The following is a 134,327-nucleotide window of genomic DNA, read 5'->3' as shown; positions in this document are numbered from 1 at the left end:
GGAGTATATTAACCCTTTCAACATCCATTCATCTTTCAAATTGTGCAATGCCCCTCATCACTCAGTGAAACTATTAATAGAGGAGCTCTCAAAAATATACCAAATCTCATGGGGATTATTTCTTTATCATAAATCTTTTGTTAACTTACAGCAAATTTTATATCCATAAATGCAAATACAGCAATAAGAAACCTTCATTTATAGTTTTTTACAACAGACTTCAAACTATACGTTAATACTCTGAAAACTTCCCATAACCAGAAAGCTGTAAAGACTGTACAAATTTGTCAATGTTTCGGGTTATCTCTGTAAATGTTTCTGTTTTGTGACTCCTTTTAGATATAGTTCCTTCCATCCAACAGTACTTAGAGTGGGTTTTCTTGTTTATTTGTATATTTAAAGTTAATGGTTATGTATTTGTTGCTGCTTATGTGTGATTCCCTGGCCTTGTTAGCACATGTTTAGTGTTTCTGTTTTTGTTTGTGTTCAATAAAAATTTTTTTAAAAGGAGCTCTCAAAAAATTGAAATCTTGAACAAGACAGAAATTTTAGCTTATAAGTAACACAAAATGGGATTTGTTGAGTAATGTTATGTTATGGCGAATTATGTCACGCCTCTGGAGCCTCACTCGAAGATCAAAATTCAATGGGACCAACTCTATGATGTCGGGTAGGGTTTGATTCAGGCTGTGTCATAGTTACCTCCAGGTCAGAGTGACTCGCTTAATGTTACTGCACCGGATAACGTTTAAGGTTGTTTAATTTATGGCGATGCGGAAAAATACACAAGTACTCAGGCTTGGTCAGGAGTTAATTTTATACATGGACAATTCCTTTGAGTCGTCGTCCTCCGTTTTGTTGACCTCTGACCTCATTTTAAAATTTATTTACTGCCTGTAGTGCCACTGGCGTTTAGCGCAGCGATGAAGGTCCTCCATCTCTGGCGGTGTTCAGGGCTTCCTTCATCGTGTCAGTAGCTTCCCTGCGGTTTTCACTCCCGTCGGTCATGCAAATTCTGGGTGGAGATTCAGGAATACCGTCGCACTCAGACGGAGATGGATTCTTCTTTGCTGTTTCTGTAAAAATATTATTTTGCCAGTCGGGGTTGTTAGCCCTGAGTCTGGCCTCTACCCTTTGACCTGTTTGGCATGGGTGACCCTACCGAGAGCCAACACAGAAAACCCTGACTCCGGGTCATTGAGGCACGCAAGCCTTCAAACCCCACGGCAAGGCTGTGGCCCTCTTGGATCTGACCTCAATACCTGCCACTTAACTGTCGTCTACATGAGGTGGTGCTAGACAGGACAATCCTCTTACTAAAGTTGGACGTAAAGGAAGGCGGGTAATTAGTTCAGTTCTCATTTGTTAATGAGAGTGATATTCCTCACCAGGATGAGGAATGAGGGAATTAGTTGCAGAATGAGGGAAGCAGGAGCGTCATTTCCAATACGTGAAGGAGCTTCCCTGGTTAGCTTCCTGGCATCATGGCCGAGCGCACCGTGGAAGATGGCGTGTGCTAGGCGGACCTTTACAGACCCAGAGCACAAGGGGGTGAGGGTCGGTACAGGAGAGTAGTCACCCCACAGTGGGTATCTGAAAGCTTAGTACAATCAGTGGCGTTGCACCGGGATGTAGCCGAGCTGAGTGGAGCTGCAGACAGAACATTGCTGTAGAAAGTAGATTATTGATGAGGCAGAGGACATTTACCTAGTTTATAAACATCATCACCATCATTATGTGCCAGTGTGTATGACGTGGGCAATCTCGGTCTTTGACCATGATTGTTCTTGGCAATTGTTTCTACAGAAGTGGTTTGCCATTGCCTTCTTCTGGGCGGTGTCTTTACAAGACGGGTCACCCCAGGTGTTATCAATACTCTTCAGGGCTTGTCTGCCTGGCGTCAGTGGTCGCATAACCAGGACTTGAGTTGTGCCCCAGCTGCTCGTACGACCGTCCACCATCTTCTCCTCTAGCTTCACGTGACCCTGATCGGGGGGCTAAGCAGGTGCTACACCTTGCCCAAGGGTGACCTGCAGGCTAGTGGAGGGAAGGAGCACCTTACACCTCCTTTGATAGAGACGCATCACTACCCCACCACCCACTTACAGGCAACTCTGAAATAGTTCAAGGGCAGCAGGCAACATACACAAAATGCTGGTGGAACACAGTAGGCCAGGCAGCATCTATAGGGAGAAACGTCGACAGCGCTTCTCCCTGTAGATGCTGCCTGGCCTGCTGCGTTCCACCGGCATTTTGTGTGTTGTTGCTTGAACTTCCAGCATCTGCAGATTCCCTCGTGTTTGCAGCAGGCAGTACTTGCTTCAACAAAATGCCCCAGGCTGGCAAGTGGAAGGCAGATGGTGAACTCACTCTGAAACCCCAGGACCAGAGAGTGCAGCAACCGCCGCTGGACGAAGGAACTTGTCAAGTGATTCCACCGGCAGTGGTGATCGAGGAGCTCCATTCAACACTGAACAAGCGAAGTGTGGAGGAGGGCGAGGGTTCAATGCATCCTGAATGATTGCCGTGCATCTGTGAGAGGCAATGTTGAGCCAGGCGAAGAGGGCCTTCGATCACAGGAGGAGAAGTCAATGTGCTAGAGAGTATCTGGAAGGGATAAAAGGTGAAAGGAGCACACACTGTTGGGCCAGGTTGCCATAGTCACTCACCATGAACACAGAACGGCACAGTACAGGCCCTTTGGCCCACAATGTTGTGCCGACCCTTAAACCCTGCCTGCCATATAACCTCCCACCTTAAATTCCTCCATATATCACAAGCCCTTTTGCCTCTGCCAGTCATCAAGTATCCACTTACATCAGTCCTCATGTATATACAATTCAATTCAATTCAATTTACTGTTGAGTTTATTGTTTACCCTGTGAGGTCCATGCAAGCGAGGATTTCATTGCATCCTGACAATAAGCTGGTCTGAGAGGATGGCTGGTCACCGTGGAAATACTGGCCACTTATCCACTGGGCCCTCCTCTCATATCACTGGCCAGCACTGCCGTCTGATTGACTTTGCCCCGGGGGCGGACGAGGGTCAGCGCCATCTAGTGGCCAAATCGATAGAAAACATTCCTCGCTGAGATGGCCACTCACTCCCTTGTTTGAAGCTACCATTCCACAAATCATTTCAAATAACTTTTACTCACCTTTTCGTCTCTTCCACTCGTGGAAAAGGACATCAGTAGATAAACAAAGAGATAACACCCATTCCATAATCTCTTTGATCCACTGCCATCAGGAAGGAGGGAGAGGACTAGGTCTGTCAGACAGCTCGTCTCTCAGGCTGTGAGACTAATGGATACCCTGCCACCTCCAAGGTCTGCTCACTAGCACAGTTTACATTGAATTATATTTTATTAACTGATTTGCAATAATATTTTGTTTTACCCTGTTATATGTGTGTTATATGTTTTGTGTGTGCACCGTAGTCCGGAGGAACGTTGTTTTGTTGGTTGTATATAAGTACAGTCAGATGACAAAACACTTGAATGTGAACTCGATTACCCAAACGAAATACAGGGGCAAACTTTGTAGCTGAATAAGTAGGGAGACAGAGGGAGAATACCCTGAACTGATTCCACGACCTATGGGCGCTCTTGAAGGACATTTCAACTCATCTTCTCAGTGTTAATTCTCTATATTGTAAACACACAGTTTGTCTTCTTCGGTACATTGGGCGTCAGTCTTTGTTTGTGTGCAGACTTTCATTGATTTTATTGTATTTCTTTGTTCTACTGTGAATGCCTGCAAGAAAATGAATCTCAAAGTTGTATATGATGACATTATTTTGATAATAAATTTACTTTGAACTTATTCAGAGCACCAGCTCCTTTTTATTGACGAGGTTTCATGAAACATTTCATGCTGTCCATTTCCTTTGCCATCATAAGGATTTCATCATACTTAATGACCAGAACGTCTCTGTGGTTTATATCCTGATCAAAGCGGAGCTGTATAACCACTCATACACCATTCCAGTGGGAACTTTAATTCAAATTAAGACTGTGGAAGAAGGTAACCTTCAGCCTAACCACTTCGACTGCGGTACTGCTAAACGGCAGCAGGTGGCGCTGCTGACCACCTAACAACAGTGTATTATTGCTGAGAAACCAGACAGAAACTTGCTTCTACTAGGCATCTAAAATAAAACTACAATACACTGGAAATACTCAGCAGGTCAGACAAGTTTTATGGGAGGGGAAACAGTTTTAATGTTATAGAGCCCTAGGAAACGTTGGAAAGTAACTGTTGGTTGCAGAGAAGGGGGTGGTGGACAGGGTCTGTGGTTGGGAGGAGGTCAGACTGGACTGAAATGGTGGTGGTTCCTGCTGAGAGAGTGATGAGGGGCCTGAAACTCATAGCTGACCTGTCTGGAGGAGATGCAAAAACAGGAAGGTGACTGAGGCCAGAACAGAAACAAAATGCTGGAATTGTGAGGCGCTAAGTCGAGCTTATGACCACCTACGTGTGTGCACAAGTGCAAAGAAAAATCGTCCTTGCAGCAGCATCGCGGGTACGTAGCATCCGATAAACAGCATTCACAATTTTTGCAAGAAAAGACCCAATCTGAACAAAAGCAATCAATTTTAATGCAAAGCAGGCACAGTGTTGTGAAACTGAAGCAATTGGGTTGAACCAGTTAGTTAAATAACTGACTGGTTTAAAGGCAGTATCTGCTCTTGAAGCTGGTGGCATGGATCTCAAAATTAATGGTAAGAGTCTTGACATTGTGGAGGATCAGAGAGTTCTTGGGGTCTGAGTCCATAGGACACTCAAAGCTGCTGCACAGGTTGACTCTGTGGTTAAGAAGGCATACGGTGTATCGGTCTTCATCAACCGTGGGATTGAGTTTAAGAGCCAAGAGGTAATGTTACAGCTATATAGGACCCTGGTCAGACCCAACTTGGAGTACTGTGCTCAGTTCTGGTCGCCTCACTACAGGAAGGATGTGGAAGCCATAGAAAGGGTGCAAAGGAGATTTACAAGATGTTGCCTGGATTGAGGAGCATGTCTTATGAGAATAGGCTGAGTGAACTCGGCCTTTTCTCCTTGGAGCGACGGAGGATGAGAGGTGACCTGATAGAGGTGTACAAGATGATGAGAGGCATTGAACATGTGGATAGTCAGAGGCTTTTTCCCAGGGCTGAAATGGTTGCCACAAGAGGACACAGGTTTAAGGTGCTGGGGAGTAGGTACAGAGGAGATGTCAGGGGTAAGTTTTTTACTCAGAGAATGGTGAGTGAGTGGAATGGGCTGCCAGCGACAGTGGTGGTGGTGGATATGATGGGGTCTTTTAAGAGACTCCTGGATAGGTACATGGAGCTTAGTAAAACAGAGGGCTATAGGTAACCCAAGGTAATTTCTAAAATAAGTACATGTTCGGCACAGCATTGTGGTCCATAGGGCCTGTATTGTGCTGTAGGTTTTCTATGTTTCTAATATCGCTGTTGCTGGAAATCCGATGCAAAAGAGAATGCTGGGAACTCACTGGCTCTGTGTGGGCGGTCCAGGCAATGCCAAAGATTTGACTCCAGTGAGGTGGATCTGCAGCTGAGCCACACTGCTTACCTCGTCCTGCCAATCTGCCTTCTCGTGACCCCCTGACAAGAGATGGTTTACAATCCCGTTATCTTCGCAATGATAAAAGTGACTATTTATCAGGTTATGAAGGTGTGCATCCTTGAGGGATAACGGATCATGGTTTTTCTTCAAAGTTCAAAGTGAATTTACTATCAAAGAACTTATATGTCACCCTGAGGTTAGTCTTCTTGCGGGCATGCTCAATAAAGCCAATAACCATGATAGGATCAGTTAAAGACCGCACCAATAGGGTGGGCATCCGGTGTGCAAAAGATGTCAAACTGTGCAAATACAAAAAGAAAAATTAACATTAATAAATACATAAACAATAAATATCAAGAACATGAGATGAAGAGGCCTTGAACGTGAGTCAAAAGGTCATGGGAACTGTTCAGTGATGGGGTGAGTGAAGTTGAATGAAGTTGTCCCCTCTGGTTCAAGAGCCTGATGGTTGAGGGGTAATAACGGTTCCTGCACCAGGTGGTGTGAGTCCTGAGACTCCCGTACCTTCCTCCTGACGGCAGCAGCGAGAAGAGAGCATGACCTAGGTGGTGGGGTTCTCTGATAATGGATGCAGCTTTTCTGCAGCAATGGTCTGTGTAGGTGCGTCAACATTGGGGAGTCCATGATGGACTGGGCTGTATCCACTACATTTTGTAGGATTTTCCATTCAAGGGCATTGGTGTTTCCATGCCAGGCTGTGATGCCATCGGTCAATGTATTCTCCATCACACATCTATAGAAGTTTTGGATGTCGTGCTGAATCTTAACTAACTCCTAAGGAAGTAGAGGAACTGTCATGCTTTCTTCGTAACTGCACAGTGCTGGGGCCCATGACAGTTCCTCCGAAATGATAATACCAAGAGATTTAAAGTTGCTGATCCTCTCCACCTCTGATCCCCACAAAGAGGAATGGCGCACGGTCCTCCAGTTTCTCTTCCTGAAGACAATAATCTGTCATCCCATTGTCAAAATGACACAACAGTGATGAGACTCATCGCCAACAACAATGAGATGGCTACAGAGAAGAGGAAGAAGAGCTCGAGGCCTGGAGATAATCAAATAACCTCTTCCTCAATGTCAACAAGACAAAGGAGATGGTTATCAACTTCAGGAGAGCTCTCACCGTACACATCCTTCTTTATATCAGCAGCACAGCAATGGAAGCCGTGGGCAGTTTCAAACACCTGGGAGTGCACAGCTTGCAGAACCTCTCATGTCATACACAGTCGGGAACACTCAGCGATGCCTCTGCCTCCTGAGGAGGCTGAAGAGAGCTGATATCCACACTCACGTCATTCTCCAGATGCGTCCTGACAAACTGCATCCCTGCCTGGTACAGAAACGGCACCGTGGCAGACAGGAGGGCTCTACCACGGGCAGTCGAACCTGCCCAATGCTTCACTGGCACCAGCCCACCCGCCATCAAGGGCAGGTATACAGAAAGGTGCCGGGAAAGGGGCAGTAACATCACGAAGGGTCCACCCACCTTGCTTCCACTCCCATCGGGGGGGGGGGGGGTGGGCTATGTAGCATCCACGGCAGGACCACCAGACTCAAAAACAGTGACTTCCTCCAAGCAGCGAGGTTGATCAACTCCTCCACCCTCTAACTCCTATATAATCCTTTTCCTGTCAGTCGTGTTATGTACGGACACTCCCATGCCCAGCACCACTTTATGGGCATACAGGCAATCTATGCAGTTAAGCCTTCTTATGCATTTATAATTATTGTGTTTGTAGTGTTCTCGCTCGGGTGTAACGGAACGCCGAACTAAACACCGAGTTAAACCTTTGTCAACGACGACAGGATCACAGTAAGATTAACCATTTACTGTTCACTCTTCCACATTAACGTATGGTGAAAACTGTTGATAAAACAATACAAGATTTGTACAGCAGTTGTTTCCTTCTTAATATTACATTTACATCGTGAATACTTGCAAAAGTAAAACTACAACAACTACATTACATTAAAGTGCAGCATACAGTCAGAATCTACCTACGCCATTGACTGCTTTAAATACACTTCAACGCAAACTATCCGCAACCCGTTAACTAACAAAAGCATAAACCTTATCGACCGTTGTTACTTTTAACAGGATCGGCATTAACATTTTAATTCAACATATCGATTATCTCATAACTCACAGCGTTGCCTTCACAATGTTCCTAGTGCGTAGAGAGAAAACGTTGCTGCTGCTTGCGCTCGCACATGTCTCGCCCCCCATCTTCCCATTTCTCCAAACCGGTATTTTCCCACAGGACGTGGTGAAACCGGATGTGATGTCATCACATGCCGCGATATCTCACAGACAATGAATTTACTTTAAACAATCCTAACTTCAACTGGAATGCTAACAAACAAATTACTAAGCGAAAATATTATAAACTAAATAACTGCCATAAAGGCAACACAGTGTTCTTCTATTACTAATATACTTTAAAAAAAGTCTTCTGTGTTTTTTCTGTGCTATATCACATCCGGAGTAACAATTATTTCGTGCACGGGAATTGACATCATGCAACCTGGAACCTTGAATCTCGGTCGAGGATGGTCGGTCACTGCAGCTGAGAGTGAAGTCTGATTTGCCTCAGCACAACCTCGTGGTGTCCCTCACTGTGGTATGGTCACCGTGACACGGCGGGAGCGCCTCTCGCGGTGATGTGGTTCAGCTCCAATTTGTTTGCGTAGACACACGTACGCAGGGAGTAAATGTCGTGAACATTAACCCTTCGCAGCAGCAGCACAATGCGTTTCGAAGGAGATGGTCTAAGGTGGTGTTGGGGTCTTACAGGCCAGTTCAAGAACCCGATGGCACTGTGGAAGAAGCTGTTGTAGAACCTTGAGACATTGGTCTTTAGATCCTATATCTCCTGCCGAGAGACCTGGCCCAGATGGTGGGGTCCTTGATGATGGGACATTACCTTCTCGAGACATCTACAAGAGTAGATGTCCTCAGTGGTGGAGATAGGTGTAGCAGGGATGGAACTGACTGTATCCATCCCTCTCTGCAACCCCTTGCAGCCCTGTGTGGTGAGGTCCAGTACGAGGCCCAGATTCAACCACCCAGAATGCTTTTCAGTCTACGTCAGCAGAACTTTGTCCAGCCGGAATCCTTTCCACTCTACGTCAGCAGAACTTTGTCCAGCCGGAATCCTTTCCACTTTACATCAGCAGAACTTTGTCCAGCCGGAATCCTTTCCACTTTACATCAGTAGAACTTTGTCCAGCCGGAATCCTTTCCACTCTACATCAGTAGAACTTTGTCCAGCCGGAATCCTTTCCACTTTACATCAGTAGAACTTTGTCCAGCCGGAATCCTTTCCACTCTATGTCAGTAGAACTTTGTCCAGCTGGAATCCTTTCCACTTTACATCAGTAGAACTTTGTCCAGTCGGAATCCTTTCCACTCTACATCAGTAGAACTTTGTCCAGCCGGAATCCTTTCCACTTTACATCAGTAGAACTTTGTCCAGCCGGAATCCTTTCCACTTTACATCAGTAGAACTTTGTCCAGCCGGAATCCTTTCCACTCTACATCAGTAGAACTTTGTCCAGCCGGAATCCTTTCCACTCTACATCAGTAGAACTTTGTCCAGCCGGAATCCTTTCCACTCTACATCAGTAGAACTTTGTCCAGCCGGAATCCTTTCCACTCTACATCAGTAGAACTTTGTCCAGCCGGAATCCTTTCCACTTTACATCAGCAGAACTTTGTCCAGCCGGAATCCTTTCCACTCTACATCAGCAGAACTTTGTCCAGCCGGAATCCTTTCCACTCTACATCAGTAGAACTTTGTCCAGCCGGAATCCTTTCCACTTTACATCAGTAGAACTTTGTCCAGCCGGAATCCTTTCCACTTTACATCAGTAAAACTTTGTCCAGCCGGAATCCTTTCCACTCTGCGTCAGTGGAACTTTGTCGGAGTCTTTGATGATCTGTCGAGTGTCCTTAAGCTCCGAAGGGATTAGAAGCATCCTCGCAGTTTCCTCATGCTCAGCTCGGGTCCGATCCCCTGAGTACTGCCCCAGGAACTTGAAATGGTTTCCCCTTTATATCGCAGATCCTTTGGTGAGGACCGGTGCATGCTCACCAGCCCGACCCTTCCTGAAGTCCACAGTCATTTCCTTGTTTGGCAGGCGTTGTCAGGACACCACTCTACCAGCTGACTTGTCTCACTCCTGTACGCTTCCTCAACACCCACCTTGGTTCTGTCAACAGCAGCGGTGTCTTTGGTAAATTTGTACAATTGGTGTACCTGTCACTGTGATACAGTCAGTGCATCTAGCACTGTTATGTGGTTGGTGTGAAATGGTCACTGTGAAATGGTTGGTATGAAATGTTCACTGTGATAATGGTTAGTGTGAAATGGTCACTGTGATAATGGTTGGTGTGAAATGGTCACTGTGATGTGGTTAGTGTGAAATGGTCACTGTGTTAATGCTTAGTGTGAAATGGTCACTGTGTTAATGCTTAGTGTGAAGTGGTCACTGTGATGTGGTTAGTGTGAAATGGTCACTGTGATGTGGTTAGTGTGAAATGGTCACTGTGATAATGCTTAGTGTGAAATGGTCACTGTGATGTGGTTAGTGTGAAATGGTCACTGTGATAATGGTTAGTGTGAAATGGTCACTGTGATAATGGTTAGTGTGAAATGGTCACTGTGATGTGGTTAGTGTGAAATGTTCACTGTGATGTGGTTAGTGTGAAATGGTCACTGTGTTAATGCTTAGTGTGAAGTGGTCACTGTGATGTGGTTAGTGTGAAATGGTCACTGTGATGTGGTTAGTGTGAAATGTTCACTGTGATGTGGTTAGTGTGAAATGGTCACTGTGATAATGGTTAGTGTGAAGTGGTCACTGTGATGTGGTTAGTGTGAAATGGTCACTGTGATGTGGTTAGTGTGAAATGGTCACTGTGATGTGGTTAGTGTGAAATGGTCACTGTGTTGTGGTTAGTGTGAAATGGTCACTGTGATGTGGTTAGTGTGAAATGGTCACTGTGATGTGGTTAGTGTGAAATGGTCACTGTGATGTGGTTAGTGTGAAATGGTCACTGTGATGTGGTTAGTGTGAAATGGTCACTGTGATGTGGTTAGTGTGAAATGGTCACTGTGATGTGGTTAGTGTGAAGTGGTCACTGTGATGTGGTTAGTGTGAAATGGTCACTGTGATGTGGTTAGTGTGAAATGGTCACTGTGATAATGGTTAGTGTGAAATGGTCACTGTGATGTGGTTAGTGTGAAATGGTCACTGTGATAATGGTTGGTGTGAAATGGTCACTGTGATGCAGTCACTGCATCTCACACTGTGATATAGTTGGTGATAAAGGGTCTGTGCTTCTCCCTCTCTCTCTCTCTCTTTCCTTGTCAAAGGCTTTCTGAAAATCCAAGTAAACATCTACTGACTCTCCTCTGCCTATTTGTCAGGCAAGATTTCCCCTTCAGGAAACCATTCTGACATTGGCCTATTTTATCACGTGGCTCCAAATGCTCCAAAATCTCATCATTAATAATGGACTCCAGCATCTCCCCAGCCACTCAAGTCTGGTTAACTGGTCTATAACTTCCTGTCTTCTGCCTCTGTTCCTTTCGAATAAAATAAATTTGTCTTCCCTGTACAATTCTCCTGACCTTCTGATCAGCAAACACACAGAGCCCCTCTTTGACCCTGAGTTGGACGACTCCGGGCTGGTGTTTGACTCACTCAACCCACAGAGGACAGGATTTGCAGCAAAAAGATTTGAACTTCAGTTGCTTGGAGCTGTGGGAGAATTCCCCACCCCCCACCCCACCGCAGAGCAGAGCAAACCCTGTCACATCCTGTCCCTTACATCTGAAGGCAGAATCACAGTATCAGTCACGGTCTGACCACCGGTGTAGAGCTTGGGTCAGATCCACTTATCACAGAGCAGCTCAGTGGCTCTGCTGTTCGAGATCCCACCCGCCGTTCCTTCCGTATCTCTGCTGCCAGCAATTTCCCCGTGTGCTTTGAACTTGGCTCCTGCTGCTTCTTCGAATAGTCTCCTCCCCAGCCTCCCTGTTCCCACGCACCCTGAACCAGGGGCACTGCTTTTAAAACTTCTGCGTACTCCTTGTAGTTAATAAAAAAAATTCCATGGTGTCAGCATGGAATTTGCAAGTTCTTTTTGCGACCACATTCACCCTCCCACCCCTCCTGTGCGCCGGTTCCCTCCCATCCTCACGTTAGTCGGCTGGGGTGAAGCACCCTGGTTGGTAGGAGAGGCAGGGGTGGTGGCAGAGTAGGACTCTGTCCGTGAACAGAGCAGGGAACTGAGATTGACCGGATTGCTCCGAGTCTCGAGTGCCTCAGAGAGTCGTACAACTTGGAAACAAGCCAGTTGGCCCAGCACCCAAGGTCTGCCTTCCCGAGAGCAGAGAGGTCAAGTGGAGACACGTCCGAAGCACTTGCATCTCACCTGAGGGATACAGGATAGCGTCATTCTCGACTTGAGTGACCGTACGACTCTTCCCTGTACTCCCGCGTCTTTGCTCCCATGCAGAAACCAGCTGAGACCGGAACAATGCTTTATAAAATCAAAGACCAACCATCCAAAGTTCAACGTAAATTTATTATCAAAGTGCATATATGCCACCCCGTACAACCCTGAGATCCATCTTCTTCTATTCTTCTATCTTCTATTCACAGTAGATACCAGGAAATACCATAGAATCAATGAAAAACTACACACGGAGTTGGACAAGCAATCAATAAGCAGACCAATTCATCGTCCTGACTAATGAAGAACAGTGTCACAAGTGAATCCTTAACCAAGTTATGTACCAACACGGCCACTTCCGCTGTCCCTCTTTTCCCCAGTACTTCACAGGACCCTAGCATTTACAATGGATGTCCCGGCCTGATTATTCATCTGAAATTCATCTCCTCACAGTTATGAGGATTCAACGCTGCCAGTCCATTTCACCATCTCATCAATGTCCGCCTGTAGCCCGAGACCACTTCCCACACAGTCAGCAATGCTGGCACTCATGCCATTCATGAATTTACTGATCACGCCCTCTGCGTCGACATTCAAATTGTTCATGTACGTTGCAACCAGCAACGGCTCCAGCGCCAATCCCTTCAGGAACACCACAGGTCATGGACGTTCAATCACAAAAACAGCCTCCTACTGCCAAGCCGGTTCTGGATTCGGTTGTCAACTTGATTTGGATCCCATGAATCCCAGATGGGACCTTGTCAAAGGCCAGTTGTGTTACTTCCTCAAAAAACTCAATCAGATTGGCCAGATAAGATGTGCCCTTGACAAAACCATGCTAGCTGTCTCCGATAAGTTCCTTCTTTCCCATTAATCCTGTTCCTAAAAAAATATTTTCCAACCACAGTGAGACGGGACAGAGATCTGGACTAGACTTTAGGACAAGGAAGTGCCGAGTGTGACTGTGGCCCCGATCTCCATGGATCAGGGAGGTTGCGGGAAATCACAGATCTTAATGATGGTAAAGAAATCATTTGGGATGTTGGCTCTTAGCTGGCCTGGTTTCAACAAAAGCAGAGTCAGGGAAAACTCAGCGGTTCTAGGACTCAGTAAATCTTCTTTTCTTAGAATTAAGGCTGAAAGTCTGGCCACAGATGAACTGTGCATGTCACAGCCCTGTTACTATAGCATGGATAAAGAAGCTAAGAGAAGCAGCTCTCCTGCCAAAGAAGTGGAACAAATACCTTAAAGTCAATAAGGTACCCAGGCTTATCTCCACCACAGCTTTAGGCCCTTTTTAAAGGTTGATTGTCTTCCTTGCAACTGGATAGACTAAGTTCTTGGTCTCTGTTTATTCAGCGTTGTACCCTATGCCAGCCCTTGATTACACTTTACAAACATAGTCTCTTTGATCTTTCTGACTTCAATTCCCTGCACGGTTGACAGATTCAATATCCGCAGCTGTACAACAGGGCCTCAGTCCTGCCAGGGCTGGCACAGAGACAACCGCAGGGAGGAGGGGAGATGGGGGAAGAGCGAAGAGGAAGAGGCCCAAAAGAAAACAGGTTGATGTGAGCAAAGAGTGATGGGAGGTTGGGAGGAGAAAGTAAAACGTATGATGGTGGTGAATATTGGAGGCTTGGGTTGAGGTGTTTGATGTTGGGGTGTTGGCCAAGCTTGGCAATTAGCTTGCAGACGTTGTGTCACCAGTCGAGGTGACATCCTCAGTGCGCAGTTGCTGGTGTTTCTCTGTGGGGGTGCTCATGATTTTATGGGTTCACTTGCCTTGGTCCTCATCGGCTACCCCTTCTGGTAACTCTGTAAGCAGACATCTTGAAAAGACGCCATCTACAAACCCCTAAGAGCTGAAGAAGCGTGAGCCAATAGAATTCAAAGGTCAGCTGAAGAGGTAGCGAATCAGGACTGAGGTAGGCCAACAGGGGCATAAATAAACGTGAGCACTCCCAGAGAGAAACACCAACAACTGCGCACATCACCTCGACTGGTTGCAAGTTGCCAAGCATTTACCACAACATTAAAATTCATTTGTTAGAAGAAAACAATTTTAAAAAAGAAGAAAACAGCAGATAATTAGAAAGGGAAAGGTGAAAAGGATGGAAGTAAGAGCCAAAAGAAGGAATTATAATGGGAATGGAAGATGAATGGCTTTAGGCCAGGAAGCTGCAGCCACAAAATACTGCACCGAAATGGCGATGTGCAAGAATTTGGCGCTTGCTTATCCCAGCCTGTGACCCCCACTTCTGCACCTCGTGCAAGACTGTGTGGATTTAAGATGCAAGGATGTTACTGGCCACAGAATACCACGAATGGCTGGCCAGCCACCAATGCTTACTGCTTCAGTGCTTCGTTGGAGGCCAATGCTTATCACACCACAGCCCGAAGCCCCTTGATTCCCCAGGGATGGGAATTCCTTCCTCCCTTCTTCCGAGACTCTCTGCCGGAGTGACCTTGTCGACAGGCTGGGTAAAAATGCCCCGCGTCCCCCTGGATGGGGAAGTAAGCCAGCACCCTCTCACCAGCCGGGGCTCTCAGTGGGTTCAAAGCCCCAGCCACCTCTTTGGAAAGAACAACGACACCATCTCGGGAACATTCTCCAGATTTCCACGTCTACATTTTTGTATCACAGTATCCGGACCCGATGATGAAGAGGGCCTTCGGGACACTTCCTTCATCAGTCAGCGTGCCGGGGCGTCGCGTTGCTGAGACCACACCAGGAGTTTTCCATCTCCTTCTGATCACCCAGGCTGGCATCAAACCGGAAAGATGCAGAAAACATTCCCAAGCTGTTCCTGCGACTGGAGGAGAAGCTGGGACACTTTCTCTGGAACGAGGAAGACCCAGCAGTGGCCTCGTAGACCTTAAGACTATGAGAAGCGTAGATAAGGCCACAGTCATAATCCTAGGGTTGGGAGTCTATAACTAGAGGGGATAGATTTCAGGTGAGATGGAAAAGATTTTAAAAGGACCTCGGGGGCTGTCGCACCTTGAACTGGCCACCAGAGGGAGGCAGAGATGAGAAGGCCAATCTCTTCCTGCTCACCTGCCTCGTAAGCTAACTATTAGTTCATTGTTAGCACCTGTGTCTTGTTTGTAGCCCCGTGGAAGTTCTTTGTCCCTTGTTTCTTTGCTCAGTCACGGAGTTATCTTTTGTAAGTAAGGCTTTTGTTTGCAGTAATCTCTTGTCTCTGAAGCTCCAGTTAAATGTTTTTTTTGGATTTTGATTTTGCCTGTGAAGTTTTTTTTGGAACCTTTGCCTGCTAAGGAGTACAGTAAAGGCCTTGTTGGATTTTCTCCCCCTCTAATTTCGTGTGACCTGTCTCTGCAATTGGGATCACCACTGTTCAGCATGAGTGAAGTTAAAATGGAAGCAGTTACCTCGTCCGCTGTGACTGGGGCAAGCTTTTCACCTGGAGGTTGGTGGCTATTTGGAATGAGGTGTTAGAGGCAGGTATGTAAGGATGTTTAAAAGTCACTTGGACACGTATGGTACATGGATAGAAAAGGTTTCTCACGATATGAGACTATCAGATATTCATACTGGCCAGGATGAATCAGTTCGGCCAAAGGATCTGTGTTCGTGTGGCAAAACTCTCTGACTCTATCAATTTAATTCTAAATCAGGGGTCGGCAACCTTTTTGCCTCTGAGGGCCGGATTGCGTATTGCAGGATCCCCCCGCTTTACGAATGTTCGCTTTACACTGCCTTGCTTTTAAAAAAGACCTACATTAGTAACCTGTTTTCACATTACAAAGAGGATTTTCGCTTTTACAACCATCTTTCCCATGTAAGTTATCACTTTATGCCATTTCAGCTAAAGAAAGGTTTCATAGGAATGCTCTACCTTTGTAAAGGGGGGGGGGGCACCTGTAATGAGCAGATGGTGGGCCAGATAAATGCCATAAAACACTTGAAATATGGGAATTATCGATTTAAATACATCTAGTTATGTTTTGCCTCAAGTTAATGAATAACGCATGCTAGAAAATCAGCTGTGCTTAACCAAGGATGCCAATTAGTAATCAAAGAACTCCATTTGGTTGCAATTTATTTCAATCAAGGCATCTTTTGAATCTATTAAAAGGACACAAAGAATCTTTTAACATAAAATTTATGAACATGATGCATTGAATGGTGGTAAATTAAGTATAATAAGAAAGAAAATTTTAATGCAAACAGTCGATAAATCAATGTGAAAATTGATGCTTCTGTTGCTTGAAAGCTTCTCCATTTTGGGTGTCAGTCTTGTTGATGCCAAGAGCAGGACATTATCCAGATGGGCATCAGCCAATCTTGTTCTCAAATGGTTTTTGGTGCTTCATTTTTGAAAATAATTGCTCACACAGACAAGTGCTGCCAAACAATGATGCCATCTTTTCTGTGTGGTCCACTAAGTTAGGATACTTCCCACTTGGATTAATATATTTTCTATAGAAGTAAAGCACTGACACATCGTCAGAATGAAATTTCAATCTCAATATGTCATCACACTGCATCTCAGTCAATTCCATTTGAAAAATCTCTGATGCAGTGTACACTTCCACGTCAAATGGAGTAGGAAACGGCCTGAACTCATTTCCATGCAAGTGAAAATCAGCAAAACGAGATGAAAACTCTTTTCTCAATTCTTGGACCATATTCATATAAATGCCTGGATCTTGTGCTTTACTTTTTTTAAAAAGTGGGAAAATGTTCACAATTTCCTTTTTGAAGCTGGTACTCCCACAATTGCAGCTTTCTTTCAGAGCCCACCGTATGACCAGACATCTTGTGTATCAGCTGATTTTTTTTCCCCTTGAAGTTGTAAATTCAAGTTATTTAAATGAGATGTAATGTCCACAGGAAATGCCAAGGTTGCAAGCCAGTCAGGATCACGAAAATGTGAAGCATCCTCATTTTTGCTTTCAAGGAATATTGCCACCTCTTCACACAATGCAAATATCCTTTCTAGCATTGACCCCCGGCTAATACATTGCAGAAATAAGCCAGGTCCTCATGTTCTGCCTCCGTATCCAACAAAAACTGCTGAAACTGACGATGATTCAATCCACAAGATAGGATCAGATTCACTGCCTTCACAACAGTGTCCATAACATCCTTTAATTTCAAAGACTTGGCACATGATGCTTCTTGACGGATAACACAATGAATGTTAACCAGTTTCTGTGTGACTCCATTTGTCCTTGCAGCAATGCCATGATGCTTTTTCTCTGTCCCACCGTCGCTGGTGCCCCATCAGTTGTGATGCCAATTAGCTTTGACACATCCAGTTTCATTTCTGACATCACTTTCAACGAAGCTTCAGAAATGTCTGCTCCAGTAACCGCATCCTTCATAGGAATTAATTGAATAAACTCTTCAAAAATGTGAAAAGTTGACGTCACTCCTCACACAAACACTGCAAGCCAAGCAGTGTCTCTCAAGTCTGTGCTCTCATCACAGGCAACTGAAAAAAAAATGGCAATTCGTTGCAGGCGTCCCTTAAACAACTTTTAACATCGGCTGAGATCTCTTCAATTCGCCGTGAGATCGTTCTTGCTGACAGGCTGATAGATGCAAATGAAAATTTCTTTTCAGGACAAACAATATCCATCCACTCCATAACGTACTGGTTAGGCACAGGAGTACGTTCAGCCAGAGACTCATGCAACACTGATGCAACCGAGATGCAACGCTGAGCGTCATAGGAAGTCATTCCTGCCTGTGGCCATCAAACTTTACAACTCCTCCCTCGGAATGTCAGACACCCTGAGCCAATAGGCTGGTCCTGGACTTATTTCCACTTGACATAATTTACCTATTATTATTTAATTATTTATGGTTTTATATGCTATATTTCTACTCTATTCTTGGTTGGTGCAACTGTAACAAAACCCAGTTTCCCTCGGGATCAATAAAGTATGCCTGTCTGTCAGTAAACATTCTTTCACAAAGGCTCATCTGTAAAAGTCTTCATCTTTTCAGCAATACGTTTCGAGACTTCATAGCTGACACGGGTATTTCCTTCATTTTCACTGGAATTTTCACTGAAAGTTAAGTGGAAATTTTGGCACTCAGCGTCTACCTTCCTGCGTTTTGCATTCATAGCCATTAGATCTTTTTTCTTTGATTTTATTTCGAAACGCGATTCATTCAACACGTATATTTAGTGTGGATTTCTTGTTAAAACACAGTGATGCTGTTTCTGTTTACAAATTTGAATGATCCCATCTGAAAACCTGCGTTTGCACGGAGAGTATCTAATACATATTTATAAGGTCGTCTGCCATCCCATCACTCGTATATACCAGTGTTTGGTCTGGGGTCAGTGTAACAAGATGCCGTGCATGTCCATCAGTGTGGTCGTGTGAAACATTCAGAATAAAGGAAAATCGCTGGCGGGCCGGATAAGCATAGTATTCCAATATGTGCTCGCGGGCCGGTCAAAATACCTTTGCCTACCCCTGTTCTAAACATTGCAAAAGGCACCAACGTGTATGGAGAGAGGCCGTAAATTCAATGTTGTGATAGATGATCAACCCTGATTCTACTGATGGGTGGAATAGACTGAAGGGGCTGAATGGCCTTGTGTGCCACCCAGTTAAAAAGCCAGGGTGCAATTCGCGTGCCTGCTGTTAAGAGAAAGTTTCCCGTACATATTCAGAAGTGAATGTTAAATGTGTTTCCCGATTGCATTGAACAGTGGAGCCTCTGCCTGAACACAATACAGACATCATCCAGCTGTGTTGCGTGGGATCACTGGGTTCATATGTCATGCATGTGGAGATACTCTTGTGTATTCTGTTCAAACTGTATCACTTAAACAAACACATTCATAGATGGAAATTGATTCTGAACCACAAATTGCCTGGTTGCTACCTAAAAAGCACCCACTGTGTACCTCTTCCATCTCTTAGCTTCTCCCCATCATTCCCTTTCATTCCCTCCCAACCCACTTACCTCCCACACCTGTACTCTCCTACCACCTGCCCCCTCAGCCCCAACGTTTTTATTCTATCTTCTGCCCCTTTCCTTTCCTGTCTGGATGCAGGGCCTTGGTCTGAAATGTCAGCTGTTCGGTTCCCTCCCTCGAAGCTGCCTTCCTGGCTGAGTTCCTCCCAGCATGCTATGTCTGTTGCTCACCCACCCAAGCTGCGGAATCTCCCGTGCCCGGTTGTGCAGTGAAACGTTCAGCCATCTCCTCCTAGATTTACTTCAAGGGCAGCCTCGATGGAGGGTGTGTAAGACCGAGTTTATTCAGAGAAACACTGTGAGTGGGCTGTTCAGGCCCAAGGAGCCTCATTGCCCAGCAACCCCCACTTTTTTAACCCCAACCTAATCACAGGGCTATTTACAATGACCCATGAACCTGCTAAGCGACAGGTCTTCGGAATGTGGAAGGAAACCGGAGCAGCCACAGGAAACGCATGCGTTCATGGGGAGGGACTTACAATTGGCATCAAAATTGAACTCTGACACCCTGTACTGTAAACGCATCGCGCTAACCACGACACAACCCTGACTTAAGGGGAAGCCAGAATACGTGAGAACTATGGGATCAAATGAAAAGAGTTGGTGGGGGGGGGGCAGTGCATGGGTTTCCTCTGGCTGACTCCACTTCCCTCCCACATTCCAGAAAGTCGTGGGTTAATTGGTCACATGGGTGTAATTGGCTTGCTGGGCCATTAAGGCCTGTTGCCATGCTGTGTCTCTAAATAAAAGACAAGTTTCGCTTCCAGATTGTTGCTTCTGTGCTTTCTGTGAGGTATTCCCTTCCTGGTGATGCTCTGTACAGCCAAGTCTCTCCTGCAGGTGGCACCCAAAGTTAGGCGATCAGCTTTGACCAAAATTGTTGACTCCTCTTCCCACAGATGCAAGCTGATCTGCCAAGCACTTCCACCTTTTCTATTTTGGTTTTTAAGACTTCCATTTTTTTTTGATTTTTCAATTAACATGCCGATTTGGAACAGCAGCCTGTGAGATACCATCAGGAATCTTCTCCAGCCGACGTAGACGCCCCCATTTCTTGTTCAGTATAATTGTTTTCTGAGCTTTTTGCTGAAGATAAACAGTAATCTACGACCTACTGCTTACCCGCCACTTCTGACCTCACGCACGTGCTCTTGTCAAACACGTCAGCCCCTCTGAAGTGTGTGAACTTCCTGGCCAAGTTTCAAGTGTTGCCCTGAACCGCACGTTGTGTGCTGCTCACGAGCCTCTTTGTCCTTCCGTTGTTAACTCTTGGGTGCTTTGAAATCCTTGCTGGTAACCGCACAGTTTATAAAGTGGCACAATGAGGTTCAGTAGTCCAAGGTTGTGTTGAACTGTTTTCAGTGGGACCCTTTCGGCACTCACCCGGATGATTAATCAAGTCCTCACCCTCCATTTAGTCGCTGAACTAGATGTGGAATGCATCTTCAATATTCCAACTGTACAATCCTATAAGTTCGAAGTCAATTCGTTATTGAAGCATGTATATGTTACCTTACCAAGGTGTATGTTACCTTGTGACTCATTTTCCTGCAGGCATTTTAAAGAAGAAATGTGATTGAATTTACAAAAAAAAATGATAATAAACAGCCAAAGACTGAAAGCAATCAATGTGCGGAAACCAGAAAATAATGCGGTGGATTCTGGTTAATTGGGACATAGCGTGACAATACGTTTTGGCCCAATTAAGTGGCTGCCCAATTACCCGAAGTTTCATGGAAATAGTTAAGCTATTTTAAAAAAAGACACGCCACTGTTTAACTGAGTAACAAATTATCCATTTAAATGAAATGGAACAATTTAGAACACAGTTCTATAAACTGTTTTAGTTTCTAATAGTTACTGACGGAGGAATTGATCCAGTGTATGCTGCCATGTTCTATTGATTGACCGTAAATCAGTGCAGACACCTGGTGTAGATAGTGGACCGCCTTCAAATAATCCTTTTGATGACTGACTACATTCTCCATGTTATGTTTGTGATACTGGGAAGCTGTAAATAACATGCAAGAGACGGTGGGGAAGGAACAAGATGCGCACTGTTTATTTTACTTGTAAGTCTTCCCAGAACGCCCTGTCACATTACTCAGTACATAACACGCACGGAAGCTCGACAGCAACCTGTAAAGGTCAAAACATACATAATACATATTTGTGCTCCCTTACTCTCTTTCTCCCCCTTCTCATTCACACACCAGCTGCTTTACCGATAACATTCAATGGTGTAATCATCAAATTCAACCAACAACAAAACATCTTTTTTTTTCTAAATTAGGGAAAGAGGGTAGACTGCCTCTTTCAAATATAACCCTGGGGATTATTCTGTCCCATGTGCTGAGGGTTAGTCACCAGACTAGAGATGGGGCCAGCCGCACGTTCCTGTGAGGGTACCAATGGCCCGGGGCTGATGCCAAAGTCACTTTATCTCTTGGTGGTGGATGTGTAACACCCTGGGGAAGGGTTCACTGCTAACATAATTGTCTTGCTGAAGGAGCAGTGCTTGGGTTATGGTTAAGAGATAACAGGTGCTCTGGAACATGATCCATCCAATGAAGGGAGAGTGTTTTCGTGTTGTGTGCCTGACACATTGGGGTGAGCTGGGTCTTTTGTTTGGTGGGAGATGAAGGGAGAAAACGCCAGAGAGAAGAGGTCGTAGGACTCGACCCGGAGCGATTCGACGAAGCCCGGGGAGATTGAAAGAGGATCGGTGAAGAGGAAGCTGTGAGCTCCAAATGTTTCATTAAAATGGACCCTTTTCTCTGTTTTGCTTTATCGTTACTACCCCTTTAGTCAAATTAAGAATTATAAAGCTAAATGGTTTGATTGTATGTGGTGTACCGTCTTATTTTATGCTACTTATTTGTAACACAGTAACAAACCACACAGCGTCCACACAAGCAGGGGGTTCTGATGGGCTTGCACCTCAATCTCTCACGTTTGGCGGGGTCGGAGATTGTCTTCCCTAAACTTACGCAGTCGACGGAACTGGAGTGTTACAATTGTGGGGGCTCATCCGGGATCGGTTTAATTGTATGCTGTGTGAGGACTCTGAGCATTGGTCCAAGGGGCTGTGTTTAAGTCTGTGCTAAACTACAGTTCGGTCAAGTGATTACGGTACATGATTATGGATGCTACTCGGGTTGAGCGGTGGTGCGAATCCACAGGGTTTCTGGTAACGAATGTGTGTGTGTTGAGTGGGGTAGACATTTGTAAGTCTGATGAATTCTTAATTCAAATTTTAAGTACTGTTAAAGCCGTAGGAACAGTTACGATTGTGGGGTGCAGGTTTGATAAAATGGTGAGCAAAGACTTTGTTTTAGTCCAGAGTAGTGCTGACATAACGGTAGTGGGACTGCCTGGTACTATTGGGGCCCCAGGAGATGGGGGCATGGACTGTCCATACTTTCCAGGAGGAGGAGAGTGGGCCAAATCACAAGTTGAGACTCCCGTAGCTGGGGGCAGGGACTTCAGACAGGGTTCTCATGTTTCTGGAGCAAGGGGAAGGAGTGGTCTGATTTGGAATGTCTAATGTCCCCCAGCGAGGAGTGAAGACTCTGAGTTGGTAGCGGCCCTCACCTTCCTGGCGAATAAATGAAAAAATGCTCAGATTCAAAGTCCCAGCTATCGTAGGCTCAGCCTGTTCCCAGGAACGAAGCCCACCCCTAAAGGGGAAGAGGAGTATGAGGCGTGGGCGGAGCAGTTGTTGGACGAGTGGCAGTCCTCTGATGACGTAAAACAACAGCGATTGGTTGAAAGTTTGAGAGGGCGGGCTGCTGATGTGAGAGCCCTTTGCCACCTCTGCAGCCTCCGTGCAAGCACTAGGAAAGGTGTCCGGTGCACAGGAAGCCCAGTGGGGCTCCTGGTGGGGTTTCAGAACATGCATCAGGAGGGGGGTGGAAGCTTTCTGCCTACATTTTTCAGCTGGAGAGGCAGCTAAATTACTTGTGGTGCAGAGGGGCCATTCAGATGGCTGAGGTGGGTCAGTTAAGAATGGACCAGATAACGAATGATGGCCAGTCCCAGAATCAGATCGCTTGGGGTCTCCAACTGTCTGCTAAGATGCACCCCCCCATTTGCTGACCTGATCAGAGAAGTGCGGGAGGAGGAGGAGGACGCATCAGAGATGGTGGGGGGGGGGTGGTCTCTGTCAGCAGGGTACAGTCTTCAGTAGTAGCCCCCTGTGTTGAAGTGACCATGGAGAGCCCAACCCGGGGAGTGGTAGAGGAGATCGTGGCAGAGTTGAGAACTGAGATGTCCCGGTTGTTATCAATGGGTGCGGGTCCCCCTATGATGGCCCCTCTAAGGGGACGGACTACACAGAGGGCTTCTAGCAGCTAGGGTCCCATGAGAAGGGGACAGCCTGATGTCCCGGGGGAGCATATTCCCAGCAATATATCAAAGAACACCCTAAAGCAAAATACCCTATTCCTGAAGGCTTAGTGGGGCCAAACTCCAGTGTATCGCTACAGATAAAGGGTATTTATGCTAGAGCCGTACTTGATACAGGGTCGCTGGTCACTTTGCTGTACCGCTCGTTTTACAACCAGTATTCGACATGTTTGCAATTGACACCACTGAGTGTGCAAGAGATCTTGGGTCTCAGTGGGTGATTACCCATGTGATGTTCATTTGTCAGTGAAGTTGAAGAGATCTGGGGTCTCAGTGGGTGATTACCCATGTGATGGTCATTTGTCAGTGAAGTTGAAGAGATCTGGGGTCTCAGTGGGTGATTACCCGTGTGATGGTTATTTGTCAGTGAAGTTGAAGTTTTTGGAGACAGGTGGCTGAGGTTCTCGATACTGGTTTGTCCGGACTCCGTTGAGAAGGGTGGCGTTTCAACTCTTGTGGGGACAAAGTGTCCTTTTGTGAGGAGGCTAATAGGAGCCTGCAAGGAGAGAGCTGGAGAGAGCTTCCTGAAGACATTGTCTGTTTACCCGGTGTTTTGAGCTGCTTTTAAGGAAGTGTGTGGCTGCACTGAGCTTAGATGAGGGACTGTGTGGTTCACCCAGTCAAAGCTAATTGTGTTACAGCCTGGGGGTAGCGAGAGCAATGGGAAACCCCAGATTTCTCAGAGTGCACGAGGCCGAGGCCCTCTTGGTGGACCCACCGGAAGACCACGAACAGGAGTTGGGCGTCCTTGCTGGGGTACTGGTGAGGCTCGAACTGCAGAAGCCCTCGTTGAACAGGAGAGCAGGATGACAGTGATTGTCAGGAACACTTAGGAGAGGGAGGTCACCCTCAGGCAGGGCATGCTCCTGGCACATCCCTTCCCGGTGACGGTCATGTCTAGTGTCCCTGTGAGATAAGCTGGGGAGGAATTGTCTGCGAAAGGGGGAAATTTGATCACTGAGACATTTAACCTTGGTTTTACTGATATTGAATGCAAGGTTGTTGCTGCGACACCACTCAACTAGCTGGTATATCTTGCTCCTGTATGCCCTCATCCCTATCTGAGATTCTACCATTAATTATTATGTCATCAGCAAATTTATAGATGGTATTTGAGCTGCACTTGGCCACACAGTCATGGATATAGAGGGAGTAGAGCAGTGGGCTGAGTGGGCTCCAGATGTTGTGGTTACTAGTTTACAACACAGAACTGGCTTGTGCCACTGACATCAAGGGTACTAACTTTGTTCCAGAAATGTAGTTCAGGGTGAGTACTCTTTCTCCTGCTGTGAACCCTCTGTACTTCACTTTGGCCCACCTCTTTGCTTGGGTTTTCTGTTCATTTAGCACAACCTGTTTTGCGTTTGGGAGGGTCTAAGCAGGTCAAGCTGGGCGTGAAGCTGTCTTTTCAGCAGTACAATGGGTGGAGCCGTTTTGGTGCTGGCATGAGGTATGTTGTGGTATGCTAGCAAGAAAGTGCTATGATGCTGGTCGAGGGATGTACTTCCCATTGAAGTCTTGAGGGCTTGTTTTTATTGATTTAATGAATCATCCAGCAAGGCTATTCTAGTCAGCTTCAACCAGTCTTGCCATCCTCCTCTGACCTCCCTCATTAATGAGGCATCTTTCCCCGACAGAATTGTTGCTCAGTGTAGGTTTTTTTGTTTATCGCACCATCTTCTGTAAACTCTAGAGACTGTTGTGCATGAAAGTCCCAGGAGATCAGCAGTTTCTGAGATACTCAAGCCACCCTGTCTGGCACCAACAATCATTCCATGGTCAAAGTAACTTAGATCACATTTCTTCCCCATTCTGATGTTTAGTCTGAACAACAACTGAACCTCTTGACTATGTCTGCATACTTTCATGTATTCAATTGCTGCCACACGATTGGCTGATTAGACATTTGCATTAACAAGTAGGTGTACACGTGTACCTAATAGTTGCAGTTGAGAGCAAGTTTGGAATTATCTGTATAGATGCCAGAACAAAGTAGAACAGTTTTTCCACTGTTTATGTGGTAATAATAAAACAAATACTAATTACATCCCCCATCTCCTTGAGAGCAAAGTCCTCACCACTCTCACCTTTCTCTGCTGTCTTCTCAGTAATCGTCAGCTCCTCCACTAGTCCTTTGACTGCCACCCACCAGACTATTAACAATGATCTGTCACAATGTCAGTTTTGTTTGAAAACATTTCTGTGAAATGGCTTGCATCTTGCAATGTTCAATGTGCTCAGAAATTCATGTAGTAGTTTTTGCTCCTTGTGGGATTTTACTGTAGACAAATTAACCACCATAAAACCTTTCAAGGAATTAGGAATTTGTGGAGTCATAAAAAAGTAATGCACAGAAACAGGCCCTTCAGCCTATCTAGTCTGTGCTGAGCCATTTAAACTGTCCCCCCATTGGCCTGCATTGGGACCATAGCACCCCCGTACTCCACCATCCATGTACTTATCCAAACTTCTCTTAAGCCAGAACTCCCTCCGATAGCAACTACATCTCAAACTCTTTGGGTTGGTCTCAGGTTGTGACTGTGATCGGTAAATAATTAGCAAAGTAACAGAGCTGGCTGCAGAGCTGGTGAGTGCAGTGGGGCCAGCTTTTGAAATTCTCCCCTCTGGAGATCTTCCAATGGATCTGCATGGCGGCCCTATTTCAAATGGAAGGCAGAGTGAACACCAGGGACTAGCCACCTGTTCACTCAGCATCAGTGTAGAGAAAACACAGGGACCTGAGATGAAAAAAGATATGATAACTGAGCATCTTAACAAGAATGATGGGACCTATGAAAAGTTCACAACATCATGGGGGACAGAGATTGGATAGACAGTGCAAAATGTGAATCCTCAGGGTCATCCAGGACATACACCAGAAGCACTGTTTACAGAGCCTCAGCATTGAAAAAGATCCCACCCATTTGCTCCACAATCTCTTCGACCCCCACCATCAGGCAGAAGGTACTGCAGTAAAAGGACCTGGGCTGTCAGACTGAGCAACAGCTTTATCCCCCAGGCTGTGAGTCATCTGAATCCCAGTACACATTATACTGTTGTATATTTAACTAATGTTGTATATGCACTTTATCTCAACTTGTACATCTACAGAATCCCTTTTTAACCTGTTAATATTATTCTGTGGTGTATGTGGTATATGTATTGTGTTTTACACCTTGATCCCCGGGAGAGTTGTTTCACTTAGCTGTATACTTGCATGTGGTTGAATGACAATAAACTTGAACTTGCCCCTTAGCAGTGCTGTCTATAACCAGAGGGCATGGGCTTGAAGTAGGAAGAAGAGATTTCAAGCTAACTTGAGAAAGAATTTTTCTCACCCGGAGGATGCGTGCAATGAGGAATGCACAGCCTGAGGGATGTTGGAGACCGGTACTTGAACAATTGAGAACTATTTAGATCATCTTTTGAAACTCCTTGGCTGCAAGCTGTTGTCATCTGAGGTGTGACTGGTGCAGTAGATTGGGGGAATTGGTGCACATCAGCTGCTTGGAGTTCTGAAAGGCTTTCAATAAGGTCTCTCGCTAGAGATTCGGCCCAATGCATTGCGGGTAAAGCCTTCCCAACCATTGAGTAGCATCCATGACCATAGTCGTGCTCTCTTCTCACTGCTGCCATCAGGTAGAAGGTACAAGAGCCTCAGGACTTGCATCAACAGGTTCAAGAACAGTTACCCCTCAGCCATCAGGCTCATGAATAGAAGGGGATAACTGCACTCATTTGCCCCATCATTGAAAAGCTCCCACGGTTAACGGTCTCACTTTGCGGACTCTCTATCTCATTACCTTCATGTTCTTGTTTATTGTTATTTACTTATATTTGCATTTGCACATTTTGTCATCCTTTGCACTCTGATTGATCCTGTTATAGTTACTATTTTATAGATTTGCTGAGTATGCCCCCAGGAACATGATTCTCAGGGTTGAATATGGTGATTTACTTTGAACTTTTGGAGGTTGGTCAAGATCGGTTAGCGCGTACGGAACGGGATGCCACACTGATGTCGATGGAGATCGTTTACGGACAGAAATCAAGGAGTGGGAATAAATGGATCGCAAGGCTGTCAATGTGGGGTCCCTCCAGGATCCGAGCAGTCCCCCAGCTTTTCACAATCAATATCAACAAGTCACCTACCTGAATTTCACTTTCTGTAATTGTAACACCATATCCTGCATTCTGTTATTGTTCGCCCCTGTACACATTACGCTGTGAAATGATGCCCAGAAGGCTTGCAAAAAGATGCTTTTTTACTGTATATTAGTAAGTGTGACAATAATAAAGTTGTAGCAAAACAGAAGTTCAAAGTACATTTATTACCGAAGTATATATACCATAGGGTGACGGGGTGGAGATGCGTCTCTGCCAAAGGAGGTGTAAGGTGCTCCTTCCCTCCGCTGGCCTGCAGGTCACCCTCGGGCAAGAAGTGGCACCTTGGTGCTACGTGGGGGAAAATGCAAATGAAACACAACACAGGGCTAATTGTATAATGGTGGGTCTTATGTGAAGAGTTGACTAGGAGAGTAGGGAAGTCTGGTTTAGGGCCTTGGTGAGATGGCACTGTGTGGCTTTGGTCTCTGAAAGGATGAGCATAGGGAATAAAAGTTCAGCAGGCTGGTGCCAAGGATGCCCAGTTTGCCAGCATCGGGAGAGAAAGGGTTGACTGGGACTGTCTTGTCCAGTGTTGGGATGGATGAGAGGAGACCGAGGCTTAGAAAATTCAGGAGTGGCAGGGAGGCTGTTTCCTGGCTGAGGAGTGTAGGACCGGGGAAGAGTTTGAGAAAATGGGGTGGGCCATTTCAGACTGAGTTGAGGAAAGTTTTCTTCACGCAGAGGATGGTGAAACCTTGGAATCTTCTATCATGGACACCAAATGAGAATCAGTAATTGTGTTCATGGATTTCTGGGCACGTAAGAAATCAAGGGATGTGGGGAAGAGCTGGAAATGGCAACGAAGTGGAGAAATGCCATGATCTACGTCATTGTCAGAATGTTCTCCGAAGTCCAGCCAGCCTACTGCTGCTCCTTTTTTCTTATGCAAACTTTCTTTTCACTGAACTGATACTTAGTACGAAATGTTCACTGACGGTTCCACTATCTTAATCTTATTGCCTTGCAGTTAACTTTAAAAGATTCAAGTGAAAGTCATTAAATGTGTAATTAACACAGCACACTTTATCTGGGCCAGCGTGAACTCAAGCCGTATATCCCTCCAGGTAACCAGAGATTGCAACCACGTTATGGGGAGGAGTTTCATGATGGCAAAGCTCTACAGTAAATTCAATGTCACCCCCTTCACCTGCAAAAGAGCTGAGAGAAAATTGTAAAACCACATTGTATAAATCCTTGGGAATCTCACGCAGAGCAGTGATGGCAAAAAATGCACCGTATACCCAGCTGGAATAAAGCCTCGAACAGCAATGGCTACAACACATTCTACCGGAGCAAGGTAAGTTTATCTCAGTGGGACACCACATTAAATATACTGATGAAATTTAGAAATACATGGTGACTGCAGGACTAATCTGTGAATACAGTCAGTTTCGGGCATGTGAATTAAATTACAGATTGGCTCCCTCCTAACAGCAGGGAGATCAAGCATGGTCGTTGTAACAAATCATGAATTTATCATTTTATTGGCTTTATTTAGGGAATGCTTGCTGATTTAAGTCCACATTTTATAACTGGACTGTACAAAACCCCTACTGAAATGTTACAAGTCGGAGGGTAACACGAGATGGAATTGGCCCTATGGTCCAGTTTGTCTATAATGACAAGTTGCATTTGCCTGCATTAGGCGCCTAGCCATCTGAACCTTTCTTATCCATATACCTGCTGAGATGCCTTTTAAATTGTGCTTGCCTCAACCACCTCTTCTGGCAGCTCATTCCGTATGCTCGCCACCCTTTGCATAGAGGAGTTGCCCCTCGAGTCTCTTTTAAATCTTTTTCACCTCAATCCCCTCCACCTTCAGATTTCTGAATGGTCCATGGAGACTGTTTTGCCTCTTTTTGCACTAATTATTTGCACTTTATCTAATTTCTTATTGTAACTTGTAATATTTAATGTATTGTGCTGCAGTCCTACCGCAAAACAACAAATTTCACAATATTTACCAGCGATAATAAACCTGATTCCGATTCATGAACTACGTCTTTTAGTTTTTTTTTGTTCCCTCTCCCTGGGGAAAAATGACTTCATGCATTCATTCTATCTCTACCCCTCATGACTGTATATGCTTCTCTAATGTTACCCCTCAGTCCCCTGCACTCCAAGGAATAAAATCCTATCCTGCCCAGCCACCTCCTATACTTCAGGCTCTTGAATCCTGGCTACATTATGGTAAGCCATGTCTGCATTCTTTTCAGCTTAATGGTGTCTTTCCTATAACAGAGCAACCAAAGCTACAAAATAGGCAGGATTGCCAGCAACTTGTACAACTGCAACGTAAATTCCCAGCTCCTGTACTCATTGGTCAGTTCGGAAATCTTTTTTAATTGAAACAACTGGGGTCCCAGCACTGAGCCTTGCGTTACCCCACTAGTCACTGCCTGCCATTCTGAAAAGGTCCCATTTACTCCCACTCTTTGCTTCCTGTCTGCCAATCAATTCTCTATCCACATCAATACCATACCCCCAATACCATGTGCTTTAAGTTTGCACACTAATCTTTACTCAGAGAGTGGTAGCTGTGTGGAACTGTGTGGAATTGTGTGGAGAGTTGGTAGTGAAAAAGACAAATGCAACATTAGCAATGTTTCCAGAGAACTAAAACGTAAAAGCAGGGGTGTAATGCTGAAGCTTTATAAGGCATTGGCCTGACAGCGTTCTGTCTATTCAAGTACTTATTTTAAATAGACCAATAAATTCAAAAGGTTATGGAATGAGCTGGCAGAGGGCTTGGTTGAGGCACTTGTACGGGAATGTGGATGAGTAAGGATGTAGGCCAAATTTTATTGGTTTAGTAATTCCATATAACCATATAACAATTACAGCACAGAAACAGCCCATCTCGGACCTTCTAGTCCATGCCGAACACTTACTCTCACCTAGTCCCACCAAACTGCACTCAGCCAATAACCCTCCATTCCTTTCCTGTCCATATACCTACTCAATTTTTTTTAACTGACAATATCGAACCTGCTTCTACCACTTCTACTGGAAGCTCATTCCACACAGCTACCACTCTCTGAGTAAAAAAGTTCCCCCTCGTGTTACCCCTAAACTCTTGCCCCCTAACTCTCAACTCATGTCCTCTTGTTTGAATCTCCCCTACTCTCAATGGAAAAAGCCTATCCACGTCAACTCTCTTTATCCCCCTGATAATTTTAAATACCTCTGTCAAGTTCCCTCTCAACCTTCTACGCTCCAAAGAATAAAGACCTAACTTGTTCAACCTTTCCCTGTAACTTACAGTAAAATACAGTACGGAGTAGGTCCTTCCGGCTCTTTGACCCACACCTCCCCAGCAACCCCACAACCCTGATTTTTACCTATTCACAGGACAACTAACCTACCTAGTGCGTCTTTGGGCAGTGGGAGGAAACCAGAGGGCCTGGGGAAATTCCATACACTCCACAGGGAGGATGTAGAGAGGACATTGAGAGTTTCCTTTCAGAATGGTGCTGGAATTGAACAACGAACTCTGCGCGCTCCAAACTGTAAAGCATCATGCTTGACGCTACATTACCATGGGCTGAGAGGCCTGTTTCTTTGCTGTGTGACTCTGTTGGGCTACTCTTGATGCTTTCTGCGTGGCTTTGGACAGCGTGGGAGTATAGATTAAAGCTACTCGCAATATTGGAAGACAAATATGTCATGAAATTCCTGGTCTCTTTTAAGATTCACAAAGCATCTTGTAGCTTTCTGAAGTAGCTGTGAATCATAGACATTGCTGAAAGGCAGGAACAAGGAAGGCAATTAATGCATAGCAAGTTCCGACAAGACTTTCTTTATATCATTGCATAGCTTCAGCAGGATGATGCTATGGGTGGGGAACTAAAACTATGAGCACACAAAAAAACCATGTAGAGATTGATTACAATTCTTTTTAAATTGCGGCGAGAGTTGATGAGAGAGATTATTTTCTGTGGCTGGAGTCACAAGGTTCATCGCTCGAAAGTGTCACATAGAGATCAATAATCATGGCCAAAAGGTCTCAGCCTGAAATTTCGGCTTTTTATTCCACTTCACAGATACTGCCTGACCTGCTGAGTTCCTCCAGCATTTTGTGCCTGTTGCTCTGGATGTCCAGCATTGGTAGAATCTCTTGTGTTTACTAAAAGATCAAGGAAGATTAAGAGATTTGTTTTGCACAGCAGCTTCATGGAATGTATTGTCTTTTGCTACAAGTGATGGATGAGTCATCATAGTCATAAAAAAGTACAGCACAGAAACAAGACCTTTGGCTCATGTAGTTCATGCCAAGCCCTTTAAAATGTCTACTCCCATTGACCTACTCCAGGACCATAGCCTCCAAATCCCTACCACCCACGTACCTATCCAAACCTCTCTTAAATGTAGAAATCAAGCTCACATGCGCCACTTGTGCTGGCGGCTCATTCCACACTCTCCCAACCCTTTGAATGAAGAAGTTTCTTCTATGTGCCCCTTAAAATTTTCACCTTTCACCCTTAACCCATGACCTCTAATTGTAGTCCTATCCAACCTTAGTGGAAATAACCTGTTTGCATTTACCCGATCTATATACCTCAATATTTTATATACCTCTATCAAATCTCCCCTCAATCTCTTACATTCCAAAGAATAAAATCCTAACCGATTCAATCTTTTCTTTTTAGCTCAGGTCCTCCAGGTCCGGTAACATCCTTGTAAATTGTCTCTGCACTCTTTCAACCTTATTTACATCTTTCCTGTAGGTAGGTGACCAAAACTGCAGACAATACTCCAAATTAGGCCTCATCAAAGTCTTCTATAACTTCAACATAACATCCCATCTCCTGCACTCAATACCTTGATTTGTGACACCAAGAAGACCACCAGCTTGCAGGATCTGGACCTGCTGGAAAAATGGGCTAAAAAAAATGGCAGATGGAATTTAATTAAGACAAGTGTGAGGCGTTGCACTTCATTAGGACCAGCCAGGGTAGGCCTCGCACAGTGGGCGGTAGAGCACGGACGCGAGTGGTAGAACAAAGGGATCTGCGAATACAGAAGGGAACAGAGTCTATAGAAGTGAGGCAAAGCAGCACGAAGTTCATGGTCCCTATACAGATTACAAGGATGAGGTGTTTGCTGTCTTGAGGCAAATTAGGGCGGACAAATCCTCAGAGCCTGGCAAGGTGTCCCCTCAGACCCTGTGGAAGGCAAGTGCAGAAATTGCAGGGCCCAAGCAGACATTAAACTCACCCATAGCAACACGCGAGGTTCCAATCGGAGGATTGGAAGATAGCTAATGTTGTCCCGTTGTTGAAGAAAGGCTCTTAAAGATAAACCAGGAAATTCTGGGCTGCTGAGCTTGACATCAGTAGTGGGAACTCGATGCTGCTTTTGCCTCGTGTCTATAGTCTGTGCCCTTCTGACTAAATGCAGATGCAAAAAAAAAAATCCAAACATCAGAATGGGAGAGAAATGTGATCTAGGTGAGCTTGAGCACAGAATGGTTGTTGGTGCCAGATGGGGCGGTTTGAGTATCTCAGAAACTGCTGATCCCCTGGGATTTTCAGGCACAACAGTCTTCAGAGTTCAAAGGTAAACAAAAAGACATTCTGTGAGTGAAAATGCCTTGTTACTGAGAGAGATCAGAGGAGAACGGCCAGACTGGTTGAAGCTGACAGGAGACGGGAAGGTGACAGGAACTCAAATAAACACGCGTTACAACAGTGGTGTGTAGAAGTACATCACTGAATGCACAACACGTTGAACCTTGAAGTGGATGGACTGCTGCAGCAGACTATCAACGTCCACAAAGTGGCCATTTTATTAGATACAGGAGATATACAATTACTTGTTTTAAAAGCCGAGGCTCGTGTGCATCAATCCGAGCAGCAGTTCCAGAAGTGCGTAGGCTGCAACAACCCTGCTTTCAGATACAGGGGAAAGGCTAGCTAACGACGTGATGACCACAGTTTCTTTAATTTATATTTCATTTTCCTGTAAGATTTTGTCATTAAACTGCAAAATATCAATTTATACTTTAATCTGTGTTGGCGTTGGAAGTAATGAACTGAATTTATGAAGAATATTTGGCAGGGTGTTTGTGGACGCTCAATGAAAATGTAATTTTGTGTTCTTACTCCTAGCTATCATTTTGTCAAGTACCATTAAACTGAACACAGCTGTTCCTATGGTTACTATCTCAAAAAGAGACAGTATATTTGTGTTAGGGTCTTTTAAGCAGACTTTAGATATCGGTTTCTATCTCATTGATCTTTAAAATCCATAACTATTCCGATTTATTCTCTCCCTGCCTTCAGTGAAGACGTGCTTATATCTTGCACGTTGAAAGGATCTAAAATCTGCTCCAGATGTTTGTAATTCTAACTCTGCTACTCTCTGCACAGCAACATCTTGCACCAAGAGCTTATTGCCACTTTACTTAAGGTGCCCAGTCTACAGTCAAGATGCTCGGCAACATCGCAGCAGAGGATGGGAACACCTGGTATCCAAATAAAGTTCATGGAACAACCGCCCCCTACCCCCCACACACCACAGACGTGCCACCAATCTTTCAAGGAGTCTCAGGGTTATAATGGTTTCCACAGATACCATTACAGTCACTACTCCTGCGATACTTCCAATTCTTCCAAGGTCTTCCCTCGTTGAGTAAGGCATCTGCAGCCAAGCCAGTTTACGGAATTTCTCTGATCCATGGAGCAGAGTATCATAGACACTTCTCATAGGGGAGTCTAGGACCACAGCGCACAGCCTTGGAGTACAACGACGTCCCTTTAGAACAGAGATTACGAGGAGTTTCTTTAGCCAGAGGGTGGTGAATCTGTGGAATTCATTGTCACACACGGCTATTGAGACCAAGTCACTGACTATATTTAAAGTAGAGGTTGATAGGTTCTTGATTAGTAAGGGGGTCAGAGATTACAGGGAGAAGGCAGGGGAACGGGATTGAGAGGGATAATAAATCTGCCATGATGGAATGGTGGAGCAGACTCAATGGGACAAATGGCCTCATTCTGCTCCTATATCTCATCGTCTTTCATTCCATCATATCCACAGGCAAGATAAAAGCTAATTTTGGTTACCACTAACTCTTGGTCTATATCCTTGTAGGCATCAGCTCTTTTGAATGTGATTGTGATTGTGATTTGGGTCTCTGACTCACTTTTTGGCGGTAGGTCCCAGACTCTCACCAGCTTTTGGGTGAAATCATACTTCCTCAATTTCCTGTAATCCTTTCGCCAACTGACGTCCATCTATGATGCTATTTATAGGCATCTCTTGATCAGAATGAATCCCATTGTCTCCTCCTCTTTACCACATGAACCTTCTGCCGCGTCAAGAGTTCAGCTTAACGGACACAACTCCGACAGCACTCAAGAGATTCAATATCAGTCAGAGGACAGGACATTTTGCTGCACTCCTGCCTCTTTGCTAGACTCAGATTGTGCCCTCTCCGTTCCCAAAGCAATTATCTACAACCTCACAGCCTCCTTGTCAGTGCAACATGAAATGGACCACTCGCGTGCTACAACCATGAAGACCAGGTCTGAAAGATCAGAGCAGTAATCCAAACAGAGAGCCAAAGTAAATCTTTTTTTTTCACCTGTATTTAGTCAGATTTGCTGCCTCATGTTTGGCTGATTAGATATTTGCTTTACCGAGCAGGTGTGCCTAATAAAGTGGCCACCGAGTGTCTGTTCCCATTTATGGAAACGAGGATCAACACTGGAGGGAAAGGGTTGGACAGATCTTTTGGATTTATGGTGCCCTGGATACACCAGGCTCAGGCCAGTGTCGGGTGCGCTTGATCCCTTCTTTATTTGTGTTAATGGTTTGGAAATTTTACTGTTCCATTGTCTATCCCAGATTGGCTGATGATGCCAAATGATCAAGGCGTGTATACACACTAAAGTACCACATGGTTATGCTGACATTTATTTGGAGGAAATATCTTTGCAGAGGTTCACAGGCTCATTTATCATCAAAGTTTGCAACTCTGAAATTCTTCTTCTCCGGCAAGCCGCGTAACCAAGAAGGAAAAGGACGGCAGCTTGATAATCAACCCTCAAATCCCTCCTCCCCGCAGAAGAAAATGAACACATTGAGCCCAAAATCCCCCTACCACGCACACAAAAACTGAGAAAAACTCAGAATACAAATTAAAAACCATAAGCCTGTAAAAGAAGCCCCCAGTCCAAGTCCACACCCAGAAAGCAGAAAGCCTGGGCAACGCTCCCCCTCTCCATAGCAGAGCAATCTCACCAGTGATAAAGCTAGATGTTGGACAAAAAGTCTGAGAATTTAAAGCCAGCGGAAGGGTCAAGGGGGGGGAGTAGTGGTGGGGGGGAGGGCATCTATGTACTTACGGAAGCTAGTGGAGGCATCGTGGAGACCTCTGGGGAGACTGAGAGGTTAATGTTACAGGTGTGGGCAGAGTGACCACTGGTCGTCAACAGCTGAGCCAAGGAAGAGCAGTCCCCTTCAGGCAGGCAGTCGATGCGGAGGCTGGGGGCAGTTAATTTTAACCAAAGGCAGTGGTCAAGTTGAGAACTGGAGACACATGCGACTGCAGCACACAAAGATCAAAGTGCCAAGTAAATTTATCATCAAAGTACACGTATGTCGCCATGTGTCATTCCTCTCCACGCCAAGTGGCACATCGGGTGGTTCTGCCATTTCTTTAGCATTTTGCCTGTTTTTTACAAGGCTGAATGGCTAGCTGGACGTCCAACCCGGCACGGATGGAAAGGGCGCAAGGAGCCGGCAGGACTCGAACCCAAGGCCACTCGCCTCGAAGTCCAGAGCTGACTCCACTCACACCACCAGCCGGCAAATGTCCCGCTTGTGATTCACTTTCTTGCAGGCATCCACAGTAGAACAAAGAACTCAAGTGGAATACACGAAAACCGACTCACAAAGGAACAATCCTGAGAAGATGAGCTGAAGAGCCCGCAGTCCATTGGTTGAGGGAACAGTTTAGAGTTGAGATGAGTGAAGCAACCCACACTGATTCAGGAACTTGATGGTTGAAGGGTAATGCAGCTGAAGGATTTCAGGCTGCATACTGAATATATTCTCTGATATTAAATTGGACCATTGTGTAACTGTTCCTATGCCTGGTGCTGTGGGACCTGAGGCTCCTTCCCAATGGCAGCAGTGAGAAGAGAGCATGGCCTGCACAGTGGGCATCTTTGATGCTGCCTTTTTGTGGCAGCACTCCTTATAGAAGAGTTCAGTGGTGGGGAGGGTGTCGCCTGTGACACCCTGGACACTGTAGGCCTTTTTGAAATGCTGGATTCACTCAGCAGGTCACGGGGTGTCTACGGAAGCTAACAGAGAGTTGACATTTCAAACGGAGATCCTTCACCTTCCCGGCTGAGTCCCCCCCAACACTTTGTGTGGAGGCTTCGTACTGGATGCTGTCTGTGATATTGATCAGAGCAATTTCAGTTCTGTGCTGGGGAAGGGATTCAAGTGAGGACTCTGCAGGAAAAAGCAAAGTTGGAGATGGCCAGCAGTTGTGAGGAGGGAAGGAATTTTGAGAGGAGGTGATTTGAAGGAGAAGTTGGAGAATGCACCTTAAAAAAATCGGCTCTGTAGGCTGGAAGTAATGATGGACGTGGTAGAGGCTGCTTCCTGAACAGAGGAGAGAGCGGAAGAGACAGGGAAGATATATTTAAAATGATTTACAGTGAAGAAAGTATGTGTTATCTTTCCATTGTAGAGTGATTCAAATCCAGCCAGACCTGGTAGCAAATGGTAAGCTGGTTCACTGCTGTGTACAAATGTGCCTGCACCTTCACGAAAGCAATGTAATTAGTCAATGCTTCTTAAAAATAAAGTCTTCTTATTTGGAGACGTCAAATAAAATACTATTCAATCTTTTTGCTGCTTGATTATTAGTGTTTAATTATTGAATAAATGCAGAGATTTAAAAAATATTGCTGTGAGACACGTTTATAATTGAGATTTTTAACTCCCCAGGTGTATTCATTTAAAGGAACTGAAATGAAACGGGGGAGAATCATAAGAAATTTATATACAACATAATACAATATTGTAAACAATCATCAATGTACCATTAAAAATGTTCTTATTGCAACATGGAAAATGTTACTGCTCTAACGATAGGGAGTAATCAAAGACTTTGTTAATTGCAGGGATGAGAATTGTCTGCTGTAGTTTGGGCTCTGCAACTTGTGATAAATGCAGCTCTTACCTGGAGCCCGCAGCTGCAGTTTGTGCTAGTCCCCTAACAGCCAGGTAATAGTCTGGGAGGAGCATGCTCAGTGCCTGAGGATGCAGCACAAGAGGATTGGTCCGAAGCGGGAACGACTGCGTTTTCTGGCAGTTTATTAATCTCGACTAACTGGCTCAGTGTCAAAGGCTGACAGAGTCAGCTGCCGGCTTGTGGTTGCTGCTCATGTGAGGCTCGATCTCAGCACCGAGAGTGATTCATACCTATTGCAGGACGGGGTGACATTAGCGCGGGAGTAGCAGGCGAGGAAACTACTTGTGTGGATCAGAGCTGAGGCCAGCAAGTCACTTCATCCACACCGTTAAGCTGGGAACTGCAGCAAAATCAATTAACTGTGGAAAAGCAATCAGAAGGGAAATATCTGCTGCATTGAAATGGCAGGGCAAGAAATTGAGGACTTTGATGTGGATAGTGTGTCGGACACTGTCTGCATGCTTAATCATGTCCACCCTCCACTCTACAGCATTGAGGACCAACCGTGGCCGCTGGAGGCACGCAGCGTGTGTGAGTGCTGGGGATGGGCGGTACTGGTCACTGCCTTTAACTTTGCGCTTTTCCTCCTGAACCTTGCCCTCATGGGCACTGTCTTTTGCATCGTGCTGATGCCCACCATTGTGGTGGTGTACTTTGGGTTTCAGTGTCACTCCCGGGTAAGTAGCCTTCAGCTCGGAATGTTAAGTCTCCGCGTTACTATGAAATGACGACAGGTGCACCAGAGCCCAGAGAGGCCTGTCCACTTGACTAGGCCACACCAAACACTGTTAGACACTGGGCAACTCTTCTGACAGTTGTTGGACGTTTCTATTAAAACGAGCACAGCTTAGGTGCCCTGTTAGACTGAGAAAGAAATGAAGCAACTTTAAATTAGAAAAAGGTTACATTATTTTCACAGTGGTCCGAGTTTAAACCTTACCCTCACGGCCACAGAGTATTCAAGTGAGTTCAGTGAATTTGGATATTTAAACCTTCCTGTCTTGGTTACGGTGAATTTAGCATTTCCCTGGTGAGGAAGCCGCAGTTTTAATGCTTGCTTGCTTGCTATAATGAAGCGCAGAGGTTTGGAGCGAAATCGAGTAATGGTATAGTGTATTAAAACGGTCCAGCTCTGACAGCTTAGCCAGTGAGTAAGCTTCAGGTGTTGTTCAATGGCGCCTAATGCGTCGCTTGTGAATCACTCTGGGAAAAAGGATATTGCTGGAAACTTGAGCCGGTGGATTTTGTAGGACTGCTCCCCAAACCCTTTCCATTTTAAAACTGACTTACACTGAAAGTAAATTGTGTACATTCCCTTAACAAGGAACAGGGTCTTTCACATTCACAGGACATTCACTGCATTCATTTTTTATAAAATAAATATCTGAGAGTTGCTGTATCTGAAATGTAAGAAAAATATGTCTGACAGTGAGAACCAGAGTTCAATAAACACATCCAGATTAACCCTAGCAGCTCAGGCAGTGCTTCTGGAAAGGAAAAGAATTAAGCATTTCAGGTTAACACTCCTTCATCGGAAGCTTTAAAGTAGGTGCTCCCAGCTTTTTGTTTATGCCATGGACCCATACCATTAAGCACGAGGTCCACGGACCCAGGTTGGGGATCCCGGCTTTAAAGGGAGAAACTAGCTGGGTTGATGGGACTGTTCAAGCTGGGGTAAGATAAAAATGTTCCCTATATTTTCTATGCCCTATCATCCCTCAGCCTCCCCAGCAACTTATGTTCTCTTTCCCGGTTCTGAGGAAACTCTCCTGAGCTGACACGTTAACTGTTTCTCCACAGATGCTGCCTGAGCTGCTGGTGGTTCTAGCACCTTGTGTTTTTATTTCAGATTTCCAGCATCTGCAGATTTTGAATTTCAGGGTCCAAGTGAGAAATTATTTTCAGGATGCTATGATGTTGAAGAATATGTCTGAGAGAAGGTGATGGGGGGGGTGGCGGGGGGTGGCATTTGTCACTATGTCTCTAACGCAGAGGTAGCCAGTGTCTAGCAGGTTAGTGAAGACAATCCGGGTGAGGTGGGCCGTCAATTCAACCACACCAGCTTCCTTTTCTGTGTATCCCTGGAAGTGCTCCCTGCAGAGAGCTGAGCGGTTGCCCCCTTATCAGCTTTGCCCGATAGTGGTGCATGAAAACTTAAAAGAATACATAATAAATCATAGCAAATTTTTAAACTGGTCCACACCGATGGATTTATCAGTCTAACATAGTGTTTCGTTATGTACTATTGTTGAACTCACTGGAACATTGCCAAATTGTCCACGTTCTCGTCTGCTTCTGAAGGTTTCAATGAAATATTTTGGTGATTTGATTGCAAAATTAACTGGAAAATGAACATCATTTGTAAACCACGAATGAAAGCTTAGTGTTAACGAACTATGAATTTTAAACCTGGAACAGTGCCAACCTGGAACCGCAGAATAGTGACGATATTAATGTAGGCTGTTTGGCCCATCAAGGCTGGACTGGCTCCATGTAAGATCAATCCAGGTCTGTCTGCTCTCCCAGAGCCCCGCAAATCCCTTCCTTACTCTCCTTACTGCCTCTCCTTTCTCAATGCCGTAATTAACTCTGCCTTCACAACCTCGAGCAGTTCAGTCCAGACCTACCCAATTGCCATCTAAAATAGTCGTCATTTCACTTTTGATTCTTTTGCTAATTGCATTCATTTTTAACAAGGAAAGAACAGTAAGCCCGAGAGAGCAGCATCCGCGGATGCTAGAGGTGACAGTGGGATAGGGGCTGGTCGGATTGAGACGATGGGCAGGTGGGGAGAAGGGGTAGGCAGAGGCTGGTGGTGTGGGTGATAGGTGGAACCAGATAGGGAGGGGAGATTGGATTGTCGGAACCAGCCATGGGGAAGGCCGGGAGAGATGAATAAAGGGAGAAAAAAAATAGGTGGACAGGTGAGGTGTTTATGGGAGGAGAGCACCAGGTATTACCTGAAACTGTAAACATCTAACGCTCATACCACTGGGTTGTAAATTACTCAAGCAGAATACGAGATGTTGCTCTTCATAGCAGTGGAGAAGGGTGAGGACAGTGTTGGAGTGGGAATAAAAGTTAAAATGACACCAGCTTGAAATGGCCATGGTAGACTGAGCACAGTTGTTTCAGAAAGCAGTCTCCTAGTTAATTCTTCGCTTCACCATTGTAGAGGAGGCGGCACTGCAAACACCAGATCAGGTTGGAAGAGATGAAGGGGGCAGCACAATCACACAGGGTTTGGTGCATCAGTGATAACTGAATGGGTTTCGATTCCTGATTCTGTAAGGAGTTTTTACGTTCTCTGTGTGACTGTGTGTGTTTCCACCGGGGCAGTACGATATGTTGTTGCCCACGCAGCAGGCTCTCCCTCTCCACGCCTCTGATGAACCCAAAGGACCGGCAGAGACCAGTACGGTTTGGCACCAGCAGCGTCGCTGGAGTTGCCAGTCAGCGTTGAACTCAACGTAGGACTGCCTTAGGGACTCAGCTCTGGAATTTTCCCTTGGGGTTTGATGCACCATCAATAACTCTCGGAGACGTGAGGCGAGAGATAGGCTTTTATTAGCTGGAAGAGAGCAATCAGCAGCAAGAGACCACCACACAACATCCTGGAGACCGAGGGAGGAGCAATGCCTCCAATCGCCTTTATACAGGGGTCTGTGGGAGGAGCCACAGGAGCAGTCAGCAGAGGGGCGTGTCCAGACAGGTATACGTAGTTCACCACAGGATTTACTCCCAAAGCCTTCCTCAAAGCAGCGGAGGTTTGAGCTCAGAGCTTTCCTTCTCGTAGGCGAGCTGCCAGCCATGGCTGACAAGCCCTGTCTGCCCAAAACGATTGGTTTGAACCCGCCTTTGCCCCTCTGCCGGGCTTAGTAGCTAAGCCACATGTGAAGGGCAGGAGCTGGACTTGGTTGTCAGAGGCTCTTTGAGGTGTACGCCACTGGGAGCGTTAAATAGATGTAGAAGCCTGTCCCCATTATCACCCCGACTACAACAACCTTAAGGAACAAGTAAGGGTTAGTAAATCGTGGGTGTGGTGACACTTACCCCAGCACGTCCCTGATGCAAGCAACACAATTCACTGCATGATTCGATGTAAACCTAATCCTTATTCTTTTAAGAGCTCTCTCTCAGCTGGAAGGGCAATCTAAGCCCCGGGTGGTGATGAGGGGGAGGCGAAGTGACAGATATCACCCTCCTTGCCTTGTCGCCGGGGGAAATACCAGAGAACGGCAGGGTGGGTGGGGGCAATCCCCAGAGAAAGTCGAAGGGAACAGAAGCCGGGAGGAGAAGATATAACCGGTGGCAGGTTTGTGTTGGGACTGGCAGAAATAATGGATGGATGAGATGTCTGATGAGGTGGAAGCTGAGGATGAAAGGAATTCCATGCTGTTCTGCCTGGGGAGAGGGAGGGTAAGCAGAGCAAACGTGTGCAAAATGGAGAAAATACAAGCGAGGGTTCCATCATTTATGCCTGAGGGGAAGGAACGCCTTCACCTTCCATCCCTCCTCCAATGAGAGTTAGGGCATAAGATTAGGAGCAGAATTGGACCAATCCGCACAGCTCAGCCATTCCAAGATGGCTGATCCCGGATCCCAATCAACCCCACTCAGACAGAGAATGGTTTACCTCTGTCTGCTCCTTTCACACCTTTGAAGAAGATTTTGAAGACCTTAGATCCCGTTGCACCTTGCTGTCTTCCCCTCTGTGCACATAACTGAAGCCTCTCATTCCTGGAATCATCTTAGTGATTCTCTTCTGCAGTCTCTCCAAGGTCTTCAAGTCTTGACTTGTGGGTGCCCAAAGCCACACATGGCTTGTGGTTGAAGCAGTGTTTCACAGAACATTATCAGCACTCCCATGTTTTGTGCCACAAGGCCCTGTTTGTAAACCCCAGGATCCCATCTGTTTTTTTTTAAAACCATTTTCTCACTTTGTGCCATTTTCACTGAACCTTGCACATACACCAAGGGATCTCTCTGTCTCATTCGTCTTTCTAATTCAATTATCTTTGTGCTGTGAGTTTGGTGCAGGTGGAGGAAATTTCATTGGAGGCGGCTGAGAGGTGAAGATTGCTCTGAGTTAAGCCTAGCAGCTGAACTTATTAAACTTCTCCACCAAACTTTGTGCTCCCCATCTGCCACTCCTAAGTCTAATTATCACGGGCTAATTCTGGCAGGCCTGAATAGAGTCTGCCATTTAAACAGCAGTAAGTTATCGATTTAATGCACGTCTAAGGGCGAAGTCCCGGACATATCGACCGATTCGATGTGCTGAGACCGTGAGCTCACCCCACAGCAGAGCAGCCGTGTGACAGAACGCAGTGTTGCTTCATGCCAGGCCTTTGATTTCAATGTGGTTTTGGAGGCCAAGGACGCAGCATAAAATCAGACACACCGGAGGTGCTCAGCGCGTCAGCAAGCATTGGTTAAAAAAGAGAAAAAAACAATTCTTCAGCTCTGTGACTCATCATTAGACAGAAGGATTTAACTTGATTAACAAAAGGTCCCGGGTGTTATGAAAGTGTCTAGGCCTCCGTTAGTCTCAATAGACCATGGATTTGTGCCTTGGAAAGTTTCCAGGGCGCAGGCCTGGGCAGGGTTGTATGGGAGACCGGCAGTTGCCCAAGCTGCAAGTCTCCCCTCTCCACGCCACCGATGTTGTCCAAGGGAAGGGCACTAGGCTGATACAGCTTGGCACCGGTGTCGTCGCAGAGCAATGTGTGGTTAAGTGCCTTGCTCAAGGACACACATGCAAGCCTCAGCCAAGGCTCGAACTAGCAACCTTCAGATAACTAGACGAACCCCTTAACCACTTGGCCATGCGCCCACACGTTATGAAAGAAACCTCTTTACTACAGCAAGTAGTTACGGTCCTGAACCCACTGTGCTGGGTGCAGATTGTCTTATGACTTTCACGAGGGTAATTATTCTGCGGTTTTAAAATAAACCGTGCAGGGCCTTAGCAAAGAGACCTGATGGGCCAAATAGCCTTCCATTTGCTGTGACAATGCCACTACACTTAGCTATCTGGTTTCGGTTTTTGGATCAATACTTATTGTATATACAAGTGACAAAGGTCCAACACATTCATCCATCCTCAAGCCCTTGCTGTCCTTTCCTGGGAGACGGCTAAATGCAAACTCTTGTCCTGGTAGTTTGTTCTGTTCTGTGGAGTGTTTAATTGTTGTTCACTTTATTATTTGACATTTTTATTGTTCCATTTGTAGTAAATGGCTTTGCACAGTCCTGCTCTGCAGAATCAGAATCAAGTTTAATATCACCAGCATATTTCGTGCAATTTGCTAACTATAATTATTTGATAAATAATTATAGAGGGAAAAAATGGAATTACATTAAGTATATATATGTCTATTAAATAGTTAAATTATAATAAGTAGTGTAAAAAACAGAAATAAAAAAGTCGTGAGGTACTGGGTTCATTGTCCATTCAGATATCAGATGGCAGAGGGGAAGAACCTGTTCCTGAATCACTGAGTGCTTGCCTTCACAATAGTAAGAATGAGACGAGGGCAAGTCCTGGGTGGTTGGGGTCCTTAGTGATGGATGGCCACCTACAGGATGATAAAATTGGTGATCATATCTTCTCCTTCCCAACGATATTTCCAACCTTGCTCCGTTACGAACTCACAAGATTCTGTGGATGCTGGAAATCTGAAATACAAACAGTAAATGCTGGAAATATGTAGGTAACATTTGTATGGAGAGAGAAGCAATTATATTTTGAGTCAAAGGGCTTAAATCAGAACCAGGGGAGCGGGGAGCGTGGTGAACTACATATACCTGTCTGGACATGCCCCTGCTGACTGCTCCTGTGGCTCCTCCCACAGACGATTGAGGCCTGAACCCGGCCTCTCAGTCTCCAGGATGTAGTATGGTGGTCAACCACTGCTTGTTCCTTCTTCCAGTCAATAAAAGCCAATATCTCGCCTTTACGTCTCAGAAAGAGTTATTGATGGTGCATCAGGGAGGGAGTGGGAAATTAGCCAGGAGGAAGGAGCACCGAGAAAGGTCTGAAGTAGGACAGAGGTCGGAGAGATTAACAGACAAAAAGAATGACGAAGCAGGGCAGAAGGTGGTGGAATTGGGATAAGGAAAGACACAACAATGCGTCTAGGAGTGAGGTAAACTAGCAGGGTTATTGCACGACAATGAATGGTTTGAAGAGCCGAGAGCTGTAATGTGGATAAATGAAAAATAAGGAGATATAAAGTTATCTTCAGGTGCTTACAACAGACAAGCAGAGTATTTTGGAATCTGCAGTTGCTACAACACCACAACAGATGGAAGCTGAACTGTTGATCCACAAGCTCATATTAAAAATCTTTTTATTGTATAGCTCAAGTGTTTCTTCAGATCTCCAGATGCTGCTACTGTGTTATCCCTGACTGCCATTTATTTCATTCCTGTACCTCATTATTTTAACCGATTGGCCTGTTTTTACATTTTCTCTCAGTCTTGTGCTAAAATTCTGATGTCCTTCTTGCAGCCTGTAAAGCAAAGAACTGAAATATTTAACAGATGTTTAATTTGTAACTGGATTGCAGCCCAGACTTTGGAGCCGCTATGAATGAGGCAGTGATTTCCTTCTACAAGAAAGAGGTACCACCTTGTGTCAGTACAAAGGACCGGAAACCGCAAGGATCAATAGCCTCTGTCTCACTCACCTGGCTGCCCTGAACCCCCCGGTGTGAGAAATATTCAAGGCTTCATAACCTCCACCTGTTCTTATTATCACACCAGTCCCTGTAGTCTCGACATGATTCAAAATCAAAGCTGCATTTGAATGCTAGTTCAGAGTACAGTGCGCAGTGCAGGCCAGGCCAATAACTTAATCCATTCCAAGTGCATCCGCAGTATTCTTATTATTGATGGGATGCTCTGCTGTGAGAGCATCGAGGCAGAGGCTCAGAGATTGCTTGAAAGGAACCGGATTGCACTAGAACTGAAAACATTATGAAGGAGCGTGGAGAATACGTGGAAAATTGGGATTAGAGCAGGCTGCCATATTGGCCAAATACCCTCCTTTGTGTGTAAATGTTGTGATACATAAAGTGAGAGGCATCAGAATACTTCAGTAAATCTGCTTTGCAATATGATCCCATTGTGGAATAGTGACGTATATTACACTCATGAGGTCTTGGTGCTGCTTTGTTTCAAGGAATGAACTCTGGAGCTTCTTTAGATGGGCCCTGCTCGAATTAACCCCGCCAAGGGCTCAATGGTTCAATTTAATATCAGGGAATATGTGCAGTATCCAACCTGAAATTCTTACTCTTCACAGACCTCCACAAAACAGGACCCCCCCACCCAAAGAATGAATGACAGAACCCCGGAGACCCTGTTTCCCCTCCCATGCGTAAGGAGGTGTACCTCCCACCGCATGAGCAATAGCAAAAACCCGAAGGAGACGATGATCCAGACTCCATCAAAAGGACTGCCCTCCCAGCGAGGGAGAGGGAGGTATCGCTCCTGTTAACACAAGGGAGCAGGAGACCAGTGGCTTACTGTTGCGATGCTGCAGTCTGCCGTGTTTACCTGGTGCTTACTGTACTGACTGCAGCTAGGGTGGCTGTAAAACTGGGTCTTAGCACTCGGATCTTCAACTCCCTCACAGACAGGACCCAGGCTGTAAAGATAGGGGACAAGCTCTCCTCTACAATCTGAGCACCGGTGCCCCACAAGGCTGTGTACTCAGCCCCCCCGCTGTACTCACTGTACACCCATGACTGTGTAGCCAAGCTTCCATTGAACTCAATATATAAGTTTGCTGATGACACCACAATTGTAGGCCGTATCTCAGGTAATGATGAGTCTAAGTACAGAGAGGAAATTAAAAACCTACTGGCAAAGACAATAACCTATCCCTCAATGTCAGCAAGACGAAGGAATTGGTTGTTGACTTCAGAAGGAGTAGCAGACTGCACAACCCATCTACATCGGTGGTGTGCAGGTGGAGCAGGTCAAAAGCTTTAAGTTCCTCGGGGTCAATATCATAAATGACCTGACTTGGTCTAACCAAGCAGAGTCCACTGCCAAGAAGGCCCACCAGCGCCTTTACTTCCTGAGAAAGCTGAAGAAATTTGGCCTGTCCTCTAAAACCCTCACTAATTTTTATAGATGCACCGTAGAAAGCATTCTTCTAGGGTGCGTCACAACCTGGTTTGGAAGTTGTCCTGTCCAAGACCGGAAGAAGCTGCAGAAGATCGTGAACATAGCCCAGCACATCACACAAACCAATCTTCCGTCTTTGGGCTCACTTTACACCGCACGCTGTCGGAGCAGTGCTGACAGGATAATCAAGGACAGGACCCACTCAGCCAACACACTTTTTATCCCTCTTCCCTCTGGGAGAAGGTTCAGGAGCATGAAGACTCGTACGGCCAGATTTGGGAACAGCTTCTTTCCAACCGTGATAAGACTGCTGAACGGTTCCTGACCCGGATCTGGGTCGTACCATCCAAATATCCGGACCTGACTTGCACTACCTTACTTTCCCTTTTCTATTTTCTAATTATGATTTATAATTTAAATTTTTATTATACTTACTTTGATTTGTACTTCAGGGAGCGCAAAGCGCAGAATCAAATATCACTGTGATGGTTGTACACTCTAGTATCAATTGTTGGGTGACAATAAACTAAATTAAAACAGATAACAGTTAACGCCCGTGTCAAGAAGAGTCCATTTGGCCCGTATGAATTACATCTACTGGACCAATTCACCCTTCAGACTTAAGTTGGTGCCTTTAGATTTTGTTACTTCCGAGTGAATATTTGTCGCTGTTCAGTCGGTTAGTCGAGTCTGACTCTTCGTGACCTCATGGACCAGACGGTCAATAGGGTTTCATGGCAAGATACACCAGGCCTTTCTTCCGCACAGATACCCCTGCTGCCCGGATTGGGACCTGGCTGGATTCGAACTCAGGACCACCTGCCTTGAAATCCAGTGCTGATGCCACTACTTCCATTAATACTTGCAGGAGCGTTAAAATTAAAACTTAAAATATGCTTTATTTATTTGTCACGTGAACGTTGAAACATACAGTGGAATGTGAAAAGGAATCGGCAAGGACTGCACTGGGCTAGTCAAACTGGGCCGACGGTGCTGGCAAATGTCGCCACGACTCAGTAACCCTGACCTCCCACATCCCACTTGTATCCGGAGCAGCCGAAGGAAACTCACACGGTGATGGGAAGGGCCGGACAAACTCCTTAGAGATGGCAGTGGGAATCGAACCCTGTGAAGCATAGAAAAAGACGGAATTCATTCTCACACATGATACTGAGGCACAGTGAGAATATACTAGAAACCATCTGTCTCACTGCCAATCAGATGGTACTCGATCTGTATGCACTAGTCAAAGAGAGACCTCTTAACAGCAGGATAAAGCACTTACAATTAATGAGTATCCGGAGCAGCCGAAGGAAACTCACACGGTGATGGGAAGGGCCGGACAAACTCCTTAGAGATGGCAGTGGGAATCGAACCCTGTGAAGCATAGAAAAAGACGGAATTCATTCTCACACATGATACTGAGGCACAGTGAGAATATACTAGAAACCATCTGTCTCACTGCCAATCAGATGGTACTCGATCTGTATGCACTAGTCAAAGAGAGACCTCTTAACAGCAGGATAAAGCACTTACCATTAATGAGTGAGGCTGAATGCCTCTGATTGATGGGCAGATAAGTGGTTCTTGTACCGTCAGCTCAGAAAGTAACACCCAACACAGTCAATTTTTTCAGGAGCATTTTTCCTCCTAAAATGGTATCATCAAAGGTGTTGATTTATCTCAAATGGAAGCAGCTGCTTCCCCTCATTCAGGGGGCTTGGAAAATCAGTACTAATGAGTGTTTCCATGGCAACCTCTCTGCCACACCAACCAACTTGTGAAAGACAGCGGACTTAGAAGCTGAAACTGTATTTGTGTAATCTTAATGGGGACAACGGGAGAGACCATGCCCGGCTCTTAGTCTGGAGGAGAGCTCGTGTGTGTGGAGCCAGGGCTGAAGGAAATTGAGTAATGCCAGGCATAGGGGTCTGATGAAAGCCGGGCAGAATTATTTCCCCCCTTAGGAAGGATTCCTCCTCCGAGGCAAGCTGATTGATAGTGAGGAGATGAGTCTGTGATCAAGGTAGGGGTCTGAAGGTGATTTGGGGTTCCATGATGGTGGTTTTGGGAGAAAGGTTAGGACTGGTGGAACAGACGGTACTGGTGTGGGCTGGGGGGTGGTACATGGTTAACTATAACAGGTGAAGGTGATCGTGGTTGCTGGTAGATTCCAATCTAACAAAATATTATATAGCTAATCGTAGTGATTTCTGGGCCAAGCAAGCTCTTCTACATTGGGCATTTCACCTGGTGAGGAGCTAGGCCTGCAACGTCAACGTGCATGGAGTGGAGAACATTCTGAGCCCATCTGGGATTAATCCCAGGTCGTGCTTCAGGTTCTGGACTGAACTGTTACTACAGAAGCAGGAGCTCAAATGTCCATCGTGGGGATTTTACACGCAGTGGCTAGTTCGTTAGGCACGGATATTATTGGAGAAACTTTACAAGGATATTGCTTGGTCTTGAGGACCTGAATTAATGGGGAAATGTTGAATAGGTTGACTTTCTTGGAACATATGAGAATGAGAATATATTTGATAAAGATATATGAAAGTATGAGAGTTACTATGCATGCAGGACTTTCCCCCTGAGGTTGGGTGATATTAGATAAGTACGTGGTGGAGAGGGGAACAAAGGGCTATGGTCCGGGCACAGGTAGACTGGACTAGGAAGAAAAACAGATCGGCATGGACTAGATGGGCCGAAGGGGCTGTTTCTTGTTGTAGTATTCTAGTAATATTCTAGGAGGTACCTAATAACGGGCCCACAGAATGTATTTGTGTACCTTTGGTGCTGTGGCCCATCCACTTCAAGGTGTGACATGTTGTGCATTTCAAGATGCTCTTTGGCACACCACTCTTATAATGAGAGAGAAAGAGTGAGAGTGAGATCTTTTCACCCACAGAACTAACAGTCACTAGATGTTTTTATTTTTTTGTGCACCATTCTCTGTAAGCTCTATTGTGTGTGAAAATCCCAGGAGATCAGCAGTTTCTGAGATACTCAAACCACCCCATCTGGCACCAACAATCATTCCATTTTCAAAATCAGTTAAAACACATTTCTTCCCCACTCTGATGTCTGGTCTGAGCAACAACAGAACCTCCAGGCCATGTCTGTATGCTTTTATGCATTGAGCTGCTGCCACACGATTGGCTGATTAGATATCTGCACTAACGAGCAGATGTACAGCTGTGCCTGACAAAATGGCTACTGTGTGTATATTACCACAGCTCAATTGATCTAGTATCAGTGTTAAGACCATGAAACTACTCATTTGTTAGGGAACACCCACTGTATTCACTACTATCTTTCAAGGAAGCTCATCTGCTACCATTATCCGGGCTGAGGCCCCAGCCATAGTGATCTGGTTGGTAATTAACAACCCTAGGGAATAAGCTAGCAAGACACAAAGTTCAGTGATGGTCCATAAAGGTGAAAAGAGCAAGAGAGATAACATATTAAGGAGCCTTCACAACATGAGGCGTGAACCTTTAACTCTGTTTCTCTGCTGAGTGCTTCCCGCATTTTCTGATTCGCTTCACGTTTCCAGCAACTGAAGTTTCAGATTTCACAGGCGATGACTTTGCTCAATGATAATCAATGGATGAGAAAAATGTTTTAAAATCCTCTTCTCGGGCATGAATGAGTTCCTCCTGCCGGTGGGACAAATCAGGTGCTGGTCAGGAGTTGATAGGGGAGTGTACACATCACAGAGTTTGGGCCATGCATTGATGGAGCACACGGCTGGGTCGGAAGAAGCGTTTTTACAAGCGGTGTAATTATGGTACTCCGTTCACATGATCAGCAGCTGTCGTTTCCAGAGATCCAGGCAAGTCAGACAGCTGTAGATAAAACTGGGATTGGTAGCTTCACGATAACATTTAAATGACCTACTAGGTGAATCTCTACAATTAAAACTGGAACTTTGCGAGAGCAAGGTGGGCTCTGTTGTTCAGGTTGTGAGAATTAATACTCACATCAGCGTGATTTCAATTGGCATCACAGATTACCTGGAATCTGACAATTTTCACCAGTGATTCACAAATTGGGGGGGGGGGGTCTACAGATCCCTTACTCATTGGTCCATGGCAAAAGAAAAGTTGGGAACCCCTAACTTATGCTCATTTCTCAACTGCACTTCTTTACTTCAGTAAGAGTCCAACCCCATCACCAAACTGTTCTTAAAGTTCAACTCAGAATTTTCAATTTTTATACAAATGTTGACGCAATCAAAAATTTTGTTCACTTTCATTATTTGCATATGTAAGAACTGACCAGGTGCTGATAACCAAATTTAGGGAATCCTGCATAAGGACTCTCAAGTCTCTTTGCACCTCTGATTTTTGAATTTTCTTCCCATTTAGAAAATAGTCCACACCTTTATCCCTCCTGCCAACGTGCGTGACGATGCACTCCCCTACACTATATTCCACCTGCCACTATTTGCTCATTCCCCCCCCCAATCTGTCTGTCCTTCTGAAGACACCCTGCTTCCTCAACACTGCTGACACTTCCACCTCTCTTCATATCATCTGCAAACTAGTCCAGAGAGCCATCAATTCCTTCATCCAAATCACTGACACACAAAGCAAAAAGAAGTGGTCGCAGCACTGACCCCTGCAGCACACCGCTAGTCACGGGCAGCCAGCCAGAAAAAGCTCTGTTTATTCCCACTCTGTCGACGCTAGTATCTTTCCTGTAATACCGCAGGCTCTTATCTTGTTCAGAATCCTCATGCATGGCACCTTGATAAAGGCCAACTGAAAGCCTAAGTAAGCAACATCCACTGACTCTCCTTTCTCTATCCTGCCTGTTATTTCCACAAAGAATTCCAAGATATTTCTCAGGCAAGATTTCCCCTTAAGGAGACCATGCTGACTTTGGTCTATTTTATCTTGTGCCTCCAAGTACCCCGAAACCTCATCCTTAATAATCGACTCCAACATCTTGCCAACCACTGACGTCAGGCTAACTGGCCTGGAGTTTCCTTCCAGCTGCCTCTCTCCCTTCCTAAAGAGTGGAGTGGCATTTGCAATTTTTCAGTCCTCCAGAAAACACTCCAGAGTCTAGTGTTTCTTGAAAAATCATTACTAATGTCACCAGAATCTTTTTAGCTCTCGCTTTCAGGTGGTCATCTATTCCAGGTGAATTATTTACCTTCAGACTTTTCAGCTTCCAAAGCACCTTCCCCTTAGTTACAGCAACTACCGTCACTTCTGCCCACTCACTTACAATTCTGGCGTTCTGCTAGAGTCTTCACCAAGTAGACCGATGCAAAATACGTAACACATTTGTCTGTCATTTCCTTGTCCCTCATTGCTATCTGTCCAGTGTCATTTCCAGCCATCCAATATTCACGTTCAGCTCTTTTTCTCTTCATACAAAAGTATCTGAAAAAAAATCCCTTGTATCCCCTTTGATGTTATTGGCTCCTTATGGCTTTTTAGTTGCCTTCTGTTTGTTGGTTTTTAAAAACTTCCCCATCTTCTATCTTCCCATTAATTTTTGCTCTATTATATGACTTCTCTTTTGCTTTTGTGCTGTCTTTGACTTCCCTTGTCAGACACAGTTGCCTCATTCTCCCTTTAGAGTACTGCTTCATCTTCTGGATGTATCCTTCTTGTGCCTTCTGGTTTTCTGCCAGAATCTCCAGCCATTGCTGCTCTGCCATCAGCCCTGCTATATTCCCCTTCCAATCGACTTTGGCCAGCTCCTCTCTCACGCCTCTAAAATTCCCTTTACTTCCCTGTAATACTGCTCCTTCTCAGCCTGCAGAATGAACTTTATCAGATTATGATCACTGTCTCATCAGGGTTCCTTTACCTTAAGCTCCCATATCAAATTTGGGTAACTGCATAACACTTAATCCAGAATTGCTGTCCCTCTAGCGGACTCAACCACACATTGCTCCAAAAAGCCATTCTTGTAGGCATTCTACAAATTCCCTCTCTTGGGACTCAGCATCAGACTGATTTTCCCTATTTGTCTGTGTATTGAATTTCCCCAGATTATCACAAGTTTTCCCTTTTTTACATGCCTTTTCTATCTCTCTTTGTAATTTGTAGCCCACATCCTGGCTACTGTTCAGAGACCTGTATATAACTCCCATCGGGGTCATTTTACCCTTGCAAATTCTTAACTCTACCAACAAAGACTCTACATCTTCTGATCCTATGTTACCTCTTCCTAAGGGTTTGATTTCTTTTTTAACCAACAGAGGCACCCCAAACCCTTTGCCTTTCGATACAATGCGTATCTTTGGAGGTTAACCTCCCATCTACGATCTTCTTTCAGCCATGACTCAGAGATGCCCATAACGTCATACCTGCCAATCTCTAACTGCTCTACCAGATCATCTACCTTATCCGTATACTGCGTGCATTCAAATATAACATCTTCAGACCTGTATTCATCACCCCTTTTGATTTTGGCCTCTTGTCACATTTTAACTCATCCCACCGTCCTCAATTTTGTCTAATCATCTGCCTCTCCTTCATCACACACTCACTACACACTGCATTGAGTTGTCCCATCCTCAGCCTTATCACTTCAGTTCCCATCCCCCTGTCAAATTAGCTTAAACCCTCCCCACAGTTCTAGCAAATCTGCCCACAAGGATATTGGCCCCCTCGGGTTCAGGTGCAAGGCATCCTTTTGTGGGTGATAACTTCCCCAGGAGAGATCCCAATGATCCAGAAATCTGCCCCCTGAACCAATTCTTCTGCCAAATCAATCTATTGTTGCCCTCAGTGATGTGTGGCACAGAGATTACTATGCCGGAAGTCCAGCTTTTCAGCTTTCTGCCTAACTCCTACCTTGTCTCATCAGGACCTCTGCTTTTTTCCTATCTACGTCGTTGGTACCAATATGTACCATGACTTCTCACTATTTACACTCCTCCCTTAGAATCCCATGGACCTGATCTGGAACATCCCAGACCAGAGCACCTAGGAGACAACACACCATCTGGGTATCTCTTTCACATCCACAGAATCTGCTTTCTGCTTCTCTAATTATGGAATCCCCTATCACTACTGCACATCTCTCCTCGCTCCCTCTGAGCCACTGTCTGAGACAGAGATCCAGTGACAGTGACAGAGATCTCCCCCTGGTAGATCATCCCTATCCCACCCCACAACAGTATCCAAAGAAGAGTAAGAAGAAATCCCTGAACTCCAAGTGGAGTCATCGGGATGTCGTCATGACGACATTTTTTAAAATCAGGCTTTCTTGTTTTTACGAGGCCGAGTTGCTAGCCCGACGCTGAGCCCAGCATGGATGGAAAGCATGCAAGGGAGCTGGCTGGATTCGAACTCGGGAGCCTTCACTCCGAAGTCCAGCGCTGAAGCCGCTATGCCACAAGTCAGCCCACAGTATACAAAGCAGAATTATTATTAAGGGGTAAGGCCACAGGGGTTCTCTGCACTGGCTGCCTATTTCCTTTCACTCTCTAGACAGTCATCTGCAACTTGGGGTGACTGCCCCTCTGTAACCCTTATCTATCGCCACCTCATTCTCCCGTATGAACCGAGGGTCATTCAGCTCCAGTTCTGTAATACGGTCTCTAGGGAGTTGCAGCTCAGTGCATTTCATGTAGATGTAGTTATCAGGGAGATTGGAAGTCTCCCAGAGTTCCCACATCGCACTCAAATAACTACCACTGCCTCTGAATTCAATCTCAGCAAAGTGGTTACATATTAACAGAAAAATAAAACTTCCTTACTTACTTAGAACCTCCACCTGTGCTTGCCCAAGCCTGTTGTGCCAAAGCCTGGCCACTCCAATATGGCCCCCTCACACAATGGCCACTCTGCTTACACCTCCCTTCTTTTTATCAGCCCTGCGTGAATTACGGCCCACCCAAAAGAACCAGGAGCTCCAGAGCGCTTATTAAACCCTTGCACTGCGTCACCAACGAGTGGTCTCTCACGCTGATTGCAGCCCACTGATTTGTCTATGAGTCATGTGCTTACAGCATTCAAAATCAATCAGCATCTTAGCTTCAAAGTTCCCATCTAAAAATCTTCTAAAAATGTAGCAACAAACTGCGACAGTAACAGTTTGTTTGGGGACACACAAACCTTGTGTCATAATTTATTGCTGCACTTCCTGTACAATAATGGGTGCAATTCTTTGTCCATAGTATCAACTGCAGCACCTGCTTGTTAAATATTCTCCCTAAAGGCAATTAACTCAAAATATCGATGGTGCCACTTACAGGACTAAAGTCACACCTCTAGAGAAAAGTAAGATCCATTCCTCTTTCTTTTAATCTCCATTTTGCAGAGACCCATTTGCTGGGTCAGAGATGTGAGTGGGTAACTTCATCTTACCTGATTGGTCAGTAAGCTGAGGGGATTGGTTTGGTCACCCATTTTACACACTGTCCAACATTACTCTCTACTGAAAGGTATAAAACTAGACCAGGTGAAAAAGAACCGGCTGACCAATCATGGCCTGCAAATTGGCCCACTCTGCATTTTTGGGATTAAAGAAAAGATAGTTGTGGGTCACTGCTTGTGAATCTTTCATAATGTGTGAGAACTTAAATCACAAGGTTCACAGAACATTGTCTTCGGTGTGACACTTGCTGAAAATGAATGCAACTTTGTTTACTGGTGCATGATAAGTTCTTACAGTTGTCAACATCTACCCAAGTGGTCCAATCCTTGTAGCCACTTCTTGAAGTGATGTCACAATCCAGCAATACTCTTCTGGAATTCATCGGCAGTACAGGAGATGGTGGAAGAGTATTTCTGAAGGGGGACACAGATAAGCTACTGAAGAACAGTATCCACAGGAGACGTGTTCAAAATTCAAAGTAAATTTTATTTATTTATTTGTTTGTTTGTTTGTGTGCCATACTCTGCCAGAGCCTCGGCGACCACTTTTCAAGTGGTAGTCTTGGAGGAAAGATTCTGTGAGTGATTCCCTCATCCTTCTCACAGCGCAGTGTTTTCTTTTAATGAGGCCCAGTTGTGAGACCAACATGGATGGAAAGTGCGCCTGGGAGCAGCCTGACTGGGTTCGAACTCCGGAACCTTCTCTCTGGAGTCCAGCACTGAGGTCACTGTGCCACCAGCCGGCAAAATTTTATCATCAAAGTACAAATATGTTTCTGAGATTCATTTTCCTGCGGGCAGTAACTATAACAGGATCAATGAAAGATCAACCAGAGTGCAGAAGACAACCAACTGCAAATGCAAATATAAATAAATAGCAATAAATAACGAGAACATGAGATAACAAGAAAAAGAGTCCTTGAAGTGAGATCATTAGTTGTGGGAACACCTCAATGGATGGGCAAGTGAGTGTAGTTATGCCCTTTGTTCAAGAGCCTGATGGTTGTAACTGTTCTCGAACTTGGTGGTGCGAGTCCTGAGGCACTTCTACCTTCTACCTGATGTCAGCAGTGAGAAAGGAGCATGGCCTGGCTGGTGGGGGTCTCTGATGATGGATGCTGCTTTTCTACGACAGCGTTTCATGTAGATGTGCTCAATGGCCGGAAGGGCTTTAGTCTGTATTCCTTACGTAAGGGGCTCACAAAGACCCTTCAAGGCTCAGCCAGGTTATTGAGACTTACCAGAGGGCATCTCTGCAATTTAGACACGTGCCTGTCCCTGTGGGCCAAAGGAGAAGTAAATGATCACAATGAACTTTGTGTGTTACCAACACCTCCCCTCGCCCTATGTAATCATCGGCCTGGGCAGGCATCCTTGCTTTGAGTATTTCTAATTCACTATGATGTATAGAATGATTGGTGAAATCCAGACTTCAGCATATTACACTGGGGCTCATAAAATAAACATCATCAGAAAATCATCATTTGGTTCCAGTTCCGTAATTTTTTTAATTTTAAAAAAATTAAACTTTGTAGTTTAATTTATCAAAATTATTTTTTAAAGCCTTCTTTGAGTGATCCAATATTTTTACTTTGGAAAAATAAAGGTATTAATTCTTTTTTGGACCTATTTAAAGAAGATAGTCTGATGTCTTTTGAATGATTAGTTGGTAAATATTCTCTTTCATACTCACACTTTTTACAATACCTTCAAGTTAGACATTTCTTACAAAAATATTTAAGTAAGTTTCCTTACATATTGGATGCCGACCTGTTAGATACTATTACAAGTATGAATCCTTTGATGAAGGGTTCCATTGGAAGAATTTATAACTTACTATTACAATGGGATAAACGTCCTTTATTTAAGATTAAACAAGATTGGGAAAAGGAACTTAATTTGACTTTTACGATGGAGGACTGGATGCAGATTTTGAAGTTTGTTAACTCTTCTTCGATTTGTGCTAGTCATTCACTGATTCAGTTTAAAATTGGACATTGCTACTATTTGATGGAGAGATTGTCTAAAATGTTTCCTAATGTTGATAGCTATTGTGGTGTAAGACTGAGACAGCAACACTGACACACGTGTTTTGGTCTTGTTCTATACTGGAACAGTTCTGGAAGTCAGTTTTTTCTACAATTTCTAAAGCACTTATAATTAATTTACAACCTAACAAATTAACTGTGCTTTTGGAATAATTCCTCTAAATATCCGCGGTATTTCTTTGCCTGACCAACATGTGATTGCGTTTGTTACACTGATAGCTAGGAGGGCCATTCTGTTGGAGTGGGAGGATACGTCGGCTCCCACACTGTCACAATGGTTCTCCTAAGTGATGCTACGTCTTAGTTCGGAGAAAATTAGTTGGACCTTTGAACCTATGTTTGATTTTGAGAAAAGGCAGGGTACATTTGCTCGTTACTATCATTTGAGTTAATTGATAGATTTCCTCCACAATCTAATTGTAAATTTTGGTACATTTTTTTTCTTGCTGGCAGTTTGATGTTTATCTTTAGAAGCTTTTTGTATGTCGCTTGGCTCCGGGGTTGAACACCTAATGGGTTTTTTTCTCACTTTGCTTTAGTAGGGTTTTTTTTAACTGTCTTTTCTTCCTGTCACTAAATTTTGCAATCTTTAAAACAATGTTCTTTTCCCTTGAGACATTGCAAGTGTTACCTACTTCAATGTCCTCTTGTTAATGTTCGATAATAATAACAAAAAGATTTGAAAAGAAAGAACATCATCAGAAGTCCAAACGGTAATGAGTCTGTAAATGCCTCGTGTGTTGAAAAACGAGGCTGGCAGCTGCTATGTGCGATATATCAATGTTGGAATGGTGACCCTTTAATCCTCATCTCATTGGACAATCTCCGCAGGTACTGCACTTCGCTTTTTTCCGATTGCTATTTTCTTGACAGAGGATGTTCATCTCGGATCTGAAGGGGGAACTCGACGTGTGTGTCTGACGCTGTTTATAGGTCAAGCACTCAGTGTGACTCCTGCCCAAAAGGTCATAATGTCACCCAATGATGATCACATATATGATGCACTCTAAGCAAAATCAATCTTGCATCCCGCAGCACTGAAGAAATGTGTGAACAGTGAGCCAGTTCAATGAATAGATAAGAACAGTTTATCAGGCTAGTGGGGCTGAAAATCTCATTGTAAACAAGTTCCAATTCAGAATCAGAATCAGGTTTAATATCACTGGCATATGTCATGAAATTCGTTAACTTTGAAGCAGCAATACAATGCAATACATAATAATAGAGATAAAAAACAGTGGATTACAGTAAATATATATATAAATAAAATTATTAAATTAACATAGTGCAAAACAAGAAATAAACAGTTAATGAGTTAGTGTTCCTGAGTTCAATGATCATTCAGAAATTGGATGGCAGAGGGGAAAAAGCTGTTCCTGAATCATTGAGTATGTGTCTTCAGGCTCCAGTACTTCCTTCCTGATGGTGGCAAAGAGAGGAGAGCATGTCCTGGGTGATGGGGATCCTTAATGATAGACACCAACTTTCTGGGGCACTGTTCCTTGAAGGTGTCCTTGATACTACATAGGCGGGGGCCTATAATGACTCTGGCCAGTTTTACAACTCTCTGAAGCTTACTTTGATCCTGCTCCCCCCACCTCACCCACCAACCACCATACCAGATGGTGATGCAGCCGGTGCGAATGTTCCCCACAGTACATCTGTGGAAACTTGCGAGTGTTTCTGGCGACAAATCAAATCTCCCAGAAACTCCTACTGGAATATAACTGCTGTCATGCCTTCTTTATGGCTACATCCATATGTTGGGTCCATTTAGAGGGATTTTACAGTTGTTACGTATTCAGGCAACAATAGATATATGAGTTTGGCAAGGGTTTATATAACAAATAATACGTTTATTAAACATTGAAAACAAACCCCCCCAAAAGTAAACAAACACTAACGTAACCGGAAATCAGCTGCTGTGCGCCAGCTCAAACAGTTCTTAAAGCGATGTTGCAAAAACAGTTCTTTAAAGTAGTATTGCCAAAAGGTGAAAATGCTCACAGTCCATTTAAAGGAGAGACTTTTTAAGACGATTTAAATTCTCTTTCACGTCGTCTTGCTTCAGTCCCCGACGTCAAACTTCTCCCACGAAGAATTTACGAAACGAAATGGCTTAAAGGCACTGACCTTTCCTTTATCACACTGTCCTCAATCTTCTGCTATCCCGCAGAGATTAACACGAGAACAGTCAACGAATTCCTTCCGAATAAGGGTTAAGTAAGGTTGAACCCGTTTCACCGTCAAAAATTGATTCTCCTCGATCTTTAACTCCCGAACTCTGATCTTCACTCTCCACTGATTCTCAACTAGCAGTATCGTATAGAAACTGCTGGCAATGACCTTTTAAACTTTAGGCATTAGATAAAAACTTCATCCTTCAACTAAACTGCATCATCACATTAAACCATGCAGTGGCATGAAGTCAACATGGCAAATCCAGCCACGAACTGCCCCTCCTCACAGGGTGGGGTCTTCCTTTTATACCCTGTAAAAAAAACCTGTCACATGACCTCTACTGGTGGGAAAATGATGTCACTCCACCATCATAAGACCATTACCTCAAGTCCAGTATAGCTTCAACCCCAGTCATGTGACAAGGGTACCACTGTCATGTCACGAGTATGTAACACAGTAAAAATGTTTGAGAGTAAAAGTCCCTTCAAACTGAGGAGAGAAATTTCTCACAGTTGCTCAGACACCTAGAAATGTGTAGAAAAGTATTCTATTCTGTTTTCAGCCAGTTTACAACAACACAGTATCTTGTCCTTCGAAGTTACTCATGGAAGTTAAGCACAGGTAGGCTTCAAACTAAATCTGTCCTCCAGTATAATTTCATGAGGTAACTTTTCACTAACTGGTTTTCTCTATAGTGAAGACAAGCCTGTTAGTTTGTGAATGCAGAGTGTAAATGTTATACTTTCTTTCGGCACACTACTGCTGCAGCATATCAATGGTCTCCAACACAGTTATTGTGTTTAGGTGCTGAGATATCAAAGAGTTGTAGTCGCTGTTGGGTTAATGTATTGATTTCTGCTAATTACCACTTTTAGTGGTGTTTGCAGCATTGATTCGAGAAGCTGGACACAGGTTGCCTCCAACTGTGAGTGAGAGAGCCAATCCATATTTCCAGTATAAATGTTACACCTGTGGTATTTGGAAATGTGACTAAACGCTGTTAGAAATCTGGACTGTGAGCATTGATATTGTAATCTTCTGTCTGGGTAGCCTCCAACCTGATGGCATTAACATCAATTCCTCAACCTTCCAGTAATTACCCCCTCTCCCCCCACTTCACCATTCCCCATTTGTGTTTCCCTCTCACTTCTTCTCTTCTTACCTGCACTCACCTCCCCTCCCCTTTCTTCCATGGTCTTCTACCCTCTTCTATCAGATTCCCCCTTCTCCAGCCCTTTATCTCTTTCACCAGTCAACTTCCCAGCTCTTTACTTCATCCCTCCTGGCATTTCCTTAGTCTGACATCTTTCCCCTTCCTTTCTAGTCCTGATAAAGGGTCACGGCCCAAAACATTGACTATTTATTCATTTCCATAGACGCTGCCTGGCCTGCTGAGTTCCTCCAGCTTTTTATGTGTATTATCTTGGTAATTTTCATTTTGAATCTTGTCTTTTGAGTTTTCTTTCCCCCCATGGCAATCCCTTGATGAAGCAGGCTGCAGTTTAATACCCTGGCTGAGGGCATTCAGACATAGATGCAAATACACTCAGTGGCCCCTTCTTTAGATACTGCCTGTACCTAATAAAGTGGCCGCTGAATGTATGATCGTGGTCTTCTGCTGCTGTAGCAGAAGGTTCGGGATGTTGTGCTCAGAGATGCTCTTTGCTCACCACTGTTGGAGCACGTGGTGATTTGAGTTCCTATCAGCTTGATCCAGTCTGGCCACTCTCCTCTGACCTCTCTCATTACAAAGGTGTTTGTGCCCACTGAACTGCTGCTCACTGGGTTTTGCAGATTCTCTGTAAACTCTAGAGACTACTGTAGTGAAAATCCCGGGGGATCAGCAGGTTCTGAGATACTCAAGTCACCCCGTCTGGCACCAACAATCGTACCATGGTCAAAGTCACTTAGATCACATTTCTTCCCCATTCTGATGTTTGGTCTAAACAACTGAACCTCTTGACCATGTCTGCATGCTTTTATGCATTGAGTTGCAGCCATATGATAGTCCGATTAAATAACGAGCAGGTGTACAGGTGTACCTAATGCAGTGGCCACTGAGTGTCTGGTTAACCTCAGCAATGAACAAGTCCCAACAACTGTTCAGGAGCCTGATGTTTGAAGGGTAATAACCATTCCTGAACCTGCTGGTTTGAGACTTAAGACTTCAGTAGTTCTTGTTCGTTGGTAGTAGCAAGAAGATGGTAAAAGGGTGGGGTCTTTGATGATGGACGCTGCTGGCTTATGGGTTGTTTCCACCGCGTTGTGAGCCTTTTCTGTTTCTGGATATTGGTCAGTCCATACAACCAGTTAGGATGCTCTCCACTCTGCATCCACAGAAGCTTTTGGTAACATGCTGAATCCTCTCAAACTTCTAGGAAAGCAGAAGTGTGACCATGCCTTCTTTGTGATGACACCTATTCGCTGGTCCCAGGACAGATCCCTTGAGGTGTTGACACCAAGGAATTTAAAGCTACTGACTCTCTCCACCTCCATATCCCTAATGAGGACTGGCTCGTGGACCTTCAGCCTCTTCCTTCTGGAGCCAATAATCAGCTCTGTAGCTTTGCCGATGGTAAGAGAGAGGTTACCGTTGCGGCACCACTCAAACAGAGCTACAGTAAGAACCTTTTGCTTGTGACAGACCATCCCCGATGAAAGTACATCGAGTCAGTGTGAACGTAGAGTTAGCGCAGGGCAGGAGGCAAACAAAATGCAAAGCCAATGACAGGGTACATTCAGAAATGAAGAGTCCATCTTTAATGCATTGGAGGTCCGTTCGAGAATCGGATAACAACCCTTGAGCCTGCTGGCACGTGCTCTCGAGCTTCTGTATGCTTGGAGGGGAAGAGGAGAATCCGGCCAGACTGGGAGGGGTCTTCAATGATGTAGGCTGTTTCCCTGAAGCAGTGGGAAGTGTAGACAGAGTCAAGGAAGCCTGTTTAAAGAAATGCATCAGCTCAGTCAGTCGAGGGGAAAGGCGCTTGAAGGTCAAAACCTCTAAACTTGTAAAGACTGAACAGCAGTGTTTCCTGCTCTACCATATGCTTCTGAGACCTGAATTCCCCAAAGTTGAAAGTGAGTTTATTGTCATGAGAAAGGAAAGGATTCAGGGATCAAGGACAGGATCAGGTTTACTATCACTGGCATGTGTCACGAAATTTGTTGCCTTCGTGGCAGCAGTACAATAGTAACAGAGGAAACAATGTGAATTACAGTAAGTGTTTATAATAAGTAGTGCAAAAATAAAAATAAAACAGCAGTGAGGTAGTGTTCATGGGTTCAATGTCCATTCAGAAATCGGATGGCAGAGGACAAGAAGCTGTTCCTGAATCGTTGAGTGTGGGCCTTCAGGCTCCTGCACCTCCTCCCTGATGGGGGAGGGGAAGAAGCTGTTCCTGAATCGTTGAGTGTGTGCCTTCAGGCTCCTGCACCTCCTCCCTGATGGGGGAGGGGAAGAAGCTGTTCCTGAATCGTTGAGTGTGGGCCTTCAGGCTCCTGTACCTCCTCCCTGATGGCAGAGGGGAAGAAGCTGTTCCTGAATCGTTGAGTGTGGGCCTTCAGGCTCCTGCACCTCCTCCCTGATGGCAGAGGGGAAGAAGCTGTTCCTGAATCGTTGAGTGTGGGCCTTCAGGCTCCTGTACCTCCTCCCTGATGGCGGAGGGGAAGAAGCTGTTCCTGAATCGTTGAGTGTGTGTCTTCAGGCTCCTGCACCTCCTCCCTGATGGGGGAGGGGAAGAAGCTGTTCCTGAATCGTTGAGTGTGTGCCTTCAGGCTCCTGCACCTCCTCCCTGATGGGGGAGGGGAAGAAGCTGTTCCTGAATCGTTGAGTGTGTGCCTTCAGGCTCCTGCACCTCCTCCCTGATGGTAACAATAATAAGAGGGCACGTCCCTAGTGATGGACCTCGTTGAGGCATTGCTCCTTCAGGGCATCTGGATGCTAGAGGCTGGTACCCACGACGGAGCAGACTAAGTTCACACTTCTCTGCAGCTTCTTTCGATCCTGCGCTTGAGCCCCTCCCCCCACCGTACCAGACAGTGACGCAGCCACTTACAAAACTCTCCATGGTACAACTGTCAAAATTTGTGAGTGTTTTTGGTGACAAAACAAATCTCCCTAAACTCCTGATGAAATATAGCTTCTGCCGTGCCTCCTTTGTAGCTGTTTAAAGCCAGTCAGACATCAAAACAATAATTAAAATAGTCATACCCAACTGACTTCTGAGAGAGAAAAGATAAGGACATACAAATGAGATTTTGGTAGATGAATTTAAATAACAAATAATTGTGTTGGATGTAAAAAGTTTTGAAATGAATTAAAATCATTTTTATTTAGGGTCTGATTATTTTCTTTTGCATTAACCGTGGGTTAGCAAGCTGATAAATACAAACTTATGGCACATTTAAGAAGAGACAATATTTTCACTTGGTTTGCAGATGATTAGCATTTAAAGTGAAAAGCTGAATTCCTTTCTCCTGATAAACACTGGAGAAGTTCTCGCTAGCACATCCCATGTTGGGTAGGGAGGCTCTGATGCCAATTACTGCATTTAATTACGCTCACGCCAACACTGGAAATTCCATTCATGTGTATTGGTTAACAATGGTGAATATTGACATTAAAGTTTAGGTCTGGACTTTGTCTGAGCTGACTGTTCCTGAGCCCAATGAGTTTGATTTCTGACCATTTATCTGAGCGAATTGGGTTGAGTCAAGTCCAGACAAGTGCTGTGAAAATCTCTTTCTTTTGCTAGTGGTGACTCATGTGAAATGAGTTTTGAAGATGTGAGACTTGGAGCCTGATACCAGCACACTGATTTACCCCTGATTTGCGGCCTGTCCTCGCGGAGAGATTATGAGCGCGGAGAGATTATGTAATTCAAAACTGAGCTGTCTCCTTGTGCTGCTGCCTCACAGTTCCTGGAGCACGGTTTCCATCCCGTCCTTGAATGTGGCCTGACTGGTTTGCTCTCCGTGACCAACGCACTGCCTCCCCGCATCCCAATTAATCGGCTACCCCAAGTTTTTCCCTGGAGCAGAAGAAGAATCAGAGGAGAGTTGATGGGCATGTGTGAGGGAGAACGAATCGCAGGAAACAAGCGTTAGGGCCGATTGGACTGCTTCTCTGAGTGCTGGTAGGAATGCAGGGGGGCAAAGGACTTCCTCATGTCCTGTACTTCTCCGAGGATCATCACCTTGAGCTGTTCAGAGAAACAAAACGTTTGCAAGTAAGTCGCCAGGACCGGCAAGCAGCCAAGGGGATGGGATTGTGAGGTCTAGGAGCGTCCACTGCACCAGAACTTGTGGATGCCAGATCAGCCTCTACAACCACCCCTTCGAAGAGTTCATACTCGACTTGAGTGATCGCACTACCACTTATTGTTACAAGCATAAAGTAAGAGGGAGCACTAAATTATTTAAAATTTGAGATTGAAGTTTACTCATGCCGTTTCCAGAGAATGAGAACAAGATCTGATGGAAAAATATGTAAGATCAACATAAACTTCTGCACTTCAGCTGAGACCGGATAACTGTCAGCAAAACTTCTGATTTGGCCTTTAGTGAGTGTAGACTGGGACTTCAGACTATCATCAAGTCAGACATTTCTATTTAATTATTTGTCTCTCGGTCTTATAAAAGTATCCGTCTGATGGAATAAACCCACAGTACAATGAAAGAACAGGCTGAAGGTAATGACTAATGTACTTTAGGTTCTTTCCCAGTGGAAGAGACGCAGCAAAATGAAACTATTAAATTGGCTGTCAGATTGCAGAGACAAGCTCGAGCAGTTTCATTAGTCACCCTGTGTCTATTGCATTCAACATCATTATGATGAGTTATTGACAGATATTCCCAGAGAGATGTGATCAATCAGTACTGGCTAGAAAACACAATTTGAGAGACAAATCTGTAATTTGGCTGTCAGTTCCTGCAAATCTATGATGAGTTTCATAAAACTCAAGTCCAACCTTTAAGCCAGTAAATTCGGATACACAGTGCGGAATTGCATAAAATGGTAAGAACTGAAAATCTAATTGCCTGCTGTAATGGAAAAGGACAATCATTGACAGATAATGAAACTGATGAAAAGGGAAGTGAGGATGAAGTGATGGATCAATTTCATTTTGTGCCATTTCTCCGCAAAACATTAGCTTTAATCTCCTATTAGTCCTCATGCGCAGCAAATCACTTCAGCACTCTCAGTCCAAAGACTTATCGAACACAAACAACATCAGAGTGTTGCTTGCCAAGTGATGCTGGCATTTCTCTGTGGGATATAGAATCAGGCTTGGAGCCAGAGGTGAGGCATTGATTCATGGCACAGTCCGCGCTTGGCTCGTTCAGTATTCTGGCTGCTAAGCTCTTTATCTCCTCGTTTAATATCCAGAAGTGGCTTTCGATTTGTTTAACCTTGCTGATGGAGTTACACACTCAGAGGTCCGGGCAGCTGGGATCGATCCTAACTGCCATGCCATCTGACCAGAGTTCTCTTGTTACAACGTGGGTGTCCCTTTGCTTGCTCTGGTTTCCTCCCACATCTCAAAAACGTGCCAGTTGGTAGATTAATCGAACACTCTAAGTTACCCCCCCAGTATGTCAGGGAGCAGTGGAACCTGCTGAGAAGTGCTGGGAATGTAGAAAGAGCAAGACTGGATGTAGGGCAAGGGTAAATGGGAGCTTGTTGCTTGTGATGCACCATCAATAACCCTCTGAGACGTGAGGCGAGATATCGGCTTTTATTGACTGGAAGAAAGAACAAGCAGCAATTGACCACCATACTACATCCTGGAGACTGAGGGCAGGGCTCAGGCCTCAATCGCCTTTATACCGGGGTCTGTGGGAGGAGCCACAGTCAGTCAGCAGGGTACGTGTCCAGACAGGTATATGTAGTTCACCACAGCTTGGTGGGTCAAAGACTGTTTGTGTGCTGTTTCTCTTTATGACTCAATGACCTTTGAAGTGTTTCCCAGTTTCGTTCTGCACCTGTTTAAGCCCTTGTTCTCATTCAGCTAAAATAACAGGTACGAGGGGTGATTAATATGTTCGTGGCCTAAGGTAAGAGTCAATTTTAGAAAAACCTAGCACAATTATTTTTCAAGATAGTCCCCTCTTACATTTACACACTTAGTCCAGCGGTCATGGAGCATACAGATCTTGGACCTCCAGAAAGTGTCCACAGATGGGTGATTGATGTTCATGGCCTAAGGTAGAAGGAGATGAGTTATACAGCTCTCGTTACATGCATGTGCAGTTCAACTCTTTGAGTGATAATGCAGAAAGTTTGAAGTTAGTAACTCATCTCTTTCTACCTTAGGCCACGAACTTATCAATCACGCCTTGTAAATGTTTTCAGAACTTCAAGGCAACAGGAAGGGTGGAGGAACTCAGCAGGCCGGGCGGTATCTATAGGAAAGAGTAAACAGTTTACGTTTCAGACTGGGACCCTTCATCAGGGCTGGAAAGGAAAATGAAGTCAGGGTAAGGAGGTGAGGGGAGGGGAGGAAGAAGTTGTGGTGAACTACATATACCTGTCTGGCAAGCCCCCCCCCCCCACTGAATGCTCCTGTGGCTCCTCCCACAGACCCCTGTATAAAGGCGGTTGGAGACACGGCTCCTCCCTCAGTCTCCAGGATGTTGTGTGGTGGTCTCTTGCTACTAATCGTGGTCTCTTGCAGCTAATAAAAGTCTATCGTTCACCTCCCGTCTCCGAGAGTTATTGAGGTGCATTAGAAGTGCAAGCTGGTAGGCGATAGGTGAAACCGGGAGAGGGGGAGGTGGGTGAAGCAAAGAGCTAGGAAGTTGACTGGTGAAAGAGATAGAGGGCTAGAGAAGGGGAAATCTGAGAAGTGGGAACAGAAGACTATGGAAGAAAGGGAAGGGGGAGGAGCACTGGAGGAGGTGATGGACAGGTAAGGTGAGAGAGGGAAACAGGAATGGGGGATAGCAAAGGAGAGGAGGGGGCAATTACTGTAAGTTTGCAAAATGGATGTTCGCATCATCAGGTTGGAGGCTACCCAGCTGGAATATAAGGTATTGCTCCTCCAACCTGAGACGGGCCTCATCGCGACAGTAGAGGAGGCCAAGGAGTGACAAGTCAGAATGGGAATGGGAAGTAGAATTGAAATAGGTGGCCACCGGAAGATCCCTCTTTTTCTGGTGATCAGAGCGGAGGTGCTCAGCGAAGGGGGCCTCCCAGACTACGTCGGGTCTCACTGATAAACAGGAGGTCACACCGGGAGCACTGGATAAAGTAGATGACACTGTATCTGATGCTCCCGGTGACAGGAAGTTGTAGAACCTCAACTTCCCTTCACTAATCCATGCTCACAATCCACCAATTCGATTCTGGCAGCATGTTAGTAGCACTTGGGGCAGCAGATACCAATTGCTTTTTACCCCATACTTGCTCATGAGTAAATCTAAACAGATGCTTCACTCTTCAAGACTGCTAACTTGCCATTCGTAAGATCACAATGTGCACTATAATGGGGATATAAAAATGCAAATGCCACATTCATTTCCATAGACGCTGCCAGACTTGCTGAGTTCCTCCAGCATTTTGTCTGTGTTACATAAATAGAATTATTTATAGAAAACCACATTTAAAATGCTGGGTGCATTTTCGGTCCACATCATGTAAAATAAGAGGCACAGGAGAAAATGCAAGACAATTTAAAATGATACCAGAACTGCAAGATTAAAACTACCAGGAAAGGGAGACTAAGCTGCAGCTCCAAGAGTACGGTGACCGTTACATGTATGAAAGGGTGGGACTATTCAGATATGGATTGGCAGTTCTTAAAATGCAAAACCAATATCCAACAGTCCAAAAAGATCTAATTGTAGAGATAGTAGATAATCCCCTAAAATGTCCTCAATTTTGGAACAGTCCCAGCTGATCAGAGAGTAGTAAATGTAACATTGTTGTTCCAGCTACCCTGGCACCAGTTCAAAGGCCAAAGATGAAAGTAAATTATTATTATCAAAGCACACATATGTTACCACCCTGAGGCCCATTTAGATTTTTTGTGCATTTACGGGATCTGGGCGTCACCAGCTAAGCCAGCATTTATTGCCCATCCCCAGTTGCCCTTGAGAAGGTGGTGATGAGCTGCCTCCTTGAACCACTGCGGTCCCTGAGGTGTAGGTACACCCACGGGGATGTTAGGGAGGGAATTCCATGATTTTGACCCAGCGAAAATGAAGGAACGCCGATGCGTTTCCAAGTCAGGATGGTGAGTGACTTGGAGGGGGATTTCCAAGTGGTGGTGTTCCAGACACAAACTTCAAAATCATAGCATTATCAATACTTCTGGGCATTTACAGGAAAAAAGAAATACAGTAGAATTTTAAGAAAAGCTCGATATAAATGGGAAAAGACTAAGAAAAACCAATATGGAAAAGACAAAGTGAGGAAATAAAAATAATATTGAGAACGAGCTGTAAAGAGTCCTTGAAAGAGTCTGTGGGTCATAGAATCAGTTCAGAGTAGTGGTGAATGAAGTTATCTACACCAGTTCCTGAACCTGGTGCTGTGGGACCTAGGCTTCTGTACCATTTACCCAACGGTAGGAGTGAGAAGATGGAGTGGAGTGGTGGGGGTATTTGATGAAGGATGCTGCTTGCTTGTGGGGCAACTTCTTATAAGTTTATTCAGTGGTTGGGGAGGGCTTTGCCCGTGATTGACTGGCTCTATCCACCACATCCTGCAGCCTTTTCCATTCCTGGGAGGTGGTGTTTCCATCCCAGGTCGTGATGCATCCAGTTAGAATACTCCTCACTGTGCATCCATAGACGTTTTTGGTAACATACGAAATCTATGTAAATCTCTGAGAAAATAGAGGTGCTATCATCACCTTCTTCGTACTGTTCAGAGGACAGATCCTCTGAAATGATAGATAAGGAATTTGAAGTTAATTGTCCACTCCACCACCTGGCTCATGGACCCCTGGTTTCCACCTCTTGTGTCAATATTCAGCTCTTTGGTTTTCCTGACATTAAGTGAGAGGTTATTGTGGCACTGTTCAACCAGATTTTCAGTCTCTCTCTTATATGCCAATTAATTGGCACCTTTGGTTTGGCCAATAACAATAGCACCATCAGCAAACTTAAATCAAGCATTGGAGCTGTACTTAGCCAAACAATCATTGGCATGAAGTGAGAAGTGCATGGGATTAAGCACACAGCCCTGTGGACATCTGTGCTCACAGTAAGAGCGGAGGAGAATTTGTTGCCAATCCCTAACTGGGGGTCTGCCAGAGAGGAAATCGAGGATCCAGTTGCAAAGGGATGTATTGAGGCCCAGGACTTGGAGCTTAGTGAAGAATTTCCAGAGGATGATAGTATTGAATGCGGAGCTATAGTCATTGAAGAGCATCCTGATGCACACATCGTTACTTTCCTGAAGTTCCGGGGTTGAGTGAAGGGTCAATGAAATGGCATCTGCTGTTGACCTGTTGTGACGGTAGGTAAATTGGATCCAAATCGCTCCTCAGGCAGGAGTTGAAGTGCTTCACGACCAGCCTCTTGAAGCACATCACAGTGGATGTCAGCGCTGCCGGGCAATAGTCATTGAGGCTGGTTATCATGTTCTTCTTGAGCACCAGTATGAAGCCAGTGGGTACATCAGACTGTGGCATCAGTACTTGACCACCTGGGCCTTCCGATGGTCAGCTGTATCACCCTCCTGAAGGATGCTCTCACATTCGCCTCAGAGACAGGGTCAGCAGGGACTGCGGGTGTCAATCATAAAAGGCATTGAGCTCAGCTGGGAGTAAAACCTCACTGCGAGTTATGATGCCCGTTTTGCTTTGTAGAAGCCATTCAGGTCTTGCCACAGCTGTTGAAGATACCTCTGTGATTCAGGTCTCTGGAAGCTCCCTTCTGGAAAGTCCTTCAGGGCTGTTAAAACGGAACCTTCACACCATCTTAAAAGTTCCTTCCCCCAGGTAGCTGGTCTGAGCAACTGTTCTAGTTATGCACCCCACCTCCTCTATCTATTACCTCAGTCACTGCACTGCATTGTAAATGCTTCAAATCTCTTTTTTATAATACTGTTTACATTGTAAACGCATGCTGTTATTTATGTATTTATGCACATTTTACTCCATGTCCATACTTCAACCGCTAAGTTTATTTTTGTATAACTCTTTTTTGATTATAATTGTTGAATGTTGTTTCTTGTTGCATGTTGTGTAAGCACGTCACAGTAAGTTCCTAATACTGTACGTGTAAATGTATATGACATATAAAGTTGATCCTCGAGTTTAGTCTGGAATGGTCTCTTTGCGTGTGAGATGGTCTTCCAGATGTCATTCCTGGACCTCTTGTACTTTCCCGCTGTTGGAAACACTATAAACTGTCATGAATGAAGTGTTCCCAGGCATTTGGAAAATTACAATATAATTTGTCTGAGTCATTGCTATTCTATGAAGTGAAAATGTGTTTGACATGTCTAATAGAACAACAAACAGGATAAGAAAGGTGAAGCCAGTGAGAAGAATGTGACAAACAAGAGAATATCTGCAGATGCTGGAAATCCAAAGCAACACACACAAAATGCTGGTGGAACTCAGCAGGTCGGGCATAGAGTAAACAGTCAACATTTCAGGCTGGGACCTTTCTCCACTCTTGAAGAAGTGTCTCTGCCTGAAGCATCGACCGTACTCCTTTCCACAGATGCTGCCTTGCCTGCTGAGTTCCTCCAGCATTTTGTCTGTGTTGCTCCAGTGAGTCGAGTAAGAAATGGCTTTCAAACAGCACTTGACAAGACAGTGCATCGTAGATGGATCTTGACATCACGGTCTTAAAAGTGATAAATTGGCATGGATGAGGATTCGGTAAAGTACCAAAAAAAAGAGAAAAAAACAGGAATAAGCAGATACTTTTACAGCTTAACAGGCCGTAATATATCAGGTGTCACAAGGATCTATACTGAGTACAGGCTAATCTACAATGATGATTTATAATGAAGGATAGAGTGTGGAACTGTGTGTGTACTATTGATGATTCAAAGCTGGGTGGGAAAGGTAGTAAAGAGGATATTTATAAACCCAGTGGTGAGTAACTGGTTTACTTTGTAGATGGTATGCATTGCATCATATTCGTAACTTTAAAGACTCCTTCCAGTTCTTTATCATGAAATAAATATTTTAAAAAGAAAAAAGATCTTGAACTTTTTACCTCTTTCCTAGTAGTTTCAATCTCTCGGTCCTAGTATCACCCTGCAAATCCCGCTTTCACTCTCTGCTTAGCTTTTTGAAGCATGGAGACCCAGACAGTCTACAGTACTCCCGTGCACCCCGACCTGGGTCTTGTACAGATTTAATATAACTTCACTAGCATTGAATTTTATATCTCTGGAAATAACTCTGTGGTGAATTACATATACCTGTCTGGACACGCCCCCCCCCCCCCTGCTGACTGCTCCTGTGGCTCCTCCCACAGACCCCTGGATAAAGGCGATTGAGGCCTGAGCCCGGCCTCTCAGTCTCCAGGATGTAGTATGGTGGTCAACCACTGCTTGTTCCTTCTTCCAGACAATAAAAGCCAATATCTCGCCTTTACGTCTCAGAGAGAGTTATTGATGGTGCATCAAACTCCCAGTGCTTTGTTGCTGTTTTTAATGGGTTTTTGACCATGCTGCTGTACTTAATGATTTGTTCTTCCCTGCTGTTCTGTGAATCGTGCTTTGGGGCTTTTAATAAACAAAGCAACAGGCAGAATTATAAAATGATTTTCAGTGTATTTTATGATTCACTACACTGAATGAACTCTTTGGCTTCATTACCTTCAATGAATATGTAATTTATCATGCAATTTATTTTCATTAGTTTTGTCCCAGGCTTATTTTTCTTTCAGATCTATAGGTGTGCTCCTGTTTGAAAGGCACATTATGGCTTCCAGCCACATGTTGCATCATAATACGGTTGAGACCAAATCAATGTTGTCAGATGGAGTGAAATTCACAAAAGCCTCAGGCCACTGTTGAGGAAGAAATGGAAGCGTTTTCTTTTAGTGTCATGCCATTTCCATCACTGCTCATGTTCTCAGGGAGATGGGACCTATCTTGTTGGATCTCTATCCATTAGGTTGTATTGATCTTGCACTTTCATCTTCCTTCAAATCCTCTGAAGTACAATTAAAAGGAGCAGCTGTAAGTTTTATTCCATGGATTTTGCAGCCAGTGGCAAAGTATCAGTCCAGGACTTGTGCAGTCGACACCAGCTTCCAGAAATCCGCATTTGACACAGCATGCATGGATTTGAAGTTGCTGTCTAATTTATATCAGATCAGTATTAAGCAGCGGTAATGCTTCACTCTGAATCCGGGCCCGCTGATGATCCAACCTCGCTACATCGATAAAGAGCAACACAGACAAAACGCCGGAGGAACTCGGCAGGTCAGATCCTTCTCAATACTGGGGCGGAAGCGGGGAAGATGCCAGAATAAAAAGGTGGGGGCAGGGGGAGAAAGATAGCGGGAAGATGATGGGTGAAACCAGGTGGGTAGGAAAGATAAAGGACTGGAGAGGGAGGAATCTGATAGGGGAGGAGAGTGGACAATAGGAGAAAGGGAAGGAGGAGGGGACCCAGAGGGACGTGATGGGCAGATGTAAAGAGATAAGGGGACAAGGATGAGGTAAGAGGTAAGATGATCAACATAGAGATGAGTAAGAGATGATTTAGAAAAGAGGGATCCCATGAAGACCTTAAATACAATGAAATCTTACTTTGTTGTAAAATTTTAACATTTTTTCCAAAGATCATAGGTAACACAACACACGGGCCCTAGTATTGGCTCACAAAGTTACCACACTAAGTAAAATGTATTCAATAAACACAACCCACAATGGACAGGGCAATTCACGAGAAAACTGCAAGTAGTGAGTTGTCTCAACCGGGGGCCTGGGCTTCGAGTATTAAGACAAAGCCAGCATCAAGTTCCTGGGGGGCTTCCTGATTCCCCTCTTATGCAAAAATTTAGATACCTTATTTCAAGATGTTGACAAATCCTCCCCCGCGCATCACTGCTCTCAGTACCTCAATCCATTAAAGAATTAATTCACATGGATTCTGGTTCACTGGGACACATTGAGACCAGTATATTTTAGCTGGCTTCCCCAATTAGTCCAAGTTTCCTGGAAATAGTTTAAAAAGTATGAAAAAGACTAACTTCCATTTAGTTGAGTAACAAATTATGTATTTAAATGAAATACAGAACAAATTATAACACTGCCAATACTACTGCATCACTATAAAACTTTTCCGGGTGCGGGCTGGTACATAACTTGGGTCTTTTTGGTGCTGATTGTAAGTCCAAAGTTGTTGCAGGCTTATGAGAAGCAGTCCATTTCTCGCTGCATCTTCTGCTCTGTGCTGGCGTTGAGGGCGCAATCATCTGCGAATAAGAGGTCTCTGACAACGGCCTCCTTTACCTTTGAAAGCCCTACATCACAGTAAAGGGGTGGAAGCTACTGGCAATCGACAGCTTTACTGATCTGGGCAGTACTCTATCATGAGCAGTGAACATAGATGCAGAGATCAGCAACTTTGGGAGACTCCGGGAGAATGTACGGGAGTGGAGAGGACTCAGCCTTACCACCAGGCTGAAGGTCTACCTCCTCGATGCCAGCGAGACCTGGACTGTCTACAGCCTTTGTCCTTACCTACCAGCCTCCAGGTCCAACGTATAATTCTCCATAACTTCCGCCACCTCCAACGGGATCTCACTACCAAACACATCGTTCCCTACCCCCCCTTTCTGCTTTCCACAGGGATCGCTCCCTACACGACTCCCTTTTCCATTCGTTCCCCCCCCCCCCCCCCATCCCTTCCCACCGATCTCCCTCCTGGCACTTATCCTTGTAAATGGAACAAGTGCTACACCTGCCCTTACACTTCCTCCCTCACCACCATTCAGGGCCCCAGTCAGTCCTTTCAGGTGAGGTGACACTTCACCTGTGAGTCAGCTGGTGTGGTATACTGCATCTGGTGCTCCCGGTGTGGCCTTTTAAATATTGGTGAGACCCGATGCAGACTGGGAGACCGTTTCGCTGAACACCTAAACTCGGTCCGCCAGAAAAACCAAGATCTCCCAGTAGCCACACATTTTAATTCCACGTCCCATTCCCATTCTGATATGTCTATCCATGGCCTCCTCTACTGTCAAAATGAATCCCAACTCAGGTTGGAGGAACAACACTTCATATACCGGCTGGGTAGCCTCCAACCTGATGGCATGAACATTGACTTCTCTAACTTCCGTTAATGCCCCTCCTCCCCTTCTTACCCCATCCCTGACATACTTAGTTGTTTGACTGTTCTCCATCTCCCTCTGGTGCTCCCCCACTTTCCTTTCTTTCTCCTGAGGCCTCCCGTCCCATGATCCTTTCCCTTCTCCAGCTCTGTATCACTTTTGCCAATCACCTTTCCAGCTCTTAGCTTCATCCCACCCCCTCCGGTCTTCTCCTATCATTTCGCATTTCCCCCTCCCCCCACCTACTTTCAAATCTCTTACTATCTTTCCTTTTGGTTAGTCCTGAAGAAGGGTCTCAGCCCGAAACGTTGACAGCGCTTCTCCCTATAGATGCTGCCTGGCCTGCTGTGTTCCACCAGCATTTTGTGTGTGTTGTTGTTTGAATTTCCAGCATCTGCAGATTTCCTTGTATTTACGCTAAACAGCTCAACCACTTCCACTTGAGCTGCCTCCGCAGACTTCACCACGTACGATGGCAGGACAAAGTCGCAGACACGGAGGTCCCGGAGCGGGCTAACACCCACAGCGTCTACACCCTCCTACAGAAAGCCCAAGCCAGATGGGCTGGCCATGTCATCAGGATGTCTGACAGTCGACTACCAAAACAGCTGCTGTATGGAGAGCTGAGCCAGGGCAAGCACTCAGTTGGAGGGCAGAAGAAACGTTTCAAAGACTGCCTCAAAGTGTCCCTCAAAGACCTCAACATCAATCCCAGTAGCTGGGAATCGCTTGCTCTGGTGGAGCAGGACCACTAAAGGAGCCTATGCAGCAGAAATCAGACGCACCGCAGAGGCTCAGAGGAAACGCGCCGCGCGCAAGGCTCGAGCTACCTCCACTTCCACTGCAGCAACTACCCTCATGTGTCCCACATGTGGGTGAGCTTTCAGGGCCCGGGTTGGCCTTACCAGTCACCTCCAGACCCACAGTCACAAACCCTCCACCTGACAGAAGTCGTGGTCGTCTTCGACTCCAAAGGACGAACAACAACTATAAAACTGTGTGTTAGTTCCTAATAGTTATCGAGGAAGGACACTGTTCTTTTAATTGACTGTAAATGAACAAAATTAGTGCAGATAATGGACTGCCTTCATACAATGTTACTGATAAGTGCATCCCCCAAATCTTCATGCTCTTTGTAACATTCAAGATGATTGTTGATATTTTCAAATTCTTTGTAATTCCCAACTTGTTGAAGTAGTGAAATGGTTTCATTTTCATTCCCCACCGTTTCTAGCATCCCCAAGCCCAGATGCTTGAAATCGCCGTGAACATAACAGTTATAAATGGTCTTGCTGCTTATTTCTCGGCAGTTATCAGTGATGAAAATCACTGCTTTTTGAACACAAGCACACGCAACTAACGCTTGTTCTAAGCATGGTGTAGTGTCCAACGGCCACACAAGTGCTCCCATCTGAAACTCAAACAAGAGGAAATCTGCAGGCGGTGGAAATCCAAGCAACACACACATACAAAATGCTGGAGGAACACAGCAGGCCAGGCAGCATCTCTGGAAAAGAGTAAACAATCAACATTTTGAGCTTAGACCCTTTATCAGGAGTGGAAAAAAAAGGTATCTGTCTGGATGTGCTAATCCATAGCATTCTAATTATTTCTCCAGAGTTCAGGTAGCTAGGACACTGTTGCATTTTTTTTCCAGTCCTGAAGAAGGGTTTCAGCCAGAAACTCTTTTCCGCAGATGCTGCCTTACCTGCTGAGTTCCTTCCACGTTTTGTGTGCGTTGCCCGTTAGAAACTGCTCGGCAACAATCTCCTGTCCCAGGCAAGCAGCATAGTGTCCCATATAAATGAAGGGAATCCTGGCTAGTTTCTTGATTAAGGGTCCTGACAAAGGGTCTCGGCCCGAAACGTCGACAGCGCTTCTCCCTATAGATGCTGCCTGGCCTGCTGTGTTCCACCAGCATTTTGTGTGTGTTGTTTGAATTTCCAGCATCTGCAGATTTCCTCGTGTTTGTAGTTTCTTGATTAGCTTTTTTTAAAAAAGAATTGTCCCAGATAAGTGGCTGCCCTGTTTAACTGATGGCCCAATGAACCGAGTTGCATTGTATAGCAAATAGGTACCCCAACAGACTGCTGCTTGACAAGCTAACACGGAATCGCACAGAACAGAAACAGGCACCTCAACCTACCCTGTCCAAGTCGACAATCAAGTACCCATCTACAGTGTACTAATCCCAAGTACCAGACCTTCCTCTGTCTTGGCAGTTCCATGGTCCAGCAGATGCTTAATACAAGCAGTTGTGACCTTTCCTTGTCCATGGCTTCATTCATGAGCTCTTGGTTAGTTTGTTCATCTCCTTCTGCTAAGCTCATACTGCTGGCACCGATTTAATTAACTTGCCCGTCTTATCTGTCTGGATGCCTTCGCACGAATCCTCAGCATTCTGCGATTATTTCTCCAGAGTGTGGGTAGCAAAGACACTGTTGCTTTCAAACCTTTCACTGAAAAGTCATCTATTGAAATTTATAAATTAAAAATATTGCTGTCTCAATGTTCCCATGTTCCTCCTATTCTGCCTCCCTGATTGCATTACTTTGATGACTACTTTTACACTGTAGTTTCACTCCAGCTTTCTAACTATACTCAGACCAACAAATAACCCAACTTTTAGTATAACAATGCTACTGCACCCAAAGCTCCTCATTTGTTCCTAACAAACTTAAGCCTTTCCCATCCTTCCTTACACCGTAGGCTCTGCAGGATTGTGATGAACTCCACTGGGATTCCGACAAAACAGGTCAGGTCAGGCTGGAAGTTTCCGGGTGCTGTCCGGAGTCACAGCAGGGAACATAGGCCCTCCAGCCCGCCTGACCTGTGCTGATCATCGGCCACACACTTACGATGTTTTACGATGACTAATTAACCTACCATCCGGTCTTTGGGCTGCGGAAGGAAACCAGAGCACCTGGAGGAAACCCGCCTGGTCACGGGGATGTCAGATCCTACCTACACTGACCCCTTCTTTTACTCACGCCACATTTGTAGAAATACAATCATCACAAAGAAACAATCAAAGCCCTCAGACAAAATATAATCAGACCAGTGGAAGTAAAGGTTAAACAAAACATTCAGTCCAAGGGCTGTAATGAAATGCTGGAGCTCTATAAGATCTTGGTTAGACCACACTTGGAATATATTGTTCAATTCTGGTCGCCTCATTATAGGAAGGATGTGGATCATTTAGAGAGGGTGCAGAGGAGATTTACCAGGATGTTGTCTGGATTAGAGAACATGTCTCATGAGGATAGGTTGAGGGAGCTAAGGGTTTTCTATTTGGAGTGAAGGAGACATGAAAAGTGACTTGATTGAGTTGTACAAGATGATAAGAGGTATAGATCAAGTGGACAGCCAGAGATTTTTCCCAGCGCAAAAATGGATTATACCAAGGGGCATAACTTGATGGTGATTGGAGAAAAGCATGGGGGGGATGTCAGAACAACACACACAAAATGCTGGTGGAACACAGCAGGGCAGGCAACATCTATAAGGAGAAGCACTGTCGACGTTTCGGGCCGAGACCCTTCGTCAGGGATGTCAGAATTAAGGTTTTTTTTTCACAGAGAGTGGTGAATGCCAGGGATGGTGGTAGACGCAGATACATGAGGGTAATTTAAGAAACTCTCAGATAGGCACGTATGAGGGCTACGTATATGTAGTCATATAGAAAAATGGAGGACTATGTAGGAGGGAAGGGTTAGATTGATCTTTGAGTAGGTTAAAAGCTCGACACAGCATCATGGGCCGAAGGGTCTGTGGCGTTCGATGCTCTATGTTCTAATAGTAATTAGCTCACTTCTCTAGAGTGCCAAGGTAATGTGGCGGTTATCTCAACATTATTACAGCTTGAGACATTCCTGAGTCTGGAGTTCAATTCCCGACGCTGCCTGTACGTTCTCCCCGTGACTGTGTGAGTTTCCTCCGGGACCTCCGGTTTCCTCCCACAATCCCACAGCGCATCGGTTAGTAGATTAATTGGTCATTGGAAATTTTCCCGTAATTAGGCTGATATTAAATAGGCTAATTAGGCTGATATGCGGCGTTGGGCCGAAAGGGCCCGTCCCACGCTGTATCGCTAAGTAAATCAGACTGATTCCACTCTCCCCGCTCTAACCGTGTAAGGGGTTAATGATTCTGTGTGGACTCTCGGTATTTTAGTGACATTTATTTGATGCTTTCACACGTTCCAGCCGGCGTTCATTAACACCATTCAATCGACCAGGAGGAAATACCCCATGCAGACATCACAAAATGACAGATTTCGAACAGCCAGTAAATAACGTTTCCAGAGCTGCTGTGCAGACAGTGCTTGCTGAGATCATCTGAGACTTTTATCAACCCTCCGAACTTAACTGTGATGGAGAAACTGGGGAAAGCTGAGTCACTAAATCAAATGGTGCCAGATATGTTATACTCATCCATCATGTGTGTCCTGCTTACATTTTCCATTTTCTAGAAGGGATCTGTAAATAAGGTTGACTAATATTTTGTAAGATTATTATCTCAGCTTTCTTATCCCTTATTAACTCCACTTCAGAACCAAAAGTGTAGAAGGCTGAGATCATTGTTATTAAGCATATGGGAGCTTCTTATGAATAATCTTGGCATCATCAATAATTAGTAATTTTCCTCTTTGAGGCTTAGGATTGTTGTGTAGAACATTAATTCACATTCACAAGCCCATTATGCTCCAAAATCACAGGGAGACTGGCAAGGGAGTAACTTGCATGTCAGTATCGATTTCATGGAGGCATCAATCACTTTCTACAGTCTATGAGTAAGACCGAAGTGAGCTGTCTTCAAGGATGAGTAATGATGGCACAGTTGCCCTCAATCCCGCTGTCAAGAAACGATCAGATAAGGACACTTTCCGGCAAAAACCTCTGGATAGTGATTTGTAATCATAACTCTGACTCATTTTCTTCTCTCTTGCTTACTCCCGTGTTTAGGGCAGCAGTGAAGATCCTCCCTCTCCGGAGGAGTTCATCGTGTCAGTAGCTTCCTCCCGCTCTTCACTGCTGTCAGTTACGCAAGTCCCAAATGGACGCTCTGGAATACCGTCACACTCAGATGTAGAAGGATTCTTCATTGCTATTTCCTTAACAACTTCAGTTCGACCAGTCAGGGTTGTTAGCCCTGAGCTGAACCCCCGAACCTGGAGGACCGGTGGACCGCTCTTAGTCTGGCCTCTACCCTTTGACCTGCTTGGCATGGGTGACCCTACTGAGAGCCAAAGCACGAAGCCCTGACTCCAGCCAACATGTCTCTCTGGATCATTGAGGAACGCAAGCCTCCAAACCCAACGACGAGGTTGAGGCCCTCTTGGAGGGTCTTCTCTCTAGCCCCGAACATTAATACTCAGATTCCTACCAGCACACCCGCTGAGATCGGTCAACCAGAGGCTGCTGCCTCACGGTTCAATGCGGACCTTCCGCACTGTCTTGTACTTTCTCACCAAGGCCCAAAAGATACTTTACTTTCCTGTTGCATTTCAAAGATGGGTGGGTTAATAAATGAATGCATTTTTAAAAAATTTATTGAGATACAGTGAGATATTTATGGAGATATATGTCCCTTTGGCCCTCAGCATGTCTTTGGACTGTGGGAGGAAACCCCCACAATCACAGGGAGAATGTACAAACTCCTTACAGGCAGTGGTGGGAATTGAATCGAATTGACCTTATTACTGACATCCTTCATATACATAAGGAGTAAAAATCTTTATGTTACGTCTCCGTCTAAATGTGCAATGTGCAATTTATAGTAATTTATAATAAACAGCATGTATACCAGGAAAGTCAATATAACATAGAAATACAGTTAATCTGTCTGATGGCCTGGTGGAAGAAGCTGTCCTGGAGCCTGTTGGTCCTGGCTTTTATGCTGAGGTACCATTTCCTGGATGGTAACTTGGTTGGGGTGAATCGGGTCCCCAATGATCCTTCGGGTCCTTTTTACACACCTGTTCTTGTACATGTCCTGAATAGTGGGAAGATCACGTCTACAGATGTGCTGGGCTGTCCACACCACTCTCTGCAGAGTCCTGTGATTGAGGGAAGTACAGTTCCCACACTAGGCAGTGATGCAGCCAGTCAGGATGCTCTCAATTGTGCCCCTCTAGAAAGTTCTTAGGATTTGGGGGCCCATATGAAACTTCTTTAACCATCTGAGGTGAGAGAGGCGCTGTTGTGCTTTTTTCACCACACATCTGGTGTGTACAGACCACGTGAGGTCCTTGGATGCCGAGGAACTTACAACTGTTCACCCTCTCAACCCCAGATCCATTGATGTCAATAGGGGTTTAGCCAGTCTCCATTCCTCCTGTAGTCCACAACCAGCTCCTTTGTTTTTGCAACATTGAGGGAGAGGTTGTTTACTTGACGGCACTGTGTCAAGGTGATGACTTCTTCCCTGTAGGCTGCCTCATTATTATGTGTAATGTCATTAGCAAATTTAATTAGCAGATTGGAGCTGTGGATAGTAGTGCAGTCATGGGTATACAGAGAGTAAAGGAGGGGTTTAGTACACAGCCCTAATGAGGCACGTGTTGAGGGTCAGAGGTGCAGAAGCGAGGGAGCCCACTCTTACCACCTACCAGGATCTGACAGGAAGTCCAGGATCCAGCTGCACAAGGCAGGGTCAACACTGAGGTCTCTGAGCTTCCTGTCAAGCCTGGAGGGAATTATGGTGTTGAACGTTGAATTGTAGTCCAAGAACAGCATTCTCACATAAGCATCCTTCTTCTCCAGATATGTACAGATGGTGGGTAGAGCAGTGGCTATTGCGTCATCTGTCAATTGGTTGTGTCAATGGGTGAATTGTAGGGGGTCCATTGTCGGTGGTAGCAAGCCGCAGATGTAGTCTTTAACTGGCCTCTCAAAGCACTTGCTTGTTATTGAGGTGAGTGCAATCGTTCAGACATGTTACCTTGGTCTTTTTACCTAGGGCGCCGGTACTGCTGAGTGTTGTGCTAACTACTACCACTTTACTGAGACACAGCACAGAATAAGCCCTTCGGGCCCACCAATCCTGATTTAAATGGCTGCTGTTAGTTTCTCTGAGTGGATAGGTGATTGGTAGAATCTGGGAGAGTGGATAGGAATATGAGGAAAATAAAAAGGGTTTAAAGTGGGTTCTTAATGACAGCACATGTTTGGTAGGCCATAGGGCCCGTTTCTATGACGACACTGTCCAGGAATTCAAATATAACACAAAACAATTTATAGAGCTGTGTAAAAGTCTTAGGCACGTGTAAAATAAGCGAAGATGCTTTCAAAAATAATGACATGAGAAGTTTCTAAATATCTAGAACAGCCGGAAGGCGATGGTGCCAATGGGCAACATGATCAAGGGTGACATCCTCCAGGTGGTTCCTGAAACTACTTTTTTTCACTTCTTTTATGTCTTCTTTTTCTTTCTAACGTGGTTCTGCTCCTGTCGGAGGCTGTGATCCACATGTTGGCATGTTGGCAACCTCGCTCTTCGCTGTCTCCGAGAGGGTCCCATGAGGCTACAAGAGAAGAGTGAGAGCCCACGATTGACACTAAAGTGATCGAAATCGCCGAGGCGAGTAGATGTTCAGCGCCATCTACCACCCTCTGGTTCGCCGCTGCCAGAGGATGGTGTCTACGTGTGACAGTTTCTCTCTCCCTCTCGTTTGCTGCTCCTGGAGAAAAGTCCCTGCATTTGAATTCTCTCTCTCTCTCTGCACCCCCCCCCCCCCCACTGTCTCTCTCTCGATGCTGTTGGAGGAAGGTGCTGGAATTCCGGTTCTTGGGCAAGGTTTAATTGATGTGGTTTGAAGATTGGTCACTCCTCCTCTCTCTGCTGTTTTTGGGTGATTTTGATCGGGCTGGCCTACAGATAATGACCTGTGCTGAAGTGAAGAAACCCAGACTCTTTCAAATTTGTGTTAGGTGCTTTTCGTTCTTTTTTTTTGCAGTTTACGCAATTTGATTTTTTTTGTGCTGGGGGAGGCTGATAATTTTCTTTGAACGGGTTCCACGGTGTTTTTTTGTTTCGTGTCTGTCTGTGGGGAAGACGAATCTCAGAGCTCTGTTCTATATACATACTTTGATAATATATCTACTAGGGGTGATTGATAAGTTCGTGGCCTGGGGTAGAAGGAGATGAGTTATACAGCTCTCGTTACATGCACATGCAGTTCAACTCTTGGAGTGATTATGCAGAAAGTTGAAGTTAATAACTCATCGGGGTGATTGATAAGTTTGTGGCCTAAGGTAGAAGGAGATGAGTTATTCAAACTTTCTCCATAATCACTCAGAGTTGAACTGCATGTGCATGCAACAAGAGCTGTATAACTCATCTCCTTCTACCCTAGGCCACGAACTTAACAATCACCCATGCTGTGGACACTTTCTGGAGGTCCAAGATCTGTCTGCTCCACGACCGCTGGACTAAGTGTGTAAATGTAGGAGGGGTCTATGTTGAAAAATAAATGTGCTAGGGTCTCTAAAATTGACTCCTTCTACCCTAGGCCACGAACTTATCAATCACCCCTGGTACTTTGAATGGTGAATCTTTGAATCAGAAAATTTACCATAAAGAACAGGAAACAGTATAAAACTAAACCAAGTCAATATTTAATGTGACCTCCTCAATGCAGTTTTATAAGAAAATTGCTGGTTGGTGTTCCAAGAATCTCGAAGAGTTTACCACAGCTCTTCTGCAGGCCTTGGAGTGAACTGCAAAGGTTGGTTTGCAGGTGCAGCAGGCTATCGAGAAGGCAAATGGAATGCTGGCCTTCATTGCTAGAAGGGATTGAACTTAAAGCCAAGGAGGTTATGCTGCAACTGTACAGGGTACTGGTGGGGCCGCACCTGGAGTACTGCGTGTAGTTCTGGTCTCCATACTTGAGGAAGGATATACTGGCTTTGGAGGTGGTGCAGAGGAGGTTCACTAGGTTGATTCCAGAGATGAGGGGGTTAGACTATGAGGAGAGATTGAATCACCTGGGACTGTACTCACTGGAATTCAGAAGGATGAGAGGAGATTTTATAGAAACATATAAAAGTATGAAAGGGATAGATAAGATAGAGGCAGGGAAGTAGTTTCTCCTAAATGCCCCGGATTCCACCCCTACTCAATTCCAGTGAATGTCAATTGTGCTGGATTAGTTTAATCTCCTGCTGATTCCCTCACCACAAAGCTGGACAGACAGAGCCTGAAAATGGCTTTAGTCAAATTTTCAGGGTGGAAACGTTATTCTGTGAGATCAACTGAAGCCAGATTCAATCGATGTCTGAAGGTGGAGTTTATGGAGAGGTTTGTACAGTTCGTATGGCGATCTGTACGGGTAATTAAACCTTTTTCAGAAGAGTAAGAGGAACATAAGTAAAGCTCAAAATAAGTTGGGGAAGCATATTTGGGAGTACAGCTCCCACACGTCACCAGATGAGGAAAGGAGTTGAAGTCTGGAACTATTTCGGGCAGTTCTGGGTGGAGAACCTCTGGGAGGGCTACAACTTTGTCGCTGGGTTTGAAGGCTTGCGTGCCTCAATGACCCGGAGAGCGATGTTGGCGGGAGTCGAAGCTTTATGTTTTGGCTCTTGGTAGGGTCACCCTTGTCAATAGGTCAAAGAGTGGTCAGATTAAGTCGTCCACCAGTCCTCCAGGCTCGGGGGGTGGGGGGGGGGGGTGTTCAGCTCAGGTCTAACAGCCCTGACTGGTAAAATGAAACTGTTACAGAAACGGCGATGAAGAATCCTTCTACATCTGAGTTCGGTGGTATTCCTGAGTCTCCACCCGGGACTTACATGACAGATGGTAGCGAAAGCAGAGAGGAAGCTACTGATACCCTGAACACTGCCAGAGATGGAGAAGCTTCATTGTTGCCCGAAACGCCAGTGGTGTAAGGGGTAGTAAATTAGTAGTAAGTGGGTGAAGGAGATTGGTACTCCAGCTTAAGACAAGCCTGTTGGTAGATTTGTATTCAATTCCATAGAGCAAGAGAATAAATACAGACAGGTTGCTTGTGCCTGAGGCACCCAGTGCATTTTAATACCATCTCCTTCCTTTGCTCTGACTTTCCTGTGATCTTTACAGGAAAATGCTTGGTATGAATATCTCATTCAGCTGTGGCTGTAAGGTCTTTGATCAGGCAATTAAGAAATATATATGATAGAATAAAAGCATTGTCTTTTATTTATTTAACACCTTTAACTTAGCAAACTATCTCAAAGTGGAACATTACTAAACCTGACATATTAGATCTCAAGAAAGAAGAGGGGTGAATTTTAAAGTGCATTTTAGAGGAAGGAAAGTGAACGGAGAAGCTGAGGGAGCTAAGAAGTGGTTTACGGAGGCTGACTGATGAAGACATGGCCAATGATGGAAGAGTGGTGCTGGACAACAGGGAAGAATGGCGGGGGGCGTGCTGATATCATGGAGGTCTGAGAGAGATTACACAGACTGAGAATGCATGAAGACCATGGCTTAGAAGCAAATGAGAATTTTAAAAGTGAGCTCTTGTTTAGCCAGGAGCCGGTGTAGCTCAGATTTGATGGGCAAATTGGACTTCACAGCTAGGGCATCTCACTTGCGATCACAAGACTCTATTGGACAGTGATAGTGTAAGATGCCGCAGCCTGTTCCCCATGTCTGGAGGCGTGACAGACGACGTGGGAGCTGTGTAGCCTCAGTTGTAGCGAGAACTAGGCCTCAAGCTGTGGGCTTGGCTGCTGCTGCAGATCAGGTGAGGAGATACCAGAGGCGGCGTAGCATGGCATCCGTGCTTGGCGGGTCACTGCTGCCCTCTCATGTTCAAGCAGTGGAATGACAGGCTGGGTCGCTTGAGTCTGTGCACTGTTGGGAGACTGTATCATTTATTGTGGGACATGTCACCAAGCGTCTTGGACTATATTTATGTTTTATTTTCACATGAATATGCTATTTTGTTAGTTTTACACCTTAGCCTCAGAGGAACACTTTTTGTTCGATTGATTTGTGACAGTTTTGGACAACTTACTTGGGGAAGGGACGGGGGGGGGGGGAGGAGTGGTGGTGGGAAGTGGGTGGTGGGAATACATGGAGAATCCAGTTCAGAGAGAACAAAAGCAGGCATGGGTTTCAGCAGCAGGTCACCTTTTAAGCAAAGTTATTGAGGCGAAAGTAAGTGACAACCGATTTAGGAGTTCGGCTTGGGATAAAAGCTGGGTCAAATACGCAGGCGAGGGGATGAAAACTCAAATAATTAAGATTCTAATTGGAAGTTTGAAATTCCATTTTTAAATAGCTTAGGAGGTATTTTCTTTCTTAGAAATAGACAGAAAGACAAGGAAGTTAGAAAGGAGGAGTGGAATGCGGATGGGGAACAACACAAGTAAGTTAATGGATTCCTTATCTTTAACATATCTTCATTCTAATCCTCTAACAAAGTATGAGTTGAAAAACGTTTGAGATGGCAATGTCGAAGGTGTTGCCGTTAATATGGGAAATGATATGAACAGAAAAATTACAGTGGCTGGGCTGGGGGCCGGCACATGTCAGGGACTGAACACCGCCAAATTATAAAACTGAATGTTCTTTGCATTACCTAGGTGGAACTTACTGCAAGCGCCTTCAATCATATTGTGTTGGGGGAGGGGAGTAAAATACGATGGAAAATGGATTTCAAATTAATAACCTTAAAATGAAATTGGATGCCAGTGCTTTGTGTTTCTAATTTTCTGCTTGGATGATTCCAAGTAGTTTTTGAAGAAGGCCGATGATGTACTTTAAGCTCTGACCAACCAACTCTGACATCTTCCTCATCTCCAAAGAACTGCCTGCAGCAGGTTCTCCGGAGGGTTGGTTTAAATAAGCAGTCAGTCACCTTTCATTCAACAAAGAGTACTCTTAAAATCAGCCATATATATATATCGCCATATAGAGAAGTGATTTATGACCAAATTAAGTTATTGTTTCAATTTAGGGAACACAACAGTTAATTGATTCACCTCCAAATCTTCTACGACAACCGTTTCTCATTTATGGTGATAGAGGAATAAACGTGACTAGGGTATTAAGCACTGTTCTATTGCAAACCCACCTCCACAGAGGAGTCCATTTAAAGCTCGTTTGCATTATATTATCAGTAAGATTTAGGTAAAAATCCCTCAGGTAGCGTTGACCTGGAATAAAACTTCAGCCTATCTCTCTCAAAATCCATGATCATCCCGGATCAAGGATGTTGCCGGGAACTGAAGATCTGACTTAAAGCGAAAGTTTGAACTGAGGCTGAGGCTGTGGGCCTGCTCTAGCTGCCCCAGAGCCTCGTATCTATGAACTCAATTTCATTCTGAATACTGTTGCTTGCTTTTATTGTCTGCATGATTTGTGTGTTTCTCTTCTCTCTGCGCATTGCGAGTTCCCTGGTCTTTTTTAAAATTCAGTTCTTTAAGATTTCTTATTTTAAGGCTCCCTGTGAGCAGATGAATCTCAAGGTTGTATAATTTATACACATTTTGATAATAAATGTACTTTGAACTTTATTCTTTGGGGTGTAGGACAATGAGGGGAGGTTTGACAAAGGAACACAAAATTATGAGGGGTAAAGGTAGGGTACATGCAAGCAGGCTTTTCCCATGGAGCTTGGGTGAGACTGGAACTGGAGGTCATGGGTTAGGGGGTGAAAAGTGAAAAACTTGAGGGGATCCTGAGGGGGAACTCCTTCACTCGGAGGGTAGTGAAAGTGTGGAATGAGCTGCTAGCAAAACTAGTGTATGCGGGTTCGATTTCAACGTTTAAGAGGAATTTGGATAGGTATGTGGATGGGAGAGGTATGTAGTCTGAGTGGGACTAGGCAGATTAGTAGTTCAGCATGGACTAGATGGGCTGGCGGGCCTGTTTCTGTGCTGAAGTGTTCTATCATTCTATGACTCTAGGCTAAAGAAGTACAACTGAAGTGTTGTATTATAAAATGATGTACATGAGAAATATACAAAGTTATTCTATCCCTCCAAGTTCCCCAGATGTGGTGTATCCAAAGGGAGCCTACAATCATTTGAACTTCCTGTTCCTTTCTGCTGCCTTGCCTCAGACAAATCGTGGTGCAATGTTGCAAAAGATTCAGCTGCATGAGGATAACCCCTTTGCTCCTGGGCTCCTTTGGACACCCGCCATTCCACCAGATCCCCCTGAGGTACAGGCTTGGGTTTGCACACTTGGAAATGCACAGTGGAACAGAGATCCAACATCTTTTCACTCTGCGGTGCTTGTTACTCGAATTAGTGGAGACTTCTCTTTCCTGCCCGGTCAGTGGTACGTTTCTTACACCAGAAATGTCTGAAGTACATGCAGTGGCGACAGAACCCAACCCTCAAACCTGCATGGCTATGCACCGAGACCGTGACTGATAACCCGTCTCCACTCTCCCATCCGATCTCAAATCCCCTCAGGACCCAACGTGCAATTCTTGAAAGCAGTGCCCAGCCACTTTCTATAGAGAGCTCCGAACAATCATGGTGCAGAATTAGAAGGAACTTCACCTTTTACTTCCAAGTGCTTGATTCCTTGTTATGAAAACAGGACTCTGTTCCTGGAACTCCAGCCAGGGGAAATAGAGTCCAGCTTACATACTCCTTTGTTGTTCAATGGTTCCATTTAATATCAGATGAGGCAACACTTCACCTGCAAGTCTGCTGGAGTCGTCTATTGCATCCGGTGCACCTGGTGCGGTCTCCTCTACATCGGCGAGACCCGACGCAGATTGGGGGACCGCTTCGTCGAGCACCTACGCTCTGTCCGTCACAATAGACAGGACCTCCCGGTTGCCACCCACTTCAACTCTGCCTCTCATTCCAATCTAGATATGTCCATAAATGGCCTCCTCTACTGCCATGATGAGGCCAAACTGAGGTTGGAGGAGCAACACCTCATATACCGTCTGGGTAGCCTCTAGCCTGGTGGTATGAACATTGAATTCTCCAGTTTCCAATAATTCCCTCCGCCCCCCCCCCCCCCCCATCCCAGGTCCCTCTCTGTCTCTCTCCCCTTTCAACTTTCTGCTTCTTTATCTCTACAGTTCTTTCATGCTTATCCCCTCCCCCCTTTATCTTTCCTCTGGTTGGTTTTTCACCTGGCGCCTCTAGGCCCTACCCTCTCCCCTATCTCTATTACTGGGCTTTGGCACTCTTTCCTTCCCCCCCCCCCCCCCCATTCCTGATGAAGGGTCTCGGCCCAAAATTTTGGCTACTCTTTTCTCACGGATGCTGCCTGACCTGCTGAGTTCTTCCAGTGTTGTGTATGTATTCAATGGATACAGTGTACAACCTGAAACTTGTACTCTTCACAGAAATCCACGAAGCAGAAAAAATGAAGAAAGAATGATGTTAGAACCACAAAGCCATTCCTCCCCCCCATGCACAAGCAGCGCTAAAGCGTCAACTCTTCCCCACTTCAGCAGGAAGCATCAGCGCCCATCACCCGCCAAGCAAGAAATAGCAAAGTTGCCGAAGAGAGACCATGATCTACAGTCCAGCAAAAACCATCGTTCACCCGACAACTTGACGTGCCGCTCTCTCTCTCGCTCTCTCTCTCTCACTAACAAGGGACAGAGAGGAGCTTGAGGGCAGGCCAACAAAACAAAACAGCTCTCTGATCATGATGCGACTGTTTGTCACGTCACTTTTATCCCGAGTTTCTCCGAGTCGAGAATCGGCAGCAAATTCTCCGTCCCCACCATCGAGAGAAAGAGAGAGCTGTTGTTGCAGCTATTGTAGTAGTAAGTTGTTGTAATAGTTGTAGTTGTTGTAGTCATTTTTGTAGTTATTGTAGTAGTTGTAATAGTCGTAGTAGTTGTAATAGTTGTTGTAGTAGTTGTAATAGTTGTTGTAATAGTTGTAGTTGTTGTAGTAGTTGTAGTTTTTGTAGTTATTGTAGTAGTTGTAATAGTCGTAGTAGTTGTAATAGTTGTTGTAGTAGTTGTAATAGTTGTAATAGTTGTAGTAGTTGTAATAGTTGTAGTTGTTGTAATAGTTGGTTATTATAATTGTTGTAGTAGTAGTTGTTGTTGTAGTAGTTGTAATAGTTTTTGTAGTTATTGTAGTAGTAGTTGTAGTAGTTGCAGTAGTTGTTGTAGTAGTTGTAATAGTTGTAGTTGTAGTTGCTGTTGTTACTACTTTCTGAGCATGAAATAAACTTGATTGAGTGCAGAACTAAGACGCGAGGGTGACATTGAGAACTCCACCGCCAATCCTCACTGGCATCAGCTTTAGTTTGGCGGCACACTTGCCATCGATGGCAACCACCCTCATCTGCTCTAGCGTTTAACTTCTTTAGACAACGAGGTCGAGAGCTCAGCCGACCTAGCGCCAAGATCAGTACGCATTTCATCGATGAGTAAATGCCGCATCGTACAGTTATGAGCTATGGAGTCAATAATTTACAATGCTGTTTATTCAGAGAGTCGCCTGTCCTGTACAGACTTCGGCATCATTTTTCCAGTCACATATAATGTGATTGTATCATAAGCTTTCAAGATAATAGAGTACACCAGTAGACACAGTGTGTGGGCTTTAGCTGCAGCAGTGGCTCTGAATTCTGATTACGTATTGTCTGTACCAATGAGTTGGGGCTGTGGGCGCTCTCTCTACTATTTGCCATTCACTTCAGAGTTACTTGCTTCATTATAAGCAGACTCCAAAAAGGAGAAAAACATCACATTTTAACCATTTAATTATTAGCTCCGATGCCAATAGAACAACTTTTACTTCATTGAAAACATTGTCATTCAGGGCACTGACTGGTGCTAAGAGACATGTGTAGTGCTCCTGGAGCAGGCTAATGGCGTGTGTTGTTATAAGGTCCAGAAAATACTCCAAGCGCCAAGTAGATTGAAGCAGGTTTAAATTAGTTTGAAGTTGCATTTTGCTGACATTAGTTAGGGTAATGATTTCCTTAGAGTTGCTTCTTTCTGTCCACTGGAACACCATGCGTTGTCGTGGAGAGATAATGAGATCAGAACAGAGGCGAACGTAATTAAATACCAAAAGGTAAATATTCCAGTGGAGCCTGCGGTCATGTCAAGTACCACTTGGGGCACTTTGGACCTGTGTTCATCAAAGAGAACAGTGAACTCAACAACTAAGTCATGATATTTGGTCACCGAATTACAGGAAGGATATTAATAAGGTTGAAGGACTGCAGAGAAGGTTTACAAGGATGTTGCCGGGACTTGAGAAACTGAGTTACAGAGAAAGATTAAATAGGTTAGGACTTTATTCCCTGGAGTGTAGGAGAATGAGGGATGGTTTGACAGAGGTGGATAAAATTATGATGGGTACAGATAGAGTGAATGCAAGCAGGCTTTTTCCACTGAGGCTAGGGGAGAAAAAAAACCAGAGGACATGGGTTAAGGGTGAAGAGGGAAAAGTTTAAAGGGAACATTGAGGGGGGGGTTTCTTCACACAGAGAGAGGTGGGATTGTGGAATGAGCTGCTAGGTGAAGTGGTGAATGCGGGCTCAGTTTTAACATTTAAGAAAAACTTGGACAGGTACATGGATGAGAGGGGTATGGAGGGATATGGTCCAGGTGCAGGTCAGTGGGACTACACAGAAAAATGGTTCGGCACAGCCAAGAAAGGCTGAAGGGCCTATTTCTGTGCTGCAATGTTCTATGGGTCTGTGGTTCTATATTGGATTGAAAGCATAGCTGGAGGACATAGGCAATTAAAAGCTCGGCAAAGTATTCAAGCTCTTGGTCGGGGTAAGGCGTACCCTCAAGTTTGTCATCTATCTGAGTTTCTACTCTTACATCTCGGCTGTGAGTTAAAATTATTCTGTGGAATTTGACAGCAGGGGATGAGATCATTGGAACTTTGAATCTGTTTGGGTCTCTGCAAGAGCAACCATGTACATTTCAATAAATATTTGCTAATAGCTTTTAAATGTTATTGTTGAAACGTTTTCCCATTCCCATTTAGAAACAGTGATGGAACCTACTCCTTTTATTGGCTTTGGTGGCGGACTCTGCATCCTAATAATCCTTTACCTGCATTTTCAATTCATATTTTGGCTGTTTACTGGCTTTGGTAGCTGAGACGGTATTAATACATCACAGCTGCCCCTGAACAGATATGGCAGGTGATCATGCGAATGGACTTCAACTTCAAATAGAAACGATCTTGAAAAGGTAGTGACTTATTTCATAGAAAGCTGTAGATAAAAACATGTTGCCTGGCAAACAAATCAGTCAAAAGATTTTGTCCGGCCCGCTCAAGTGACAAACTTAAAGATGAGAACGTAAGAAATTGGAGTTTGCTATTTAGCCCCTTGGACCTACTCTACCAATCAGTATGATCACAGTTGATCTTATTTTGGCCTCAGTGCCAATTTTTTGCCCTTTTCCCATAACCTTGACCTCATATCGATACAAAAAAACCTGCCTGTTTCAACCTTGAACATGCTTAAGGATTCAACCTGGTGCTGAGAATTCCAGTGATTCACGAGCCTCAGGGAGAAGAATTTAATGCTCTCTGCACCGACTCCTTACTCCACTGGTTGTAGATCCCCCAAACATCTTTGTAGCCTGGGGAAAAATACACATGCAGGACAACAAATACCATTTCCGGTCTTAAATTCCTTTATCAGTTTAGATGTTTTATTGCAGAAAGAGGGAATCAAAATAAAAACAACAAAATAAAAAAAAGGTTCCCGCTATTATAATCTCAGTTTAACTTCAGACCACACCTTTGTTACGTATGCAGTATGAAAATAACTAAAACAAAATATACAAAGCCAATATGCTAGTGTGAATTCAACACAAACAATGTTAGAATCCCACCAACCCTATGCTTCTACACAATGTCAAAAATATGAATAAGTACATATCATCTTAACTAAGAGATATACTCACATTTGGCACAAAGGTGCTTAACTTCCAAACACATCTAGGCTAGACCTTGAAATGAATTCCATTTGCTCACACTAGTAGGCCGATTAAGGAACGTCACGATCATGTTATTCCAGCGCTGATTAAGTTTACTGACGGAAATCTTTCCTCACCAAACCTGGGAAAAGCATTCGAACGTCGTCCTTTCTAGAACATGGCATCTCTTCGTTGTACTCCGCCCATGCAAAACGACATTATCATTTTCTCTTAAAGGCACAGGCAGCTATTTTAGCATTGCCACGGTTAGTGTACCTTAACAATAAAAAAATGATATTCAGCAGTCACCTGGTTACATCTCTTTAGCACCTAATTATAAAAAAAATTTCAAAATCTGTTCCCTGATTGTGCTCCTGGTTTGCACATTTATAAATCTCAATTGCTGTTCTGTGATCAGCAATTTCAATATTTTCAGTTATGTATTGTGAATGTTAGGCTTTGAGGATGATTTTAAAACTTCAAATACAATTTTAAGTTGTTTTATTTCTTACCACATCATATGATTCATTGACAAAATGGGTCTTTGAAGATTGAATCTTTGGAAAAGCCATAGTCTATCACCAGCACCTATTCCTGCCCTCTGATGTGCTTCTGACATCTCAACTATCTACTATAGGCATCTAAGGTACTGGAAAACCACTAGCAATTCTGTATTTGCAAATTCATCCAAATATCTGAACCAACATCAGGGCCTCACCCCCAAGCAATCATCCAAAGCACTGCAGCCCCCGTTGGTTTCAGTCAGCTACCTAGGACAGGCCTCATCGTCCATATGTATGATACCAGGTCCAGAAATAGATACTCTATTCTGACCTCTGTGTGGGAGGCAATTGCTAGGCAGACAATGAGAAGGATTCAAATATATACTCCAAGCTTCCTTGAAGAAATTAGTTGTTCCAATTGATTGTAAAATTAGTCAGCTCCATCACAGGGACGAGCCTCCATAGCTTCCAGGAGCAGCACCTCAGAAAGGGGGCGTCCATTATTAAGGGCCCCCACCACCCAGAACATGCCCTCTTCTCATTGCTACCATCAGGAAGGAGGTACAGAAGCCTGAAGGCACACTCTCAGTGATTCAGAAACAGCTTCTTCCCCTCTGCCACCCGATTCCTAAATGGACATTGAACCAATGAAAACTACCTCAGTGCTTTTTTAAATTCCTGTTTTTGCTCTACTTATCTTAACCTAACTATTTAATGTACATACATATGTTTACCGTAATTCAGGTTTCTCCCCCTATATTTCTCATGCATTGCATTGTGCTGTTGCTGCAAAGTTAACAAATCTCACAATATATGCTGGCGTTATTAAACCCGATTCCTGGGAACTATCGACTCAGAACCATTCAAAGTGGAGAACAAGCAACTGGAAACCTCAAAGCACTGGGGACAAATGGAGTGCCCCACCTCACAAATTACCTACATGCTTGGTTTATCTGTTACCCTTTCCTCATCTGTAAGAGACTGCAGTTCTCATACTGTCCTCATTGACCATCACAGAAACTTACCAGTGAACCTGACATCAGTAGGGGAAGTTATTGGAAGGTATTCTAAGGAACTGGATCTATGAATATTTGGACAGACATGGACTGATTAGGGATAGTCAGCATGGCTTTGTGCATGGTAGGTCATGTCTAACTAATCTTATAAAGTTTTTCGAGGAAGTTACCAGGAAAGGTGATGAAGCAAAGGTAGTGGATGTTGCTTATATGAACTTCAGCAAGGCATTTGACAAGGTCCCACATGGGAGGTTGGTCAAGAAGGTTCAGTCATTTGGTATTCAAGATGGTGCGGTAAATTAAATTAGACATTGGCTTTGTGGGAGAAGCCAGAGAGTGGTAGTAGATGGTTGCCTCTCTAACTGGAGGGCTGTGACTAATGGCATGCTGCAGGGGTCAGTGCTTGGTCCGTTGTGGTTTGTCATCTATATCAATGATCTGGATGATAATGTGGTAAACTGGATCAGCAAATTTGTGGATAATACCAAGGCTGGAGCTGTATGGACAGCGAGGAAGATTATCAAAGCTTCCCGTGGAATCTGAATCAGCTGGAAAACGGACTGAAAAACGGCAGATGCGATTTAATGCAGACAAGTGCAGGTGTTGCACTTTGGTAGGACCAGGTCATAGACTGTGAACGGTAGGGCACTGAGGAGCGGTAAAACAAAGGGATCTGGGAATACAGGTACATAATTCATTGGAAGTGGCACCACAGGTAGATAGGGTTGTAAAGAAAGCTTTTGGCACATTGGTCTTCATAAATCAAGGTATTGAGTACAGGAGTTGGAATGCTATGTTGAAGTCGTTTTAGGCATCACTGAGGCCTAATCTGGAGAATTGTGTGCAGTTCTGGTCACCTACCTACAGGAAAGATGTGAGGTTGAGAGAGTACAGTGAAAATTTACAGGGATGTTGCCGGGTCTAGAAGACCTGAGTTATAAGGGAAGATCGAATTTATTCCTCGGAACATAGAAGATCGAGGGGAGATTTGATAGAGGTACATAAAATTATGAAGGGTATAGATAGAGTAAGTGCAAGCAGACTTTTTTCCACTGAGGTTAGGCTATAACTAGAGGTCATGGGTTAAGGGTGAAAGGTGAGAAGTTTAAGGGAAACATGAAGGGAAAACTTCTTCACTCAGAGGGTTGTGAGACAGTGGAGCAAACTACCAGCACAAATGGTGCATGTGAGTTCACTTCCAATGTTTAGGAGAAGTTTGGATAGGTACTTGGATGGCAGAGGAATAGAAGGCTGTGATCCTGGTGAGGGTCAATGGGAGCAGCCAGTCTATAATGGTTCCACACAGACTAGATAGGCCAAAGGGCCCGTTTCTGTGCCGTACTTTTCTATGACTGTCCGACTCTAAGTTTTCCTTAATCCCCAAAGGACGTACACAGTTATTCACCAAATGCAAAATCTGAAGTGGCTGATTTTTCACTGTAAGAATTTTTTCAGTTGTCGTCATATTTTTTCAGAGGATTTGACATGTATTTCAGCGAGACTTGCCGTAAGAGTGACGGATACTGGTGACACGGGTACAAATAATGGATGTGTTTATCCAGACAATATGCTCACTAAATGTAAATAGCTTTCCATTCTGTAAGAGGAACACAATGGTATTATTTACTAAAAGGCCAGAGGATATGTTTTTTCTCTTTGAGTGATGGGAAACAATATGTTTCTGCATCGTGTGAATTGAGCCTGAAGTGAATTTAATGAATCTGCGGCATCCTTACTGCTGAGAAGACCATGCTGAAGTTTGAGGCATAATAAATGTTGCTATGATTCTTATCGTATACCCAGTATAATAACACTATTATTTCAGTAGTACTTGGCTTCTTTTAGAATGCTACACAACACAAAAGAAAACACACTATGCCTCACAGAGAAATACTGTTATTTCATTTATAAAAAATGCATTGCCTCATGTTGATGGAAATGTAACCTTTACTCCCAATAAAATGGAGCCCCGCCAGCTCGGGGTGATCGTTGGACGGCCAAACGTCGCATTGTTCGAAAATTAGGAAAATGCGTGACATTGCTCTGAGGATGTAAACACTGGAGCCCCGGCACACTCTGAATGCCGATCCCTTACATTGTCAGGCGTAAGCAGCAGGTGTAGAGAGTCCAAGTACGGAGCAAATAATAAGCACTGTTAAATGACACTGTTATTCAAGCTGCTGGTGATACAAGCATTATATTAGGAACAGGATCAAGAATCAAAGCATCAAGATAGCACAGAGATGACAATAGACTATTTGGCTTGTCATAATGTACTTCAGTAATCTTCAGAACAGGTTGCTCATTTGGTAATAACCCCATTTTAGGTGGCATTACTGCAAACTTAGCTATTCAGTGAGTTAAGCAAGCGCATCTTAAGTTAATGCGCAGTGAATAGCGTGTTTAAGCAATTATTATGCTTCAGATGCAATTAATCCAGCCACTGAAATCTTGCCACCAGTTTGTCTCTGGCCCTGACAACCTGGTAAGGCTGAATCAGATGGCTTCAAGCCTTGCTGTCCACACATCTGTGTTATCGTTAGGACCATCTCTCCCCCACCTCTCATACATCACCTAGTTCTAGCCCTGCCTCTGGCCATCACCAGACAAAAATCTCATCCATCCCTTTGTTACATCCCCTTCACTAAATTTCGGACGAGGCCGGAGGTGACATTGGATGCACGGCAACTCTGGCAGGGTCTGCAAGACATTACTTCCTACAAAGTGAAACCCAATAGCATGAATGGCAGCAATGCTTCAATACCAGATGAACTCAATGCCTTCTATGCCCGCTTTGAACACAACCACAGCTGTGAAGGTCCCTGCTGCACCTGATGACCCTGTGATTTCTGTCTCAGAGGCTGATGTTAGGTTGTCTTTAAAGAGAGTGAACCCTCGCAAGACAGAGGCTCCAGATCGAGTACCTGGTAAGGCTCTGAAAACCTGTGCGGGAGTATTCAAGGACATTTTCAACCTCCTACTGCTACGGGTGGAAGTTCCCACTCGCTTCAAAAAGGCAACAATTATACCAGTGCCTAAGAAGAATAATGTGAGATGCCTTAATGACTATCGTCCAATAGCACTCACATTGACAGTGAGGTTGGTCATGACTAGACTAAACTCCTGCCTCATCAAGGACCTGGACTCATTGCAATTTGCCTATCATCACAATAGGTCAATGGCAGATGCAATCTCAATGGCTCTCCACACGGCTTTAGACCACCTGGACAACACAAATACTTATGTCAGGACGCTGCTCATCCACTATATTAACATCATCATTCCCACAATCCTGATTGAAAAGTTACAGAATCTGGGCCTTTGCAATTCGATTCTTTACTTCCTAATCAGAAGACCATAATGCGTGTAGTTTGGTGATAATATCTCCTCGTTGACAATCAACATGGTGTACCTCAGGGGTGTGTGCTTATCCCACTGCTCTACTCTCTCTATATCCATGACCAATGCTCAATAGTCAGTGACCAATAGTCAGTGTGCGCAAAAATCTTATGTTGTGCAATTTTTTTCCTGTGACAAAAGTATGTGCGCATTGAATGCACACATGGCACAGTTTATGTAGGTTTACAGAATATTTGACATAAAACTGCACAGAATAACAACAAAATAACATACATATTTAAGTCACTCAGTTATTTTTTCTCTCTCTTTGGCATTTACTCATTCTTTGTAAACTCTATCTAGACTAATAGAACTTCCATCCAGTTGCTAGCTTTTGATTCTCATTAACATATCCAAATGACATTCACCTAAATGGTTTCTCAGCTTGTTCTTGATTCATTAGGCTAAAACTTTGCTCACAGTCCGCAATAGATGCAAGAAAGGTTCCCCCAATGTCCATCAACTGTGCAAGGTCGCAAAACTGTTCATTTTGAAGTACAAATGCCACCATTTGAGCAAAGTTTGAAATAATTTTGTATTTAATTTTTTCTTGCACGGAAAATTTGAAATCATTAAACCGTCTAACCATTACAGTATTTTCAGCTAGAAAATCATGATAGTTTAGACATAAGGCATTAACTTGTTCATCACCAAATGTGACATCATAATCTGCAATTGCGGAGAAATCAAAAGCTGACCATTCTTGTACCTCATCTTCAGGAAACCTTTCTTCTAAATGAACACAAAGACTATTTATAAAAGTCAACAGCAAATTTGTATCTACTGTGACATTTTCCTCACGTTGCTGGCTTAGCAAAACTTTAACTTTGTCACTCCACGAAACATTGTCTCCCAGATACTGCTTTCTTATCTTGTTAATTTTGCCTTGCGCAAAATGAAGTGAATCGATCTGTCTCAGGCCACTCTTTTGCAGAATCTTACACAGTGAAGCCAGTTCATCAAAGACATCACTTAAAACCTGTAAAGCTACTTCGTATGTGATGTTTATCAATCTCTTGTGACAGTATTTAGCCACAGGGTCATTTGACTGATCTTCTTTTGCGCTTCACGCCCTTCGCTTCTTTTGAATTCGACACAGTGAATAAAAAATTTTTTCTATAAAAACTTAGTAAGCTATCTGCAGGATTTGAAACAGACCTTTGTAAACTTACAATATGAATACTGTCCGCCAAAGATGGCTGCCACCGTGATGCAGCTGTACAAACTGGAACAGGAAAGGTGAGGTGACGTAAATCAGTGACGTGCATTGTGGTATTTGAAAAACCGACTAACTAGTTAACAAAAACGTTTAGCTAAAAGATTATTAATTACTACATTATTTTAGGTAACTAATCTTCTGTGCGCGCATTAATTTCCTTTGTGCACTGGTTGAAAAACGTGTGTGCACGAGGACATGCGCACAACTCAAAGGGAACATAGCCCATGACCGTGGCTAGGCATGGCTCAAATACCATCCATAAATTTGCTGATGATACAACCATTGTTGGTGGAATCTCAGATGGTGACAAGAGGGCGCACAGGAGTGAGATATTCCAACTAGTTGAGTGGTGTCGCAGCAACAACCTGGCACTCAACGTCAGTAAGATGAAAGAGCTGATTGTGGACTTCAGGAAGGGTAAGACGAAGGAACACATACCAATCCTTAAAGAGGGATCAGAAGTGGAGAGAATGAGCAGTTTCAAGGTCCTGGGTGTCAAGATCTCTGAGGACCTAACCTGGTCCCAACATATCGATGCAATTATAAAGAAGGCAAGACAGCGACTGCACTTCATTAGCAGTTTGAAGAGATTTGGCATGTCAATAAATACACTCAAAAACTTCTTTAGATATACCGTGGAGAGCATTCTGACAGGCTGTGTCACTGTCTGGTATGGAGGGTCTATGGCACAGGACCAAAAGAAGCTTCCGAGGGTTGTAAATTTAGTTGGCTCCATCTTGGAGACTAGCCTACAAAGTACCCAGGACATCTTCAAGGAGCGGTGTCTCAGAAAGGCAGCGTCCATTATCAAGGACCCCCTGCACCCAGGGCATGTCCTTTTCTCACTGTTACCATCAGATAGGAGGTAAAGCAGCCTGAAGGCACACACTCAGCAATTCAGGAAGAGCTCCTTCCCCTCTGCCATCCGATTCTGAAATGGACATCGAACCCATCAACACTACCTCACTTTTTAATATATATTATTTCTGTTTTTTGCACTATTTTTGTTCTATTCAATATATGTCCTGCAATCTATTTATTTATTTATTTATTGTTATTATTATGAGTTTTTTCCTCTTCTTCTATATTATGTATTGCATTGAACAGCTGCTCCTAAATTAACAAATTTCATGACACATGCCGATGATAATAAACCTGATTCTGATTCTAAATCCCATTTTTTATCAACCTCGTGCTTGCCAACCTACTCCGACTCTTAGCGAAGCAGTGCCTTTGTATTAAAATTCTTATCCATTGTTTTCACATCTGATATATAGGGCTCCAAAGGGATGGTTCCTCTGGTGGGGTAGTCTGGAATTTGTCAGGATAAGCACTCAGACAGAAGACAGAAGAGAAGGTAATCCTCCACTGAGATGATCATAAATCTTTGATATTTAGATTTTGGATATAGGGGAGTCAAGTGACTGGAAGTGGAATGGGGCCAATGGTCAGATCAGCCATGATTTATTTATTGGTATGTGGAAATAATTCAGAAGATGAGTAGCTCGGGTGCTTGGTGCTTGGGTTGAGTTGTTCTCCAATCTTAGCAATTTACTTACAAATCTTTTGTCACGCTGCGAGGAGACATTGTCAGTCCACTCTTGATGGTGGTGTGTCCTTCGAGTACTTGGCCTTTATCTACTTATCAATCAGCAGATTGGATGTCATTTCTGATGTGGGGAGGAAATCTCATTGTAGCGAGCTTCATGCCTTGTGGTCTGCAGTCCCCGCAGTGGATTTTGTAGACCACATTGGTGTTATCTACTAGCTTGGTTGAAGACCAAGCATTCAGAGGACACATCACAGTCAACAGTATACTAGCGATGTCTCCTCGCATCGTGGCAAAACGTTTGCAATTAAATTGCCAAGGTCAGAGAATGACTCAACCCAACCATTGTTACATTTATCGAGATACAGCATGGAATAGGCTCTTCAATCCACTCAGCAATCTCCGATTTAACCCTAGCCTAATCACAGGACAATTTACAATGACTAACTAACCTACCAGCCAGTACGTCTTTGGACTGTGGGAGGAAACCAGAGGACCTGGAGGAAACCCACTCATTCAAGGGGAGAACGTACAGACTCGTTTCAGACAGCAGCAGGAATTGAACCTGGTTTGCTGGTACTGTAAAGTGTTGTGCTAACCACAACGCTACCATGCCGGTTCCTGGGCTACAAGGTTCTACTTCTGCTCCGATTTCTTATGTTCCACATTTCATAAGCTTCCCATCCTGGTTTCTTGAATATGCCTCATTTTTGTAGATGATATCACTGCAGTGAATTGTATCTCGAATAACAATGACTCAGTACAGGAAGGAGACCGAGAGACTAGTAACATGGAGCCATGACAACAACCTTTGGGGGGGGGGGATGATGGATACACGTGCTATGTCAATGGTGTTGAGGCTGAGAAGGTTGAGAGCTTCACTTCCCCCGGTCCAGTCATGGTCAAGAAAACTCACCAATGTCTCTGCGAAATTTGATGTGCCCCCATCAACCCTGACCAATTTTTATCAATGCGCTGTAGAAAGTCTCCTTTCTGACGGTGCATTGGTCTGGCGACTGCTCGGTAAGTGGCCGCAAGAAACCGCAGAGTGTTGCGGACCCAGCTCAGTACATCACAGAAACCATCCTCTTCTCCATGGACTTCTCACTGCCTCAGTAAAATCAAAGGCCCACCCACCCTGGAGATTCTTTCTGTCCTATCCTATTCCAAAAGATAGCAGATACAAACGCCTGAAAGCACACAGCACCAGGCTCAAGGAGAGCTTCTACCCCACCATTATAAGAATATTGAATGGTTCCCTGGTACGATAAGATGGAATCTTGATTTTGTAAACTACTTCTTAATGATCTTGCATTTTATTGTTTACCTGCACTGCGTTTTCTCTGTCGCTGTTACACTTTATTGTTTTACCTTGTTCTACCTCAAAGACACGATCCTTACGAATGTTACACAAGGCCAGATTGTCTCTGTCTCTCAGTACATGTGACAATAACGCACCAGTTCCAGTTCCAAGTTATTCATCCCACCGGGAGTGTTAGACCCTTCAGCTGCCCAGGCCCAGATGCTCTGAAATTGCCAACCTAGTCTCTCCATCTTCCTTCTGTATGAAATCAATCTCAGCTCCTCATATATCTGTACGCGGTTCAGCGTCCTACACTTTAACGTTCCAGTGAGACTCTGTGTGTTCCATTAGGAGCACAATGCAAAAGCAGCTCAGTATTGTTGCTATAAATTCATTGCCCTTGATCATTGCTCAGTCTTAAAATTTTGGGACTTTGTTCATCCACACAGTTTATTACCTAAAATCCTTCCCACATTATGGTCTTTTAATTCCCAAGACTGCAGTGCAACACTTCCAATTTAATATTATGAGTCCAGTGTAATCTCCCCTGTCTCTGCATTTTACTATCCTTCCCAATCACTCAATTCAGTGTCCATGTTTTGACTGATTATATCTCTCTGCTGTCCTCTTGGACATTGTTCTATGTAGAGGCATTAAAGGGGTATGTATTAAAGCATATATGTGAAAGATTTTCCAGTTGGCATACGTAAATCAATTTTATTTTTCAAAAGATGGAAGCTGTAAGAGGCATTTGAACCTCCCTTGAAGTAACCCATAACACCATAAGACATGGGAGCTGAATTAGGCCTTTCAGTTCATCGAGTAACCTACTGCATTCCAACTCCCTCCCAACCCCATTTTCCTACCTTTCCCCCATTACCTTTGATACCCTAACTAATCAAGAACCTGTTAACCTCCGCTTTAAACGTACCCAAAGACTTGGCCTCCACAGCCATCTGTGCCAATGAATTCCACAGATTCACCACCCTCTGGCTAAAGAAATTCCTCCTCATCTCTGTCCTAAAGGGACATCCTTCTGTTCTGAGGCAGTTCTAGACTCCCTCCACTGTAGGAAACATCCTCCCCACATCCACTCTATCCAGGCCTTTCAACATTTGATGGGGTTCAATGAAATCTCCTTTCATTCTTCTAAACCCCAGCGAATACAGGTCCAGAGACATCAAACACTCCTCATACATTAACCCTTTTGTTCCTAGAATCATTCTCATGAACCTCCTCTGGACCTCTCCATGCCAGCACACCTTTTCTTAGATAAGGGGCCCAAAACTGCTCACGGTACTCCAAGTATTATAAACCACTGCTTTATAAAGCCTCGGCATGCATCCTTGCTTTTATATTCTTGTCCTCCTGAAATGAATTCTAACATTGTATTTGCCTTCCGTGCCAGTGAGTCAACCTGCGAATTAACCTTTAGGGAACCCTGCACGAGGACTCCCAAGACCCTTTGTATTGCTTATTTTAAATATTTTCTCCCTGTTTAGAAAATATTTTTTTAATTTGCCTCTATTTTGCCTCTATTCCTTCTACAGAAGTACATGATCACACACTTCCTGACACTATATTCCATCTCCCACTTCTATGCCCGTTCTCCGAATCTGTCTCAGTTCTCCTGCAGGCTCCCTGCTTCCTCAACACCACCTGCCCCTCCACCTATCACCTGCAAACTGGGAAACTTGCCACAACGACATCAATTCTGTCATCTAAATCATTAATGAGAAAAGAAGTGGTCCCAACACCGGCCTCTGCAGAACATCACTAGTCACCAGCAGCCAACCAGAAAAGGTCCCTTTATTCACACTCTCCCTCCTGCTAATCAGCCAATCTTCTATCCATGCTAGTATCTTTCCTGTAATGCCATGAGTTCTTATCTGTTAAGCAACCTTGTCACAAGTCTTCTGAAAATCCAAGTAAACGGCATCCACTGACTCTCATTTGTCTATCCCGCTGGTTATTTTCTCTAAGAATTTCAACAGATTTGACCTTCAGGAAGCCTACTTTATCATGTGTCCTCAGGTACCCTGAAGCCTGATCCTTAATAATGGACTCCAATATCTTCCCAATCACTGCAACCAGTCTAACTGACCTCTAATTTCCTTTCTTCTGGCTTTCTCCCTTCTTAAAGAGTGGAGTGACATTTGCAGGTTTCTGGGAAGTTGCTGGGCATGAGATTATATTGAGGTAGAGGTAGTGCTCCAAAAGCTGTATCTAAGCAGGCCAAAGAAGGAGGTGGAGAGGCTGAGAGAATATAAGAAAGAAAAAGAGATCTTCACTTGGCAGTGTTGCAACAGCAGCAGCCACAAGTAATAGCTGATGCGTGAGCCACTGTATCAGAATTAGTATTGGATTTACTATCACTGACACGTTAGTAAAAGGGAGAAATAGATAAAAACATTGTGAAGATGCTTAGGGATGGGAGAGTGCAAGGTGGAACTGGGGCCATGTGGAATAATTCTATGAATCCACAGACTGAGATGGGTTATGAGAACATGGAGTCATCTGAATTATTATCCAGCTGCGATCACTTGAATTCGAAATTACTTATTGAGATACAGTGTGGAATAGGCCCTTCTGGGCCTTCAAGGCCACGTTGCCTAGCAGTCCCCCAACTTAATCCTAGGCTAATCACAGGGCAATTTGTAATGACCAATTAACCCACGTCTTTGGAGGAAACCAGAGCACCCGGAGAAAACCCACGCTGGGTCGGAGAACATACAGACTCACATGCCTCAATCACAACAATGGTGATAATAAACCTGAATCTGAACTCCTTACAGGCAGCAGTGGGGATTGAACCCTGGCCTCCTGTGCTGTAAAGCACTGTGCTAGCCACCACGCTACCCTGCAGCCTCAGTGGCGCAGCTTATAACAAGTTGGACACAAGAAAGCATTTCTTTGCACTGAGTGGGTTTACTGTTTGCAACCCTGTTAGCAGAAACAACAGAGGAATTACAGGTGGGAGATGATATCCGTTTCAAGAGTCTTATGAATTTAATGATGGCAAGCAGAGGCACTGACGTATCTATGAGCCATAGAGTGAGATAAGGTTTCTGTCAATTTTCGAATGAACTCACTATCTCTGAGAATTTGGCTACTGCTATTTATCTCTGCCTCTTTCCTCGTTTGTCTGCCACTCCCTCCCCTCACCTCCCCTATGCCATGAACAAAGGCCTGAGGGATTAGGACAGCAGGGCTTTTTGCTTCTAAAATGTTCATAACTTTTTTTTCGGTTTTGTTTTTGTGCATTGTGGTTGAGACAATAACATTGTTTATTCCTTTACGAAATAGATCGATGTTAGAGTGGAACCAGAGTCTGATTTAGAGTCATAAAGTCATTGAGAAGTACAGCACAGAAGCCGGCCATTTGGCCCATCTAGTACATGCTGAAACTATTTAAACAGCTTATTCCCATCGACCTGTACCGGGACCATAGCCCTCCATACCCCTAAAATCTGAAAGAACAGAATCAAATGAGGCAAAGCACATACTTCACCTTTTTCCTATCTTATGAATCTCTGACAAGTTGTGTCTAATTATCTTCATTTCCTGTGAGCAGAAATGTAGTGAATAAATTTATAACTATCAAAAAGATGTACAAAACAAATGAGATCTACTATTCCAGTCTGAGTTCAAATCAGGTTAATATATGTTAATATATGTAAATGAAAACTTATAAATATTGTATGAAGGAGGGAAAATGGAGTGTACAGTCATGGATGCAGAGGTCACAATGACTTTGTATTAAATTAGTTTATGGTGCAGAGGCTGTACTATTAGAGGTTTGAGTATCGGTTTGGCCTTTAGGTCAGACATTTGAACCGCTCAGTAGAATTTTAAGCATTTATTCTCAGCTCCCTCTATTCTGCCTTAATTTGGCTCCGCAACTTCCACTTCTCCACAAGGCTGGGCGTTTCATTTCACATATCAGTCATTCATCTACTGTGAAGTAATGATTTTGAAAAAGCCCATTTGTCTCTCTCAATCTTTTTACCTATTCGTTCCCTACCGCTATTACCTTGCCAACTGGTGTCCCGCCTCCCACTCAACTGACTGATCTTCGCGTATGAACGTAGACTGTGGAGAGCAGTGACAGGGAGCATCATAGCCATTCGTGTCTGATCCTGTCTTCGCTGAATGCCTACACTTTCATTTACAGGAGGCATAATTGCATTATAATTGAAAGCAGCAACCCTAGATCTTTCAATCCTAATTTTGTTGTCTTCGTGGAGGCGCTGAGCTGATAAATGTGCTTCACACTTATTATTAGCACGTGAAGTGTTTGCTTGTTTGTGTTATTTGGAAGCTGTACAATATTTACTGGTGGCAGAACAAAATATATAGATATTGATAATGTATTCTTAAATATATTATCAATACAATCTACTTACAGACTCTGGATGTATTTTCTTTGCTCTTATGCACAATTTCCATTTGGATAAATCTATTCCTTCTGTCTGCCTCATTAATTTAAGTATTTTTAAAAATTAGCTTTTTTTGTCACACCATTCGAAATATCAAAACCAACAGTGGTATGCGTCATTCACATCAAATCAAATCAGCGAGGTTTGTGCGGGGCAGCCCACAAATGTCGCCACTCTTCCGGAACCAACACAGCGTGCCCGCAGCTCACTAACCCTATCCCATACATCTTCAGAACATAGCAGTGAACCCAAACAATCCCAGGGAGGATGCACAGGCTCCTTGCAGACAGCGCTAGAATTGAACCCGGATCACCGACTCCGTAACAGTTAAATGCTAACTGCTACACTACCATGCAATCTTTGATCGAATGAGAATGTGAGGCTAAAAGCTGAAATAATTTCAAGAGTTGTGCGTGGCATTTGTCATTTCTTCAGCAAATCACCCGGAAAACTGGCAGTGTTAGATATGGGAAATTTATGCAAGATTTATTCAGATTAGCAGTCATCTTCTCTGAATTATTTATTTCTTCACTACGCATGAGGAATCTACATGAGAGAGATAAAAGTCAACTTCAGAGATTGGCCAGAGGATCCTGTGGTAAATTATCACTAGCTTTTGAACTTGAAAGACTACACTTAGGACCAACAAATAATTAGGAGGGCAAATGGAATTTTTATTGCTAAAGGGGTAGTGTATGAATATGGGGAACTTGCGTTGGAACTGTACAGAGCTTTACCAAAGTCACATTCAGTTTTACAGTCCTATGATCATGAGAATTAAAACAAGAATAGTTACCTTCCCCTAGATATCAAGGATATTTCTCAGTGCCATTTTCTGTACTATCCCCATATTGATTGATCACTTCAATATCCTGAAGTCTTCTGATCTCTATTTTAAACGAATTCAATTCCTCTGGGATAGAGAATTCCAACAACTAATCATGCTCTGAATGGAGGAACTTGTCTTCAACTCAGTCCAAAAAGGTTTGCCCCTTATTTTGAAACTGTGATCCTTTGTTTTAGACTTCTCAGTCAGAGGAAGCACCCTTCCTGAACTCATCCTCTCAAGCTTTGAATAATATCGCCAGTTTCAAAAAATCACTTCTTAACTCTATACAAGGACGTTTTGAGCAGCAGTATTTCCAGCGTCACCATGTAGTATATTCTCCAGTTGTCTGATTTGTGTGACAAAGTGGATGACTTCACGTTTTTCCACATTACTGTCTAACTGCTTTAGTTTTTCCCAGTTACTTAGCTCATCCACACCCCATTGATGTACCTTACTTCTCCTCCATACTCACAGTCCCACCTAGTTTTATATCATCAGCAAACTAGGAAATATGACATTCTGCCCCCTCATTCAACGATCATATTTCCATGTATTGCCAATAATGCAAACCTGATTTGTGTAGTGATGGACGTGATTGCAACAGAGATGTTTCTGAGAAGATTCACTAGATTAACTCCTGGGTTGGTGGAAACTATTGAGTGGGTTGGGTCTAAACTCATTAATGTTTCAAAGAATGAGAAGAGATTTTTATTAAAACATTTAAGATGTTGAGGGTGCTTGACAGAATAAATGCTGAGATGGTGTTCTGTGCTGTACAAGGTGTAGAGCTGGGGGGGGGGACTTCAGGATAAGTTGTAGTTCTCCATTGGAGATGGAATTTCTTCTCTCAGAGGGCAGAGGAGGCTGGGGGTTGTGGGAATGGACAAAAAGGTTAAGGCTAAGATCTGACCAGCCATTTTCCTGTTGAAAAATGGATCAAGTTCCAGAGCTAAATGTGTATTACTCACTCATTTTTGTTGTGTGTTACCACTCTTTGGAATGCATTCATAATCATTCAGGGGAAGAAAGAATGTACAACAACCATCTGCTACATCGGAAACCATTGGAAACCCATCAAAGTTACAAACATATTCCAAATTAAATGGAAAGATCACAACATCTATTGACAGACTTTTGAATTAAATGCGAGAAATGGGATGAGTGGCTGGAATGTAAGGGGATTTTAAAAAGGAGAGGGAAAGAAACTGGGGAATTGTTTAATTAAAATAAAATCTGATAATGACAAATAATTGGCTGTTTGGATACAGTGGGATGACTGACTGGTTCATGTTCCAGTGTTTCCTTCTCAGACCTTACTTGGATAATTTTTATTTTATTTAGGGGTATAGCGGGCCCTTCCAGCCAAAAGAGCCTGCGCTGCCCAATTCTACACAGGTGAACAATTAACTTGCTGAACCGCTTGTCTTTGGAATGTGGGAGGAAACCAGAGCACTCGGAGGAAACCCCCACAGTCATGGGGAGAACGTACAGACCCCTTACAGTCATTGATAGAATCGAACCTGTGTCGCTGGCGCTGTCCTGGCATGATGCTAAAAGCTACACAGTTGCATCTGTTTAAGAAATTTAATAAACTATTAAATGTCAATTGCAGGCCACCTCTGGATAATGAATACCTGACCTTTAGATAGAAACAAGCTCCGGTAATATTAATTCAAAACCATTGTGTATATTAATGGCTGAAGTAGATTCCTGTCTCTTTGGTTTTAGTGATTGTTCTTTCTTTTCAGTCTAAGGTGTTTTTGATGGCATTTATTACAATACTGAGCAGGTATCGTTACCATAGTGACTGATTTTTTTTGATTTGCAGACATCAACTTAAGGACATCTGTGAAAACGGACACTGTTTATTAACTGTTCTAATATCCATCGGGACTTGTAAGAAACTATTGCATTTGTAATTGTAATTCGTGGTATTCTCAATGTCTATCTGATTTAGAGTCACTGTTTTTATATTTGATCTTCAGGTTATTCATTCGGATGCCTACTACTGTAAAACTGTCCTTGATGATAAGAGCTCCTCCGCCCTCATCATTCTTGGCTTTGTCCTTATGTCTCCACTTATTGTGATCGCTATGGTGACCTACTGTAGCGTGGCACGCCGCCTGCGCCTCTTCTTCTGCTTTGCGTCCTACTCCAGAGCTGTCTACAAAGGGCTGAAGTGGCCAGGGTACGACAGCCCCGGCTGCTGCTGTTGCCGTGGTAAAGAATGGGAGAGCAGTTTGAAAGCTTGGGTCTGAAAGCACTTTAAATGACCGGAACATCTCACAGTCTGTTACTGCTTTCTGTCATAATCTTGTGCTCTGTCTTCTGTCTCTTGCATTGTGGAGTAACTAACAGTAGCATTTTAATATTTAAACTCAAAGGTCATTGCTGCAATGTCTCTTGTTTTGAAAAGACTGATCAATACTTTAGCTTGATTCTCTTTAATTCTGTTATACTAAATAGAGAGATATTTATTCCAATCTCTTTAAATGGGATTTGTAACTCAATGTATTTTCAATCACTTTTCCCAGCTTTACCTTTCTCTAATCTATTGAATGGTTTGCACTCCCATTTGCCCTTGTCAACAGCAACATACTAAAAATCTTCCATGGGACTGCATAGAATGCCTGTGTAAACTTGTCATACATTACCTCTTTGCAGTACCTCTTGTTGGTGGAGGGTTTGATTACAGTGTACCAAGTTCACATCGACAGCTTAGAACAGTCCCGAGGAAGGCATTTAATACACCTTAGATATTGTGTATAGATATGCCTTGTAAATGTGGAGTATCAACATTATCTAAACAGCTGAATGTGGCCAAAGGAATTTAAAATAGAAATATTGGAAATGAGGTATGGACATCTGTTTGTCAGGGTCCAGTTATCCTGATGTGATAAACAATTTGATCACGTTGCAAGAACGCTTGTCCTTAGAGAACTATGTGTAACAACAAAGGAGATATGAATCCTGACATGACAAAATTCATTAAACTAAGGGCAAGGAAGGAAAGAAGAGAAAAAATGAAATCAAAGGATGAGATGTGACAAATCGAACAGAAACTTAAAACAGTTAGTGTCAGAATTCACTGACACATGTGCTTGTCTAATTAATATAATTTCAGAAGAGTCTGTGAATATTTTGATGCTCATTATTACTCTTTGGAAATGATTACCAACAGCAGGTAACAAAAGCAGGTCGAAAGAGAGTGAATCGTGACCAGAATAAAATGGGGAAATGCACTAGGAAACAAGGCCTCATGTCAAAACAGATATCACAGCCAACAATTCAGATGGAAGGAGAATTGAAGGGTGAAAGCAAAATCAAAGAGAGCTTCACCAAAATCAAGAGCAAGATCAAGCAGACCTTCTTGATATGACGCTTGCTACGTCACCTGAAAAGCAAGCAAAATATTATTCTTTGGGCATTTCTGGGGTTAGAGCACATAGTGAATATTGACTTCAGCAACCAACCTTCAGATCTGAATATGCATTGAAGACGAAATCTAAAATGCAGCTCTGAACAATGGGCTCTTAAGACAATTGAAAGACACCACAGTTAATTGGAAGACCAGACAACACTGATTTAAATTCATTATTTGGGTGCCTGTAGTACAGGTGCGAAGGTGGGAGGTGTGAAGTCAATGTGCGATTCAAAGCAAGTATTGTAAATATGGAATTGTCCTGAATTTTCTTTGATCATTAGCACATAAAATGTTATGTAGTGTTGGGTTGAGCAGACTGTCTTCCACTGAAAGGTGTCTCAGTATGATGCCTGCTGTATCTCATTTTGTCGAATAAAGAGGCTGCTTCATGTCTATCTGTACTTCTCTCTGGTGAGTTCCTTCACGCTCAGTTATAGGAGGTTAGTGGGAAGCTCTTTTTCCGAACCTAGAAACTATATGGTGATGTGAGAATTTGCTGAATGCCGTTCTAAATGAAGATGACAATGTGCTTAAATGGAAAGAATGATTGCACATTTCATTAATACTGAGATTTCCATGCACAAAGGACATTAGAATTTTGACCCAGGAGCAGATTTAGGCCATTCAGCTCATTGATTCTGCTCCCCATTCTATCATGGCCGATCCCAGATACCACTCAACCCCACACACCTGCCCTCTCACCATGTCCCTTGATGCCCTGACCGAACAGAAAACGATAAACTTCCCAATTAAATATACACATGGACTTGGCCTCTACCTCAGTCTGTGGCAGAGCATTCCACAGATTTACTACTCTCTGGCTAAAAAAAACTGTTCTAAAAGGTCGACCCTCAACTTTGAGGCCGTGTCCTCTTGCTCTGGATGCCCCCACCATAGAAAACATCACACCCACCCTATCTAGTCCTTTCAACATTCAATAGGTTTCAATGAGATCCCCACACATTCTTCTAAATTCCAAAGAGTATAGGCCCAAACAAAAAGCCCTATTTTTTTCTCAGAGCTGGCATTTCCATCTCTGACAAAATCCTTGTATATCTCTATATCACATCTCTTGTAATCACCCCCTTCTTATGCTATGATGAACAGATAATCATGATATTGGTATTAATGTTTTATACAACTGAAGCACAAATTTTATGCTCTTATATCCCTTACTTCAACTAATAAAACAATCCGTTACATATGTGAACCCTGATCATGAACAGTTGAATGTAGATTCTGCAAGTAGTCATGAAGAAAATAAAATATTGACCTTATTCGTAAAGGGAACAGACAATGAAAGGAGGGGAATGATGGAGTTATTGTAGGCATACTCATTACAATAAGGTGAGATGAGGTGCATCTGAGCAGTTGAGAGAAGTTGCAATGAATTGTTTCCAAAGTCAAGTCAGGTCAAGTCACTTTTATTATCATTTTATTGACCATAACTGCTATGTACAGTACATAGTAAAAATGAGACAACGTTTTTCAGGACCATGGTGTTACATGGCACAGTACAAAAACTAGACTGAACTACATAAAAAACAACACAGAGAAAGCTACACTAGACTACAGACCTACCCAAGACTGCATAAAGTGCACAAAAACAGTGCAGGCATTACAATAAATAATAAACAGGACAACAGGGCAGTAAGGTGTCAGTCCAGGCTCTGGGTATTGAGGAGTCTGATAGCTTGGGGGAAGAAACTGTTACATAGTCTGGTCATGAGAGCCCGAATGCTTCGGAGCCTTTTCCCAGATGGCAGGAGGGAAAAAAACGGCTGACTTATGAGGAACAAATGAGAAGGCTGGGCTGTTATTTAGAATGAGAGGAGATCTTGCTCAAGTCCACATTTCCCCTCATGGGGCAACCTAGGACAACGGGGTTTCTGAATAGGAGCACATCTTTTCTTAGATAAGGGACCCAAAAGTGCTCACAGCACTCCAAGTGCAGTCTACCCAATGCCTTACAAAGCCTCAGCATTACTCCCTTGCTTTTATATTCTAGTCCTATTAAAATGAATGCTAACATTGCATTTACCTTCCTTACCACGGACTCACCTTGCAAGTGAACCTTTAGGGAAACCTGCACGAGGACTCCCAAGTCCGTTTGCACCTCTAATGCTTGAAATTTCATCCCATTTATAAAACGGTCTATACCTTTATTCCTTCTACCAAAGTGCATGACCATATACTTCCCGGCATGATTTCTTTCCGTCCTCCTTGTAAAAGCTTCTGTTCATCTAACCTAATTGACCAACCTACTTTCAGGGATGACAAATTCTTTAATGTTTTCTGTTTACTGCAGTAAATACTGTCTCATTAAATATGCTGAAGGGACAGAGTAATCATAAAAATTATTCACCCTTGTTCTGTATCTGCACTGATAGGATTTGTAGGCACGTGGCCAAGTGGTTAAGGCGTTCGTCTAGTTACCTGAAGGTCGCGAGTTCGAGCCTTGGCTGGGGCTTGTGTGTGTGTCTTTGAGCAAGGCACTTAACCACACATTGCTCTGCGACAACACCGGTGCCAAGCTGTATGGGTCCTAATGCCCTTCCCTTGGACAACATTGGTGGCGTGGAGAGGGGAGACTTACAGTCTCCCTGGGCAACTGCCAGTCTTCCATAACAAAAACCTTGCCCAGGCTTGAGCCCTGGAAACTTTCCAAGGTGCAAATCCATGGTCTATCGAGACTAACGGAGGCCTACACTACACAAGATTTCTGCTTTCTATAAGCCCCTACCGTCAAGGAGTCTTCCTTGATTTTATTTGCCGATATTCTTTGTGCCCCTATTTTGCTTCTACCTTCATCGTCTGATATCCCAAGGCTTTCTGCAACACTGCGATCTCAGAGTGTGTCCTAAACTTCCATTTCTGGCATTTCCAATCCTGTGTGCTGCTTGGTTCAGTGGGCTCCAGGTTTGGGAGTGCCAAGCCTTTTCATTCTTAATAAGTTATTTGCTTTAAAAACTCACTATCTCTTTGAGTGTCTCCCACAAACTCAAGAGTGTGTAATCTTTGACAAGCTGTTCCCTATCCACTTTTCCAAATGATACACAAAAATAATATGGTAGAATCACCATATTCCTCTGACAATTCCTAATTGACCTTTGTTCTTTTCCATGAAGAAGAAGATGGTGCTATCACCAAGACACATCTTTTTGATCCCCTTCCACTTACAGTAAAACTGCAGAACGGTTACCTCAGACTTTGTTGGCCTTTGGTATTTCAAGCGAAAACAAAAGAATCCTGTGGTAACTTTAATGTATGACACAATCCCATTTTGATCAGGATAATTGAAACCTTCAACTTGTCAAAAATGAGACTACAAATACTATTTGTCTTCTGGTCCCCTCTGACATTTTAGCATCTATTGAACACTCCTATCAATGCGACTGCCCCCTTTTTGTTCTTTAGTTCACTCCACGTGACTTGATGATCTCTTCAGCATAGATACTTTAGCGGCCTCACAGCTAAAATATCAACATTGTGAAACCTCATCTCCCCCCTCTTTTTTTTAACCATTTTATTCCCAGGCACACTGAACAGCTATATCTTGCTCTTAAAAGCTACTGTATCTGTGCCATAAGTTCATGCCAGCCTTTCATTAGATGGATAGAAACCTTATTGATCCCAAAGGAAATTACAGTGTCACAGTAGCATTACAAGTGCACAGATAGACAAATATTAGATGAGCAGTAGAAAGAATAAAAAATTATTTATCACAGACAGACTAACAGGAGGGGGTGTCATCACTTCCGTAGCCACAGGTTGACTCATTATAGAGCCTAATGGCAGAGGGTAAGAATGACCTCATATAGTGCTCTTTGGAGCAGTGTATTAGTCTCCTTATAGGACCCCTGCCACTCTGACAAGCTCCTCTGCTCTCAATTTTTCTAACTTTTATTTCTCCTACCCTCCAAATGTTCTTACCAATTCTTTGCCATCTGTTTCCAGCTTTACGTGTCTTGCATTTTAAAGTTCAAAGTACATTTGTTATCAAAGTATGTATACAGTATACAATCTTGAGATTCGTCTCCTTGCAGGCTGCCACAAAGCAAAGAAACCCCAAAGAGCCCATAGAAGAAAAAGATCAACGAGCATCCAATGTGCAGAGAGAGAAAAAACATATTGTGCAACCAATAGCATTTAGTAAAAATAGCATTTAGAACAAAAGTGAAGCCCGGAGCAGGCCTCGGCCTCAGCCTCAGTTCAGCGCACAGCGGAGCAAACATTGCAGGAACAATGGCCTGACCCTCGCTCCTCTGGTCCCAACACCTTGCATTTCCTATCCATCTGACCCAGCGTTTAAATCGTCCAAACATCAACTTGTTCCGTGCTCGGAGACCCGGGCCCTGTCGCATCAATATGCTCGGAGACCCGGGCCCTATCGCATCGATATGCTCTAGGCATGGGCGCTATTGCCACATTTCAGCCTGTTCCAAATCCTACACATTCCCCTACAAGCTGGTTTCACCTCTACCCAACGCCATGACTATTTATCATCCTGAATGTAGCAGACTTAGAGTCCCAATAAGTGCTGTTGTTTGGACTTTTGTTGCAGTCAGTATTGTGCCAATGGAACATTACAACTCTGCATTTTTCTATTCAGTCAGAACAATCAAACAAGTGTTTGAAAGATAGCCAAGGGGGAAAATCTCCAGAATTCAAAGTTCTGGCAAACATTTATTTCAAAAGAAATGAAACAAATTATCCTGCCCTTCATAACGCACTACAATCTGGACCAATTAACTCAGTAGCAATATTAAAGTTCAGAGACATTTGACCAGGTTTTAAGTCATCAAAAGAACCATGACAGTTGTAAGAACTGCATGGTCAAAAGGCAGCTCCATTCAGCACCTCAGTTACAGTCTGGGTGCTGAATTTCAAGCTGCATATTACAAAATAAAAGTTATTTTTATGATGCAAAGTTACTGCCTTCAAATCACTTGGGTGCAGAATACTTTGAAAAGTATTCTGTAAGCCCAGTGCATCAATTCTGATCCCAATTTTCAGCCAATGCATATGTACAATATGTGAACTAAATGAGGAACACTAATAGAGATATATCTGCATCTCTCAGTTTTTACACCCTTATTAATATAGGTTTAAAATCAGTAGATTTATTTCTTGGAAATAAACTTATTTGCCAAAGTTATGATAATATTTGCCTTGCGTCCCACAGTCTTGAAGCCCTTATTAATACAGGTTTATATTTAATAGGTTTATTCTTGTAAAAAGACATATTTACTAAAATGATGATGTTTGCCTTGAATCTCACAGTCTTTATGATCTTATTAATAGGCTTATTTCTTGCAAATAAAAATTGTGATGATGCTCGCCTCTAAGTTTACTTATATTTCCTTCTGTTTTGACAATGTATAAAATTTGCAAATTGAACATCATTACGTCTGCGATCTTCAACAACACTGCGACATCTGCGGGATCAATTGTATCAGCCCTGGCTCAGCTGATTGTACTTACAGTCAAAATGTCTTGACTCACAGGCCAGGCGCCTCAGTATTAACCTCGAGTGATGTAGCAAGAGAGCGCCGCATGGTCAGGCAAATGTGCTTTTGAATGACGCATGAAATCACACCTCCTCGGGTGACTATCATTGATCTGATAGCGTCATCACGACTTAATCAAAAGCAAACAGCTAGAAAAGTGATACAAAAACAGTGAAGCTTTTTAAAAATGTTTCCCGGTCAATGACCCAATGTTGGTTAAGTCAATTCCCAATCCTAAGCTAAGAAAAAGTTGTAAATTACAAATGACATATGATGTTCATTTGGTAAAATATTATTTAAAATACTAAACGTATTATTCAGCTGAAATATTTTCAGAACTATCTATTCACGTGATAATGTTATCTCTTCCTTCATACTTGCTTCCAGTTTGTCAATGTTAGTGTAATGTTTAAAAGCTGCAAATTGTTGAAAGTATTAATATAAAATGTAAAAGGAAGAAATGCATTTCAACACAGAAATCAAGAGATTGACACCTCTTTCATGAGAAACTTTAAGATCGGACTGCCTGTCATTTTTAATTGCCAGCCACGCATGCAATGAGCGGCTCAGAACCAGATGTTTCTACGGTTCAGATTTATTGTACTCCACTGTAAACCTGTATACTGTCAAACGAAACAACGTTCTTCTGGACCAAGGCACAGAACACAGTACGTATAACTCACACACAATATTACCACAAATAATAAGATATATCCCAGAAGATCGATATTTAGCATAAGGTGTACTTACAACTTAAAAAGCAAACAACATAAAGCTACTGGTGCTTCATACGTGATGAGGCCAGGGTGGTGGCAGGGAGTTCAGTGGCCTCACGTCCTGGGGGAAGAAACTGTTTCCCATCCTAACAGTCCTTGGCCTAATGTTATGGTACCTCCTGCTTGCTGGTAGGACTTCAAAGAGTTTGCGGGAAGGATGGGAGGGATCCTTTTCGAGGTTAAGACAATATTTTACCACTCTGTGAATACTGCATTTAAAGAGCTTTTTCAGCTCAATGAACTAACAGGATTGATAAAATATAACTACTGCATTTGCCATTATAGTGGCAATGAATCTGTAGCACTTATCAGTGCAGGAACTAATGTACTGTAAGTCATTAGACTGAAAACATCCATGATCATTGGTGTTGTAACATAACAATCTTGACAACATTCAACACAGGAATAGTATTACAATTAGTCGGAAAGGGATGCTGATAGTGCTGAAACATTTAGAATTGTTATGACATCAACATAATTTGAACAATTGACAATTATACTGATATCTGTCAATTCCACTTACTGTAAAATAAAGGCTTTTAGGTGGTAGTGTTACAATAATAAAACCTATCAACACAGGGATTTTGTTATTTCCTTACTGATGGCAATGAATACTACTTCTAAATCGAAGCCAAACCAAATCCCATCAAAGATATTATTGTATAACCACATATTGGGGGGTATTATGGAGACAAATTCTGATCTGGGCCTGCCTCCTGTGCAAACAATCTGTCCAAGATATGAAAGAATTGATTAAAATTGTTCCTTGGGGTCTTATTTTTTTTTGGTGATACAAGACACTGCTGCAAGTAGCTCACGTGACCAAAGAGATGAAGGAGTTCAGAGACTGCAGATCTCTAGAGGTGGAATGGGCCAGAAGATCAGAGGAGAATATAATGAGAGTTAAAAATGTGCCATTGAGTTGTCACTGACTTTGCCTCCACCTGTGGGCCTGGAGTTGGACCTGGTCTGGACCAGACAACTTTGCATGAGGTTCTAATACATTTGTTAGGCTTTTAATTTGTATATTTAGTCAGGGGAGGTTAACAGCTGTGTACGAAACAACCCTGGATGGCAAAAGGATGAATTAAAGTGGATCCAACTTGACACAAGTCGCGTGAGGACTGTCACTTACTAACTTGATACACTTGCAATAATTTTGTGCCCCAAATTATGTATTCCATCCCCAGCCCCCTTTAAAATTATAATATTAATGCATAGAAATATTCATGTTAATTTTAATGTGGGTGTTTAGCAGAATCAGGAGGCTCAGTCAGGAGCACATGAAGAAGATGGCTTCAACACGTCAGCAAAGTGCTGTTGCGAAGGAGGGACGAGGAAGTGATAGGCAGGTGGGAGGAGGCAAAAGGCCAGAACGGGGAATAGAGGAAGAGGAGAGGCAGAGGGAATAAAATCCCCATGAGGGAAGTGTAGCTGGCAACATACTGTACATCATGTGTAAAGAAGTGAAAACGAATGAACCAAACGAAGTCCTTTCTTCTGCCTGGTCTTCGTTGGAACCAAGGGTGGAAAGCAAATGCTTTGTGCACAGTGGATCGATCAAATTGGTGCAATGAGTCTAGTTGAAGAAACGTGCTTGGTGTGTCATTGGGAGAAGCAAACTCGATGAGTCATTGTATGCAACAGATTTTAAATGCCAAACTAAAATAGATGGATCTGTGCAACCAAATTTAAATTTAATGACCTGGAAATTCAATAGTATCTAGCTTGGTTGGAGTGAATCATGCTGCAGGTGAATCAGTAAATTTTATTTTTAATTGCTTTTTTTGTTGTTTTGACTTTATGAGATTTAAATGCTTTCAATCTGAGACAGTTATTTATTTTTGAAGGTTACTACCACATGCTATTATTTCAAGAAATGTGCTTTGTATTGACTATTAATGGAAAAATAATCAGGAATGTAACAGATAGAAACATTTTTCTGTTAAATTCAGCATGGAAAATTGATTACATTTTTGGATATCTGAAAAGTAGAATCTTAACAATGTTCTTGAAAATGATTTGGATCTGATAAAGACAACAAGGAATCAGTGGGACAGAAACCCAGCAGTGAAATCTGGGGTTTTCAAATGGTTTGAATGGTTCCATTTTAATATCAGAGGATGTATACAGTGCACAACCTGAAATTCTTACTCTTCACAGACAACCACGAAAACAGGAGAGAACCTCAAAGAACGAACAACAGTAAAACGTTAGCCCCTCCTCCCCCTTTCGCGCATAAGCAGCGGCAAAGCATCAACTTCCACCCCTCCCTGCCACCCATTCAGCTGAAAGCACCAGAGCCCATCACCCACCAAGCGACAGCAAGGCCCCCAATGAGAGACCGTGACCTGCAGTCATCAAAAACTATCGCTTACCCAGCAATTGGACAGGCCGCAGTCTCTCTCTCGCTAACAATGGAGAGAGCGGTGTCATCCATTCCACAGCAAAATATCAGTATTAATATTAACTACCGATGTCACCTTACAGATTAGTTTCATTTGTCACGTGTTTCGTTTTGCGTCAATGACCAACACAGTCTGAGCTCCGCCAAGCGGAGTCTGCAAGTGTCACCACATACACCAATACACCAATACAGTACACCAATACAATACACCAATACAGTAGGCCTGTATCTCACCAACTCTAATTATAGATCCTTGGACCATGGGAGAAACCAGAACACCCAGAGAAAACCCACAAACTCGAGGGAGAACAGAAAAGAAACAGCATCAGTTACAGTCCCGATCCCCTCCCTTGCAGAAAAATAATTCCAAACTTCACAGTAAATAAATTAACAGATGCTCAATACATCACCCCACAGTAAACAACCAAATAACAACTGGGATTTATGCTTTAATTTTAACAAAATGAGCAGGGCAAAACTATGAGCGCAATAGGACAAAATATTGAGGCAATCTCAAAGAACGATGGAGGAAATGCAAAAACTGGGAGAACATGCAAACTCCACACAGACAGTCCCAAAGGTCAGCATGGAACGTCCTCTGGCACCGTGAGGCAGTTCTCTCAGTTGTACCATTGTGCCATTCTGGGGCTTCCCTGCAATTTTAGCAGAATAATGCCAAGTATGCACACGCCTGTCTATTAAATTGTTTCTGGTTCTGGGATTCATTTGCCAGATGTCTTGCAACCACTTGGATTTTCATTACCTTCCCATTCTGTCTCTTAGGTATAATTAGTCATGGTGAAAGTATTATTAATCATTAACATTGATCCTGAAATACATCCCAGAATGCTCTGGGGCTCATCATTAGTGATGTAACCTGGATTACTGGGTGCTTCAATATCAGATGCTCTCGCCCAGCCAGGGTTGATCAGGCCCTGGCTTGTGTTCCAGCAGCATTGGTCCATGGACCACACCTCTTGATCCGTGACCATCTGGAGGCTCGCTCGCAGCCCCCATAATGCCCAGGAGAGAGAAGGCTCTGCGCAGTGAGCAGCCACCCCACCTCTGTAGGCCCACATCGTGCCCTCCACCCCTGTCTCTGGCACTGCTCTACCAGCTCCTGGTATTTGGCCTTCTTATGCTCAAATGCCTCCTCAATCCGGTCTCCCCCTAGGAACTGTTGGCTCTACCGTGACCGCCCGGTCGGAGGTTTCATGTCTGGCCTCGGGGGTGATGATGCAATGAAGTCAGGGAACTTTAAGCAATGCTAAATACACAAATTAAAATGAATTACCTGGAAATTGAATGAGGGAAGATCTGTCAATGGTACTGAGCTCTGTATACAGGTGACCCAAAACCCAGGAGGACATCGGGTTCAAAATCGTCCAAAGTGCAAGTACAAGCGTCAAAAGTCCAGCCAACAAGTCGGTTTAAAGCTACACGGTCTTTGGACGTGTGCTTCCATGAAAATATAAATTGCTTTTAGAGAGGAGTTACCTGCACTTTTTTTAACATGGACTCATCAGGCCGAACTGACAGCCACTATCGATTCTGAACAGCGTCCTGAATTACAACATACTGCAGAGGCACAATGATCTGTTTAATGGGCTGCTGATCTCTGCGAGTAGAAGGCAATACATAGAACTAGGACTCTTACTACAGCAAAGAATAGCCCTGGAAATAAAAGGCCCAGAAGGCGACTCAGCTTGGCAAAATTAAACAGAATACTGTACGTTGCTAACGTGGGTTATTTAAACGAAGCAATTAAAATCACATCAGCAATTTGGACTTTGGATGACTGAAGTGAACCCAAAGTGGTGCAGGAAAAGTTGTGGGTGTGTGTATCTGAGTAATATTGATCATCTGTGCATAAACCACCCGGAAAAACGAATCTAAAATCAATGCACATTTTAATGAAAGATAATACTTTTTAAATTAACCTCTCGGGATCTGACCATCATTAGCAAGGCCAGCATTTATCGCCCGTCCCTAGGTGTTGCTGAGCTGCGGCAGTCCCTCTGGCAAAGGTACTCCCACAATGCCATTGGACAGGAAGTTCCAGGATTTATAATTGCTCTGAATGGAGCAGGGCGGCTGTAAGGGATTTGTACACTCTCCCGGAGATTGGGTGGGGTTCCTTCTGGTGTTCCCGTTTCCTCCCACATTCCGAAGATATACCGAAACAAGGAGGAGTGCACGGCCTCCCAAAGACAACTTCAAAGGCTCCAAGGTTGTACATGGAGCTTTGAAAAATAGAGGGCTATGGGTAACCCGAGGTAATTTCTAAAGTAAGTACATGTCCAGCACAGCATTGTGGTCCGAAGGACCTGTATTGTGCTGTTATTTTTCTATGTTTCTGTGTTCATTTTATTATCAAAGTACGTATGCAGATTTTGTAGGTATGAGATTTGTCTTCTCCAGATAGCCACGAAATACAGAAAACCACAGTCGTAGTCGAAAGAAGGACAAGTAGTAATAAAAAGAAACAAGAACTCTCAAACCTCAAATTCCACCCCCCCCCATCCCTCTCTCATCCAAATCGCAAGATTGAATGGACGAGAACATGAGAAAAACATAGAACTGGAAGAGGTCAACATGAACTACAGTCCAATCCATAAATCTCAGAATTTCAATAGCATCTCTGAGAGCATCGGGACCCAGCAGCCCCCCCCCCCCCCAAAGGGCAGTGGCATGAACCGGTGGCCCCTCTGAGGGCAGCGACACGAACTGGCACCAAGGGCAGCAAAGTTCAAAGTACATTTTTATTATAAAAGTATGTATAAATTATACAACCTTGAGATTGTTCTACTTACAGGAAACCTGAAACCTGAAAAACCCCATTTTTAAAAAGACCAATGCCCAGTGCACAGAGGGAGAAAGATAAAAAGACAAATCAAATCGAATCACACAAACATCAGCATTCAGAACGGAATTGACTCCATAAACCTGAATCCGGGAGCAGCCCGAGTCGGCCCATAGTAGCAATCTCAGGCCACCACTCAGGGGCAAATCGCCAGAGGAAAACATCGTGGAGCAGAACTGCTCGACCCTCACCTCTGGTCCCAATATCTTACCTTTTCCATCTGCCCCTGTGCTTAAATTGTCCAAGCATTGGGTCGTCCCCCAAAATCAGGCCCAAACCCCTGCCCTGCCACAACGATACGCTCTGGGCCTTTCTAAATCTGTGTGGTGCTTCGATGGATCAATCCATTCATCACTAAGGATTTCCTCCCCCATTTGCTGAATAGATCTGTGGAAATACTCAGGAAGCTCATTACCTCAAAACCCACAGAAATGGAGTGGCTAGCTGAAAAAGGAAGCAGACCAAATATTATGTAAACAGCTCCATAGCTATCCGAGACACCAAGACACTGGGAAACATCCAGGGGATGATGAACAGAGATTTCATGATCCTCCCCAAACCCAGACCTCCTCCCAGTAACCTGCTGATAAGGTAACCAGAAAACTGAAGAACGGCCTGAACTGGAAATCAAGTGCTGTTGCCTTCAGAAGTTGCAACCGAGTATGATTTGTTACATGAGAGGTACTTGGCGTGTGGAAATAAATGATGACGAATGGGTCTCAATCAGGTTCTTGATGACAGAACAAAATGAAAATGTTGTAAGTGGCTCAGGTGTGTAAGGAAACATTTCAATCTAGCCATTGAGATTCCTAAAGAACCAACCATTTTGTTGTACAATCAGGTGGGTTAAGTACACTTGTAATCATCATAGAATTAACATTGAGGTAAAAGGACCATGGTAGATGTGTCACAGATTGGTACAAACGAATGGTAGAATGGTATGATGGTTTTCAGTAGACACATGCCTATGAAAACCATCAAGTGCCTATGTATACTAACCCTATTTATCATCCCATTTTAGATTTCTCTTGAGTTAATAATGAAATTGGGAGATATTTTTAATCCAGTTACAGGACTGTAGACATTACCGGTAAGTCCACTCAAGAGATTCTGCAGATGCTGGAAATCCAGAGCAAGACACACAAAAGTGCTGGAGGAATTCAGCAGGTCAGGCAGCTTCTATGGAGGGGAATAAAAAGTAGACGTTTCGGGCCAAGACCCTTCATCAGGACTGGTAAGTCCAGCTCACATCGATCTGCCCATTACGCCCTCCTGAGTCAAAATCAGATTTAATATCACCGGCATATCTCATGAAATTTGTTAACATCACAGCAGCAGGACAATGAAATACATGATAAGTAAATGAAGAGAAAAAGAAAGAGTTACATTAAGCAGGTGTATGTCTATTAAATAGTTAAGTTAAAATAAGTAGAGCAAAATAGCAGAAATAAGTGGTGAGGTGGAGTTTGTGAGTTCAATGTCCATCCCACTCCAATGAGTCCTGAAGAAGTTCTCATAGTTCTGTTGGGTGGGGAGTTCTGCTACACGGCACTATCAATAGACAGAAATACACCCTCAAATTACGACAGAGTTAGATATGACAATCTTTCAGATCCCAGCAGTTCCATGAACCACTCAGATTGAATTGAAATGACTTTATTTCTTACATCCTTCACATACAAGGGGTGATTGATAAGTTTATGGCCTAAAGTAGAAGGAGTCCGTTTTAGAAACCCTAGCACATTTATTTTTCAACATAGTCCCCTCCTACATTTACACACTTAGTCCAGCGGTCGTGGATCATACGGATCTTGGACCTCCAGAAAGTGTCCACAGCACGGGTGATTGATAAGTTTGTGGCCTAAGGTAGAAGGAGATGAGTTACACAGCTCTCATTACATGCACATGCAGTTCAACACTTTGAGTGATTATGCAGAAAGTTTGAAATTAATAACACATCTCCTTCTACCTTAGGCCACAAACTTATCAATCACCCCTGATGAGTTATTCACTTCAAACTTCTGCACGGTGTTTCTCCTTGCATAGTCAGTAATGCCCTCGATGCCTGGCCACGTATGCTGGGGGTCGTTATCAGACAGGTGTTCCTGAAGTTCTTGTGCATAGGTGTCTTTTAATGCCTAAGATGAGGCTCCTCCGGGCTCCTCTGACAGCAATTCTGTCACTGGAAGACAGCATCCCAGGCCTTTAGTAGGGAGCACACCTCTGTGTTCAGCCAGGGCTTCTACCTGGACTGTCAGGTGCCATCCTTGAGGTACCAAAATTGTCTACACACTTCAGATGGAGCCGATGGCAGATGAGACATCTTTCTCGAGGTCTGTGCCTGCTCCTTTTGAGGTGGCCTCCTTGAACGTCTGCCCACGGGTCCGTTCGAGACAGTCCTGAAGTGTGGAGATTGCTGCATTAGGCCAAGCAGTGATGGTCCTCTTGACCAGTTCCTCCAGTTTCAGCTTCGGCTGGGTTTAACACTATGGAGATATATTCAGAGAGACCAGGATGGTTTTGTAAGTACTGTGTCTGTTTGCATTAATGTGGTCCAGTCTGCTTGTTCCCCTAGTGGCCATGGTGACAAGTTGGTGGAATTTGGGTAAAGTGCCCTGCAGGGTAACATGATTGAAGTCTCCTGCAATTACGAAGAGACCATCCGGATGTTTGATTTGTTGACAGCTGAAGATATTGTAAAGCTCTCCCAGTACTGGGTATTGATAGTGAATGATCAGCCATGATCTCAGAATGGCGGTGCAGACTTGAGGGGTCGAATGGTCTACTTCTGCACCTATTGTCTATTGTTTATTGTCTATTGTACAATCCTGCTTGGTGGGGGGGTGGGGTTTGCAGGCAGCAGTGATGATTACAACAGTAAATTCCCTGAGCAGCTAATGCAGCCAGAATTTAGTCATAAGATGCTCAGTTTTAACTGCAAGCAAATTTGAGCACCAACCTTTGTTAATGTGCACATAGATTCCACCTCCTTTGGATTTCCCAGACACAGAGTCCTGCTTGCACAAACACAGCCATCTTGTCAAGTTGAAATTCAGAGTTGGTGAGAACCAGAATGAAGCAGGTTTGGGTCCCTTATCAAAGAAAAGATGTGCTGGAGACGGCACATGAGAAGGATCTTGGGAGTGAAAAGGTTAACATTTGTTAGCTTTGGGCCTGTATTCACTGAGGGGGAGGATCTCACTGAAACCCATGGTATATTGAGAGGCCCAGGTGTCGTGGACATGGAGAGACCGTTTCCTGTAGCGAAAGAGGGCACAACTTCAGAACAGAACAACGTCCCATAAGAACAGAGACAAGGAGGAATTTCTTTAGTCAGAGGGTGGCGAATCTGTGAAGTTCGTTCCCACAGTCAGCTGGGGAAGCCAAGTCATTTGGGTATACTTAAAATCGAGGCTGATAGGTTCTTGAATAATAAGGACGTCAAAAGTTACCGGGAAAAGGCAGGAGAATGGGGTTGAGAGGGATAATAAATCAGCCATGATGGAATGGCAGAGCAGACTTGATGACCAAATGGCCTCATTCTGCTCCTCTGTCTTATGGTTTTATGGACGCACTAAAGAAATTGCAGGTCTTTACGTGAAACTCATCACAGGTCAATTTAATACTGAACCTTGAAATGTGTGTCCTATAAAGCCAGAAGCAATTAAACCCAAACTCACCAGCAAGTCAGGGATAACCAACCTGAACACAACATGATATGGAGCCAGCAGTCGACCTGAATATTAACAATACGCAGCCTATCAAAGCGTCAAAATGCTCCTCCGACACCGAAGCCAGCGTACAACAGAGACCGGCAGCACTAATCAACGTTGCATTCGTCTCTCCCAGCCGAAACGATGGTGACGGTAAAGGCAGCCATGTTTTCCGACTGGTTGAGAGGAAGTGAAAAGAACGCAGAGATACCAGTAAGCAATCAGCATGATGTCAGAGCGTGCCAGTTAACTTTGTGCTGTGAAGAGCCTGTCCTGTTCCACAGAGTATTCAGTCTACGAAAAGATCTTACAAGAAATATGTGCAGTGATATTTTGTAATGAAAGAAGAAAATGCCTGGCACTCAATATATTCTAAAGTTTTTGAAAGTTTGGTAGTTAAACTTGGGCTGAATGCGAGCACATCACATCACTGAAAATGGGTACCCAATAGCTCATAAGAGAAACCTGTTGACGGAAGTAATCAAGTCCTATACAATGAAAACGAATTTGAGAAAAGATTCAAAGTGTACAGGAGTGCATAATTCCTCAGCGTTTTCCTCTATTCTATTAAAAGAGTGGCCCAATTTATTTTGGGTTACCAGCCCCTCGGCTCCCAGACACCATCTCCCTTTCTGGCGATGATATAAAAAACTATAAAGAGTTTTGATTTACGGAGCACAGTGAAAGAAAATAGGAACAGCAAATTCAAAGCAGTGAAAAATAAATGCAGTTATTATTCAAATCTATTTACAGCTACAAATAAAATTATTCCCTTATTTAATCACAGTAAAAACAATTTTTGAGCATACATACTTTTCACTGCTTCATTGCTTTTTCATAGTGAGATGTTTTTTCCATCTCAGTGAGATGGATGAACTTGTGCAGTGACATTGGCTTCTCAACGTCAGGCTGAATGTCACACAGAAAGCCTCTCAGATCCCTACATTCAGTCATTTGTACTCCGTTTCGTTGCCTTGAAAGAAGTTGGGTGACTAAATATGACATTGGAAAGGCAATAAAGAACCTCTTGACCTTTTTCCACTGTGCAGGACTGAAATCAGATTTCTTTCTGTAACCCAAAGTCTTGATATATTTTCTTGAACCTCAGCTTCAGCTCAATGTCTTTTTGTAGTGAGATCAGTTCTTCCTTCATCCTTCCTGTTAATTCGTCGTTGCAAGTACTTGGATTTATGAACCAATCTGGAGTGTGGATCACGAGTAGATCCTGAAGTCTTTCTGACATGCCCTTATGCAGCTCTCCCAGGCAGGCACTATATTCTTGAAGATCATCATCTAGTGGTCTTCCTTTCCCTTCCAATTCAGAAGGCTCAGAGACTGGAAAAGGTCACATGGCCACTGCTGTACTTAAATAGGGTTAGCTTGGACAGAAGTTTGGAGACACGCACAAAATGCTGGAGGAACTCAGCAGGTCAGGCTACATCTATGGAAATGAATAAACACTCGACTTTTCGGGCTGAGCACCTTCATTAGGGCTGGAAAGGAAGGGGGGAGGGATACCAGAATAAGAGGTGTGGAGGGCTATGATCTGGGTGCGGGTCGATAAGATTAGGCAGTTTAAATGGTTCAGCATGGACTAGATGGACCAAAGGGCCTCCTTCTGTGCAGTATTTATCCTGGACTCGATCACTACTACCCAATCTCTCATCATTTAACAAGTACTTTGACATTCTGCTTTGTACAACACATTGAATGACCTCAAATCTTTCAACTTTATATTCGGCCATGAGTTTAAACTTGTTCAAATTGTTCATAACCCCTTGAAGCCTTTTTACATTTTCCTTACGTGACACAACCATACACAGCTAAATGAAACATCATCCCTCTAGGGCCAAGGGGCAAAACACAGTTAATATAGTCACAGGCAACACATGGAGTTTCGATCCAGCGCATGCGGTCACAAAACGAACTTAGCACAAGAGCCCAAGTGGCATGGCCTGATATGCCCCTTTTGAACTTCCTGTGGCATGAGTGATTATAGGGGAAAGAGCTGACTAAGTCATGCTCCAGTGAAATCATTAACAAGCACAGCCACACTGAGGCAAAACACTGATTCATTCTGAGGCGAAGGTGGTGAGATCCAAGTTGGATGGGTTATGAGTCAGCTGTACTCTGCACTAATTGTTTGAACAGTCACGTTCAGTGGAAAACGTCACTGTGAAATCCGGAGATGATAAAATGCAACAAACTCTGTTCCCTTAAAGAATCAATTGATACTTTTGATGAAGAGCCTTTGAGATAGTTCCTGAATCCTTCCGATTTCAAAGGGTTGACTCTTTTAATTGTACTGTGGTGCTGACCCAACTCAACATTTTGTGATTTTTAATTGTTCTTTCATAATGATGGTCTGATATCTCAAGACCCTGGGTTTAATGGACATTCTTGGGTTTGTCCTATATTCTTCATCTCTGTCCCCAGATGGTCTTAAATCAGATTGCAATACTTCCATGCTTGCAGGAATGGTTTGGCTTTTAGCTGCTATCTGGCAAATCATTAGATTGGGGGTCATCCTGGGAAAACCATTAGTATTTCCATTGACGTGGTGGGGGGGAAGGAGGGAATTTCTAGAATGCTGACAAGTTGGCTTTTTGGAGCAGCTCGTAGTTGAGCTCACTAGCAGATCAGCTATTCTGGATTGGGTGTTGTGCAATGAACCCAAAGGTGGAGGGGAAGGTAGTTTTGAGGAGGTAGAGAGACTACAGAGGACTTAAACAGATTAGGAGAATGGGTAAAGAAGTGCAGATGGTACACACAGGAAGTGTGTGGTCATGCACTTTGGTAGAAGGAATAAAAGGGTTGACTCTTCTCTAAATGGAGAGAAGATACAAAAACTGAGGTGCAAAGGGAATTGGGAGTCCTTGTGCAGGATTCACTAAAGGTTAATTTGCAGGTTTGGTCTATGGTGATGAAGACAAATGCAATGTTAGCATTCATTTCAAGAGGACTAGAATATAAAAGCAAGGATGTAATGTTGAGACTTTACAAAGCACTGGTGAGGCATCACTTGGAGTATTGTGAGCAGCTTTGGGCCCTTTGTCTTAGAAAGGATGAACTGAAACTGAAGGGGGTTTAAAGGAAGTTCAGGAAAATGATTCCAGGATTGAACAGCTTGTGATATGAAAAAGGTTTCCGGCTCTGGGCCTGGATTCACTAGAATTCAGAAGAATGAGGAGTGTCCTCAGTGAAACTTACTAAATGGTGAAAGGCCTCGGTAGAGTGGATGTGGAGAGGATGTTTCCTATAGTGGGAGAGTCTAGGACCAGAGACCACTACCTCAGAATAGAGGTGCGTCCTTTTAGAACAGAGATGAGGAGGAATTTCTTTGGCCAGAGAATGGTGAATCTGTAGAATTCTTTGCCACAGTAGCTGTGGAGGCCAAGCCTTTATGTATATTTAACTCAGAGGTTGATACATTCTTTATTGGTCAGGGCATGAAGGGGTACTGGGAGAAGCAGGATACTGGGGCTGAGGGGAACATTGGATCAGCCACGGTGAAATGGCAGAGCAGACACAATGGGCCAATCGACCTAATTCTGCTCTTATATCTTTTGGTATTATTGTCATATTTACCTGTATCTGACCAATGATATTACGGAATTCCTTATCAAGATTCTCTTCATTCTCAAGATGTACCTAACCTTCTCAGGGTCAATAGAACAGCATTAGCTACCTCTCACCATGTTATATTCAGGTGGGAGGAAGAACGTTCTGCTTGGTTGTCTGATCAACATTAATTCATCATGACACAAGGAGCACCACTCCAACCTGATGGCATGAACGTCGATGTCTCCTTCTAGTAAACAATTCTCCCCCCTCCTCCTCCTCCATTCCTGACTCAGACCTTTTCTCACTTGCCTATTACTTACCCCGGGTCCACTATACCTTCTCTTTCTCATATGGTCCACTCTCCTCTCCCATCTCCTTCTTCTCCAGCCCTTGACCTTTCCCAACCACCTGGATTCACCTATCACTTTCCAGCTTGCCTCCTCCCCCCTCCCACCTTTTTATTCTGGCATCTTCCCCCTTTCCTTCTTAGTTCTGAAAATGGGTCTTGGCCCGAAATGTCAACTACCTATTCATTTCCATAGATGCTGCCTGACCTGCTGAGTTCCTCCAGCTTTTTGTGCGTGTTTCATTGGATTTCCAACATTTGGGGAATTTCTTGTGTTTATACACTGTTCCTATTGCTGCTTCATGCACTCGCAATCAAAGTTCTTCAGAGGGAACCTTTAAAATACGGTAAACCTTTAGGTTTCAAAAGTTAAAAATTCTAAGTAAATTTATTAACAAAGTTCATTACTACCCTGAGATTCATTTTCTTGCTGGTATACAAAGAAACACAGTAGAACTACAAGGAGCTTAGTAAATTAGAGGGCTATAGGTAAGCCTAGTAAGCCTAAGGTAGGGACATGTTTGGCACAACTTTGTGGGCCGAAGGGCCTGTATTGTGCTGTAGGTTTTCTATGTTTAGAATTAATGAAAATCTCATACAAAGATGAACTAACAGGCAATGTGCAATTGACAACAAATTGTGCAAATGTAAAGAAGAATAACAAAACAATAACAATAAATAAATAACATTGAGCACATGAGTTGCAGAGTTCTTGAAAGTGAAGTCCCTAGGTTGTGTCATCAGTTCAGTGTTGGAATAAGTGAAGTTATCCCCCCTGGTTGAGGAGCCTGATGGCTGAGAGGTAATAATTGTTCCTGAGCCAAAGGGCAGTGAGAGCGGGGAACTCACTACCTCAGGAGTGAGGTGAATTGGAAAGGAAATTGGACACACATGACTAGTGAAAAGGGTTATGGTAACAAGCTTAGGTGAGGAATGACAGAAGAAGGTTCAAGTGGAGAATAAACAATGGCCTAAATGGTCCGAAATGCTCTCCATATCCAATTTGCTCTGCTGTGAATGCCTGCAAGGAAACAAATCTCCGGGTCGCATATGTACTTTGATAATAAATTTACATAGAACTTTGGACTCAAACTTTCAACCCTGTGTTACATTTTTTCACAACTTTTCTGTAAATATATACACAGGACTTAATATAACAACTAATTTCCTTCATCCCTGGCAAGAAATGGGTGAAGCTACATTTCATTTCTTTCCACTGCTTCCGTGCTCTTCCCATGACGATAATATCACATCCTGTGCAGAGACAAGGAACAAAATAAATGACTTTAATAACAGTTAGATGTGTCTACTGTGATACGAAATTTTTCCTTAAAATTAATATCTGCAGAGAAAGTTCAGCACTCCAAAGCAGAGGAAACCGATAGATTTACATAATCTTGATTTTATTAAATTTGGTGAAACTTTCAAGAAATACTGCCAACCTCCCAACCAAGAAATGAATCGTTCTGTACTCAGTCATCCTTAAGCTGTGTGTTCTCTGTTGTTGCTTTAAGTTTCTTTCCGTGGTTGCCTTGTGATTACATACTGGCAGCTCACCCAGGTTAAATTAACTACTGTGCTATTGACTTCCACCCCTTCATGCCTTCTGATGTGCGATCTTTATCCGTATATTTATTAACTTAACTTTATATTTTGAACATTTTCTTTGCTGGTCTTCAAACTCCATCCAACAGGAGCTACAACTTATATGCGTCGCACAGCTGCATCCATTGAATTTCACTCCTCCATGGCCTGTTCTACTATTGGTCTCCACTGCCTTCAGCCTTTCAGTTCAGAAATGTACCTTGTTTATTCATTGCTCTTTTAGACTCACTGTATCTTACTTCTGTAAGCCCTTTAACACACCTTATAATAAATGAGCTTTCCTGTCTTCCCTGCCACTCTGCCAGAAATTTCTTGCCACCTATGTTGTATCCGCTGGAATGTCTTCATTGAACCATTATTTTAATTTTTAAAAACATACAGAAAAGTTTTTGACAACTTCAGGCAACTTTCCTATTTGTTCCAATACCCTTCCAATCTCTCTCACCTTGCCTCATCCCTGCACTCTCTCTCCATCTATCCTTTTCTAACACTTTCACGGTTACTCGTCCTTTCTCCCCCATGTGAAGTGTCAGAGAATGCTTCATGTTATTTCCTCTGACAGATTCCTCTGGTACTTAGCTCTAAAACAACCACAACCCTCCTTAGCACAAAAGACCTCAAGAAAAGGTTCTCAATTTCCACTTTACAGTGAGTTAATCTCAGCCTCAGTCAACCTGTTCACTTCAATATAGAGAATGAATTGCCAGATTTTCTAAGGCTGACAAACTTTTCACTGGAGATAAAAAGCATTTTTAAGTTTACTCAGTTCTAATTGCTTATACTGGAGTTGCTCTTTGATCTCTTAAATGTGCCACTTAACACATAAGATGCAATCATGCATCACACAATTAAAATGCCCCTTTGAGAGGACAGCAGTTGTTAATTCCCAGTTTGAAAAGATACTTATATTGTGCAGAATGGAGGCGTGCTATGATCTGACTGATAGCAATGCCACTGCTGGGAACTGGCAAACGTGAGGAGGGGGTAAGTGGGAACCTAGAAGCAAGGCTGGTTGGAGTTAAAGGTTAGGGACAATGACGCATCCAGCTGTCAGGAACAGATGTACAGGGAGGGAAGAGGTGAAGAGGGGTTGTGGATGCTGCAAACAGCATTCATATTAGCTGCCTAATGGAAGCAGATACGCTGATCATTGGAAGCCTCAGTCTGGATCTCAAGTGATCGGCTATGTAAGAGCTGTTCCCTTAATCAGAGGCTTTACATAACTTGATGCACAGAATGTAGATGTGGCAGTGAAAATCTCAAATTATACGTCATTCTTCACCCCACTTGCGTGGAAACCATAGAAAGGGTGCAGAGGAGATTTACAAGGATGTTGCCAGGATTGGGGAGCATGCCTTATGAGAATAGGTTGAGTGAACTTGGCCTTTTCTCCTAGGGGCGATGGAGGATGAGAGGTGACCTGATAGAGGTGTATAAGATGATGAGGGGCATTGATCGTGTGGATAGTCAGAGGCTTTTTCCCAGGGTTGAAATAGCTAACATGAAAGGGCACAGTTTAAAGGTGCATGGAAGCAGGTACAGAGGAGATGTCAGGGGTAAGTTTTTTACACAGAGAGTGGTGAGTGCATGGAATGGGCTGCCGGTGACGGTGGTGGAGGTAGAAACGATCAGGTCTTTTAAGAGACTCCTGGATAGATACATGGAACTTAGAAAAATGGAGGGCTACGGGTAAGCCTAGTAATTTCCAAGGTAGGGACATGTTCAGCACAACCTTGTGGGCCAAAGAGCCTGTATTGTGCTGTAGGTTTTCTATGTTTCTATAAAGCATCATGTATATTAATCATATGATGTAGTTAAACCTTTTTGGTCCTTTTCAGAATTTTTAAAGAATAATTATCAGACCATCATAAGGACTTTGACAGGATAAATAAATAGTTGATGTTTCTTCTGACTGAGACTCCAGGCTAAGTGTTGAAGTGATGAGTCAGTTGTGAGAACAGAGATAAAATTGAGAGATAGGGGTCATTGGATAGGGAGATGCAGATGATACAAAGATAGGTGGGGGGGCATTAGTGTTAAGGGTGTGAGGAGACAGCAGAAAGGATAGGACAGATTTGAAGAATAGGCAAAGAAGTGGCAGATGGAATATATGGAAAGGTGCATAGCCAGGCACTTTGGTAGAAGGAATAGAGGTATGGACTGTTTTCAAAGCAGGGAGTAAATTCAGAAATCAGAGCTGTAAAGGCACTTGGGAGTCCTAGTGCAGGATAAAACTTGTAGATTGAGACAGCTATAAAGGAGGCAAATCGTTAGCATTCACTTTGAGAATATAAAATCAAGGGTGTAATGCGGAGGCTTTATAAGGCACTGATTAGACAACAGTTTAGGACCAGATTTGGGCCCCTTATCTAAGGAAGGATGCACTGACATTGGAGAAAGCCCAGAGGGTCCATTGGAGAAGGCCCAGAGGGTCCATTGGAGGAGGCCCAGAGGGTCCATTGGAGAAGGTTCAGAGGTCCAAGAATTACCCAAAAATGAAAGGGTTTAATGCATGAGGTGCATTTGATGGCTCTGGGCCTGTGCTTGCTGGAGTTTAGAAGGGGAGGGGGGATCTCATTGAAACCCACCAGATATTGAAAGGCTGAGACAGAGTGGACATGGACTAAATGTTTCCAATAGTGGAAGAGCCTAGAACCAGGGGGCACAGCCTCAGAATAGAACTGAGGTATTTCTTTAATCTGAGTGGTGTAGCTGTAGAATTCAGTGCCACAGACAGCTGTGGAGGCCAAGTCACTGGGTATATTTAAGGAGAGTTTGATTAGTAAGGGTGTCTAAGGTTGCAGGGAGAAGGCAGGAAAATGGGGAAAAATAAATCAGCCATGATCAAGAGGTGGAGCAGACTTGGGGGGTGGGGGCAATGACTTAACCCTGCTCCTACATCTTATGGGTTATTACAAGAAAATGGTACAAGACTGGTCATGACCAAATTGAATTGTGGAGCAGATAAAAGAGGCCCAAAGGTGCATTTCTACTTCAATTTTTCATGTTCTTGCATTTTTAAGCATAAATACATCATTATAGAGGGAAACCGATGTCCATATTTTTTATTAGGTGTGTAAATTAAAATCAATTAAATTGACAAGTTTAGTAGCTACAGCTGTAAGTAATTAACAACTACAATGGATTCTGGCTAACTGGGCTATTTGGTTAATCAGGATTTTATTTGGGG

The 134,327-nt window shown here is 43.9% G+C and overlaps 1 protein-coding gene across 4 annotated transcripts; it reads left to right on the top strand.

The window, feature by feature from the left end:
- The first annotated feature begins 37,873 nt into the window (after positions 1 to 37,873).
- On the top strand, positions 37,874 to 110,748 carry LOC132382114 (transmembrane protein 88). Of its 4 annotated transcripts, XR_009508206.1 has the most exons (4): positions 38,400 to 38,492; positions 86,085 to 86,147; positions 108,758 to 108,825; positions 108,915 to 109,055. XR_009508206.1 is itself a non-coding variant. In XM_059952001.1 (2 exons), exons 1-2 carry the CDS (start codon positions 38,217 to 38,219, stop codon positions 109,185 to 109,187), a joined length of 549 nt encoding a protein of 182 aa, XP_059807984.1. In that variant the 5' UTR covers positions 37,874 to 38,216; the 3' UTR covers positions 109,188 to 110,748. The 4 variants fall into 4 exon arrangements, 1 of the variants encoding a protein (XP_059807984.1); XR_009508205.1 differs by lacking the exon at positions 86,085 to 86,147 and having other exon boundaries at positions 38,362 to 38,492; XR_009508207.1 differs by lacking the exons at positions 38,400 to 38,492; positions 86,085 to 86,147 and adding an exon at positions 100,108 to 100,166.
- The last annotated feature ends 23,579 nt before the right edge of the window (positions 110,749 to 134,327 follow it).

The sequence above is a fragment of the Hypanus sabinus genome, chromosome 27 (genome assembly GCF_030144855.1).
Source record: "Hypanus sabinus isolate sHypSab1 chromosome 27, sHypSab1.hap1, whole genome shotgun sequence".
In the NCBI taxonomy this organism is placed as follows: domain Eukaryota; kingdom Metazoa; phylum Chordata; class Chondrichthyes; order Myliobatiformes; family Dasyatidae; genus Hypanus; species Hypanus sabinus.
Note: the sequence above shows the minus strand (reverse complement) of the source record. Positions and strands in the feature narration are given on the sequence as shown.

Bases quoted from the DNA above. Each gene is read 5' to 3' on its own strand.
- LOC132382114 (XM_059952001.1), top strand. From the start codon at position 38,217: ATGGCAGGGCAAGAAATTGAGGACTTTGATGTGGATAGTGTGTCGGAC. The intron at 38,493-108,914 runs GTAAGTAGCCTT...TTTGATCTTCAG, and splicing joins GGTTTCAGTGTCACTCCCGG to GTTATTCATTCGGATGCCTA.